At 41.2% G+C, this 121,896-nt stretch overlaps 3 protein-coding genes across 4 annotated transcripts; all 3 read right to left on the bottom strand.

Moving 5' to 3' along the window:
* Positions 1-35,944: 35,944 nt before the first annotated feature.
* On the bottom strand, positions 35,945-48,223 carry LOC143325365 (kinesin-like protein KIF23). Its single transcript, XM_076738368.1, has 23 exons — positions 48,134-48,223; positions 47,153-47,219; positions 45,710-45,838; positions 45,487-45,592; positions 44,963-45,099; positions 44,748-44,860; positions 43,881-44,051; positions 42,948-43,060; positions 42,707-42,828; positions 42,376-42,478; positions 42,170-42,249; positions 41,950-42,069; positions 41,515-41,674; positions 41,233-41,397; positions 40,672-40,838; positions 40,362-40,535; positions 39,827-40,045; positions 39,275-39,589; positions 37,804-38,037; positions 37,541-37,629; positions 36,897-36,957; positions 36,702-36,742; positions 35,945-36,558 (listed from the first exon to the last, which is right to left on the bottom strand). Exons 1-23 carry the CDS (start codon positions 48,145-48,147, stop codon positions 36,543-36,545), a joined length of 2,916 nt encoding a protein of 971 aa, XP_076594483.1. The 5' UTR covers positions 48,148-48,223; the 3' UTR covers positions 35,945-36,542.
* A 769-nt stretch (positions 48,224-48,992) lies between these two features.
* On the bottom strand, positions 48,993-58,165 carry paqr5b (progestin and adipoQ receptor family member Vb). Its single transcript, XM_076738380.1, has 8 exons — positions 58,037-58,165; positions 57,617-57,744; positions 54,095-54,300; positions 53,309-53,435; positions 52,588-52,632; positions 51,636-51,732; positions 50,632-50,776; positions 48,993-50,040 (listed from the first exon to the last, which is right to left on the bottom strand). Exons 1-8 carry the CDS (start codon positions 58,088-58,090, stop codon positions 49,751-49,753), a joined length of 1,092 nt encoding a protein of 363 aa, XP_076594495.1. The 5' UTR covers positions 58,091-58,165; the 3' UTR covers positions 48,993-49,750.
* Positions 58,166-66,323: 8,158 nt separating this feature from the next.
* On the bottom strand, positions 66,324-120,167 carry glceb (glucuronic acid epimerase b). Of its 2 annotated transcripts, XR_013077243.1 has the most exons (7): positions 119,981-120,167; positions 95,678-95,794; positions 84,441-84,970; positions 78,532-78,777; positions 71,711-72,003; positions 67,661-71,059; positions 66,324-67,621 (listed from the first exon to the last, which is right to left on the bottom strand). XR_013077243.1 is itself a non-coding variant. In XM_076732369.1 (6 exons), the coding sequence occupies exons 3-6, from the start codon at positions 84,955-84,957 to the stop codon at positions 70,328-70,330; spliced, it is 1,788 nt and encodes a 595-aa protein (XP_076588484.1). In that variant the 5' UTR covers positions 84,958-84,970; positions 95,678-95,794; positions 119,981-120,167; the 3' UTR covers positions 66,324-70,327. The 2 variants fall into 2 exon arrangements, 1 of the variants encoding a protein (XP_076588484.1); XM_076732369.1 differs by having other exon boundaries at positions 66,324-71,059.
* Between the last annotated feature and the right edge of the window lie 1,729 nt (positions 120,168-121,896).

The following is a 121,896-nucleotide window of genomic DNA, read 5'->3' on the forward strand; positions in this document are numbered from 1 at the left end:
AATTGTCCCAAAAAAACAAAAGGATAAGAGCGGAATCCCAGGAAGAGTAAGATCATGAATGCAGAACACCATTCCAGGAAAGAATAAGTTCACTGACAGACAGAACAAGGGAACAGTGAAAACATATGGGGGAAAGTATACAGGCACACTTAATCACCCTCTTCCTGTTCAAACCACTAATAACATCTAAGATACTCACCCAGCATGAAACCTACCCAACTCTCCACAAAGAAGGAAGCACAACACCCAAAGTGTGATTGCTTTGTGTATGTAGCATAAGTAGCAATGCATTTTCCATTAGCACACTTAAATTCTCACGAGAATATGAATTTCTTATGGACGTCAAGTGGGACAGGAACCATTATCATGAAGTCCCTGAAGAAGCATCACAGTCTTATCGTACCAAGCACCATTTTAAGTATATGTACTTAACTTTTTTTAATAAGGACTACTGGGACCATTTTCTCAGAACAAAACATAGTAATTCTAGTGACAACTGTCTACATAGCATCTGCGGATTACCCAAACTAAACACGACACTGTTTCTGGAAGGACACCTTTTCTGCTGATTTCAACAAATGTAATTTTTCAATACTCTGTGCACCACAAATAAAATTCCATAAACTCTGTATAACTTTTACATACAGTTTGAAAAGAGGATACTGGGCAACAATAAGGAATAATTAATCTGTAATGGAGTCAAGAGGTTTCAACTGTGACTAAATTTGTGAATGATTTACAAGCTGTTTTGAACTAACTTGTTCTGAGGTCTTCTAAAAGACTCTGATATGTTACATCTGTGCACCACGTCTTTTTGGTACTAATTAGGTAAGTGAAGATCTTGTGTCACCGGCTTCATTTATGCATGAGATTAACAATTCCCTAAATTACAGTCATTTTACAAGTGGTTATGCTCTGATTCACTGTACTCGATGGTTAGTGACACAACAACCTTAATAAATGGTCTGGATTTCAGCCAGGCATGCCACATAAAATACAATCTTTAGTCACTCTCCGGATGTTGCTGTTTAACACATGACTTTAGAGCATGGTCCTTATTGTTGAGGAGTAGAAGCTAGCTGACACAGGACAATAACAGCTGCCAAGTCAAAATGCAGCCCAACAGTAAAGTACCAAAATGAACCATGACTTGTAAAATGCATCATTTGAGCTCACTCCCTGTGAAACCATCCCCTCACACACAATCATGTTGGGAGGGTCCCAATCCCCCATGTGATAGAATCTCCCTGAAGAGTCTTGATATTTATATCCGTTGTCAGTGCAGAGCTGGAGAGCCTTGCTGGCTCATAAATCTGGCCATGCTTAGCAAGCACAAATTTCCCCCTCATTAGCGCTCCACACCCTGTGGAGGGGCCTGAAATACACACCAGTGTCAAACTAATGCCAATCAACCAGGAGTAAGAGGACTCTGCTGAAGGCTTTGACACCTTACACATGTCTGCTCTGAGTTGAATATGTCATTTGCATACTTAACTATTTTACTGAACATTCGGTGATCTCAGGATAACATGAGAATAGAAGTAACTAACTCTGAGTATGATTACAAATTAGAAGGATATTCTAGGGCAGCAACAACACATTGATTAAATTGATCAAAGCAAGCACTCTGGCCATATCTCCTAATGTAAGAACAGTGAGTAAGCCATTGTCACACCTTGCTTAGTTCATGTGATAACTTAAAGGAAAGGACACTGTCTCTTTTGTCTCTGAAGTAAGCAAAAAATGGCAGAGACAGTGGTGGAAAGCAGAGGCAGCAGCTAACGTTGTAACAGCAGAGGAGGCCGAGGCGAATGTTGGAGTGGAGAAAAGGGTACAACCGAATTGTGAAAAGTATGGGAGCATTTTACATTAAAGCCTACAAAGAAGAGTGTTAGCTGCAAAATGTGCTGATCTGAAATGGCACAGCAGCACAACATCACTGCATGAGCACCTGAAGAGGAAGCACATTGGAACCACAGGTGAAGGGGTTTCAGGATAAGCTAGCAGTAAATTAACTTAATGAAATCCTTAGCCCGGCAAAATTGATCCTGTGTCTGTCCATTTACATCTGATTGTCATTATTTTAAATTATTTTAAAGTATCTTCATGAGGGGAATTAGCTTTAACAGGGGTGAGTTTTGAAATCGTTTTATCAGGGGTCCAGCTACAATGACCTATCACACAAAGGAGAGGAAACAGATGGAAGCTAACACTAATTAGTTGGAGAGACAATGGAGTATAATGTAGAACTATGGAGTTTTTGGATTATTTCATGTCATTAGTCTAAGACAGTCTAAAGTTAATCCTTTATTTCTTTACAAGAGAAACTTGAGCAATACTTGATCAAATATTTATTAGTAACGTGTCCATTTTTTGCAGTGCATGCATGGTCCCCAAAGTCCACTTATTTAATTTTTTTTAATTGTAGTTGCCTTGTCTGTGCTTGCCTTTTACATTTTGCAATTATTAACTAAAAAAAACAAGGCATATATTGATCTGTATGTAATTTGGGTGACAAAGAGAAACATATTCAGAACGTATCCAGAATATACTGGTAACCAACATAAGGCCACTATCAATGGTGGACGATGAAGGATTCAGAAAAATGATTCACATCCTCAACCCCTGTCACAATCTTCCATTGAGGACCCATTTCACCAAACTGATGGAGAGGAAGAACAAGGAGACAATTCAGGGAGTGAAGAGTGCCATAAAAGCCACCAACAGTAAAATTGTTCTCCCCACTGATGTATGGACAAGTGTAGCCATTGAGGCCTACCTTGGTATTACATGCCATTACATTGGAGCCAACTGGAAGATGTGGTAAATCCGCCTTTCCACCATGTCACTTAAAGACAGACATACAGTAACCAACATTACAGAGTGCTTGAATGAGGTAGCAGTCATTGTGCATTGCACAATAGTGCTAATACTGTGGCTGTGCCAAAAAAAAAAACTGAAGCAGAAGCATGGGTGGTTCTCTGTCCACTGCACTGGCCACACCTTGCAACGGGTAATCAATTCTGCATTGAAGCACTCAAGCATTGAAAAAGCTATTAGCACATTGGTGCAGATGTCTTGTGGAACATTTTTAAAAAGCTAGCGTGCAACAAGCTGAGACAAAACAGTAACACATGAGCTGGAACAGCACATACTATATGATTAGCTGACAGGTTGAGCAAAAGTGGCCAGCAACCACAATGCTGTCAGACTCAACTGTCACAGGAGGGGCAAATGGTACCTTGACTTAAAAGCCAACCCTTGAAGACCTTCCACAGCCCTTAAACCCCTTGAAGGCGGCCCTGTGTTTCTGAGTGGGCAATAGGGACGTCAGCTAAGGTAATTTTGCTTTCAATAGTTGGACAGCCATTAACCAGTAACTAAACAGTTGATTTTGCACTGAGAAGTGTGCTGGACTGTATCTTCCAGACAGTCATGTCTTGGAGGATTTCAGTGTCCTGGAAAATCACTGAAATTCCAGTCAAATTTAATCAGTGTTTAGGGACTCATATTTTCCCATGTTTTTGAGTCTAAGTGTCTAAGTCAGTGTATGTCCACTAAAATATACTTAATTCAATTTTGACAGAAACAAAACAAAACTCACCAAAACTATCTACCCAATTATTTTCCCTAGACATCATGACCAGAGAGATTTAAATATGAAAAAATGGTAAGTACAAGATTATGGAAACCCTGCTTCTGGAACAATCAAGTGACAGACAGCTGTGATGTAGATTTGTTTTGTGAGAGCTGTCCAACAGTTGGTGGTCAGAGCTAGCCTGTCTGCCATTGCTAGCTTGACTTTTAGCTCATCTCGCTTCACCTCAAAGTGTTTTCAGTGCATTTAGTCACAGTAGCTGTAAATGGTATACTCATTCATGGTTAGCCATTGATATGCATAGTGTGGAGAAATATACCACAATCTCTGCAGTACCTCCACTAGTGAATGGCACTACAGAAGTCCACCCAGAGAGCAGCCTTTGAGTCAGTGGCAGTGCAGCTATCCAAGTCCCTACTATGGAGCAACTTCAACAGTGGTGGAAGTTTCTGACATCTGAGCAAGTCTTAAATGTGCAAGCCAAAGTGCCAACACCTGCACTCGAGTGACAAGGGAAGTGGATCAGCAGCAGAATGACAGTGTCCATGACCAAACCAGTGCCACCTCCACCATTACTAAAGCTGCTCCTGGATCGAAAATACTTGATTCACTACTCAATCCTAAAACCAGCAGTGAAGAGGAGCATCGAGAGGGTGAAATTGAGGATCTCAATAGCCAAGTGAGGAACAAAGTAATCACATACTTTGGAGAGAAGCCCTTTGCCAAGAAAGAAAATCCATTACATTGGTGAAAGGCTAACAAGAATAGATATCCCACCTTGGCTAGGATAGTGAAGTCCTACTTATGCATCCCTTGCACCTCAACACCATCTGAACGCCTCTTCTCTGCAGCAGGCAACATAGCTTCCAAGAGGGGGGTCTGCCTTGGCCCAAAGCAAGTGGACATTGTAACTGAGTGTGTTCCTGCACAGACATTTCCTTCATAGTCCAGTTATACCTACATAGGCTGTTGTTAAAGAGTCATTTGATGTATAGCAAAGCCTGTCAAACACTTGGTTTGTGTTTTCTGTTCTTCTTTAGAATCGAAAGAGTTGTTCAGCTCCTTTCAAACTGAAGACTTCAACATGTTTTTGTTTAGAGAACAAATGCAAAGACCTGCATTGTGCACTTTACAAAAAACAACTGATGTGTTCCTTTTTAATTACCTGTTAAACTCCTTTAAACTGAACGTTTAAACAGGTTTTTGTCTGAGAAAAAAACTTTAAACGATCTGCTTTGTGCATTTTATAAAATCAGATTTTTTGCACTTTTGATGTATTAATGGGTTTTTCTTTGCAATTTGTTTGAAATACCACTGCACAAAAAGACATTTTGTTTCTTGAACAAAATACTGGAAATAATAAAATTTAGCTTTTTGCTTTTTAATGATGTAAATAATTGATTAATTTACATATTGATGGACAGATTCATTTATTATCAACATAGTTGCTGGTTGCAGACCTAGAATATTCTGATATATATTCCAATCAACAATGAACATCCAATTACATTTTAATGACTTTCTTCTGGTGTTTGTCTACATAAATTTAAACACATTTAAGGACTGTGAAAAATTCACAGCTCTGTGATGTCCACTTTGATTACCACAGCCCCTTTTGGCTTTATCCTGTGCTAATGTTGCCCTGTGGGTGGATACACCTCATCTTTGAAGCCCAAACTAGAGCCACAGGGAGGTCTGGTATAAAATAGGCTCAATCTGTCTCCCCCTCTCCACCTCCCACACCAAGCCTTAGCCCTTCACTCAAGCTTCACTCTCTTCTCTCAGGGGAAACATGTATGTCAGAGACAGCAGGTGTGAAGTGAGATTAGAAAGCACAGGAAGAGGAGGAGGGGAGGGAGGATGATAATGGGAAGGGAAGTGAAGAAAAACACAAGGATAGTGTTGATGGTGTATTTGCCGGTGTCTCACTTTGTATGCAAGCAAGTTATGTTTAAGTTAATTCTGTATGCTTGTGCGGCAGCTGTGCACATATACTGCTAATAGCCTTTGTTTCTCCTCAGAGAATGTCAGTCATCAGGCCCATATGATGGACAGCTTGGTGGCTGGCACCAGTAGATGAAGAAAGCTCCAAGGCCATCCACTCCTCAGAGAAGCAATTATCTCCTAGCCTCAGCCCCACACCATGGGCCTGCATGAGAATGAGCCCAAGGCCATGCCTCAATGTCTGGCATTCTCTCTTCGAAGATGCAGACCACATACACATACAACACAGATAGTGACGGATGCACACCCCAGCTCACACATACAAAAAGGAGGGAGGCAGTCAGACTATAAGACACTGGTACTCTCCTCTAATGTTATAGTTTCTTGAAACTGATCTGCTAAATGTATGAGAAATACAGTGTGTCAGCACAGGTTTAGTGCAGGAGGCCTGAGGCTAGAACTGAAGCTACAGAAATTGATGGGTGAAGCCCTATGGCCAAGAGCAAGACCAGGTAGGCATTTCTGCAAAAGCCTGAGGCTAAAATAAATGCAAAACACATATGTCAGGGAAGTTTTGATATTGAAACTTGGAGTGGCCTAATAAGTATTGTCTGTTTGTTAAACTCCTCAGGCTGTAGCAGCTCAAGAAGAATCTCTGATGCCTGTATATGAATACAAAAAGCAGCATTAACTCCCACTTAGTAATGCTCAGTAATACGTTAAATAACCATTTTGTTGAGAACATTTTCATTATATTAATCAACAGTAACATCGGCACAATTCAGGCTATGGCGATAAAATCTAAAACTTTTGATTGAAAAAAAATTCTAAACACAAAATCTGAGATAAATCTTGTTTGACTTGTTTGGCATGAACAGCAGGCACATATGGCACATACCAACAAACATAAAACTATAGTCAATATTAGCCTGTTTGTTTATTTGCTTGCCTAGGCCATCACTTACATTGGTGTTTTGTGCCTGTGCCCAGAACAAACAGTATTTCAATGGAATGCTTCTCAACCAGCTGAAGACGCTTGTACTTCCCATCCATTTCTCTTGAGATAGAACTGCAAACATTTTCACAGCTGCTCTCTCTATCTCTTCCAACTGAGAGTGAACAGCAAAGTTCTCCAGAGCTGTGATTCTTCTATAATATGAGTGAAAGCAGCTGTATACAAGGTATTGGGTATCATGGCAAAGTAACCAATCAACAAAACATTGACAGGTGTCCATTTGACTCATATCTATTCATGAAACCTATGCATTCTAGTTTTGTTTGTCTCACCACTGAGCACACAGACAAAAACTAAACTAAAACTGTTTTGCCGTTTGTACAAGGGTTGGGCGTTATCTTTTTCCAACCAGCTGCCTTCAGCCACATAACTTGTGTCTGCCGATATATTTACACAAGTGTGTGTACAGTGTGGCACTTAGCTTTTTCAGTCTAATACATAAACAAAACAAACTCAAACCCAAGTGTCTCTCTATCACCAAACAAACGTTAATATCTTAATTGCCAAGTTAACTCGTCATAAAACACAATTCATTCTAACTCAACAGAAACAAAATAGAACCATTTAGCTTTGTTTTTCCGCTGTTCTAGCAATCAACTCTGGTTTGGCCATCGCTGGTCTCTTTGTGCTACTGGGTTAGCTCGCTGAACGACATTTTGTTGCGAAGCAGCAGCTCTCACTAATACAGGGAAGATATTAAAATAGGAAAATAACAAGACAAACAATTGTCCAAAAAAAAAAATCCACGAGTGATGGACTCAGCCAATCACCAACAGCCAATATATTAGTCCAATCGCCCAACCCTTGTTTGCACAATTACCATTAGTCGTTTGGCAGACGCTTTTATCCAAAGCGACATACATATGAATTCGCACAGCAATGGCACAGCATCGGGAACAGTTATTTATTTATGTATTTTGGTGTGGGGGGTTCAGTATCTTGCCCAAGGATACTTTGGCATGTGGACTGCGAAGGCCAGGGATCGAACAACCAACCTCCTGATTGGCGGACAACTGCTTTACCTCCTGAGCTACAGCTACAGCCCTCCTTTCATACAAGCTTGTTTCTAAAAAAAAGTTGGAACGCTGTCTAAAATGTGAGTAACAGAAACAGAATGCAATTATAATTATTATTATTATTATGCCTATTTCATACCCAATCATGATACTATCACCTGTTACCAATGAACCTGTTTACCTGTGGAATGTTCCAAGCAGGTGTTGCTGCATCAAGTTCAGAATAAGCAAATATTTACAAAAACCACTGAAGTTGATGAGGTCAAACATGGAATATGTTGTCTTTGTACTGTGTTCGACTGAACTTGACTATATGTCAACAAAGATTAGCAAATTATCACATTTTGTTTTTTTTACATTTTATAGTGTCTAACAATTCCATCACAATTATGTAATAACAAGTCTCTAATATACTGTATAAATGAGCTCTATCACCAAATTTGCATTCACTGATTTCAAAAGCGACTTTTTATGAACAGGTAATGACATGGGATACTGACAGTCATGATTCAAGGTAGGCCATTTCCTTTTGCACCTGATGTTTGACTTTCCACTAAACAAACATCTCCTCAGGGGTGAGTAAACAAAGCCATTTCTACGTTTGTCATTGCAAATTACCAGAGAACATACAGTACAGTATGCAGAATCGGTTATCAAAGAGTCCTTGACTTTGCTGATGAACTGATGGTCAGTGAACTTGTTGCCCAAAATCTTCAACAGTTGTGCAGGAGCTGCAAAGAGAGCTTTTGTCTACAGAGCAGTAGCCCTGGTCTTGTTTATGTAGGCTACCATGTGACTTCTAGGAACAGACTGTTGGCAGAATAAATTGACTTTTCTCAACAAAGCAAAGACGTTAGCGTTGTTGTTGTGTAAAGCCTGTTAGCATAGGGTTGCACAGGGAAGATAAAATGTTCAACAGCTGCGTTGATTTGTCACAATAAGTGTAAGGTAAAATAGACATAGCACAGATAATGGCAAGAATATATGACTAACACTGATTGCACCAGAAAAAAACAGCTAATAATAGAGAAATGGTATGTCTTTCTTTGTCAAACAAGGAACTGCATCAGGCCAAAATGAGCCAAATTCCTTTCTCTTTGTTTTTTTCTTCCCCTTTCTTTGTCACCACCAACTTTATTGTTGCTGCTGTGTGCTGTGTAGACATAGCTGACAGAGAGACGACACTTAGCACACAGATACACACATAGCAACTCCTGCTTCTCTGTGTGCTCTGCTAATATTTACACTGCCAGGCTGAACACTGCCACTATTGAGTTTGGCCATTCAAAATAATGTTTGACTAGTATTAGAACAACAGTGAGGGAACAGTGTCTGGGCAATAAGGCCAGTACCCCTCAGGTTGCGGCCCAGATAGAAAGGGGAAGACTGAGGGTGTGGATTGATGTCATCTTTTCACACTAGTTAAACATTTAGTGAGTCAGTGTTTTCTGTGTTGTTGGTTTTTCTTTGTTCCGGCCTTTTGTGTGTGTGGAGGTGTGAGGATTGACTAATGTTATGCGTCGATATAGTATCTGACATTTGCTTTGTTTCTTGTTCGTCATGAGCAATAGAGTGGTGAAAGCTAAAAAACAAAGTCAGAAGAATTAGTAACTATCAGATTTACATATTTCTGGTGTTATTCACAGAGACAGTTTACAAATGCAACGACTATTGCAAATCCTACTGTTTGTGAAGAAAACATATCATCAGCTTAAAGAAAACCAGTGACAGAGTTGAGCACTCCTGATTGGAAAAGTGAGATTTTGTAGAACAACACGATCTAAGAGGAATTCCTCTGACTTTGTGAAACATTAGCTTGAATTTGTTCAGTCATTGATAGGCAGCAGGTGGAGTTCACTGTCCATAGGTCTGTCATCATCATCACTAGAGCAGGTCGTAAAAGCTTATAAACAGGTTAATCAGTGTCTAGTGCTTAAATGTAACGCCAACACAGTGTGTCACTGCAACATCCGTGTGCTGAAACAAAGAAACCTGCTCATTTTTCAATATCCTGCACACACTGTATAATGTGTAAGCTGGGATGGATAAAGAAGGACTGAAAATGCAGCTGATATACAGACAGATCAAAGGAATATGGCACTGTGTGTTTTTAATATAGATGTGAGAGGAACAGTGGTGGGGGTGGGGCAGGGCAGGTACACAACATCAGCTACCAAAGTGAGCATCTTTCATGGTTAGTACTGCCATCTCCTGGTGATTGATATTTAGCATTCATAGCAGTTTAGCACTGTATGTCAGGTACAAGTAACCAGGACATTGCTTATTTCACCCACTTTTGTGAATCATGAATTTTTTGTTAAAAAAAAAAAAAAAAAATACTAGTTCTAAGATTTGACAATACAGACTGAACTAGAAAAGGCTACATTTTCTATAGAAAAAAAGTGTGGGACCTACTACAGAAAATACTGTAAACAAACTGTCTAATGGATTTGAAGAGCTGAAAGCCATTGAAATTGGTTGAAATGTAATAGCTGAAAGTATTTTCAATTTCATTTTCAATTTTGGGCCCTGTAGGTAGTTGAATTCTCACTGCATGTATGTACTGAAAGCAGCTGAACAGTTGAAAAGTAAGAGGTGAAAACAGCAGAAAGGTAGGTGAACAGTTGATGTCTACGCAATGACAGCAATTATGACGTCAGCTGACGGGTCAGTTTTTCCACACTACATGCGTTCCCCTCACAGGTTTTTGATGGAATTTAGCTTTGGACAACCAATGCAATGTTTTAAAGAAATGTTGCTTTTAAAGGAGTGGTCAGGGTCACCTGAACCTTAGATTCCAGTTTACTGACCTTAAGGGATTTTGGCTTGTTCAGGTCTGCTCTTGCAAAGTTCAGACTCACTTTCCTCTGACTCTTCCTGCACCTTTTATCACTCATCTCTCTTTCATCAAGTTGGCCACAGATGGTCTGGGTTAAACAGATTTACGTATCTTACCTGAAGGTCAGCTTGAATCTGCTTGGCACGTGACTAAGGTGCTCTCTCTGGTATCTGAGCAACATTTGATCCCTGACCAATTTTTTTTCTTGCTGCCACATTCTGAGACCTAAGCTGCAAAGCCATGGGCCATAAACATCACAGTAACATTTGGTTTTGTGGAAACATGAAGGTCTCTGAGTGGAGGCGAAGCCTTGATAACTGGTTGTAATATTATATCATACGTTCTCCTCCTGCTTTTCCAGGTTCACATGTACACCTACAAGGTGCTAATGATATTGATGATACAGTCATTTTCTAATTGAAGTAGGGCATAATTAAAAAGGTGCATGTGCATATATTTATCAGGGATGTGCAAGAGGTCTGATAAACAGGAGGACTATTTGGGGAACTGTTATCAAATATGTACTTGCTCGCACAATTAAGAGTCTGTGCATTAACTTAAAGGTGTTTTTGAAGACCTCTGCCAAATACAACCTGGTCAGTAACAACAATGTCACTGTTCAATATCACTTCCTCATATTAACTGAGGCAATTATCCCTCTTTGGCACACAGCATGGCAGTTAACATTTTATTGTTGGCAGAGTCCTTTTTTTTTTCTCTCTCTCTCTAAAGACAATACCACCACACCACCTTACTGTTTTCAACCTGCTACTGCCAATAAAATGGTACACAAATATTAGCTTTGGCAGGACATGACAGCCTATCAGAACAGTGAAAGTCATTGGCCATATTAAATGGTTTATAGATTCAACAACTGACAAGAAAAAAACAGACAAAGGCCACAGAAGAGAAGGGGAGGTCCCAAGGAGGGTGGAGTACACTGTTCACTGTTACAATGTGTTCAGCAAATAAAGGTAATTCAGGACAAACATGGATACTGAGGAAGTCACGCTGGCAAATCCTGAAACTGTAAAACAACCTGGATAGAAGGATTCTTTCAAAAAACATATTACCCAAAGTTCACAGTACATTTTACAGACCAACATCCTGTGGGAACTTTCACTTTCTGCACTTTCCGTAGTTAGGATGACACTTTTTAGCTGCATTCATTTTATAGGAAATGTCTGTGTGCACTCACTGTTTGCAATGGGGGAGTATCACCTGCGTTACAGGTGTGCTCACTTTCATTTTTACCAACAAAGTTGTAGCCACTCTGGCAAAACTATTGGCTTGTTTACCACTCGTCTGATCTTCTGACCACTCATGTCTCTTGTCCCCTGCTGAAACTCTATTTAATTGATGTTGCTGCATTTCAAGTTTTCAATAATTACTTTGCTAAATGACACAATTGTCTACCAGAAATTAAAAATTAAGTTGTTACGTGACTATATATTTCCTAAAAGGAGGCATTAATGAAAGACCCACAATTCCAAGTGGAGTTGCATACCTCTTTTCCATCCCCATCTGAAAAAATGACTGCAGTGGATATGAACTACTACGAGCAAGAAAATACATACACATGTAAGCATTCACACAAAGCCTGTGATGTCTGACTAATGCGGTTGCCAGCCTAATGTAGAAAAGGTGAAAATGGCTCCTTTCATTTCACAACCAACAGATGCATGATAGGAGCTTTGAAACAAAGCACCTTACATGAGTCAGTGCTAAAGGACCAAAAAGGTTCCTCCTCAGAGATCTTACATCTGTCTCGAGAGCTACAGTGTTTGTTCTAAACTTGAAAATACGTTTGTTAGGGTCTTAAGTATCTGAAACACAATGGGATTTATTTCTGTAGCTTTCACTGGACGAGAACTATCATTAACGCTAGAAATATATATTTTTAAATTCAATTGTAAATGTTGTATCAGAAAAAGTAGCATCTGACATGAAAGCCATGTCATTGTCAGTAGCTAATAATAGGGGTTATTGTGTGATCTCTACTAATGACGTTTAATGTGACAATGTCGGATTTGTTAAAAAGAGCTTCTCTAAAACACACACACACACAAAAAAGACTCAGTATGCTATTTTCTTGTAACCAGTGTGAGCTCAGTTGAAAAGGAAAGCAATTATGTCTCTTTTGAAAAGCCACTTGGACAGCTCTTGTGGCAGCCTGTGAGTAGCCCCACTCATACATGACTCATTTCTACTCATTTTCATCCAGTGACTGAAAATGCACCACACTCCACTGCTTCTGCCAGCTTTTGGTGCAATTATGCTCGGGCTCCTCCGCACACTTATCTTCTCCATCTGAGGTCAGCTCAAGCCCTAATAACCACATGTTTTAGAATCCAGCGTCTTGAAATAGTCTAGTGCTTTTCAATAGAAAAAAAATAACTGCTCTTATTGGGGATGTAAATTTCAGCATGTAAAAAAACAAGATCCTTGCCTGGTCAAAGGAAATCTCAACCTCATAGATGTATGCCATGCCTGTCCCTGTGCACCATGCACAACTAGAAACATGCAAAAATGGCTAAATATGCACTGAAATTAATTAGAACGTAACATAAGCTACATTTCAATGCTTTATTTCTTTCTTAAGTGCATCCACATAAGTAGAAAAATACCTTTTTATCAGGATTGAATGTACTTGCTCCTGAACACCAATTTTAGATCCCGATGGAGAGCAACACATCTAACAAAATGATGTACCATATCAGATTATATAGATTTGTCATTATTAGCATTTGTACAGCTGTCGTTAGGTTGGGTGATCAAACAATGCAACAAATGCACTGTGCACATACAAACACCTACTGCGTCGCCTCATCCTACAGTAAATGACACCAGCAGTTAATAAGAACAAAGGTGCCGAGTGCCTTCATTCGCAGCTGTTTCCAAGAGGTGAGTTAAACATTAATATCAGCTATGGCAGTGTTATCTTGGCCAAATGACTTATGATCCGGCCCCACGCTGTAAGATAGGCCAGTCTCAAAGACGGATAAAGGGGTTATTAAGAACATGAAGGTATTTAATAGGGATGTTAAACAATACACTGGAGAGGAAAGCAAACAGTGATACATGAAATACCAAAGAACAGGAGTCTTCTGTCTACCCCAACAGGTGTAGTCAGCCATGAAAAGAGGTTTCTTGAAAAAAGGGAAATTACAAAGTAAACAAATAACATAGTTGTCAAAAACTATTGGGGAACAAGCCCTGAGCTGGCCATGTTTTCTGTACTAGCACAAAACTTATCTGGTCAGTATGAGTGAGAAAAGGCAAGGCAATAGCACAGAGGCAAAGCAAACAAACGTTTATGACACACCAACTTCACTAACGTCTTCTGACTGTTAGATAGTCAAAGCCTTCCCGGTATTCTGACCTTGTACATATCTTAGTTTTTATTAGCTAACCAACAACGGGGAAATGATAAATAAGTGACTTATTCTGTAATTACACAGATGTTGGCACATTTTATTAGCCTTTCTCACAGATATAAGCCACATCAAACACTATGAAATGCAAACAGAGTATATTAGCTTGAGCCGTTTTAGTAACCAACAGCTGCTTAGTGAGCATCAGACAATGGTTGACACGTCTGCTTAATTCAGTGTGTTGCAGTGCCGTCTAAATTAATCACTGCAGCAAAAGCAAAGGTCATCTCACAGTGTGCCTTGTATTTTTATCATGTCATTCAACTTCTAGCAAGACCTAACCTGCTTAAATTCTACTTTTGGCAACACTAGCTATCACAGATAAAATGATAAACAACTCTTGATGACTAAGATCATGTCAATAATAAGCCATTTTACCTTGACAATGAAAACGCCCCTCTCACTTTTATCTAGAAAACTGAGCTTCTTATCATCGCTCTCCTGAGAGGTCGAAAATAAGGGTCATGAAAGACAGGGAGAACAAAGCCTTTCTAAAGTCATTACTCATCGTACTTCCGTAGCATGCATGAGTCATCATAGGCATGTGTAGCAGTTGAGCATGTTTAGAGGACAACTTTAGGTCCCTTAAAACTCTTCAATGTTCATCTCTCTCACAATATGGGCGATACAGACAGTACAAGCATAACATTGTTATTTGATTGATAGTCACAATGCAGCAGCACTCAATGTAAGCTTCACCAACTTCTTGTTGATATAATGTAGAATGTAATCACCACAGGGAGGTGTCAAGATAATTCTGCCGAACTGGGACAGCTGAGACACGCACGCACGCACACACGCGCAAACACACACAAAGTCAAAACTAGGACATTAACAGTGTTTACTATACCATAATCTCAAAAAAATGCACCTCAAAATCAATACCACCTCCCACATGACATGATGGACAAACAACAGGCTTCTTTTCTAAAATGGACCCTTTCAATATGTTTTGTTGCAAATATACATTCCAAATTTTGTCTGTTTATGTGTTTTATTTTTCTGTATTAGTGAAGCTGAGACACTGCTGCCCTTACAGTTGCTATCGTGCATGTGTGTTCGCATGTGTCTCTTAATTTATCATTTAATCAAATATGTGGTGTAATTTCACAGCATCATTATCACTGCAATCAAAATGATTAAAACACAACAACCATTCTGTCATCTTTGCAACCAAAACTGGTGGGTGGCTGCCAGTCTGGCATCAATTTCTGAAAGCTACTTTTGGGCCCTGGACCATTTAGCACTAAGCCTTTTGCCATTTTCTCAATATCAGGAAAAAAACTGGAGCATGTCAATGTATTGCTTCTTTCCACAGACCACCTTTTCATAAATGTGTCTCTCATTGCTGTTGTAAAATAACAGAAGTGGTAACACTTTCCTTAACTCTGTGTCCTAAGTAGAGTCATGGTTACCAGTGCTGAGTGACATTAAAGTAGAAATGGTAGTGCTGTGTGCAGTGATGCAGATGGCTAAACTGCATTAATATAATGTCAGTAGATGTAAAAATCGGGGCATGACTTCTAAATCACTTTGTCATGGTGTATGTACTCCACAACAGCATAGTTAAAAAACCTCACAACCTAAAAGTAAAAAGAGGCTGGGAGCTTAAAACAAGAATGATAAAGAGAGTGAGAGAGCGATAGAAAACCATGCATACGAGACCTTAATGAGTGTGGGTGGATGGAGATCAGTCTCAACATTGTCATCACAAAGACAACCACAGCCAGTAAAAAGTCAGCCTGGGATTCACAGCGCCTTAGCAAAACCACACCACTGACAGCTGCAGAAACTGAGGGCTGTGCCAGGAACACAAGGAAAACATCCAACCCACTTTGGCTGAGAGTGTTTATCCCTCAACAATGCCTTCCAATATTTTTTGTGGATGCAAAAACCCAGAGCTTTCATTGTTCTTGGCAGGGACCTTCATGTCCTGGTTGGTGTTGACGAGGAACCAGCTTAACGGTAATCACTTGCAAATGTATTTATCTTTTATAGTTCATGATTGCAACTGTTTTCCGCCAAGGCTGAAGCCAGGGAGTGTGAGTTAGGGCCTTTATTTGGGATTCCTACAGGACAATTAATTTTACTTCCATCTTATCTGTTTATGTTTTAACATGGTTGGAAACGCGAAACAACCCAGGTGACCCAGTGCATTACAATGAGCTATTTTAGCAGTTGGTGTGCTGTTAAGCCAGGGAGTCATTACCCTAAGACAGAGCAATGGGATGACAAATGAGGCCTCTAAGTGAAACAAAGCCAGATTAGCACATTTCTCTCCTCTGAATAAATACAGAGAGCATCTTTTTGTGTGGATAAAGGGTAAGGCCTCCTGTAATCTATTTATAGCATTTGCTTGTATTATGTTTTGGCTATGTGCTGCAGATGGTGTAGCCCTGCTCAGCAGCAGCACTCTTGAATGGGATTTTGTACAGTCAAATTCAAAGTTATGGATATGGTATTATGACTGTGCCACAAGCGGATGTATTTTAGAGCAGCTTGTATTTCATAATGTTACCAATATGGTAGTGTATAAACCACAGCACCTTCAGTAATGTTGGGGATTATGGCTACAGCAAGGTTATGCATAAATCCAAGAATGGAAAATATTGTCTCGGTTTACCTTCCCTGTGTTTTGCTCTTAGCCTCAGCTGCTGGCCTCACTAACATTTTGACATGATTGTGGAGCCAAATGAAAAGTCAGGGGATCACCTATTATTGCAATTCATCCTGAGGGAGGCCTGAATGTCTGTAAGCAATTCCATGTCCTCGTCCGTCTAACAGCTGCTGAGACATTTCACTCAAAACAAAAATGTCAACCTCGTGGTGGTGAAAAAGGGAAAGTCAGGGGATCATCATCATCATCAGGATTCACCTTCTGGCCACCAAGGATATCTGTGCCAAATTTCATGACACTGTATTTGTTGACGTATATGAGTCGGGAACACAGCAGTGGACGGACTGAAAGACCGACCGACTGACAAACCAACCAACCAACCAACCAACCAGCTGACTGACAGACAGACCGACTGACCGACAGTCATCCTGAGAGGCACATGGCTAAGTTCAAATTGAAAGGACACATCATGCACCATGATTATCTAGATAAACCACTTGACAACCACATTTCTCCCTTGGCTGTAATGTGTCCTTTTTCAGATTAATATGAGACTTGTAGCAGGTGAAATCAGGAATCAAGCCCACTAACAGACAGCAAAATATCTGGGTCAAGAAGAACCTTCTCCTAAGCCTGTTTGATAATGGCAAAAATAATCCTAATCATTGGTCATAACTGACACCATGATTATTTAACAATATTACTCACTGATTTTGTGAACATTATGCATATATCTAACTTTTTTCTTTAAATTGTCTTCTTAAACAAACAACTTTACATATAATTCAACAAATAAAAACTTAATGTAGTCTGTATTGTAGCACCATGGGTTTCACCGTGCCTTTTTATTTGGTCCTATCTGTGGGATACACCTGAGTTTTCACTGAATTCATCAATTCATTCAGTATTGCAGGACAGAGCGTGTCACTGGTTCATACACATCGTCAGCTCTGGGTATGTTGTGCACACACAGTCATCACCATAGAGAGCTGGTAACTGTCACATGCATAGGTTCTCTTCTAACTCACTTGAACGAGGTTTTGGGACTGCCACAGTGCATAGCGACCGCCCCTGGCTGCTGTCCCACGATAAGTTCACAGTGCATGAGTGTCTGTGTATGTGTGCACCTGTATGCCATGTGATATCTTCCTCTCTATCAGATGAATTGGTTTTACCTTGCTTGTTGACCAAAGACTCTCTTTCCGTCATCTTGACTCAAGCTGAACTAAGCATGCCACAGCCTGGCTGAGAGTGAGTTTGGGCTTTTAGGGAGGGGCGGAAGTACACCACTGTAAAGGCAAGCAAAACGAGAGCATCATTGCGAAACACCATGTGGCACAATAATCGTTTTATCTCGATTATCTTGTTTTCATAATCATTGGAAGTCAAAATCGTAACTGAAAATAAAATTTGATTAATCGCCCAGCCCTACTTCCTCCTCTGTGTTAAATGACAATGCTCTAATTGCTGGAGCTTATCTGCATCCTAATGCCCCCCATTCCAACACATTAGCTCCCAGACAGCTGTAGTCCTGACATATTGAGATGTAGTGCAAGAACTGTGCTCTGGGCACCAGACGATGTGCAGCTAATGCACTTTGCTAATGTATTATTTAGAAAGTGGCTCTGCTAATTGAGTTTTAATGTCAGTGGCCGCTCTCCCACATGTGTTTGACCAAGCACAGGGGAAAGTTTAGATGTTGATAAATTACAGCTGGCCACTGGTGGCAGCTCCAAAGGTCATGGGCAATGCTGGGGCAACCACTGTGACCTCAGCTGTTTTTAAAGGAAACCTTCCTGCTTTATTCATACCTATGCCAATTCACTTGTGTATTAATGTGCGTTAATTATTCAACAAGCTCTCCACTTGATAAAACAAAGTGTGTTATATGAAAAACACACCTTTAACTGTGCCTGTTTATAGCTATGTTTAACTCAGCAAAGACTGGGATGCTTCAGAGATAATTCAGGCATCAAGTAGATGTGAAGGCTTCAAATAAGATAATCTACATACACACAAACCACGCAAAAATATGCGAGTGCAAATGCAATCACTGAAGGCACATATGCGGAAAATGTGACAAGCTCATTCAGAACAGAAACAAATAAAAATGGCAAAAACACCTCTGCAGGGCTAGAGGAGACTGGTCAATGTTTGCGAGTTAAACTGAATGTACGTTGAGAAATAGCATAAGGTTTGCAAGTTGGAATTTGAATATGCTCCCTGAATAAACAAGGGGAAATTTGCATTTTAAACACCAACACATTATGCGCTGCAGCTTTGTGGAAATCATTAGTTACACACTTCCTTGCAATTATTTTGCAAGTTCACCCCACACGTTGCCTATGATAGGAAGGCACAGAGAAAAGCTCTAGTCTTTATGAGAATCACTCACCCACAGCACAAGATAAAGCAGAGCAATAACTTATTTCAAAAAATCCCAACTGGCTAATTAACATTGTGAATTCAACCAGAAAGTCAGTATTCCTCTGACGAGTTTAATTGCATTGATGTGTGAGCCACAATTTAACGGCTCAAATAGAGAGCTGCTTTGGCTTCCATAAATGACGGTATTTCCTCACCGCAAAGACTGTAACAGGATTTTTTTTTTTTTTTTTTGTAGCATAATCAAGTTTAGCTTTACCTGAGCTCATTTGATGATTTAATAGACTTAAATGAGTTTTCCTCCCAAGGTTAATTATGAAGCACTGAATTAAATTTCCCACTGTGCGATTGCTTATTTATAAAAATGTCTTCAGTTCTGCTCGGCAGTAATGTGATTATTGGATTGGACTGAATACCTGCCAAATCGTGTTGTGTGCTTAAGCTTGCTGATGAGTTTGAAGGGTCACTGAAAATAACAGCCTTGTAGGCGGTAACAAACAATGCACATAGATCAGATAAAACTTTTGGTCTTACATTCTAAACTTTTGAAGTTAGTCTTAACACAAGAAAAAGGTTTCATGGAAATACATGAATCAAAATTCTATTCAGTATACAAAAGGTTCAGTCGCTGTTTAAATTGCGTATAGTTTGCGACTGGAATTGACCATTCAACGTGTGCATCAGTTGCTACGCTACGATTAGCTTAACTTGGCACAGCAGGCCTGTCAAACTTTGGATTTCTTCGTACATCAAAGTGGTGTGCATGGGGATCTAGTGAGAGCAATACTTTGCATTTAAAGAGTTTGAAGAGTGGTGTCTTTTCTTTAGGCTGTCCAAAACTGGAAAAAAAAAAAGAGGAGAAAAAGTATAAGAAGCCGACTTAACAGAGCATTTATCCACTTTAAAATAAGTTTCAAATGTTAACATGCCTGGCTAATAGCTTACTACCTACAATTGTAACCAAGCGTTACTTCCAAGGGCCAAGGCGCACATCATAACTAATTAGGTTACATTGGTTTGTTACGTTGAAAAAGCCCCATTCAACACTGGCACATCCGCTGTGTTACATTTTCCCACTGCAGGGAAGCTGATCCTGGATGCGATCAAAGCCTAGGGAAAAGTTAGCAGCTCTGCTCGGCTCCCTACTGGATTTAAAGAAGTTCACACTCGAGCAATCCCAGCCACGTTGCCAAACTCATCTATTACTCCTCACCAAAACTGCTGCTGGAAATGCAGCTTCAGCCCCAGTCATTTAGTAGAATATCATGTATCAAGTGTCAACAAGTGTGCATGTAAGACTCTCTTACATGGTTCTTGTTGAAATGAGCTGGAAACTGTGTTTTCAACCAATTTATGGAGCTAATGTTAGCTTAATAAAATCTGACAACTGTTCACATTTCAGCCAGAAGAAATGAGATGCCTGCTTTTGTCTACCTCTGTCTAAAATCAGGGACTCACTCTTTCAAAAATGAGTAGAATTTGGGGTGGTTTTGCCACTGTTATGTTAACAGCCTATGTGCCGTGCAGGAATGTGAAGCTTGGCACAGCAACAGCAACTAAGGGGATGGGGTTTATTGAATTGTCAATTAGATGGATTAAAAGAATAAACTAAAATAATAACCACATAAGCCAAATTAGCTAACTATGTACAAGCAAGACCTACAGCTGATGCTCCAATGCTTTCACTCTTTTCCATGACAGCTTGTCTAAAATTAGATTTCAATCTCCCCACTCATCCTCTCCATCCCTTTTATCAACATCTTCTCTTTCAGCCAAACAGTGCTTTATCTATCTCTCAGTGACAGGCTTTTTTAAATCTTAGAGTTTCATAACACCTCTAACATTGTGAAGCACTGCTCACAAAGGCTGCCGTGGTACAGAGAACAAGTGATTATATTATGGTGCAGCTCATCAAACACTACATGGTCAAAAAGCAGAGCACTTGATATCTCAGACAAGTGAGTTTAATGGCTGCCAATGCTTGACCTTCTCCACAGGGCCTCCATGTTAGTCACTCTCCAGCAATTCCAAATTAAAACAGAACTATCGCAGCTACTGAATATGTGCAGAGAAGGGAGAAATAGAAAGCACATATGAGAGAGAGGAAACACTTTGACAATATACTTCATCCACTCCCTTAGAGTCTCTCTCTTCAGTCAATCCCTGATATAGTTGACTGACTTAGGACTGGGTGTCCCAACACGGTGTGACAGTCTCTCTCTGAGTATTTCACACAGCAGTGTTTGTGGGTACAAGGAAGGACTGCAGACCACCCCAATCAGGGTTTGTCTGAAGGCTCCCTCAACCGTGGCCAGCCTCAGTGCTGAGGCTTTTCGCTATCAGGGGCACGGGTGTTGCTGGAGATTGGGCTTTGATGTTCACACTGACAGCGCATCAGAGCAGAGCAGCAGGTGAAAATAATCTATCTTCCACTCTGTGATTTATGGATGTAATTCCTCTGGTTTGACACCAGTTGCATTATCATCCTTGGAGTAATCTGTGAGGGATAATACACTTTGGAGGAGGACCAGACAAATGAAAATGTTGAAGTGTCTACCTCATGGGTTTTTGACAGTTTAGCATGAGCCATTAGAACTACATTGCAAACAAAATAATGCATAATGTTTTAGGCCTAATGAGATTAAGAAAATCTAAACAGAACGCTATTTAACCTTACAGAATATCAAACATGTCATCTCATTATATGCTTAAAACCATTCAAATTGAACCTCCATCCACTTCTCATCATCACAGTAACCCCCTCACCCTGAACGACCTGCGATTACCCTCATTCTCCTCATGGCCGCCCTGATGTTCATAAACGAATCTATTGATGATTACAATTATGGAGAGTGACTGAGCTCATCCCTCAAGTTCCAGCGCCCACTCCTGAAACATGCAGCAGGTTCTCTAAATGGAACAATTAAGATAATTGACTGTACAGGCCCCATTAACAAAGCCTGCTTTCAGCTCGGAGCTGCAATTAGATTAATTCTCATAATGGAGAAGCCCTTGTTCCTCGATTGTTCTCCATTTGCCCTCTTCAGTCCAGGTGCCAGTCATATCCTGTGAGTAGAGTTTCATGTTAGACTGGGATCATGATGTTTCATTGGACATCAAGAGTGAAGGACAGTAGAATCTATGTAAAGGTGACAGGGGGAGACACAGAAGTGGTCTCAGGCCTTGTTCAGACTGCTACCCCAAATCTGTTTTTTGGCATATCCTGATTGTATCCAGATTGATTTTAGACAGTCTTGACAGCGAAAAACCACATCAAATGCCATTGTTGAAAATCAGATCAAAGCCACATTTGGACGTGACATGAAATGCGATTCCAATCGGATTTCTACAGATGTGTCTCTGTCCGGACACTCTGGCTGCATCGCTCACAATGCGACACCCATCAATGTCAAATCCAGAGTGATGGAAGCACATCGGAGCGGCTGAGCAGAATCCATGCTGCTACCAGAAGAGAATATGGTGAAACAGGAAAGTTCTCTACCACAACTTGACAACAAGATTGTCTGGAGATGATGGATCTCCATTCCTCATGCTTCCGTGTTGGAGCTGCATCACCAGCATGCATAGATACTGGCCCCTACGTCACTACCACAGCAACCCTTGCAGCTAAGTCGGTGATGTCCGGACACACAAATACGATGTGATCACATGCAAATAAGAGCGCAGACAGTCTGTCTTAAAGATCTGATTTGAGAAACAAAGCCTCAGCAAAGCCTCACTGTCAAATCTGATATGTATCTTGACTAAACAAATTATTTTGCATGACTCTGGGTTGGATTTTTTTCCACAATTCAATTGTGTAATAACAACAATTTCAAGGTGAGTAGCCACCCAAAATAGTCATGATTAGACTTAATCACCTGCTTTGTTTACGTCTCATTTTGAGAAGGTGGAAAAGCTCTATAACTAAGGTGAAAAAGGCATGGAGGTGGCTGGAGTGCAAGGTCCTGTTTGGCAAGGCCAAAAAAACTCTTAAAAAAGGTTTCTCCTCTGCTGCAACATTGAGCCTTGACATTTTGGCTTGTTTTGGGCGCAAGGCTCATTTACCTAAAGTTCTATTTGGTTTAAAGGTATCGTGCCAAAAAAATAAAAATAAAATGCATAAAACTGATGCTGCACTTCTGACATGTATGATCAATAGTGACTTAACGGCAGCTCTGGCTCAGTGACTCAATTTCATAAAAGCCCAATATAATAATGATAATAGTGCTGTCAGATTGTGTAAAGTTAATTAAGTATCTATGTGGTTGATTCACCAGCTATGACAAAACCTAGATTTCCTATGCAACACTTAAATATTTGCTCCATTTCTACTGACTGCAACACTAACTTTCTACGCCAGGTAATATCTATAGACTGCTTATTAAACTGAACACTTTATCTTACATTTTGTTATAACAGGGTGCAACACATTTACAGTACAGCACTGCCCTGCACAAGCACAAGTAACGAATTCAAGGATGAAACCATGTCTTATGTCTGAATCTTGTGTTTCTAGTGATGCACTTATGTTACAAAGACTGAGTCATGGCCTGAGTGAGTGGGGGGTCATTATCTTAGTAATATGAACTCTGTGTGTGTTTGTGTGTAATTCACTGGGAGGGGAGCTAATTCTGTCATGCTAGTTCCTATACCTTTCTTTTCATTTGGCGTGAGACTGAAAGTTTTAAGTTACAAGCACTATACAGACGCACACCCTCTATGGGTCCCTGTGTGTTAGGCCACCCAGAATATCTGCATGGTTGTCCTACACCTTTGAATACCACCTCCTCTCAAGGCCTGGCACACATCTCTCTTATGTGGATGGAGGATGGAGGTTAGGACTGAAGCTTGTGCTATTAAATTTTCCTTTTCTTCAGATGTTATTCTTCAGAACACCAGGCTCTCGTTTCTGCGGTCATTGCCTGTCCAGTTCATTCAAGAATGATATGCATTCTTCAGCCTCTTACAACCAGCCGCACTTCAACAGCTCAGGGCCAGGCAGGACAGGTTGCACTGCCAAAAGCAAGATGGCTAGTAAAACAGTTATTGGACTCTGGTTTAGTGAAAATAAAGATAAAAAAGCCATATAAAACACAATACCACAGTAGCAAATTATAAAGCATATTACTTGGCAGACAGACAACTGTATTTTTTTCTTTCTGAGGAAACAAGAGTACACAGCTGCTTCAGGTTTGTCCTATTTCTGACCATCTGCAGTAAGAACCCCTTCATAATGTCTGTAACAGAAGACAAACCAAATACCTTCTGAGTCAACACAACCCTGATCCCTCCTGCAGTTGGAAAACAAATAAACACGGGCTCACGCTAGGCAGCCCTGGCGAATCCACTCAGGAATTTCAAATACTCTTGAATTTATTTTCCATGAGGTCTTTGGAGCAATCTTTGCAATCAAAGAGGTCAATTTTGCTTGGAAAGAGAAAAATATTAGGTAAATATTTTCAGGGAAACCGGTCATATTTGAAACGGAATGGCTTCCCTCACCCCCTGCCCCTCGTTTTCCAAACACATAAAGTGTACAAACGCAAACACACACCTTCATTCTGAAAAACACTCAAAGTTATGCTAGAGACACAGATGCACACACAAATGGCTTTTCTTCAGACGCAGTCCAGTTTTTTTGGACTGATCAGTGCTGCTCCCCTGCCGCCAGACCGACTGACACGCTTGTTTATTTTTCCCATGCCCACTTTAAATTCCGACATTTCCCCCCATCTGAAAAGGCCTGTGTGTGCCTGGCCAGGAGCACAAAAAAGGTAGGAAAATATCAACAAGTCGTCATTTACATCAGAACAAAAACAAACAAACCTAGGAGAAAGGAGCTGCTAAGGAGGTCCAAGGCTTTTTTGCACCAGAAATCCTTCTCATGTGGCTTCAGGCAGCCTGCCAGCCAAATCTAATATGGATTTATATACAAAGAAAGTGCTTAGTTTAACATAATGAATATTTAATCATGCATGGACCCTGTAAAGCAATTTTGCAGAAATAATTGAAAGCAGACTTTGTCTCGGGGCTTGGAAAAAAAAGCAACAGCTAAACTGTTGACCCAAAGGAGCACAAAAATCTCACGCTGGATTAAATGTTTACACTGCTGGCATACACTCTGATAAATGAGGTTAGGAATCTGGGGTGGAATCAGCGGGTGTTAAATCTGCTGATTCTGTCAGGGCGAGAGAACACACAGATGCCTGGTTTTGCACATAGCACATGCACTTGTTGGGCAGCTCCATCTCACATCCCCCAGCTGTCTTTCTAACACTTTTGCACTGTAACTGTTCAATACTGCTTCATTCAGTGAGCCACGATTTGAGACTGGGAATGCAAAGCCACCGGGGTGAAATTCAAATCAGCTGTGGGGATGTACTGTGACAGAAGAGCTTCAGATTCTTTGTTTTTCAACACCATCTATACAGGCTTTTTCTAATAAAGCACAGAATGAATAAAGCTCCACCAAACAAGAGAAATGAACAATTTTCATCAGAAGAGCAAAGCCAAAGTACAGACTGGATGAAAAACAAGTCTATCATATGAGCAATATTACATCATATGAAACACTGTCCACAAGCATGACTTGTGCCATTCATTTGTAAATTATTAGCTCTCATAATAGTATTAACAAAGAGACTGTGACAACAAGGCTGCACGGCCTCAGGTCACAGGAAAATACAAGAAATAGCTAAATGTATAAAAAAAGTGGTGGGGGGGGGACATAAGCGGATTTGAGGGAAAGTGTTCACTTATGCAAAATAAAACAGGTTATCAGGTCTATTTGGTGATTCTCTGGCACCCTTAATAAATCAGCTTAGGGTGCAGCCTAACAGCTTCATTCGCCCCACAAATCTCTGCACTGCAATAACATGCGCCAGCGAGCACAGATTAATTTAATAACTCTTTAATATTCTCCATGAAAAAGAACAGGAGACCAGCGAGTCCGGAGCATATGGGGTTGGTGGTGAGGGGGGCTATCTGTGGAATAGGATATTGCTGCAGCAACAGATTGAATATTACATAATGATGTCATTTATATTCCATTCAAAGTGCTAGCTTCCCAGACTGGGGACTCAAACAGAGCTGGGGATTTGTCTGTGACGGAGAGCAATAGGGAGAGAAAAAGTTTGTGGGTATAGACGGCATGAGTGAGGACAACGGTGAGCAGAAAGTGTTACAGTGCAAACAGTCTGTCTCACTCTGAGTTGAAAGATGAGCCGGACTAAAAATGTCTGAAGTATACGGTTCATTGTACGACCGGCAGTCTGTTTCCAGTTTGCAATCTCTACTTCTTCTATACGGTTTATTACAGCCATGCATAACGTAGCCTATACCGCCAACTAGAGATGAAACTACGCTACTGGAACACGGCTAATGGATCTCAAAATTTTTCACCTTTCATAAAGAATTAGCAGTGGTATGAAATCTTGTTGGGTTTGACCAATAGGAAGCAGTGTCTCCCCTTGTTTCATGTTTATGTGAGCGGTCCAATCAAGGAAAGATTTCCCCTGTCAGACTGTTTAATTTGAATAGTTTTTATGGTCCAAAAGGTTAAGACAACAGTATTTCATGAGAAAGAAAATACATTTGTGAAGCAGAATTAGGCTTTTCTTCCTGCCTACCTGGGAAATCATTTTACAAACCCCTACATTCATGTCACGACACCATGTGAAGACCATCCAGTTGGGAACCACAGCCTAAGCAAAACAGACCAGTTAATAACACAATGGATTATCTCAGAACTGCACTGTCATGAAGCTGAAAACAGGGTTGTTTTCTTGGCTCACAAAAAGCTGGTTGTTTTGAAGCTGCATGGTTTTCACAGGACAGCTGTACAGGTCACTGAAAGCAGGCCTACAGAAAAATGATGTCTGATGTCTGTTTCTCATTTCGTACTAAAGATGATAAATATCCTGTAATCAGCAAAACAAGACATATCAAACTGACACGTCTGCATCGGAAACAAGTGTTGAACACATCAGATGGCAAAATGGTGGGAGGGGTGGAGGTGAAGCTTGGAGAGAATAAACAGAGCTTGCAGACGTTGTAATGAGAATTTGCTCCATTTGGCAGTAGCCCGCAGCAAAGGTCTCCCATCTGTTTCTTATTGGAAAGGGAGTCAACAGTTTGGAGGGGGAAGGATGAAAAGGGAAATGCAAGAATGAACGGACCACAGTGACATCTTACGGCAGCAGCTGATAATACAGGGGAGGGTGTGGATGGATGTGTGCATGTACAGACTTCAGTTCAAGTTAAAAATAATCAGTTGATTAAGCAGTTCCTTTAACAAATTAATCAACTAATTTGCATTCTGTTTCAGCTTTGCTTGTGTTCATTCAAAAGGGTAATGAAAGGGCATCTAAGTAGAATGTGCACTCTATGTAAGACCCTGTGATCCCAACACTTATTTTTAACAGGAACTGACAGACAGATATATAGATAGAAAGATATCTAGATATCTAGACGTAAATATTCCTCCTTTCTCTGCAAACACACTGCAAGGAGATTAAAAGGTGCAACGGCATATTCAAACAAACAGGGCAACTTTACTTTTCTCAGCCTCACAACCTCTCCTTTGTGTCTCTTCTTGGCTCATATCTCTCATTTACAGCTTTCCAACAGCAAAGCTTCTAACACCACCTTCAGGCTGACCTCAACCTCAAAAATAATTCAAAATGAAAAAGGAAAAGCAGAAGACAAAAAAAATCTGTTTGATGAGGAACATGTAAATTATTTTAATATAAACCTGACTCTTTCTCTGCCCCTGCTCTGTTTTTAGTTGACATATGATGCCATCAGAGAAGCAGACAATAACTTCGCTTAGCTTTTCGATTCTAATATTTTAATTATCTCAGGGCACAGAATAGCTTTGTCCTTGTGTTCGCCTTCTCTAAAGAACATGGGAGTTGGCTGACAGTGACAAAAGATTTGTTTGCATATCAAGTGACGGTCGTTTGTGCAGGAAGATTAAACACTAAGGTCAATGTTGAACCTGTAAAAGCACTTGACAAAGAATGGCATTACAGTTGTTATTAATGTGTGTGTTTAAACTGGGTACACACACTCATGTTTAGTGTGCGTGTGAGAGACTGTGTGTGTATTAAGCGGGTGTGAGAGGCTTTTAGCAAGATCAACAGGCAAGGCAGGTAAACAGGTTTAACAGTGGCTATCACCTGTGGAGGATGTTATAGCTTTACCTAGCACACAAGCCCTGCCTTTAATTTTCAAACTATGAAAGCAAAGCATTCAGGGATTTTCACAGGCCATATAAGCCTTATCTTGGCTGCTGTTACAACAACACACACATTCAGACGGGTGGCAAATTAAAGGAAAAACATGAATAAATGAGATAATGAAAACAGACGCTCGTGGTCACCTTTATCCTATGATGAAACATTTCTATCCTGGTGGGAGTGGTCTCTTTCAGGATGACAATACCCCCATCCATAGGCCACCACAGGTCACTGAATGGTTTGATGAGTATGACAATGACATGAATCGTGCTATAGCCAGATCTCAACCCAAATGAATACCTATGGGAGATGTTGGGCCGAGATGCTAGACAGTAACCTGATGTGCCAGATGGTTTGTTATACAGAACCATCTGGGAAGCCGTCCTTTGAAACTATTTAGAAACTTTCAAAAAATACTTGGCAGGTGACTGGACGAACCATCCACTACGTCTATCATAGGCTAACTTCAACCAATCAGATCAATGAACCATATGACGTAAATCAAACTCTTGCCAAAGTCAGCTGGGATTAGAACAAAAACATCTTTTCCACCGAGAAAAGCCTTCAGTACCGTTCTCTGCTACTCTTTCAATGAAGAAATAATCTCCAGTTCTGATGTAAGCGATGCTTTAGCAGCATCTAGTCTAACCTCTTTAGGTTAGTTGTGACACAAGCAGTCGCTTCTCTCGCTATCATCACACCTAAACGCTGCACATAGCTGTCAGAAGTTCCTCATAGATTGCTGACTGGTTCGAACCACTGTGGTCTGTCCTCAAGCACATGAAGGCAGGCAAGTCTTGTCAATCTGCAACCACGTGTCCCTCAAATTACATTTGTACTCTAATCATTTTCAACAGCAAAACTGCTCGCAAATGATGTATTTCATTTGTTTCACTTACAGTTATGCTGATAGCAACTGAAGTATAATTAACAATTTATGGGATATTTATTTATTAATATCTTGAGGTTAAACTTGGAAGAAGATCATCACCTTAGTTAAATATTGAAAAAGTCAAAGGTAACACGTGAGGAGGAAGGAAGAGAAGAAACTCCATTCTATGGTGTCAAAGTTACATGCATTGTAAACCGACCATCCCCTTTACTACATCCCAACTACTGTGCGATACAAGAATGTAGTACTACTTGCCAAAATGTAAGAGGCAAGACCATTTAGTAGTCTATAAACATAATTTTTAGGAGATGGTTGTATTTTGAGGTCATTTCTCAAAACGCCTACCTTCCTTCGTCAATGAATGCTTCCCATTTTATAAACCCCGCCTTTCCTAAGTGCTACATTATTTACTGCCCCCACATATTTGTTTTACTATCACAAGTGTGATAAACTGTGTTGACATTCACTGAACAAGGTAGGGTCTAAGGCAATAGGTATAGACAACTGAGGTGGGACCTGAAAATTAAATGGGAAACAAGAAAATTCAGCGCAGCTTCAAACCACCATTGTTTACTCTGAACACACACACACACACACACACACACACAAACCGAGTTGTGCTTCCATCACTTCAGAGGACGTTACATTGATTTACATTCATTTCCTGGAGACTAACCCTAATCATAACCTTAACCACTACTAGCCTAACCCTAACCCTTACCCTAATCTTCACCATAAAATTTAATGATTTATGTTATGGGGACTTGTGTTTTGACCCCAGGAGGAAGGCGAGTCACCACAATGTGACTGCGTAAACAGATTTATGTCCCCACAACATGAGTAATACACACACAGTGTGTATCATACACTCTCACACATTCTCTATCTCTCTCTCTCTCTCTCTCTCTCTCACACACACACACACACACACACACACACACACACACACACACAGATAAACGGCTGTACAAACACTGTTTGTTGACTCGGGAGGGGACACAGCAGGTAGGTGGAAAGGAGGAAGGGTGAAGTAGAAGAAGGCTGTCATTTTCTAAGACAATGGTGGCAAAGTGTGTAATTTAGAGAGACTAGAAGGTTCAATTTATATATTTAGTCTTGACACCAATTTTTTTATTATAGTGCAAAAAACAGCCTTTGATATATACATATGCAATGGGAACTGATATCTAACACACTCGCCACATCTACAGATGGTTATATCTACACAGACCACTGTATAAAGCCAGAGATAAAAGAAAAATGTCTCTGTTTAATGTCCCTTATCAGTACAAAACAAAAGAATACTTATCAGCCAGAGCTACCTAATTTACCCTTGCCATTATGTTCACGAGACAAAGACAAAGCACAATATAAGAAGGATTGACAAGCCACGATTCAAAGGAAAATCTTTCACTCCTTCAGTGAGCATTCAGATCAGATCAAAAGTAGCCCTGCATTAAACAACACAGGGGGCTGCACTGGTGTGGGCATGTTGCTGCAGGTACCAGTGGGAAGATGAAACATGATCAGGAAATCTAATACGATGCAGGAAGGATTTTACAAAAGGAAAGTTATCACAGAAACAATCATTTTATCCTGTGTTGCTATGCTTGCAAAGTAAACAGCAGAACTATGCCGTACACATTACAACGTAATCTCCCCGGAATGTGCTCTTGTTCATACTTGATTGATCATAACTGTCAGATATCACCGCATTATGTTACGACAAAAGTTGAGCCAGGTTCAACTCTCTTTGCTGGAGCCCTCTGTGTGGGCACCACCATTGTTCCAAAGCAGCGTTCTCATTGAAATGAATGAAGTGCTTTTACTGGTCTAAGTAGAGCCATACAGTACACCAAGCACACCAAGCATAACCAACAACTAAACAAATCTGAACATGACACTTGGCTCCATCAGGAAACCAGGGATATTTGTGTTCCTTGTCTAAAAGCCTCCTGGGTGTTTGACACCCCATGTGTAAATGGCTCAAGGAAAACACACACACAAAAAAAAGTCAGATATGAGAGGAAAAGGTTTCATTTTGAATAAATCTGTTGTTTTTCTGCATTCTGGCCCACGGGTTGGTTGAACACGAGTTTTTTTGGCCAAAAGACACTGGCCTCAAAGTCATTGGTAGAATTTACATGCACACTTTCTGGTTCAAGGACAATCCCTAAAAATGTGGTAAAATATGCCAAACAGTGCCTATGTCATCAAGGCTGCGGGAAGTTTCATTCATCTTCAAACCTTATACTTTGGTCAGTTTGCTTAGTGATTTCATGTGAATCAAACTGGTAAGTTAGCTAATTCTGATACCACACATTTAAATCATTACATCCTGAACTGCAAGTGATAGTAGTAAAAACCCAGTTTTGTTACAAAGGGCCCAGTTTTCCAGAGCATACTGCATCTGTTCTGCACCTACCTTGTCTGCTGTCTTCAGTAAACATCATTAGTTGGTGGGAGGGGGCAGGTGCTTCAGTCTGTAGTAGTTTCTGATGGCCATCTGCTTCTAAACATTGTTTACTTGACCTGAAAGTCACAGATAATTCATATGAACTCACGACATGTTGTATTTGTCCTGCTTTAACCACATTTGTCAAGTCAGCGCTTCGTACTCCTGAGGTCTCAAACCCTCCACCGCTATACAAACAGCTAATTAGACTGCTAATTTGCATTTTATTATATGAATGTGCACTAAATTTCCTCAAGTCAACGTACGCGAACTCCAAGAAACGTAGCTAGCTAGTTTAGGCGATAACCGCTAACGCTAACCGTCCAACTTCACCACAACAAATCAGCGAAGTTAGCTAACGTTACCTTGAAGCAGTCATTTTCTGTCAGAAATGCGTCACTTGTTGCTCTTCTGTAACGTTACGTTTTCCTTTCTCTGGTCCTAACGTATTTTCTCTTTTTAAACAACCTGACGGGACTTCGTTCTCTGGGAAATGTTGAAGAAATTCATCGCGTTAGCCGTGATCTTGACCGCAGCCAAACTAGCGCAGGCGTGGACTGAACCATTTTCGACGTAATGAGGGGGGGGTTAGAAGGTGGCCCTGGGTTGCTTCACCATGGTAAACGTAGTCATGGAACCACCATGTTTGGGTCCCCAGTAACTGCTGGAGTTGCTGTTGAGGGGAAACTCTTGCCAAATTGATTCAAAGCTGGTGAGTGGACCCTGAATTTGAGATTGTCTTTTTAAATACAAGTTAAAATAAATAAACTAATGGCCTGAACCAGTGGTAGAATGTAATATGCTAAATAACTAAATCAAGCACCACTTAAGTGCAAATTCGACGTACTTATTGTGTATTCCCATTCTATTGCGTATATCCTATTCCTACTTCTACTCCACTACATCTCTAAGGCAAATGTTATACTTTTTACTCCACTACATTTGTCTAACAGCTATAGTTACTAGTTACTTTACAGATTACTATTTTTCATACTCCTCTACTGAAAACTATGTAGGTCCAAATTTGGTGTTTTAGATTCTTTTTGATAAAATGAAAATGTAAGTGTTCCTTTACAGGTTGAGAAAATTCTCCTACCTCTTAAGATTCATAAACTGTTTACTTTAAGGATTGAAAATACAGCATCACTAAGCTGAAAACAACTTTTGATCCTTTGGGAAAATCTTGCGGATACTTTTGCTGAAGTAAGGTTTTGAATGCAGGACTTCCAACTGGGTGTTTTTACAGTATTTTTTAATACTTTTACTTAAGTTAAGAATCTGAATACTTCATCCACCACTGGTCATGAAATAACAGTATATACTTATTCAAAAGCTTTCAGTGTTTCCAGTCACACCATCAGCCCTAACATCAATATTGTATCAGTGCTACAGCCAAATCTTGCAATATTTACACAACCAGATAATTCACATTATTATCAGCGTGGTTGTTGTAATTTCCACTGGTGTGACAGAAAGTCTACAGGTACAAAAAAGGCAAACCAGGTGCCACTCATATAAGCCAAGTTTGATTCATTTTTTTATGTTGCATATTGAGCCTCTCCCGCTACCACCTCTACTGAACAGCATGCTTGTTTTTCCACCTTTTTGTTGACTTGTGCATCAACACGTCTTTGTGTGTGTACACAGGCCAACAAAACCCCCCCAGCACTGTGTATCCACAACCTATCTGTTTCACACCGGAAAGAAAATTACCCTGAAAGTAAAAGGTTCAAACATCAAACACAGTGTTTTGTAATCTCTCACTTTCACACTCGGCAGTACACAAAAAGGTGACCGGTCTAATACAATGTACCAAAGCAAACACAAAGTCCACAGCAGATAAAAGGAGCCATGTTTAAGCAGCCATTAGCAAGTGTTTGAGTTAAAGAAGCCATTTAGTAAAGCAGTGCTGTCATGTGGTATTTGCTCCGACACTGCTTAAAGGCTGGCTAGTTAAACAGGCAAGGAAGGAAGGGTCAATATTTTCATAGGCAAGCCTGGAGACACAAGGGTTGAGATTGGCTGACAGCCGTTTCCCACCACATCCAACCAGTGCTCAAACTGGTTGAACCTCAAGACAGGACGGACATCCTGTGGACAACAGAAATCACCACAGGATGAAATAACCATTATCCTTGTCACCAGTCTTTAATTGCTGCCTTTATCGTGGTGTGTCAAAAGCCCTGTTCACATACTGTGAGCCAAGGATTAATGAGTCTATTTATGAAGCACTTGTCTATAGCTTTATCACTCTAAATGTGCAGTGTTGTCAGCTGGAGATAGACGATATGTGAATATAGAATTTCATTTTTAGGTATTTGTTGGTTTTATTTTCCATGTTTCTTCAAAAACTGGGCTAACAATGAATTATATCATGGCGTATAATAAAACACAATGCCATTGCAAAGGCAGTTTGGCTGAGATATGATACAATCCATTCAATATTTATTATAGACATTGTACATATATATATATATTTTTTTTTTTCCATTTTTTTGTATATGTCCAGGGTTATTTTTATACATATTCATATATGCATCTATTTTTTCCACCCACTAGAAACAAATCATCTGGGTAAACATACTGTACTTGACCAGTAAAGATGATTCTGATTCTGAACATATTTGTCTACTAAAATACAACACGCTCACCAATAATGCAACCAAACGGAAAATCCCAGCATCGCTCTAACACCTTGTAAAACCTCCCATATAAAAAGTGGCAGTTTTAATATCTGAAGGCCCATAAAAGTCTAACGACAGGTGACAGGTAACGACAACACCTGTGGGAACAACTCAGCATTTGCTATTTAAAATTCTGCTATTTTAGTCCACCATGAAATTGTCCTGGTGCTTAAGAGAGCAGGCAGCGTGATTGACTTCATGTTCAGTGGAAAGGAAAAAAAGGGAAAAAAACAGCCCGATCAACCAGTTCTGGAAGCCTAATTTCCTTCTATAGTCAATTAGCCAAGTGCACATTGCCCATTACCACACGTACTTTCCAGCTTCATTTGCTGTGAAGTGAAAATGTGGCAATTTCAATCTAAGGGGGACATTAATGACAGTTCATCATCCAGGCAGAAAGCGGTTCAGGAAATCAGTGACCTGATCATCCTGGTTGTCCACGCAGTAACTGTGAAATGATACCAATGAGGAAGCAGTGCATCCTGGGTAAAACAAACTGTTTAGAGTCCGTGGCAGTGACTGAGTCACTTCCATGAATGGATTACTGTCAAACTCATTGGATTCTGAGGTCATTCCAGGTCTGGAAAGTAACTTATATAGAGAAAAGTGGATTATAAAGCCAGATTTGATAAATATCACATCAGATTTAGCCTCAAGAAGATGCAACCCAAATATTTTTGAAGCAGACATAAGGCACATACTCCTCAATGATCTGTTTAGAAATGTGTGCTTAGCAAGGGTATTTACTTCCACCTGCTGTTCACATTGTAAACTACAAGTTCTCTGTTCCCTATGCTGTATGTGTGCACAGCAACCATTTAAGCCTGACCAGACAGCGGATTTCACAGATAGCATAAATGTAAAACTCACTGCATACATACTACACATCTCCATTCAGCACAATATCATCAATAAAATGTGCAAACTTGTTTCCGCTTACAGATCCATTAGTACTAAGGCATATTTAAATGACATTACTTTTAACTCGAAGATTGCAGAACAACATTTTACTGTCATGAGTGTTCATTCAGAATTAATGCTTTGTACTGGATGAAGGATGACAGAGTGCTCACAGAAGCTGATGCCACAACAATCTGTCCCTAACACCTACATCCTCAAAGCGTTTTAAACACGTTGGTGGAATTTCACACGAGCAGAATGCAGAGATCCAGTCCACGGGATTTTAGCAATGGTGAGAAAAAAAATATAGACTTGCTAGTGTATGCGTCTCCCCGTTTGTGTAGTTTGGTTTGACATTTCTCACCTGTTGACAGGCCAAAAAATGTTGCACAAACAGGGATAAAGTGTCCACTTGTCAGCAAGGCAAACTGAGCGCTTCGCCTTCAAGTGAGCCTTTGACTTCAGGCTGAGTGGGTCATTGTGACAAAATGTTGCAGGAAATGTGTGTTTGACCTCTAGCGTGTGGAGTTCAGCCTCTCACCATGCAGCTTATTGAGAGGAAGCCCCATTGCCAGTAAGATGAATGTAAAAAGGTAAAATTTCCAGCGTAATGTGTACAATTCATTTCTTCATGCTATCAAATATCATCAGAATTATTTCATAATTACTTCCAAAATTATGTTTCTTTTTGGTTTAGCCAATGTAAAACACATCCTCAACAAAGGGAAACGACTAAGTACAGAGCAATTATTGTTTTTCCTCTATTCTGATCAGACACTGAGAACCTTCCAAAGCTTGGTAATTTGTTCAAGTCCTGAGAGATGGTGACTTAAAACCCTTCTGTCCTCATGGATTAAGAAATCATTACGAAAAGACTTTGTGTTGGAATAAATTTAATGCCACCAAAAAAGTGTGCGCTACATCTTAGGAGTTGCTTCAATAAACAGGCGTCATTACACGTATTTACAGCGAGAGATTGATTTAAGCAAAACCTACTTTCTGGCTCAATATTTACAGCAAAATTTCTACACATTTCCAACAACAGTGTTCTGTTTTTTATCATCAGCAATATGCATCCAACACATGAATAACCCCTGGAGAAAAAAGCAAGCAATGACACTTCACAGTAAAACAAAGCAAAAAAAATGGTAAGAAATGGTATTGTTCTAAAGCTCACATATTCTAATCTTTGGATAGAGGTAACAGGCAGTAAAAAAAGCATCAAATGTATCAGGGATTATTCATATTGGGCTACTTAATATGCAAATATGTTTAAGAAGTAATTATTCCAGCATTCAAAAAGGCAAAAAAAAAGCACACTAATCCAGCATTTTACAAGTGACATATTCTAAATTGTTAACGTCATTTTGGCTATGATTAAATTATATTTGCACCCTAATAATTTGTAATAAGATCAGATATAATAGAAAAATGCTCTGACTGCCAGATAGATGCATAGTTTAACATGGCGGTCCCTTCACTGTCCCGAGAGTCAGGCAAAGTCTTCACGTGTACGCCAACTTAAGGCTTTCTGCGTCTGCATGACAGAAAAGAGAAAAGCACAAACTTCCATCACTCAAATTTTAAATCCAAGGCAAAAAGCCGGAAAGCTGTCATCTATGTAACATGGTAAACCGTTCATACGCACAAACGTGCACACACATGCTTTTATTTGCTTACTTATGATACACATTGCTTGTACTTGTGCCTGCCACTGGAGCCTAACAGAAGGAAAAGGTGAAAATGGGTCAAGACATAGTGTAAATTAGGGCAACTGCATGAATTAAATATTAACTGTACACCAAAATGACCAGAAAGAATAAAAACAGTAATTTTATATTTTTCTGTTGCATCTTAGTTTAATTTTAATCTTACCCGGTTTTCTATGTCTTCCACTGGAGCTAGTCCTTCTCCAGACCCTGATCGCCTCTTGCGACTGAAACAAAAAGGCTTTTTGTCAGACAAAACATGAAATAGGATTCCCCCCAACTTAAACTTCATTTTACAAATGTGGCTCATAATAAGCATAAATAAAATTTGTTGACATTTATCATATAAGAGCTAAAAGCTAGCCTAATTAGTGACTAAAATCTCTGTAGATGTTAACATGAACTTGGTGACATTTTACCTGTTCATCATCAGAAACCTTAAATTTCCATTTGTTACCGCGGCTGATCTGATTAACAAAACATACCTACATTTATATTTCTGTTTTTCAGCCTTCACTTTGCTGTTTGAATGTGTAAACTGTGAAAGTTCATGCTGCAGAGGCTAAAAGTATGCGGCACCTAAACACATCTTATAGTCGTTCATTCACAAATACAAGTTGCTTTTAACTTCAAGTTTAGGACATGGTTGGACTTCTAATCATGACATGATGCTGTCAAATATGTGAAAACTACAGGAATCACTGAGTGACAGAATGAAAAACTGTGCCTGTAATTTATAGATAATTTCATATTGCTCTGTGCACACACTTAGAAATATCCCATCCTGTAGTACCAGCACTAATACTTCACCTTGGTGCAGTTGGGCACTCTTGCTTTAGTGTCTCAATGTCTATAAACTGCACAGCTTGTCCTCCGCCTCTCGTTTTAAAAACATTGCCCTGAAGGAAAATACAGAAAGACACACATACTCTCAAACCACATGGTAACTCTGTCCAAGTAATATCTAAAACAGGACCCCAGCATGAAATAAAAAAAAAAAGTGATTAAGAATCAAATTCATGCAACATTTTAAATAATCAGAAGTCTCAAATTAAGCAATTACGTAACGTTACCTTGATCAATTTGGTCTCGATCTCCCCGTCGGAGGCAAGCTCTTGATGTCTAAGCACATATTTGTGGCATTTAGACAGAGCTTTCTCGTTGGGGGTCGACACCTTGATTGCATTGGGTATGATTGGCTGCATGACAGTGTCTAGGTCCAAATTAGAGGGTGGTTTGTGGTCTACCCACTTCTCCCCACCCGCAGAGTGTGAGCGCCTGTGCATTGGATGGACTGGAGGAGCCATCTGGTGATCCCAGTGTGAGAAAGACAAAGTTATTCACATGTGACACCAGCAGGGATCATTCAAAGATTGCCGGGTTAGTAGGTCGATCATTACAGGGTGTTAGCTTGTATTGAAAATAAATGTATGACTGGGAGTCCAAGAGGGACACTGGGCGTGTTCCACTGGATTTTTACATTTCTGGTAAATAGGTTTTTCAAAGGTATTGCTGTCCTCAAATCACATCCAGTATTCTGTCCTTCCAGTTATACAAATTTTCATGAAGTGACTGAAGCACTGCAGTGAGAGCAGCACAGAAGAGTGAGTGAGAATTAACATGCAAAGCAGAAATAGTGTTGAAATAGGTCGAGCAATCAAGGCAACATGCAAACAGAATACAGATGTGGTTTGTAGATCAGGTTTAAGAGGTGGTCTGAAGCACATGTGACTGATAAAGGTTTTAAACATCTTTTCGTTTTAAAATGCCAACTGATGGAATCAAGTCTAAGGCATTAAAACTATTATAAGATTATTCTGTTTGGTCCCAACACACTGACTTCGGGTGAATGAAGAAGTCCACTATCACATGGTGCTCCCAATTTCAACTTTTGTATGGTCCACCGTGGATTGAAGATTTCACTTCTGCTTGGCAGCGATTAAAGCCTGATAATCAGACTGAGCTACTGTTTCGTTTCACTTCATTAATCATTCATTATTTGAATCGCTGAGGATAAAAATAAAATAAATAAATGTTGGCCCCTATTCAAAGATCTGGAAACAGGCTAGGTGAAAGTATAATTTTACAAATTTTGCAAATCACAGGCCTGATTCAGACTAAAAGACCAAACAGTTGCACATGTGCACATATTGTAAGCCAAGTAGCTCCGTATGGAACGGCAGGTTTGAGGTGGGTCATGGTCCGTTTTTGTCATTGTAAGTGGTGCACCTGAAATGTGTGATGATAAGGAAAAAAAACAAGTCTCGAGAGCACTTGGCAACAAGCAGAAAGAACGCATGAACATGATAGAACTACTCATAAGGCTTAAGATGCAAGTCGAGAGGATCTACGAGCATGACAGAGCAGCCTGCCCTACAGTCTGGATGACTAGCCTTCACTGATGTTGCACTTCTACTCGATGCATTTCTAAACAAGCAGACATCTACCGTTAACATTCAGAGTGAAGTTTTACACCAAGGCAAGGCTTAGACTACAAGCTTGCAGAAAATAATCTTAACGGTCTAGGTTCTCACACACACTGACCCTTGTGCACTCTAGGTCTAGCCCATAGACAAGAGTCGGAGCAGGGGCCTCAGTCTCTGGGGCCCAGCGCTGGCCTCTCCTGCGACCCACACTGCTGGTGCTGTGGCATGCGGTGGGAGTCCGGCTCCTGTACTGGGGAGTCCCAGGGTGCTTAGCCTGGCTGCTTGAGCCAACAGGGAGCCTCTGCTCCCACTCAGAGATGCAGGAGGCTACTGAGCGATAGGCTGAGGAGGTGGAGGTGGTGGAGGTGGGGTAAGGGTCCTGAACTGCCCTAACACTGGGTTGACTTTGGTGGGAGGGAGTTTGGCTGAAGTCCTGAAAAGTGATGTGGGAATGGGGCCAAGCATTGTGGGTGTTAGGGTCTCCAGATGAACACAAATGCACAGCAGGGTAATAAAGTAAAGAAGCTGCTGTGAACAGTGAGCACAGAAATCTGAGAGTTCATGTTTCAAATCATCACAGTCATAATTAGTACCATGCAAATTTCCATGTTAAGGTTTGATGAGAGAGTGCACACTGATGGAACAGGCAGTTACAGAGTAAATAACTCACAGGAAGTGGTGACGGTGACGCAGACCTCTTCTGGGCGATGTTGCGATCTCTCTCCCGTGAGGGTCTCTCAGGCTTCTCTGGACGCTCAGTGGGACGGCTGCCACCGCCGCCGCCACCACTGCTGCTCTCTGTCACAATGGCCTTGAGCTGCTTCAGCTTTTCATCCTTCACCCACAGCTTGTTCTGCATCTCCAGCTGCTTGGCGTTCACTCGCCTCTCCTAATTAGAAAACACCAGCAGGAAACAATTGAAAGAACAGTCTCATTGTTTAATCATACCTGACAAAATGATCTGAGGTATCGTGGCTCACATTTCTCATTTCTCAATGAAAGGCATATAGGCGATATATGAATTTCACCTGATGAAGGTTTGAGGAGCAAAACACAGTAAATACATCATGTTCAGAATCAGTGAATGTGCAAGGACAAACCTACATATACAGCTCCACTGATGTAAATTATTGACATGTGCAAGCCTTCAATAGACAAACCAAACGTTACCATATAGCAGGGCTGCGGTCAGTAATTCCACTTACACACTCCTTCTCCCACTTGTTTTTTGTGTCCGTCACCATGCCCTGCATGCGCTGCTCCATGCGCCTCCTCTCTGACAGCTCTCTCTGCAGCCTTTGCTCTCGAGTCTCCAGCTCCTGCTCGAGTGAGCGTTTGTCCTGCTCGTACATGTCAGTCGTCTTCTGCAAGATATCGACCTGAGGAGGACGACCAGTAGTGTGAGGAAAAAAAAAAGGGAATTCTCAGGGCCTTATTTTTGTAAGCATGTTTAAAAAGTTGCAAATCGTTTGTAGAAAAGATTAGGACAAGTTTGTGAAGTGAAGAATGCAGCACCTTGTATTCCAGTGTTTTGGATTTCTTCTCTAACCGCTCTATCTCCATCTTCTGGTTAATGAGGACTTTTTCTTTCTCGCTCAGTTTGCTTCGTTGATCGTGGAAGAAGGCCTCCTTTGCAATGAGCTGGCTTTCACACTGCTGAAGCATGGACATCAGCGCACTGGCTGAATGAGGACAAGCACATCAATGTAAGCTGTTAATCATTCGGCATGAAATGTTGCTTCTCCCTCGAGACAAAAAAAATAGAATCAGTGAGACACACACACACACACACACACACACACACACACACACACACACACACACACACACACACACACACACACAAATCACAATTTGCCGACTAACCTAGAATAGGGGTCAGCTGCTGTTCTGACTAACTGAAAGGCTCACCAGCAGATGATGAGCTCACTTGAATAAATATTCCCTTTCAAAAATGAATGATGCCTCATTGCTGTACTGAATAAATTGAATAATTCACTGATACCTAGACTCAGAGATGAAGTAGGCTCTCTATACACCAGAGAATTATTTGTGGTGTAGGAGATGGGCCTTTACCAGTTTTGTTGAAGTTGTCTGTCATCATCTGACGGATACGGTGCCTCCTTTCCAGCACCTCAATCAGGCGGGGCAACGTCTGATCATCAGCTGGGTCCACCAGCTCACAGGGAGGCAGGGCTGGAAGGCTTTCTATGAGCTGATTCAGAAGATCTGGGTCTTCCACTGAGTGAATAAGAAGAAGTCATGGGAAAGTTAGTGTGGAACTAGTTCACACAGAAAATAAGACAGCTACATTTCTTCACAGTGTGCTAGTAGTAGTACAGACTTGAGGTGATTTACCAGCATTGCTGGGACCTCCTCGCTCTTCCAGGCGACGTGACAGCTCATCTCTGAAGACCTGGTTTCTGTGTCTGCGTCCTGCAGCAAAGCCACAGATTGGCCGGTCAACCGGCCGTGCCACCTCCACCTCCTGGGTCATCTCTGCAAAGCGCATCACCAGCTGCAGCACATAGAGTGAAATACTATTAGAAAAACCCTCCTCAGTTTCCTCAAAGCACACAGCAACACCAAATCAGATGTGGATGTTTGGAAACTCACACTGTTGGGTTTCAAAGAGTCACCAGTTATCTTAGAAGTATTTGTATTTCTTTGTATTTGGTGGATTTGACATCAAACCAGCCAGTCGTTGTAATGACAGTTCAGACTTCACACAAAGGAAAGCCACTGAGATTAAAGAAACAACACTTTACGATCAAGCCAAATACAATGTCTTACCATAGTTTCATCATAATCATCAGCCTTTGGGTTGACACACACAATCATCCTGACTTTTCCTTCTCCATCAAAGTAGTTTTTAAACAGATGTGTAACTTTAGAGTCCCTGTATGGCACCATCTGGAAGAAAAAAGGCTCTGTGAAACTGCACCGACTGGAAAATTGAGAATACTCTGCACAGAAAAAAATGAAGCAACAGTCAAATACATAAATTATCAACCTTATTAGTTCCACACATCTGGTTTTCACGCAGGACTTCCATACACGTGCGCAGTGTCATCAAGGACTGGTTAATATTTCCTGTAAATGAGACAATGCTTGAGACGTTTGGTGTCTAAACAAACATTATTTATAGACACACTAAAAACCAGTCAACAGAAACGCCTGTGGCTTTAGACACGGACCCACGGTAAAAAATGAACTGACCTGCTTCACGGAGACGGTTTCCCTCTGCTCTGGTTCTGCTGGTACGCTCACTGCCTGCCAGATCCACCAGACACAGCTGGCTCACATTCACCTGGCTTTTGTCCTGCAATTTATTAACACACTGTTAGTATCAGCAAACATCGGCTTCTTCTTGGCACATGATGTGTACCTGCTTTCTGTCAAAGCCTGATAAGCTTAAATTGAAAAACAGAGTGGATCCACGGGCTTTCTTTGAATAAATATTTATCATAAAAATCAGAGATTACACATTTTTACATAAAACAAAATGGAAAAACATCTCTCAGTACATTACTATGGGGCTGCATGTCACCTGTAGAATGTGGTCCCCGTCAGCATCAAGTGGAGCCTGGGCCAACTTCACTGTGAACACACTGTGGGAGCGACTGGATTCACGGTTGAGTTGAGTATTGGCTATCCTCCTTTTCTTTTGTCCTGGACACAGATACAAATGTTAGGAATAAAAACACAGCTTAAACGTGTTTAAAAACTTACAGTGCCAAACTCTATGATTCAAATTGGGCTGTGTATTCAGGAAAGTTATGACCACTCACCCTTCCAAAACACTTCAAAAGCCTCCTCTGTAGATTTTACCTCCACCTCTGTGCATCCAGCGACATACATATTATGGTTTTGATCCTCACGGAGAATCTTGGATTGAGGTGGTCTGAAACAAGTTGATGAAAACAATCGATATACACCAACAACATAACACGACGTGTCGCTTTAGTAAGACGAGCAGCAAAAGCTAAAATGACAAATAACTGATGTTAGCATCAAAGTTCAAATAAAATATAATCTAGGGAGACACACAAACACATTCAGGGGTACAGACACATGCACACTGCGTTTGCACACAAGGTTGAGCCATTCAGGGACATTAGTGTCTCCACACTAACAGCAGGAAGCCAATCCTTGAAGATGACAGCCACAAAAATGACACAAAGCTAATAAGTTACACCGATGCTATTTACAGGGCTTTGGATTAATGGGATGGAAAAGCACTGATGACCTACGCAACATATCAGCTACAGCCAAGTTATGACTACGAATAAACAGAGGACTGTTAACTGTACTTCTACTGGACACCCTTACATGAACTCATTGTTCCGTACAGGCGTGCCTCCACCAAGCCACCTGACAAAAACAGATTTTTAAAAAGTGCATCTTGTCAACACAGAAACAACTGCAGAGTAAAAAAATTCTATGTCTAAATGAACTTATTCAGAACATACACAGAACACAGTCAAAGTGGTTGTCATTTAGTCAGGTGTGGTGGCTCAACTACTAAAAAAACTTTGGTGGTGCATATTAGTTGGGTGTAGCTGTGTTGGGATGCTGCGCAACTCAATTTGTGGACAGAGTCATTCATCACACATTAATAGCACCACAAATAATCTGGATTCAAATAAGATTTGTACAGACGAGCCTTCAACACAACGCTGTGTTTCAAAAAGCACAGACTGATTTGGAATCCAGTCTCTTACTTTGGTCTGATTGGATCAAACGGAGCATCTTCCAGGAGATCATAGATATAGTTGTTGTAGACCTCGATGTAGGACACAAAGATGCTGTAACAACAGTCTTCATCCACGTTGTCAGATTTAGATGCCTCCTCTGAGCTGATCATGTCTGCAAACTCTGGGTCAGCCTTCAGCCTTTAAAAAATATATATAATCCACAATTTGTCTGTTTCTCTTAAATTTCTGCAGGATAGAGTATAAGTCTAATAACAGTTTAATAAATGTGCATCGTATGAAGAAGAGCAATTTAGTGGCACTGAACTTTGGGACATAAATAAACAATACACTTCTGCTTGCCTTTGTATCTATTGCAACATTTCTAACACTTGGCAGGTTTCTGTCCACATGCAGCACTAAGTTTAACCAAATTTCCAGAACATCAGCAATGAAAATGCAAAGTACTCTGCGGTACCATCCACCACCATTATGCAAGGATTAGATGTTAAGCACCTCCAGATAAACAGCTGGTGGTGCTAATTCTCCACTCAGATATTTAAGCCATAGCTAAAGGAAGGGGTGCAACAAGAAAATACTGCAGCAGTTAAACTTTAAATAGTAGAAAATGACATGGAAACAGTTATATGTAATATGACATTTCAGTTAATTTTATCCAGCTGTAATGAAACAGGTGAATGGAAATGATTGGATTATGCAAAATAAGTGGGGTCAGCCCAAACAATCGTGACCAGGCTGTTAGGTAATAATTGTGACAGACCTAATGAATAATGGTCTAAATGTGGTTTAAATTCAGTTCCCTCCAATTCTATCAGTATTTCTGAACACCACAAACAATAGAGAAAGTAAAAGTGAAATAAAATGACTCATAGGTACCTGGAGGAGGGCGTTTTAGGCACCGACTGCTGACTGTCTCGCTTCTGTCTCTCCAGGAGAGCATCAACTTGACTCTGGATCTCCATCCCATTTTTGTCATCTGGTTTAAACACCTGATAAAGATTTGAAACGCTTCAAGTAAATGTCCCACCGTTCCCCAAAAATGTAATCCTCTTTCAGAGTCCAATGAGACAAAACATTAATGAAAATCTTACAAATCTTTTGGCCTGAAAGGGGCCGATGCTGTTGAAGAGCATATCTAGACAACGGGGGAGGAGTCCACCTTCCCCAGGTGAGCCAGTCATGGTGAAGGTCTTACCACTTCCAGTAACACCGTATGTAAACAGCAGACCTGTGAACAAGGAACATCATAAGTACATAGCCTCTTTTCACACAGATTAGTGCTGATGTCAGTGATAAACACTATTTATCCGACTATTGTGTTGGTCAGATAAAATTTGTGACTGACAGTAACAAATCCCAAGGTTTTAAATGTTAAACTACATAAAAGCTGAGGAAAACAGTCAATCTTTACACCTGAGACTATGGAATTTGGAAAATGCTTAACATTTTTTCTTGATAAACTTCAATGATTAACCAATTATCAAAATTGTTTTGAACCAAATTTTGTGTTGAGTAACTAATCCTTTCAGCACTATAGACAATAAATGGTCCATTTAGAATTCTGCATCGTGCCCATCATATACTTCATGGCTCAAAAACCCTTTAACTCACTTACCGTTCTTAGAGTGAATGAGGTCCTCGACCAGTGGCTTGGCAACATCTTCAAACAGCTCCATTTGAGTGGTATTAATACCAAACACTTTTTTAAAGGTGTACTGTGTCTAAAGGAACAATAATGAGAAAAGAAATACATGTGATGGCATTCAATAGAAAATAGACAATAAGAACTATTGTTATTATCACAATGTAAACCTGTTATATAACAGAAACATACTCACCTCTTTGTATTCCCCATTGCGGTTGGCTTTAAGGCCATCAGGAGCATGTAGCTGAATAGTGGAACTGCTGATCATCTCAATACAACATTCCTCATCTTCTGCTCCGAGTGGACGTATACGGCAGTATACCTGCACAGAGAAAATCCAATACATTTTCAATCAGTTTGAGGCCACATATCTGGATTTGAAGTCTGTCCATAAGACATCACAGCTGGAGGAACTACATTCAAATAAACTTCATTTGAGCGCAACATCACAAAGACTATAAGTCCACTAATTACCAATCAGCAGTGGCATGCAAACATTTTATTTTTATCTTTTATAGTTTCAAAATAACGAAAATGGAAAAAGGCCAGAAGCAAATGATTGGGCTGCATGGTCAGCACTTAGTAACATTCCATTTGCCAACTATCACAGCTTGTTAACTTTAGCTTTTGTTGCCAAGTAGGAGTCTTTCAGTTCTTGTTTGGGTGAATCTTCCTTGCAAAAGGCTTCTAGCTCTGGGAGATTTGTGGGCCGTCTAGCTTGTGCTGCTCTCCTGAGGTATACCCACAGATTCCCGATGATGTTTAGCTCTGAGGACCATGACAGCCATGGTAAAACCTTCAGCCTGTGCCTCTTCGCGTAGTCCATTGTGGACTTTGGTGTGTGTTTGGTGTCATTATCTTGTTGTAGAAGTCATAATTTTCTGCCAGAATTTGATGGTATTTAACTGACTCCATTCTTCCCTTTTCCAGTGAAATGTCCCCCCATGCTACTGGCTGCAACGTAACCCCTGTACTTTACAGGTGGAGAGGGAGAGGTGTTCTTTTCATGATATTCTGCACTCATTTTTCTCCAAACGTACATTTGCTCATTGCCGCCAAAAAGTTCTACTTTAACTTAATCTGCTTAGAGGAGCAGCTGCTGATTGTTGGGGCAAGATTTAAGGAGTCAGAGTATTTCTAAAGCTCTAAAGTCTGCATCACCTGCCCTCTCCGAATGTTGACTGTGAACAAGCCATAGCCCTAACAAGCTAACCAAGGACCTTGGTCAAAGTTATGAGAGCTCCAATGTCTCAATCTTTTGTGTGGTGCTCCTTTCTGTTTTTCCGTCTAAAATCTTGCTTACAAAGTTCAAGAAGATTGTTCATGTTTAACTTACTCATTTACTCGTTTTCATGTCACTGTACATACATATAGATGTATACACCCAGACTAACAGTTTCTGCAGTGCATTTTTTGAATTTGCATCTGGGTGAATGTAAACAGCAGCGACAAGAGAGCGTTGCTAATACGGTCATTTTAGCATTAAAAAGGTGACATCTGGGAAAGATTGTCCACTAGCTCTGACTGCATTTGAGCACCAAGCATCTTTGATGTAAAGACACTCAGTCCTTTGACTGCAGCTGTGGTGTCATATTGTTTCAGTCTGAGGACTAACAAAGTAAAAGTATTAACTTACTCCAACGGGATCTTTCTCTATGTTTGATGCCTTTTTAGGGCCAGGTCTCCGAGGAGTCTTCCCTTTGCTGAGCGATAAAACAACAGGAAATCAAGGTCAAACACACACAAAAAAGTACATTTTCTAAGTTAATAATCCAGATAATTCACACTACACCTGAACATCACCTGGCTCACACTCTGAGGTCAAATTCAACATCAAGGTGTTGGGTGGTGTTGAGGTCAGGACTGTGTGCAAGCCAGTCAAGCTCATCAACACCAAACTCAGAAAGATATTTCTTTATGTCAATTGTCAAGTAGAGACAGTAAAGACCTTTTCAAAAAAAAATTGGAAACAGACATCTTGCCTTAAATAGCTTTTAACATTAAGAACTGGAGCCGAGGCTCCAAGGCCAGACCGTGGAAGACACCAAATCAGACCAAGAGTCATTGCGTGTATACACAAGTATATGGCAAAAGTGCCTCCATAACTTTGGTAATATAGTGTAATATTCTGTGATACAGTATGTGCCTTATCCCCACCGCCTCTTAACCTCAGGTACGCGAACTAACGTTAGCTAAATTAGCTCAGGTACCACTTGCTAACGTCCATTCATAGGTGATTGACAAAAATATGAATTTAACATTACACTTGCTAGCTGACGTTAAGCTAACCAGATGTATTACGTACTGCCGTTTTCACAGAGATGTGAGGTTAAAACCAATCTGTGATTCCCTTGGTTGAAGAATTAACAATGACCTTAAACACCAGTGCTGACCAGGTGCCAGTCAAGCAGCGTTAGCTGGCGGCTAACGTTAGCCAAACTAACGTCACGCTAACATGAAGAAACAAGCCCTGCTCTTTATCTTGACTCGTCTTTTTCTAAAGAACAATCAGCGTTAATTCAATGGATAATCTCCTTAACTTTTAACACACTGCGCTGTTGTAGACTGTAAACGATACTAAGATAAGATACTCGATGTAATAGTCGGCAATACTCACCCAGGTCTCTGCATTGTTGGTGTTGTTAAACTCCTCTCCACCGCAAACCAGAGCGCCTTCTCGATTTGAAAAATTCCCTCTTGTGAAACTTTTTCCGAGTGTCTGATATTTCAACCAATCACAGTGCAGAAACGGCGTCCAAACGCGGAAGTCCCGCCCCCAGCACGTCAGCCTGTGTTTTATACGGTCAACGGCGAAAAGGGATCAGCCCCCTGATCGACGATGACCCAAGAACTTGATTTTACTTTGGATTTATCCTGTACGGAATATTCTGGAAATAGTAACCGTTTCTGTGATTCACAGGCTGCGTAGTACTCCTCATGTTGTGGTCTAAACAAAGAAACAATACTTCATTTAAACGCTAATTCCTGACCTAAATGGAATGGAATGAATGAATGGAAAGCAATATCATTAGTTCAGCAAATTCTAGATAAAAATGGTCAGAAACAAATCTTAAGTCTGTCTAAATGATATTCTTAATGTAGCTAAATTGCCTAATCAAATGGCAGCAAAGGCATAAAATTTGAGAAAGTGAGATGAGATTATTGATTTGATACCATTTTTTTCTCGTCTCATACATCAATCTATAAACAGTGCCTTGTATTGTCCTGTATCAGTGTAAATTATAATAGATATTTATGGCAATATGCTCCTCTTGTTCTTATACATGTGTATGTTACATTGTGTGTTCATGATTGTTTTGATTGAATTAAAAAATGAATTGATACTGTGCCTTACAAGACAAAACCTAAATTAATTTGCGTGATTGTTTTAAGAAAAAGGACGTACTTGATCATTTATGCCGTGGCTCCCGTTTAGAATTAGAATGACATGCAGGCAGGTTTGGCTAATAGTTTATTTGAAAAACCATAATAAATAACATGGTACATAAATACTCTTGGATTTGCATCAACGGACATGTGACATGTCACACAGGTCAACTGGAACAGAAAGAGCGATCATTTGAGGGAAATAAATTACTGTGAAAATGTTTGGTATGTATTGAATAACTTACATTAACAGTAACTGAACTTGCTACTTTGCAGGCAGCTCAAACTCACGAGCAAAACATTTTTCTTCCCTTGTCATCTCTTTTGTCTTGACATGTTTCATATGAGTGATGTACAGTCACACTGAACATGAACAATCCAATGGGCTGTGTGCAAGCACTCACACAAGAAATATAAAATAGTACAGTCTGTAAATGCAGTACTATAATTTCAAATTGAATATGAAATTATCATTTTGAATTGTACAGTTTTTGCTCTCTGCAGCTCTTCATACCCCACATGTGTGGAAATCAGAGAACTGTGCAAAAGATAGTTATAAATATATAAAGCACTGGCCCATAATGTAGCTAACCTGCTACATTAGTAGCTTTTTGCAGGAACAAGTTTCCTTAGAAACATTTAGATTCATTACATATTATGGTAACAAACATTGTTTAATTTCCACTGTTTGTTAGTGCAACCTATGCCCTTATTTTCAGTTTACCCACAGATCTAACAGCAGTCATCACGGTGATGCCCGAAGGCCAAAAACCACCATGAGTTTAGTGCAGACTGCAAGTTATGATTCACTATGTCCTGTGACCAGCTGAGATCCCACAGATGTGACTTATGAAGATTTAGCAGCAGGGCAGACTTTATTTGAGGTTTTCTTTGGGCCTTTACCATGTTTCTTCTCTGGGCAGACTGGGGCAGAGAGGAGAGGCAGGCTGAAGAGCATGATGACAGTGAAATTCACCACCACACAAAACATCGCTGCACCCACTGAGTTGGCAAAGGTGATGGGTATGGAGTGTTCAAGGAGCCAGGGGCGCCGCGTCATCATGTCCTGTTCAATGGCCTTCATCTGGAAGTGGGTGCCGAGGATGCCGCACACATGGAACAGTTGATGGCTGTGACCTGCAGAGGGAGCAGTCGAGTTGTGTTTGAGCTCAGGCAGCAGTCACATGTCACAGTGGAAAGAGAGGCAGTAAATTCAAGCCCTCATAACTGAGCAAATGAGTCACATTGCCAAGTGAATTAAACAGGATTGGAAAACTCTGGAGGTGGTTACGCATTAGCTTTATTTCACAATGTTTAACAAATGAGAATACATCTACCGTGTTAATGTGAATCCAGTGTTTATTTGTCATGGGCTAAGATCAGAAAAATGACGTCTGACGCTGAGCTGTAAAAAACACTGCACTCACAAGCTACCTTATTGATCTGGAGACTAACTCTTCCAATACTGTAGGTGCACATGAATGCTGCAAGTTTAAATCACACCTTTTGTTTGTAAGCATATTGATATTATCATCATCTCAGTGTTTCTCCCAGTTTTTCCCCAAATGATGAAGGAGAACTTTTCATTGCATGCAGTGAGGGTGTAAGGTTGGTGCTGAGCTGAACTGCTGAACTGAGGGAAGCAGCAAACTGGCTGGCACACTGAACAATCAAACCAATGCTTAACATGGTAATGAAAGCAGCAGCTACTCCTCCGGTCAGTCTTACCTATGTAGTCGAAGCTGCCAGGTGCCAGGCGCTCAGGTAAATGTGTGGCAAACAGAAAGCCTGTGAGGAAAGCCAAGGCGATGTGGTTGTAGTGGAGGATGTTGGTATCATTGTCTGTACAGCCTTCCCCTTCACAAAGAAACACCTGTGAATGCAACACACAGAGCAATTTTAACAGATTATACTGCTTTCACTGTTATTCACAAAGCTGCTTTTATGACCTTCACATTTCTTAATGAGGCATGAAATTCTTAACTAACGGTCTGTTAGTGGAGCCGCTGGGTGACTCCAGCATCAGACTGTGGTTCTAGTCTCAAGAGTGAATGCGGAAACTTTTTTGATGCGAGATTTTTACGAGACACAGTTATTGTTTTGTAGACCTTCTCAAAAGCCTTTCATGCATCCTGCTGTCCACCCAACCTTGCATCATAATCAGTTCCTCACCTTCAATAAAACGACTCATTCCTTTTATGATATAATAAAATGTTTTGTAACTCTGCAACTCTCAGTCTTAAAGCACTGGTGATTTGATCCTGTGTAATGTTTGATATACTTCATTTCCAATACAAGAAGAGAACTGACCTCTTATCAATGAACTGCAAAAGGTTCTTATTATGAACCATGCATGTTCAGAAATGAACGTATATCATGTAGGTGCCATTTTAAAAAACTATTCAGGTGAAAAGTTCTTTGACAAAAACTGTTTTGTGAAGTAAACATCATATATGATATCATAACTTGTGCAACATTTACAATGTACATTAACACAAAGTAATGTTTCTGAGAGTGTTTCAAACATTGTTACAAACATTTAACGTGACACTATTTTTACTTCTAAGGCCATTTATCCCACATACTGGACTTTATGCTCCAAACTCAGACCTCTGTACAACTGCTGTTACACAGACAGACAGACAGACAGACAGAGACACACACACACACACACACACACACACACACACACACACACACACACACACACACACACACAGATGGAGCCCTACCCTGTAGAACAGAGGAATGTTGTCAAACAGGTAGGGGTAGGCAAAGGCAACGACACGCAGATATTTGCTGTACTTTGGACTTTGGCATTCAGGGAATCTGAAATAAAAGAAGCACGATGTCACTGTTAATAATACCAAACATTACTTCTAGTATATTAACTGAATATACTTGTGAGTATATTCACTTAATATTCTTACACTGTAACACAGCTGTGGATGAAACGTATCACCACAGGTAATGCCAGGATTATGTGATGTAATTAATATGTGATTCATTTAATACCATAATATTAAAATATTAAAGCAATTAAAATTGAATTTCAAGCCATGAGTGTATAGTAATCCATGTGTCATGTCATCATTCATCAGCACAGAGGATTGAGTGTGCTGTTTAAAAGCAGCAAATTTCCAGATAAGCAAAGAAATCCATCAAAAACATTGAAATTTAAATCATTAAAAGCAATTGGGACAGACTGCACATAAATAATGTGCCTCACAGAACTTCCATATACACACGTTGAAGAAAAAAAAAAAAGTTTATTATCCATACATTGCACAATGCCAGAGCACATCAATCATCTTTGTTTTCCTTTTCTGAGTTTAAGTCAGAGACTCTGTTGATACACATCATGTTCTGCCACCTTTTTGTCAGCTCCTCTAACCTGCTCAGCTGAAACTACAGCCAGAGTAAGTTGTTGTTTTGGGTTGGTCCCTGTAGTCACAGTTAAGGTAACACCCATTGTATTAAACAGCCAGTTGCTCAATTTGCTTTTTAAAATCACAGCGTGTAGATGAAGTCTGTCTGAAGGCTTTCAAAGGAAAATCACACATTTTCAAAGGATTCAGTTGCATTCATCTATTGCTGCCATCAAACGAGGCACAATAAACACAATTTTAGATGGAATAATGAAGTGATTGAGAAGCAGATTTTTAGCAAACACACAGTCTTTACCTCTTCATGATGTCATTATTATATTGCTGAAATGGTAAGCCAAGCCTTAGCAGTGGGGAGAGATGAGTGAAAGAACAATAATTAGCTATACCAAGGCAACATTAACGCAGTACATGAGGACATAACAGTGCTAAAAATATGACAATTGTTGTAAATGTGAGAGGTAGAACAGTGCTGTTTTAATTCAGAATGAGTCCTGAAGGTGTTTCTCCATAAGGACAAAGGTCATACACACTTTTGAAATGTCTCTTTTCACTGGTCATTGGATTCACAGGATTTATTATACAAGTTGACTCAAACCTTACAAATCTAATGGATCAGGACTAGAGTTTTTATGTATGAGATTGTCTGTAATTTCCAAATTAAACTGTGATCTGAATGACATTGAAAACTGAGACAAGCTGGGAATAAATCAGCACAGAATAAGGCAGTTAGCTAGTTAGCAAGAACTTGAGAGATATTTGTTCTAAAAATGATTTATACTGTACAGGAGAAGCTACAGTATCAAGTTAAATGATTATTTATCAGTACATTTAAATAACAATGCTAACTTTGGAAGTAAAACAGCTTTCTGGGTGAGATTAGCTTCACTCTGTGATTTGAAAGTGGGGCAAGCTGTTAGCATGTTGACATGATATGCATGCTAACAGATCAACATACGTAACATGCTACTCTTTTTTTTTAAAAGAGAACATGAAGATTTGGTATTATCTCAGCGTACCTGGAGTAGCAGGCGACGGCGGTGCAGATGACAGTGTTGAGCACTGCGATGGGGACGTAGCACTCGTGGAAGAAGCTGTTCGCCCACTTGTCCGGGAAAACATACGCTGAATAGCTGATCGCTGACCCTGCAGCAGGACACCCACAATGTAAAACTGTGAACTTTTAACACTGTATTACTATATAATGCCAATATAATGCCATCCAATACCACTATACAACAGAGAGTCAATCATTGCCTAAAGGAGACATTAAAGCTTCACAAAAACAGAATTTACTACAGGGCTGTCTTATTTGAAAGAGTCAGATTGTGAACATTTTTTCCCCAATCGATAAATCGTTTCAGCCATTCTTCGATCAAAAATGTCAAACATTAAATGTAAGGATTTGCTGTTTTTCTTTGTCATTTATGAAAGCAATTGAAGAGTCTTTGGGTTTTGGACTGTTGGTTGAACAAGAGAAGCGATTTGAAGACGTCACTTTAGGCTCTGGGAAGTTGTGATGACTAATGAAACCGAACGATTAATAGATTTATTATGAAAATAATCAGCAGATTAATCAATAATGAAATTAACCGTTACTTCCAGTCCTGTATAATTCATTTTTAAAGACTTCTGTCTTTTTTTCATGAGTGCACCATGCACTTCTTTTACAGACCATATCTGGTTGAGATACCATGTTATTAAGTTACTAACACAAGGTCAGCAACAACATTGCGCATGTGGATGTAAAAGAACCATTCAATACTATTATACACTCTGGGTGACAGTGGACCACAAACACTCACCCAGGCTGTAGAAGCTAAGGGCACCGTAGTCAAAGAAGAAGCAGATGTGGCGTGCCCGTGCTGACATGCTGCTGAAGGTGTGAGCACAGCTCGATGCCAGCGGATAAATGCAGCAGGAGAGCAGGAAGATCACCAGAGGCCAGGTGAAGGAGTCCTGCCATGCTGTCTGAATCAGCACCACCGTCACCAGTTTCCATAAGAAGTACCTGCCAGGACAAACGGTTTACGCTGAGTTGATTCAGCTGGAGTGGATGCCGCAGTACATTTGATATTTCCAGCTGAATAACGAGAGCAGAATTAAGTCAAGTCATCAAATAAAAAAAGGGTAATACAACTGGATTTAATTACTCTAATTAGGAGTGTCTTCAGTCACACTTCTTAATCTTAATCACTTAGTCTTGGAGCCTGATCACTATATCTACAGTCAAGTAAATGACACCAGACATAGTACAAAAAGGAGCAGCAAATGAGTGTGTAAACATACAGAGGACATGTCCAAAGTGTCTAAACGTGCAGATACTTCCACACAGGACATGAACGTATATATGATGACTGAGTACCTTTGAGATCTGTACGGTGCTTTTTCTTTTTAAATTTACGCTTCTGACCTATGGACAGAGCCATGATAGCTGTTTCCACCTGCTTCTAGTCTTTATGCTAAGCTAAGCTAACTCCTGCCTTCCAGCTACAGCTCCGTATTTCAAGCAGACACAGACACGAGAGGAGCGTCCATCTTTCCATCGAGCTCAGTAACAAAGCAAATAAGCATATTTCCCAAAATGTCAATCATTTATTTATTTAGCAAATCAAAACTGCCTGGAACATGTCAACAGCTCCTTGCTGTGAAGTGACAGTAAATACTGCAAAATTAACTCACTAAGTAAGAGACTTATTAATGAGAAAAACTTCAGTGTAGCAGAAATGAATAAAACATCCTGTGAAATGTCCAGTTACATATTATTATTACCACAACAATTATTATTTTCAGGTGATTTTACACTAGTGAAAACATGAATTATTTGCGGGCTGGGGAGGTCATTATTGTACTTCCATTACCTGTCAGTGCAAGCAAACTCAAGACGTTCACGGTTAAGTGTCACATTCATCTTCACTCAATTAAATCATGCATTTATCACCAACTGTCAGTTGCATAACAGCTAACAGTTGTACACAAAAAGCTTAATCTATCAGGAGGTGATAGTTTGCCGTCGGTATCTGTGACTTGTGGCCATTGTTTCCACGTCTCAGTGCACCTCATTAACTAATAAACATTATTTGTGCTTTTCCCCGTCACTGAGCAGTTAACTAATTGTGGCAACTCCTACAGTGTAGACGCTTAAGCACAGATCTGCTCATTAGCGGCTGGCCTGCAGATCTGTGCCAAGCCCCATGACACAAGCACCCATGTGTCCTTAGCATATCTTTAACACACACACACACACACACACACACACACACACACACACACACACACACACACACACACTCACTCTCCCTGGACTATGCAGTCAAAGCAACTGGTATCAGCAGGGAGGAAGTGCAGTGTGGCCAGTGGGAGCAGTAACCTCTGTAGAAACTTCAAATCATGACAGACTCACATCAACACAACACGATAATTGCAGCAGTTACAGAGCCTCCACCAGTCATGGACAGATTTAACCTCCATGCTTCCCCTCTGTCTTAAATCCCTCAATACACTGCAAAAAACATGTAAAGATGAGAAAACTCAACGAAACAATGCAACAAGCTGCAAAGTCTCCTGAAGTTTAATCAACGTTATAGCCAACAAGTTGTGTCAACTCAGTTTAAGAAGTCAGGCTGTTTGTTTAATCAAACAAGTTGGTAGTTACATCACTTCCTCACATCAACAAGAACTTCTTTGTTTAGATGACTTGAAAGTTTCAAAGTACACAAACTTAAGACTTTATCCAACAAGTGTTTAGTTATACTGTCTATAGTTGTTAGACTGGATTTCCAGCTTGTTTGTAAAGCTGTGTCAGGTTTGATTCCCCCACACACAACACAACACATATGAGGCTGAAATCTGTTACATGACTTTCCTCAAATTAGCAAAAACAAAGCTTTCCGGAGAATTTTAAAGCAAGTATAACACATGTTTGGCGGTGTGCTAACAAGCTAAAAATGCACCTAACCAATCAGCTGCATTGTATACCAAACAATGTCAGTTTGCACAGCGCATGGGACAAAGCTGTGTAAACGTATGAACTGACTAATGGATAAACGAGAGGAGAGCACTCAGTAGATTGCAGATCTCCAACAGGTGTGTCTGGGAGCATGTGGGTGGGGAAAAGGGCGTGCAGGGTAGGCTGTGTGTCCAGTGTGTTTGCATGACAGTTGTGGAATGAAGGGGAGACAATATGTATGTTACAAAACACCAGCAATGCAAAATGTGAGTTTCAACATGAGTGGGGGGGGGGGGGGGGGGGGGGGCAGCAGTTAATGATGGGATAAAACAGAGCAGTCAATAAAATAGGTTTTTCAAAAACAGTGAATTGAAACTGAAAAAACAGTCAGAAATGTGCACAGAAAATATTAGGCTGGTGGGTCCAGACATGACCAAATGAATGATCTCCTCCGGGCTGAACAGCCATGGGGTTAGGGACCGTACTGTACAACTGTGCTGAGAGTCCTGTTGGACTCGTGGCTTGTTGCACATGAAATGCCGTTGACAGGGAGACACTGTGAGACCACAGGAGGTCTGTGAGACCCACATGGTTGCTGGGATGTATGATTTCAAAACAAACCTGTGTGCATGTACAATCCCTCTCACATTACGTCCATCAGTCCAGACTGATGGCTGCAAGTGAGTGATTTGGCCCGTACGTATCCTGTGCCAACTCCACAACAACTTTATTACAATATAAAGTCCACTGCTCTCCTGGCTTCTATTTAACTCCTTGAGGAGTGCATCTAAGCTCATAAATATACACTGGGATGTAGCCACTGACTTACATTATGAATACTAAGGAGACAGACCTTGTAAATGTTGATATAAGCAGTAAAAGTTAATGGAAGTCTTCAGTCCTTCGTGTGCCAGAACTGATATAAATCCTCTACCTTTGTGTCACGATAGATATCGAGCTACAACTTCAGAAATGTCAGCCTGTAAAACTACACAATGAAAATCTGGATTACTCTCTGACCTAAAGCATTTTTTTAACATCCTGCTGGCTTGTTCAGGCTCTACTTTGCTTCTGTGAGAAGTTGGTTGTGTTTGGTGTGAATAAATCCAAAATCACAGAGGATGTATGATTGGACGAAGGTACTCCCTTTGCTTCTTCAGTCGTGCATGAAGTGCTTTTCCTTCAACTGACTGTACTCGGTTGCTCTGCTGTGACCTCTTGCACATATCATACCACTCGCCTCCGAAAGCATGCTGAACGTAAATTCCTTCAGGTGTGTCACATGTTGGAAGTCTATCAAACACATGACAGGTAACACAGGTCTACAGTTCCTAAAAATGTGATTCACCACAGCAAAAAAAAAAAAGCAAAAACGTACCAGGTGGGCAGAAAGTGTGTCCAGATGTTGAGCGTCTCATTGGTCAGCTGGAAGAGGCTCAGGATGCAGTCAGTGGCCGAGCTGTAGGGGTGTCGGTAGCCGGAGATGATGCTGTCCTCATGGAAAACCTCGAGAGAGAAAAAGCTCTTGTTTAATCCTCAGTCAGTTTTACAAGTTTTTGAAACCTGTTTTTCTCCTTCTGAACAAAGTGTGATAAAACACAGCGTTTAATGTAAAAACCTGTCGGCTTGTGGCTCTGTGAGCAAATGAACACACCTTTTCATACATCCGACTTCTTTAAAATAACCAGGCGTGTTTTTAAAAAGTTACTGGCCAAGACCCCCCCCCCCCCCAAAGTCCAGCTCAGTCTGACTGTGTGGAAGCTGAAATGCCCAGAAAACAGAGTGAAGATGAACTTACTTTGGGCACTTGATTGATGGTGAAGACTCGAGGAAGTCTGATGAGGCTGAGCATGATTTCTGCAAGCTGCTGCTGCTGCTGCTGCTGCTGCTTTCTGGGAGGAGAGCTCAACTGAGGCCGCCGGCAGGTTGTGCCTCTGTCTTTATAAGGCTTGTGTTGCCATGCTGTCCTCAAGGTTTCACCCCTTCACCTCCTCCCTCTTCAAACCCATCGAGAATATCCAGTGTACCTGTGCCACTCCTCCTCCTGTCTCTCTGGAAGCGTATGTGCACACAGGTGTTTTCTCACACACACACACAAAGGCATGTACAGTCACACAGAGAAGCTGCTCGGCCACAGCGAGATTTGTCTGTTAAGGAAGACTAGTTTTTCAAGATTAGACCAGAATTAGGCCACTCCTCACGAATTCAGCCTCAATCACGACATCTTAACATTCACATAAAAAGACAGTTGTTTCCAAAACAAAGCTCTTATTTCTGTAATTGCATAATCGTCTCAAAAAGGAATGACAGTCAAGCCAATAAGGCAGGTTTTGAGAAAATAAAATATCCCTTCAGTAACGTATAACAGCTGTGATTGTCAGTAATGATCTGCAACGGAGACCATCTTAGTCATTTTCCTGCCCGAAACTCAGCTCAGAGCTGAACTTAACCAGTGCCGCCTGACTTTCAGCAGGTCCAGATAAGGCTAACATCATGAATGAAGGGTGTGAATCGGTCTGGTTGAAAAGTCAACTGAGTTGGTCTCCCGGTTGAACCGACTTGTACCCATGTGCCCTCGGAACGACGGCAGCCGTCACACCTTGCAGAGACGGCCGAGCCCGTCGATCGGATCAGGGCTCGTTATCTTGTTTAAACTCTGAGGAAATGAAAGCAAACACAGCTCACTGCTCACCGCACAATTAGGACGTGGAAGTGTGAGATGTTATTTGTGGTTTGTTTGATAGTTTGCTCCTGTCACAAATAAAAAGTCAATCACATTTTGCGGGCATGAAGTATTTTTTTGTTTTGAGCTCAGTAGCCTGTAGCAAAATGTCATGCTTGCTTGAGTTTAAACAGAAAAGTTAATGCTTCATCTCAAAGGCTTGATGGAAAACTCAAACTATTCTGGCTTTAAATGCCTAATCCTCAGTGCCAAGCTTCTGTTTACCAGTCTATTCAAATTAGACCAAGTATCATTAAAGCATGCATCATCATGACCACAGAAGTCAGCTCTAGATTCAAGTGCAATCTCCAAACCATCAGCCTTCGCTTTCATTACACCCACTTTCAGCAGTCCACCATGTTGTATTATAAGCTGCAGTCACAACAGCGATGATGAACTACAGCAGAGCACCTTGGGATCTCATTCCGCTTTCTCTCAGAGGAGCAGCGCTGCAGCCAGAGTCAGAGCAACACCACACACCACGTCAAAAAGGAATAAACCAACAGGAGATGTGTGTCTGACTGGAAGTCAGTGTGGTTTGGCATAGAGTCAGTTAGCACAGTTAACATGTGAGTGAATATGGAAGTACTTTAGTGGCAAGAGCATAAACAAAGCCAAAAGCTGAGGGTTATGGCCCAAGAGAGCCGCAGGATAGAAAACAAGGTCAAGAGACAACAGCAAAGTTATTTGAATATGATGAAAAAGAAAAGAAAAACGCTGAGCGGGAAGTGGCAGCAGTCTCTGCTGAGCAGTTTTATAGTTAAAGTTTAACTTGGCTTGTTTGCTTTAATATTTTGGTGCTACCTTTTATACGCTGCACGCTTCTTTTAACGATTAACTTGATACCAGGCTGAAAAGCAGTGTTTTAATCCTCTCCCTGGTTCAAAGTTTGAACCTATTTGTGACAAAGCAGGTGAGAGCACACCATTTGTCCCTATTTTCACCATCACTGCCATACCTCTACTAATCTAACCATGCTTGTTAAATGTGTCAACCATAGTTCCATCACTGATCTGTAATTTGCAGACACATATTATCCCAGGTTTGTTTGTGTTTTCCATGACGTTTCATTCTGGTTCAAGTAAAACAAAGACAAATACAGTTAAGGTAAGTTATGGTTTATTGGTTCAGTCCTGCTTTCCTGTTAAGTTAATTATTTTCTGTCTTTGCTACTCACCATCCCCACTGTGCACTCCAGAGATCAGAGGAGGAGGTGCCACTTCCTGTATTTATACACCAGGTGACATCACCAGTGATGTCACCAGGTTAGACCAAGTATTGGGTAGGAGGGGTCATTTAGGTTAAGAAGTTATTTCTGTTGATTGTGATGTGTTTATGAGGGAGTGTTGGAGTTTAGTGAGCAGCTGTCATTCAGCTGTTTTCAGGAGAGGTTTTGGATTCACCTGCTACAGCATCGCCTGAATGTTGAACAGAAGAAGAACTAGAGTCGCACAGAGAGAATGACAATATCAGAGGTTGGAAGATACCAAGTACATTTACTGCTGCAACATCAAGCTATCTTGTGGTTTGACCTGCAGGTGATGATAATGTTTTGTTGCTCTTATTTCCCTGCACTTTTGTGAGACAACTGTATGGAATAATGCACCGTGTTATATGTTTGCATTGAGGGGAGGTTGCTATTTGTATGTAAAATCATAATATATAAAGTGATGAGTAACTTAAGATGTGTAGTAAGTGTAGCTGAGTGTGACTGATTTAATTGTTTCAGGGTTTTCACCTGATCAAATCCACCACACATAATCAACAGTAACAAGTAATCTATATGTATATTAAAAAAGATCATTTAAAATGACGTAAAAATAAATGAGTTCTGGTGTTTTAAAGTAAAATAACTGTACGAGCTCAATTAGATCTTGATTGACCAGTTTAATGTCCACATGAGACATGAAGATGCAGAGGACCGACCTGTTTGGACAGTCACAATGAATGCAGATGCTTCCACACAGGACACGGCGCTGTTTTATGGAAATGATGATGTGTATGAGAGTTATTTTTTCCTTTAATTTGTCACCAATATGTATATTTCTGAGCTTTATGGCAACACTTGTACCATCCCATCTCACCACCAGGTGTCAGTGCTTTCAAACAGAAGCTGCACAGGTTTGGGCGTGAACAGGTACCACAGCGGATAATGAAGACATATGAGCGGCCAAACCACTAAAAGGTTTTTGTTCATGCTGTTCATTTTTAGCCTGAATTGAAGGTTTTTGTTCTCAGCGACCTCAAACTTTGTCCTTACCTTTTATGTTCTGCCTTTGTTGTTTTGATTAATTCATTTATCACACGGTGACCTCAGACTACAAGGCTGCATCTTTTGTAGAGATCACAGGAATGAAAGTGCATCGCTACAGGGACAGAGGGGTTTGAGTGCTTCTTTTATTGAGTTTTAATGAGAAAAACTAACACGTTTGCTTCAGGCCAAAGCCCTCCTCCTCTCTCAGTGCAAGCCAAACGGAGCCTCCTGTGGCAAGCCCTGAATGTTTGTGTAACATCAGCACAACTTCTCACATTAAGCATTCATTGAGTCATTGTTGTGTATGCTTTAACACTGAGAGACCTTTGTTTTGTTCATTCAGATGATCCAAAGGCTTACAGCACATTTGACTGAGAAACACAACAAAGACATAGCTTTCATTTACATATATGCACAGGTGGGTTTACTTTACAGTGCGCTACACTTACTTTGTACTTCTTACTGTACAACGTTTATTTGACAGCCATTACTTTCAAAATTCAGATTTTACAGATAAAATAACATAAGGTGAGTTTCCAAAATCTGATGCACTTATAGATTAAACTAACAAGCTAGTTAAATATGCTCCACCTTGACCACCCACAACATTAAATGCTTCTTGCACATTACTATGTTAATATTAATAATCCAGTAATGATGGGTGAAAGTATTCAGATCCTTTACTTAAGTTAAAGTGGCAATACTGCAGTATAAATATACTCCAGCAGTCCTGGACTGAAAATGGCAGATAATGCAGGAGAAGTATCTATAATTCAGAAAGTTTGGGCACCCCTGGTCAAAATTTATGTCACAGTGAATAATTGAGCGAGTGAAAGGTGACCCGATTTCTAAATGGCATAAAGTTAAAGATGACACGTTTCTTTTAATATTTTAAGTGAGATGACTTTTTTATTTCCGTCATCCACAGTTTTAAAATAACAATAAAGGAAAAGGGCTGGAAGCCAAAGTTTGGGCACCCTGCATCGTCAGTACTCAGTAACACCGCCTTTGGCAACTATCACAGCTTGTGAAGGGTTTTTGTAGACAGCTAAGAGTCTTCGGGGGTCTGATTCTTGGGCCGTCTTGATCTGTTGAGGTCAATCCACAGATTTTTGATGATGCTTAGTTCGGGGGGCTGTGAAGGCCACTGAAAAACCTTCAGCCTGATCCTCTTGAGGCAGTCCTTTGTGGGTTTTGAGGTGTGTTCAGGATCATTAGAAGCCATTGTCTTTTCATCTTCAGCTCTTTGACAGACAGTGCGATGCTTGATTGCAGAATCTGCTGGTATTTAATTGAGTCCATTCTGCCCTCCACCACTGAAATGCTCCCCACGCCACTGGCTGCAACACAAGCCCAAAGTATTATCGATCCGCCCCCATGATTAACATTTGGAGACGTGTTCTTTCCATGAAATTGCTGCACAGTACAACAGCGTCAAAAGTGCAGTCGAACAGGGGCTTTGATTTACCTTTCCAATATGAAACAGGTCTCTCAGAAAGTTATCTGTTGCAGACCTGAACTTGACCTCAACTGTTCCTGCCAACTGCAATTTCTACGTCACATTAGAAACGGAGGAAACAGCGACCTGAAAATGCTTTGCTAGTCTTCTCATAGCCTTGTGCTCTGTGAGCATCAATTCCTTTAATTTTGTAATTCTCAGAGTGCTAGACAGCAAGGTCTGAGGAGTGTTTATAAAGCTTTAAAATGGTATGACTTGGCCTTTCCTAATGACGACTGTGAACAAACCTTTCCATATCTATCTATCATCTGTCTGTCTGTCTGTCTGTCTGCAGTAATAATGATGTGCTGACTTGGTGTTGTGGTTTCTGGTGGCTGTGTGTGGTTACACAGGGACAGATGGGTGGTAGACTTCACTGAACCAGGCTGCTGTGCTGCAGCTGCTGGTGCCTCCCTGGTGTTTTGGTTGATGAGGTGTAGTTTGTGTCTCCAAATGAGGAGTGTGTGTGGCAGACGCCCCTCTGATACATTATTAATAGTTGTTGGACTCCAGGCGCTGTTTTTTTCTTCTTTTCTCTCTGTTGAATTTCAGACTCACAGTTTTTCTCTTTTCGCTCAATCTGGAAATCCCTCCGTTACAGACTTGCCTTCTCTCCTGCAGTTCTCTATATCATTTTTCCATTTGCTCGACGTCCTACGGCTGCTGCTGTCTCCTCATTGTTCTTTTCCAGCGCCATCGTCATCTCTGGCTTGGCTGGTGATTGCACCATTGACGACTTTCATCCTCTGTACCACGAAAAACCAAAGAGTGGCAGCTGCTCGTGAATGAGCAAAATGCAGTAATTACCTGGTTTGGAAACTGAGACCGGAGATTTATTTTATTTTAGTATAATAGCTCTTTCTCTGTCTGTGGTGTTCATTTAGAAGAGGGAATGGGACTGAGCTGAATTTGATAACACTGTTTTCTCAGTCGCTAGCACAAATGAAACAAGATAAGAAGTGAAGTTTGAAAGTGATTTGGCAGAGAACGGGGAGAAATGGATTCTCTGATGATTTAGTAAAGCTTTACAGCAGACTGCTGAGGTTAGCTGCAGAAAGAGGACAGAGGAGTTGGATGAGAAGATCGATATCACTCACATATCTGTCTGCTAAATGTGAAGTTATAGCCAGCAGCTAATTAGCTTAGCTTAGCATAGAAACTGTAAGCGGGGTAAACAGAAAGCCAGACTTTATCCAAACATGACAAAATTCACCTCTCAGCACCTCTGAAGCTCAGTAATTAACCTGACAATTCGGCTTGAAGGCTTTTTGTTGGCAGCTCAGAGTCTTTAATTCTCATTTGAGGGATTTTTGCTTATTCTTACCTGCAAAAGGCTTCTAGTTCTGATGACACATGATGAAGCTCCAGACAGTAGTGCATATATATTGATATCAGATAAATACCTGATATCAGACAGAACTGTCGACTCATTACACTCCGTTTCCATCTCATTGTTATCATATAAAAGATATTAAAGAGCCACCAGCGTGCAAGCTGCCCTCTATGGTCATCTGTTTTCCAGCATCTCTGTGATATCGAACATCAGTAAAAAAAAAAAAAAAAAAAAAGCAACGATACAAACTTGTCTGCATGTTTGTGCTAATTTTGGTGTAAAAGTGACATTTTTATTGCTAATCAGAGTCAGGGAAGCTCTGTCCCCTGCTTCTGGTTTTTGTGCTACGCTAAGTAGCTGCTGTAGCGTTAAAGCACCACTGTGTAGAATTTAGTGGCATCTAGTGGTGAAGTTGCAGACTGCAACCCTCTGAACACTCCTCCCCTCACCCCTCCCTCGTTCTTTAAAGGTGCTCTTTAAAGTGCTTGGTTTGTCCGTTCTGGGCTACTGTAGAAACATGGCGGTCTCCATGGAAGAGGACCTGCTCCCTCTGTAGATATAAAGAGCTCATTCTAAGGTAACAAATCACAAAAATTCTTACTTTAAAGTGATTTTATACTAATGAAATCATACGTATGAATATTATATTTCATTTCCGCCAGTAGATGCCCAAAAATCCTTTACACTGGTCCTTTAACTGTACATTTCCAGACAGATATGAGAGTGGTATTGATTTTCTCATCTTTAACTTACTGCCAGAAAGCAATAAAAGTGCATCTCCCCAAATATCACGCTGTTGCTTTTACAATTCCAACTTTGGAAGAAAGTCACTGATCAAGGTGAGAAGACTTCCCACCTCAAAAACCTTCTGGGATGTAAATTGTCAAATTGGACTCATAAAAAGTGTAGTCTGTGTATTGTTTTCTTTTCACTGGATGCTTCCACATCCAATTTCTCTTTTCCCACCTCCTCTGAGACCCCCACACAACACACAAACAAATCCAATAAAGCAGGGTTCAGCGGAGTGTTAATTTCATCAAGTGGGTAAATTTATGGACACCATAAAGCCCGTGGCCCCCGGACGCCGCAGTCCCAAGGATTCACTGTAATGTTATCACTGCCATCTCAAAGGCATCTGAATGGCAGCAGAGGAGGCAGGAGAGGCCGGCACAGAGGCCATGAAGAGACTGGGCTTATCGGGTTTACGAAGGGCTAATTACAGGGCTGGGAGACAGACGCACTGTCAGGAGGGACGGTGATATCATTAATGTCGAGAAGAGGGGAGGAATGAGCTGCGTGGGGTGAAGTGTGTGGCTGTGAGGGAGAAATTATGGCTGGGTTGTATAAATGCCAGAAGGTAATGAAAAATGCAAGCGGGTGGCAGGAGATACAGTCCTTCTCAGGTGTCTGCGCTTCTCACTGGATCAGAATAGCCTAATTAGGATAAATTATTAATCAGGATTGTTTTTCTGCTCAGCAGTTTCACAGAGATGACGTTCAGTATGAAGAAAGTGTTTCTCCACTGCAGAGTCAAGGAGCTGCTTGTCAATGGACGCGAGCAGCTGAAGCAAAATCAATTATTTTACATACAACACCACCAGAACTAACTTCACAAATGCTCAATGATATACACATAGTATCTGGGTAGGATCATCAACATTGAATGACGTTCTGGAGACAGAGACGATGGACAGACGGTTCGATCATGGCTCTGTCTGCAGCCTCGGGTGGAGAGACATGACGGGACGGAGCCTCGGGAATAACAGACGATGGCAATGAAATGATAAACACGGATGATAAAAATCAATACATTTGTCATTCAGTTTTTTTTGTATGTTTCTTGTTTTGTTATTTACTTTAAATATCTTTAAAAACCCGCACACACACACACACACACACACACACACACACACACACACACACACACACACACAGTAAAATAAGGCTACAAGTAATGAATATTTTCAGTATTGATTCATCTCATGATTAGTTCCTCATTAATCAATTAACTGTTTCGTGTGTAGGGGTGCTGCTGTCATGTAACTCATTCTGTGAGACTAAAGATAATAAAGATATTCAGTTTTTGATCAAAAGACAAAGAAAAGCTGGAAACCAGGAAACAATAATGGATTCTCAAAATGGCTGCAGATCAATCTTCTGTCAATCAACTAATTGATTACTTGTATCAGCTCTAAAATGGGCACGAAGGATGATAAGCCAGTCACACATCTGCATGGAGACCATCATGAAATGGAAAAACGAGAACGAGATTGGACCAGACCTTTAACAAAAATGCTTTTATTTTTTTTTTTACACCTTTAAAAAGCAAATTTTTAAAGCACAAAGATTTACTCTGTATATAAACAACTCTCTTCCTTGGACTAAAAAATGGTAGCATTTGCACATTGTGCTTTGATTGCAAAGTCTGTACAACCGCTCTGGGTCTCCTGTGGTGTCACAACCCCAGTAAACATTTTATTGCATAAATCACATTTGACCTCAGCGGTCATATGCTGAAGTCTTTTAATGGATAGTGGGAAAATAGAAAAAAAAAAAAAACACCACTGAGATGAGGGAAAAGAAGTTCTCATACCTGTAACACAGTGAACAATAATAGCAGCTTCATTAAATGAAGGCGTTGCACATTGTCCTGAAATGAAAATACAACCAAAGTGACAACAAACGGCAGTTGTGCTTTTGTCTACCTAGCAAAACATCTTACTCTGCAAATTATTCCAACAAATGATGAATGGTACGAGCGCACCCCCCAAAACAAACAACAAAAACAAAGGAAAAAACAGGAGAATTTGCAGCTATTGGCCCATTTGCCTTTAAAACAGTAGCTGGCTAAATGCTAATCTCGAGTTGCACACATCCCCTTTACGATAAGCAAGTTTTACACGTCTTACTTTCTATCATCTATTCACTCTACATTTGAAAAACTAGCATTTCTCAGAAGGCAGTGTCTCTCTGTGACGTCTCTGCGGAGACTTGACGTCATTAAATGCTGAATGAGATCGGTTTGCACAAAAATATACAAATTCAAATATACTTGACTCAATGACTTTGGTATAAACAAAATGGACACAGTTATTTACTCACACATAAAACTTCCATTCCTGAATGTTCCCTTTAAACTACATATTTCCACTCGTCCTGTCAACATGGCAAAGTATGACTTATGCACGTATTCATGGGAAGAAAATGGCAGCAGGAAAACGATCAGCAGGCATCCAAAAAAATGAGATTATCAAAAGGAAAAAAAGTGCACTCACACCTTTTTTTATCCAAAATCCACAGGATAAACCTCTAAGACGGAGGATTGGGGCCACTGCGGAGAGAAAGTCCTAATATTTCAAGAGTGGAGTCATAATATATTTTAAAAAGGTCAAATTCTGAGAAAAAAAGTTGCAATGTTACAAGAAAAAAGCCATTATTAGAATAAAGTCGTGGTATTAGATGGAAACGTTTCTATGGGGACAAAAAGCTGTGTGTGGACTGGATCACAGGTGCATCCTCCATCTTTTCCTCCAACAGTACAATACAGTATTTAAACACAACATATACTGTATTGTACTTCCTTTCCTTACTTCTTTTTCCTCTTAATATTCTGACATTACTCTTGAAATATTCCACCTTTTTCCTCCAAATCTCAGATTAGTGTTTTCTTTCAGCTGCTCCAGTACTCTGCAGGAAATTCTCATTTAGTTTCTGAATGCAAGAAGTCGACTTACAGACTTTTTTAGTCTCACAAGGTCGCGGTTTTGAAAGCAGACCGTCTGGGAAAAGGTCTTCACCTCAAAGTTTTATGAAAATGACCCAAGAAAATTGACCACCAACACCTTCAGAAGAACAAAGCAGGCCCATTCTCCTGCATCCCATTAATAATCTTTAAAGTAGATCGATGAAAGCCTCATTAATGCTGAGGGCTCCACTTTGTTTTCTTTGTGAGTGCGATGCCAGCGAGTGCTGACTCATCCCCGACTAGCGACTGTACTGTGTGCAGGCTCTCCAGCCTATTAGCCGGGTGAATTGTGAGTGTCTTGGCAAGCCGGTTTCTGCTCGTACAGCGGTCAACAGGGCAGCGCTGAGATTAAAAACGCTGAGTTCATGCACCCACAACAGCTGAGAGGAGCAATGAGAGCCTGCTGGGACTGACAGCCTCTTTATGTTTGTCAAGAATTTACCTCGACCTTCAGCACTCCTGGCATTGTCTATTTAAATGTTAGAAATTGACAGTGAAGAATCTGCTGCCCACACATCTATCTACCCGAACACACACCACATACGTCTGCACCACCCACACTTGTATGGTGCAATTATCATCTGGAAGTATAAGTTATAGAAGAAGAGCTTTTCAGACGAGTTTCCAAGTAAATGACAATCTAAAAAAGGTCAACAGGGGCATTGAAGTGGAGCTAAAACTAATGGTGCCGGTGTTCAAACCACATAAAGGCATATAAAGATGTTAATGTTGAACAAGTTCAGGGACTCGTCTGAGTATTGGTTTAAAATCACTGGCTGAGAGGAGCTTAAAATGGCACTGCAGGGACCGTTTAGACTGATCTGAGTGAAGCTTTTGTGTCTTATTTATTGGGGATGTGCGCATTAATCAACATTAATCAAAATTGTAATACGTCAGAGATAGCAAGACGGAAATGATTGATTATCAGAGACAAGATGTGCAGTAAAGTCTGCACTCTGGGAATCACTCGTGTCCACTTTGAGACAACAGGAAGAAGTTGAAAATGTCAGTCTAAATCTCCACCGTGTTCAGGCTTGAACCAAACTGTGCAAATGAGAAGAACAGAGCGGCGCCGACTCGTGATCAGTGAACCCAGCGGCTCATTTCTCAGCCGCAGGATCACAATCCAGGATCTCTGATACGGGAAATTTATGCTTTACCAACGGAGCTGAACTCGAAATGATGCAGAACTATTTGTAGCTGCGCTCTGCGATGGCGCATGAATTATTAAGTTTTTCTGTGACCGGCCGACAGACTTCAGTGGGTTTTGGTTACAGCTAAGGATGCTAGCACACACTTAGTCGTCCTAAAACATCACGGAAAGGTACTAGCATTACACAAGCTCCAGCACGGACGGCTAATTAGGATCAATTATTAATCTGGATGTTTTCAAAGATTGTTGCAGGCCTGATGGGTTTATCTCAGGGAATGTGGCTGCGTGCTACCTGCAGTCTCACACTGAAGCACTGGTGTAAGTCAGGCAACCCCGACCACGTGTGTGTACACAAGAGCTAAACACAGTGGAATTGTGGGTAGGAAGCACGGAGAGCGTCTGGTAGTGGAGCCGGCTTAACCGTGTGACATCAAATATAATGGTTTGAGGTGTTTATTCCTCAGAGCAGCCTGACAGACAACTAATCCATGACTTAATATTTATTAAAAGAAAAAAATATTTAAAGGAGTTAAGCCCACTAAAGACAGAACAATATAATCCCCCCCAAAATAATTTGTGTCTATTTTACTGTGTTTTAGGGCTTCAGAAAAGAAGTGGAAGCTGCCGGTTTGGAAGCATTAAGTATTTGACTCTTCAGCAGCCAAATTAATTCAGCTCATTTAACAGGTTGAAGACGGCACACGTTAAAAAAATACCACTTGATTTAAAACTCAAAGGTTTTGAGGATTATGGGGGAGAAAAAGTTGCAGCAGAGAAATAAAATCCAGAATGTTTATATTGTACTTTATATTGATAAAAGTATATTTTTGCAGCATTCTTCTCAAAATAATTTATAATATATTCAGTTTTTTTACAGTTTATTTGTGTCAATAAACTTTGCAAATCTGAAAAAAATGGAAAAAGAAAATCCAAGCGGAGAGGAGACTTGTGGTGGATGCATCGACGAATGGAGGAAATGTGATTCAGCTGAACGATTCAACTCTCTAATGTCATATATTGTTACTTTAAACACACGCGCACACACGTACCCACACACACACGCACACACACGCTCTGAAACTAGGTCTGTGAATAATTACAAACACTAGCTCAAGGAGAAACCAGGAGAGGAGAGCTACAGTCAGCGCTGCAGAAAATATAAAACCTGCAACAGAGCACACGAGAAACGTTTAGTGTGGAGAGCTGCAGCTCAACGAACTCACTCTTCAGATAATCAACCTCAACCAAAACTGGGACGCGCACGGACACACACACACAATGTGAGCATCCGCCTCACATTCAGTCATCAAGGTCTCACACATGAAGCATATTCAACCTGTCAGTCGTCGTCTCAGCTGCATGCCGTACGTGGGTTACTGCTCGTTTAGTTGTGCTTGGCACGAATCCCTTTTAAGTAGTTTTTCCAGCGCTTGACCACATCCTTGAAGATGGGAGAGCTGTCTATGGATGCCACCAGCTGCAGCTGGTTAATGTGCGTGGTGTGATAGTCCCAGCGGGCCAGGTTGGGCGCGGTGCCCAGCATGAAGTGGCGCAGGTCATAGATGCTCCCCGACCCTGTGTCAAAGAGCGGCAGCATGGCCTTCAGCGACTCCATGCCGCGGCTGAACAGCTGCCCAGCCTCCCTGCCAAGCTTCTCTCCGGCTGTCTCAGTCAAGTCAAAGAGTCCCAGCAGGGAGTAGATGAAACCGTTGAGGACAAAGGAGCTGGGTGTGGTGGGGTATTCTTCATACCAGTCGTATTTGTTCATGAACACAGCTTTGACCCCGTGCTGCGCTGAAGGCACCTTGTAGGGTCCGACTGCCTTGAGGGCAGCGTTGAGGTAAGCCTGGTCCTTGGTGAGGAGGTAGGCTCTCACCAGGGTGGACATGGCCTGGCCCTGAGCCATGGCCGAGTACCAGCCGGGCTCCAGGGGCCGGAAGCCTTCGCCCAGTTTACGGGTGACCATGATGGGCCAGCCGCCTCGCTCGTCCTGGTTGCGAAGCAGCCAGTCGCTGGCGGCAAAGAAGGCGGCCATGTGGGCAGTGGTGGAGATGGTAACGTTGTCAACAAAGCCACGCCCACGTAGGACTAGTCGCACCACCCGCCGGGGCATGATCTGAGGAGGACATGGAAGTATTTAGTGTATTCTCATCATGAGATAATCTGCTCACCTGCTTGATTAAGCACTACTTTTTTTTTTGTCTATAAAATGTAAATTCCAATTTCTTAAAGGCCAAAGGCGACGTCTTCAAATCACTTTTGTCTGAAACACAAAAAGTTTACCATAAGATAAAGACATGCAGCAAAGTCTCATAGTTGAGAAGCTGAAAGGAAAGGAAATGTTCCACGTTTCAACATGAAAAATAACTCATCATGACTCAACTATCATCATAGCTGAAGATTCATTTTCTATTGATCCATTAATTAGCTCTTTGTTTCAGCTCTAATCCAGTTACAACCCAGATTCTGAAGGAGTTGGGACGCCGTCAAAACATAAATAAAACAGAATTTGATAACTTTTTTTGACATATTTTTGTAAATATCTGCTTATTCTGAATTTGGTGGAGCAACACTTTTCCAACAAGTTTGGACAGGAGCAACTAAAGACTGGGAGAGATGTGGAAAGCTCCAAAAACACCTGTTTTACATGGCGTCCCAGCTATGGTGGAATCAGGGCTGCACTTTAGAACACAGGTGAACACAGTCATTAGAACACAGGTGTTTCATCAAAGTTAGTTTCAGCACCAAATGCTGGCCATAAACCAACCTTCGTGGCCTTCACAGCCTTGGTGTTGGACAGACCGACGCCCTTCCTGAGGTCGGTGAGCAGGTCTCGGGTCAGAGTGCTCCAGGCGGTTCGTGAACCGATACCATAGGTGATTTCCCGGTCTTTGAAGGCGATGAGCTGCGTGCTGGTCACGTAGTGGATCGTGAAGGGCGGGCCCTTCTCTGTGGTTTCCAGGACTACGGACACGCTGCCGTTGGAGGCGAACTTGACGTCCAGGCTGAGGATGAAGTCTTTGGAGTTACCCAGCTGCAGGGACACGCCTTCTGAGGACTCTGTGGTGGCGGGGTGAGGAGGGTGGGAGCGGCAGATACGTGGGGGCGGTGTTAACAATGTGGATAATGAATGGAAAATGCAGGAGAAAAGAAGTTTTACTGCTTCTCTTGCGAGCATTTGGTCAGAAATAAACGACTAACCTCGTTTGACTGTTTTTTCTGAACTTCTGACGACTCCCAGATCGTGCTATTTTTAGCAGACTGACTGGAAGCCTTTCCAGTGCGTCTGCCTCCTTTAATACACTCTCCTTTGATGGCGTGTTTCTATGATAGCTTGTCTTTTTTCTCTTGTTCCGAAGATGCACTCGGTACTCGCCTTTTCAAATGATCAATAACAGTCTGATACCTTTAGAAAAATTCTGCCATTAAAACAGTTCTCTTTATTACCGCGGATCCTTGTATTGTTGTTATCTGTGTGGGGAGACTGCGTTTGTGTGTGTGTGCGTATGTAGGCGAGAGCCTCAAACACACACACGGGGACAAGCTTCTCATGGGATGTACAGTACAGATGTGTCAATGCACACTGAGCTTAATTAGGAAGAGCACAGACGGGAGGAGAGGAACACAGTCGCAGGGAGATGGAAGAGGAGAGTGAAAGAAGTTGTTGATGCACTGCAGTTAACTTTTCTATTTGCATCTCCACATCTCGTCCCTACAAAAGCTACCAAAGATACGATATTCAGTTTCCATAGTGCCACCGCTCCTCTTACTTTATATCAACTCTGTGCCAGGCACTTCAGCTGCTGTGCTGAATTCATTTCAAACCCCTAAAGCACTAACAGCCTCCAGAACGATCTCTCCTTTGGCCTTGTTACTTGGTCTGCACAGCAAAACAAACAAACAAACAAACAAAAAAATCCTTTTCTCATCAAGGCTCCCCAAAGCATAAAGAGAGGAAAAGAGTGTAGGAGTCAGGAAAAAGGAGGGTAATGGAATGATGGGCCCTTAAAGCCAGCCTGGGACTGAAGAGAGTGAAAATGAGCCAATAGTGAGAAGACAATTGAGAATCAGAGACAGAGAGATCTCACGTGACACGAGCAGAGAAAGCAGAGGCAGACGAGGCCGTCTGAGACACAAAGGCAGTCGATCAGGAGGAGAATGAAGGCGAGAGCCAGTCTGGCAGGGGCCTCTGGATGACTACGGCTCTTTAATGCACTCATAAATCCATTACTTAAGGCAATGCAGAGAGTAAGTGGATTTGTACTCTGGCCCCGTGATTACTCTGGCATCAATAAAGGATGGGCAGGGAATATAGACGAGATTCCACCTCCTCTGCTCTGCTGTGCTCTCTGGCTGTTTAGCAATAAGGCGGGAGGCCGAGACGACATGCAGCATGAAATATGTGAGCACCAAACCCTGCCTGTATACATGAGTGGGCATGGTAAACGAACACTGCGAAACACATGTACGGCATGTGCTGTGCACACGGGGATACAAAAGATCCAACTGACAAGACGACAGACGGTGCACGTGGGATTATTCATCCACATCCTACATCAGAGTGGCGACGCACGACACACGCTGCATAGAAAAAGTTCTGCAAGGGCTGCAAGAAACAATTATTTTCATTATCGATTAAACACATTAAACAGTTGTTTTCTTGATTAATCTATTCCCTCGTCCATGAAATGATGGAAAATAGTGGACCGTGCACGTTCTAATTTCCCAGAGCTCAAGGTGACTAATTAAAATGATTTTATATGGTCAGCAGTCCAAAACGTAATCAATTTACGTTAGGAAACTCGACGAATCCCAACATCTGACAAGCTGAAACCATCGAATCATTGGCAGGTTTGCTTAAAAAATGACTGAAAAGATGAAATGATTATGAAATTAGATGCTGGTAAATTTTCTCTTTCATTCAGATTCAGATTCCCTGCTTACCACGTCACGCCACGTCATACCACGACACCACGTCACGACGGTTATCGACGACGGCGATATTTACCAAAAATGTGGTGACAAAACAAGGGGACGGTACTTTCGCCATTTTGGTTTTGATGAGAGAGGTAACAGAGGCTGTTGTGGTTAAAGTAAAGGATCTCTGTTGAGATCATTTCCATAATGTCATCATACGTTTACAATAACAATCAGGGCCTGTCAGTGGCAGAAAAGCTCTTTTACTGGACGTGTACTGATGGTGTGCAATTGCCCGGAAGCATTAGACTGTAACCTGTTTCTTGGCTTGCTGGCTGCAGCGCTTTCACTCAATACTGGACCAGTTAAAGAAATTGTCCCCATTAGTCACCGACACAACTTTTAAACCAAAATTAGTGGGCATATGCAGGTTTTTAAATGAGGGCAAACCTGCTAAAAATAGGTGATTGACTACTTTCCGATCACCAAGAGACAAGTTTGCCTTTCTGTTTTTTTTTCTGGTCTGCCAGGACGTTCAATGTCGCAAACGTGCTGGAAAACAGGGAACAACGGAAAGCAGGTCGTACTCATCACTGGTTTTATCTTTAGCAGGATATTGAGATGGAAACAGAGTGGACAGAGATGACAATCCTGTCTGATATCAGGCAATATTTACGCACCGATGTCCAGAACTTGCATCATTGCGCTGGGAATGGGGTAAAAATCTGAGAATCATGTTTCCATCACTGCCAGTTGGAGCTGGAGCTTATAAATATTCATGACTACTGCAGAGTCATTTGACCTGCGAATGAATGCCGGTTGCACCCTTTCCTATTGGACACAAAAGCCAGATATGAGTGACTGTTAGTGAGCTTTTTGTCCGGTGGGAGAGAGGCTGCAGACAGAAAAACATGACCAGGTTCAGGTTGAAAAATAATCAAGCTTCTCGTTAAGAGTTTCTGTTCATCAGTGTCAAAAAAGCCACTTTAAAGGTTTAATGTTAAATGTTTTTCGAAGTCTTCTTAAAGGCACTGTAGCTGTCGCCATCTCAGCACACGGATCACCATGCTAATTCTGGCAGGGTTTGGTTTGTGCAAACTGCATTTCGGAACTATCAAGCGACCGCCAGGGGATGTAGAACACAGAGGTGCTCAGGGGCGGACAGTGTTCGCGCAGCAATGTGCAGATGGTGGATGGTAGATGGTAGGTTATTATCAGGGGAAAGACGATTGATCCACTTGTCAGAGCATTTGAGAGGCTGTTCAACACCGGTGCCCTAGATACAGTAAGGAGGAAGAAAGACCCAAACAGAAAGAAGGGAGTAGGAGGAGGAAGTGGAGGGAGGCAGAGACAGAAAGAGAAAGTGACAGCAGAGGAGGAAAACAAGAAAAGTTTGGATGAGAGAGCAGAATGAGGTGTTAAAATGGAAGGAGGTAATATGAGTGCAATGTTTGGGAAGCACAAGAGGGCTGACGGGTGATAAATGGGTGGAAGTGAGTAAATAGAGGCCGAAGACTGACTGAAATCTGGGGATAGACGAGGAAGATTAATGGAAAATGAAGAGTGCCGAAGGAGGGCTGAGGAGTGATGATGAAAACATGATGATGTCAGTGAAAGAGAGAGCTATGATGGCGAGCTGAAGCCGTGAGGCAAGGTGAGCGAGGAGCAGAGAGAGAGAGAGGGAAAGTGTAGTGCGGCGAAATGAAAAGAAAGTGTTGATGATGAGAGGCTGAAACGGAGGAATTAGGAGCAGGTGAAAATTACAGTAGAGGAGGCAGCTCGACAGAGGACAGAGGGAGAGTGTCCTGGAAATCTCAGCAGGAGATCAAAGGAGAATAAAAGACAGCTCACTCTCAGCACTGGGTAAAAGATTTTGACTTCCACTTCCAAAAATAACTGCCGACTATCTCATGGCCTTGGTCATTTTACAGCTGTAAATCTAGGCCAACATTCCTAATCTCTATTATAACAAATAGTCTGATTGTATTTAGAGCTTCGATATTTAGACCATTCAGAGATGTGCACATAAAATACTGCTGCTGCTTGTTGTTCAGGTCCTCCTGGGTATGTAACCTTGCGTACTTCGTTGTGACAGGGTTTAGATATTTAAGATAGGGCTGAAAAGCAGTCAACGCCATGGCTGAACATTTCCACCTTGAAATGCAGCGGACAAATGTGAGTCCAACAAACAGTCAGAGTTACGAACCAGGCGCGTCAACCTGCAGGGTGGGGCTACTATGAAACGAAGGGTTTTTGCAAGCTAGGTTTCACTATTTCCAAACGATGGCAGAGGGCAGAAATGATGAGGCTTCATGTATTAGCAAAGGATCTGAAAACTGTAGCCTGCAGGATCCTTTTTCCAGAGCTTTGTTCTGCCATAAAACTAATAATGAAGCCCGACGCTGTTCCATCCATTTATCCTGGGGACACAGCGACTACGAGCCAACATGTCGGTCAACCAGTAAGTTTATTTGATTTGCGTTTTATCCGTCGACTGCGTCCAAACAAACCTGCAGCGTGCTGGATAATGTTAGCCGACGTTAGCCTGCCAAGTTACAAGATGATTCATGTCAGGACATTTTATATGGCTTGGGGGTGTTGATGAAGAAAGTTATGGCAAACGTTAGTCAAAAGCTGCTGATGAGGTTTGTGTGTTTGATGAGTCGATGCTGCGGCTGAGCGGCGGAGGTAGAGGCGGGAAGTGGAGAGGAACTTGAACTGGGAGATTTCAACACTTCTCATTTAACCACGGCTGAGCTACATGCTAATGAGCGTGGAACTGCCATGAGGCAATCACCCAGATCATGACTGTGGGGGAAAAGGTTGCTCTGTTGGTCTTCTATGAACAGCAGAAACACAAAGCACACCACCTTGATTTTTCTTCAAATACCAAAAATGACACAGAGTGCTGTTTCTTCTTCCACAAACCAACTCTGGCCAAGCGTAAATCTATAGACACCGGCTTGCACACAGCGAGCAGATCACCCAGGCGGCAGCCAAGATTTCTTCTTTGCTCTTTCACCAACTCCACAGAAACTTCAGCCGGCTCCTGTGATTTGAAAATTGCAGTCTTTCAAGTCGCATCTGATCAGACTGCATCATTCCCACCGCATACTGCAGCCCTGAATACGATTCTGTTTGTGGCATAATGAAAAGGACGATCGGAGTGAAGGGGGAGACGCTTTATTTTTTCATATCTTCACTCCATAGATCAATTTTTAGATGCATACGGGAGCAGGCTGCACACAATAAACAACTATACTGTACAGAGTGAGGGAGGCAGTTTCCTCAGCGTTATATGAACCTCATACAGAGCGAGTGAGGAGAATTAAAGTTGAAACAGAGCAAAATGTCTCCAAGGACAGCGACACCCTTCAGTCAGGTTTATTACAAGCTGCAAGAATCCCTGTTTTCTGGAGGCCTCTTAACGGAGCACAATTAACAGTCAATAAGGGGACAATTCAATTCAGTTTGTAAGCATTTTACTGCAATATTCAAATCGGTTCAAATCCCTGTACAACAACAAAATAAGTGACATTTTGTGATGTTCATTCAATGCTTGACTCATCAGAGGTTGATTAAAATAAGGATGTGGTTTGTTTAATATCACACTTCTGGTAATACTGATAAAACGAAAGATAAATCACTTCTGATAATGTGAAAGGAAATGACATCTGACCGATGACCATTAAATGAGACCGTCGAGTTCTTTCCATCGCAGCACAATGAGCTAACGTTAGTGTCACAAACAGTCCTGACACGCTTAAAAATATGTTTTTTTTGTCAAAGAAATACCATGAAAAGACCAAATCTGACAATTAATTTACCCTGTGTGTCCAAAACCTGATACATGTTACTTGTCTGGCCCAAACGACTGTATATAAAGATGGAGAATGTGATAGCTCCTTAAAAAAGAAGTCAAAACAGCTGGATCGCCACCTGGTGGCTGGCTGCAGTATAGGTCATAAATCTAGCCCGCTCCATGCCAGTGAATTTGTTTGGCTGCCCTAAACATGTTTATTTAAAGTCACTGTCTTGCCCATAGACCTCCACTGTAGCCCACAAACGATTAAAAAACACATCAGCTAGATTGTTTCACTGAAGAGACTCACACTTCTGTTGGTAGCCATCTTTTTTTTAAGCTCATATGAAGCACGTAGAATGGCTTGCAAAGAAAAATCTAGCCAGACAACAGCCTCGAGCTTCGTTCAGTCCTGTGACCGACAAACAAACCTGAGGTTAATTGGCTCCAGCTGATAACATTTGATCACAGTTATCATTTCAACCACTGACATTTTCGCTCTGATAAAAAGCAAACTTCAGTGAAAAGGACGTCGACTAGCGTTATTTCTGTCTCCAGCCACTTTCACGATGCATTTAGACTGCAGAAATGTGACAATGTCTGACTAAGCGAACAAAGCAGGATGAAATGTGCGACGCTGTGTCTGCTGGTTCTTAAATCATCATAATTTTTAGGAATCTGTCATCGTGTGGTGGGTCCACTGTCAACCAACACAGTCTGCCAGTATTCCTGTACTGTGGCTGTGACTCACTGCAGACTATCCTCCTGTCCTGAGGGTGCAGTTGCATATTGAGCCTCCTACAGCCACAGTTAACAGGAGATAAGCTCCTTGCCCCGAGGCCATCTGGGCTCATGGAAGGCTTACGTACCTGGAGCGCTGAACTGACGCACGGAGGTAGCTCGGGACTTGTCATGCACACGGCTGAGGCTGCAACCTTTCGGCACACTCCAGGGCGCTGAGCTGGCCCGGCTGTCTCTCTCCTCGGCCGTGTCGTAGACCTCTACGTGGGGAGGGCGCTCGGTCAGGTTTTTGCTGTAATGGCTCAGGCCATACTGAGCAATCTGGATGGCGTAGAAGTAGCCCTGAGGGCCCCACTGGGTGGATAGAGGCACGCCTGGGTGGAAGAGAGGAGGGAGAGAAGGATGATAAGGACAGCCATGTGGAAAAAATAGAGAAAATGACCTCACACATTGCTTGCTTATGCTTCTGTAGTTGGTTGCCTTTTCCTGTGAGTTCCTTATATGGAAAAACGCTTTAAATCTTCTGCCGTCTATTTCAAGCAAACGTCCCCTTTCAGATGTCAGTTGTCATAACAGGTTTTTTTTTTTTTTTTTTGGCTTGAGGAAAGACTGAATCTGTTACGTGCAGTGTCACACAGACTACGTTTACATGCACACTAATGTTTCACTATCACTCCGAATATGACAATATTTTGAACGTGATATGTGTTATGTAAACAGCACATCATGTTTGGATGTCCTGAATTAGACTTTAGAATTAGACTTTATTCTGAATGGAGCTTTTGTCTGATGAAGATGTGGGATATGTTGGTAATATTTGGGTTTTAGGAGCCTTCTTTGGACATGTGTACAGCACATTCAGAATATGTGTCTTAAACGGGTTTTTTATGGGTCAGCTTTGTGCCTTGCCAGCAGCTTGCAAGGTTGGGGTAGACATGCATGACACAAAAGAGAAGCCTACATTTATGCTCAGAAGGAGAAAAACACCCACTTTTCAACATTATGAAAGACTGGATTTCAACAGGTTTTCGCACATGCACAAATATCAGAAGGTGGCTGAAGGAATGAAAGTGGGAGGCTGTGTTTTCACCAACCATGTTGAGAGCTGAGTCGGAATACTGCCCTTTTTGGAGTAAACCAGAATATTTTGTGCATGTTAATGAGTTTATAATTATGCTCGTATGTATCAATAAAAGTGGTCCAAAAATTAATCTGTGATAGCACCAACAACATTCACATTTTAAAACTTTCTAGTAACTGGATGAGACAGACTACGGCAAGAACAAAGCTTCAAATCTGGGCCTACTTTGTAAACACAGACAACAACAGGACCCAAAACAAGCTGGAAAAAGTTAGAAAAAACACCCCCAGCCATGGTAAATGATTGGACCGTGTGGTGAAATTAAAGCTAAGCTACTGCATTTCACTGCAGGCAAGCATCCCTGTTCACGCAGCCAGAAATAGCTCCGGCAGAAGAATCACTCTGATTAACAGATAGTTCACTTAAAGACCTCGTGACAGAGAGAACACATGTGCAACCCAAACCCCGCCCTTCTGAGAACAACATGATATTCTCAGATTAGCTGGGTGATAATGTGCCCCTCCTTTCAAACTGATCATTCCCTGAATACACAGCTGATCACCTCTGTCTTACTGCCGTTTGTGCTGTTTTCCCCAACAGGAGGTAATCTCGTAAAAAAGATTCTTTTTATTTTGTGCTGTTCTGTTTATTTTCCTTCCATGTACGGGTCCACTTGTCCGATGCCAACTCAGACAGCTCCAGTGTGTGCTCAAATAAATGACTGGTTATTACAGGATTCTGTTTGTCTGTGTCATGGAAAATGAATCTAAATAATTTTCCATGACACTGGTGTGCAATATGCATGACTGAAATCCTTTTAATGACGAGCAGCAATCACTGTGCAGCCTGCCTCATGGCAACAATCCCCCAGTAACCTCTGAAATGCGCATTTTCTTCAGCTTTATCAAAACTACTCAGGGGGGATGAATTTATCTTGTATGTTTATTTTTAAGCTTTTTAAGGTTTGAAAATGCCACATACCACATTTAAGTAGTAAAGTCACAAACGACTCATGACTGAGGACTGCTACATTTGATTAATGTGTTCATAAAAGAGCATGAAAAAGCAATACACACACACACTCACGCATCTCCACACAAACACACTTTCCAATCCCTTGCCAGACTTTTCTTCATGCCTGTCTTGTTACTGGCATCTCCCTTGACAACTTAAGTCAAATGACTGTCAAAATCCTAACACTGTAACACTGTGCTACTCACTGAGTAACACTAAGTAATCCATGTGGAATTGACTGCTAAGCCTCCACATACTTTCAAGACTCCAGAGAGTGGACTCTCAAGAAATCTGAAAAACTAAGTCTTGTGCCAATTACAGTAGGCTCTAAGCCTACTGAAGTTAATATAGCAGCAAAAGTGCTGCACCATCTTATCATTAGGCGATGTTTTTTCTCCTTTGTCTCCTTTTATTATCACTAGCTTCATTTTTGACCTCTAGCACATCAGCAAAATGAGACGTCTGGATGAATGTGAGCAGACTTTAAAGCCCCATTAAGCAGTGTGTTTAATGGTAACATCAAACCAAATGACTGCAATGTGTCGCCTGAAGAGGGCGATTGTTGTGCTGAACCCACTGAGACCTAAGACCCAAAATCTCACTGTGCAGAACCAAAGCAAACTTTTGGAGAAAGTAGTTCTCTCTCTTTGTAGAAGCCATTCGGGACAAGAGCGAAAACGTCTTTTCGGTGGAGGAAAGCCCTCAGCGCCGCTCTCTGCTCTTTCAATGAAGAAATACTATCGAGGTCTAATATAACTAATGACACAGCAGCATCTATGCCAACCTCTTCAGGAGCCCTCCCAGGCTGTCACTCGTTACTCACAGGACCACACCACTGCGGTTTGACCACAAACTCATAATTTGAAGCAAGGCAAGATGGATTCTGGGATTGCTTGATCTCGTGATTTGTATCCAGCTGCCTTGCAAGGTGAGTATGCCAGTTGGGTGCAACATGAAATACTATAACTGTTTAGCTGGATACACCACTTACTGTTACCAAATGTTTTACAGAACACAATTGGCAAACAGCTGTTAGAGCAGCATAATTATATGCAAATCTCATGTTGTTGGTGAAAGGCTACTAGAAAACAGCACAGATGAAAAGAGCCTGCCTGCACACTGACTCTGAAACCACTCATTTTATTTAATTTTTGGCATGAAACAGTTTGGAGTCATCGTAACCTGGCTGCAACCACGACTGGTTGCAGCAGTGTCCTGGATTCGTCCGAGTCCACCTCTGTCTTCACTGGAAAGCACAAGCAGCAGGTTGAGTGTGAACAGGTGTTAGGCTAAGAGGTATCACCTATGTGTCTGCACAGACAGTATAAGTGAGAGTATGTGTGTTGTATCAAGCACTTAAGAGGTCATAGGACGCGTTTTACGTGTGTGTGTTTGTGCAAATGTTGAAGTGATCGTGGTCTACAATAGACCAGGGAGCAAAGATAAAGATGGTTCAAGAAAAAGCCAGAGACACAAAAACCGAGGCAGGTCGTGATGTAAGAGGGTGTTGTTAGGGAGGATTAACTACTTCCACTAATGACAGTGGCCTGGCTGCTGGAGCTCATTATTCTCAACTTTTGTTCTTTGTCTCATGGAGGCTCTGGTGCAAAAAGGAAAAGCAACACCTCAATTTCTAACCCTCGACTGTAAAACCGCAAACTCTACAGGAAATGTAACGGCACATAAAAGTACTGCGTTTGTATGACTGTCGACTAATAAAAACATTGAGAGCAAATATTAGCATTCAAAGACTAATTGATCTGAAATGCTCTCAATCTAAAGATCTTCTCATCCCCAGTGGTATCACAGTTTAGAGAAGCAAGTGTCTGCTTGAGCTTGAGCCATCAGTACAAATGCTAGACTTTGACTCCTGACACACATTACATCCCCACAGAACATGCCAGAAGCCAGAGCGATGTAAAAGGACCATCACAACATTCGCTGAATATTGCTGAGGGTCCTGTTAAATAACTTTTCCATGGGTAGCAGAGTGCGCTGGGAGAGAAATGCTCCCATGACCTTGTTTAAGCCCTGCAGTGCCTCGGACTGCGACAGGCTAATTAATGAACTGCTATTTTCACCTATAAAAATATGCTAAGCTGAAGAGAGGTGTGTTTGCTTGTGCATGTGGAGTGTTAAATAGCGAGGAGCCTTTGGCTTAATTAATGGACCTTGGTAAATTGCGTGTGTGTGAGCAAGTGTGTGGGCATGGGAGTGTAGATGTGCTTCCTCTGTTCTGTACTAAACGACACGGTCTGCAGGAAATGGGAGAGTGAGAATAACTTGGCTCCCTGCTGCTCAGCCCAGAGGTACGAACAGATTTGGCTCGATTCCTGTCTGACCCATTTTCCAATATATATGTTCCCTCCCATAATACATGTGTTGTACTGGGGCATAATTATGGTAAGGGCAGCATAATTTGTCAGCCAAAAAGGTCTTTAGACAGAGCTGCAGTTGAGACAAAAAATAATGAGAAGTACAAAAAGAAAACAATTCAGTCCACTGAAAATCAACCAAATGTGCTATCAGGCTCTCCGACCTTCCTCATAATTCAGAATTCTCTGCACCCGTGAAGTACTGCAGCCTCCGAACGACTGTATGACACAGTGATAACAATGCTCCTTGGACATTTTTCTATAAAGAAAACTACTGTGTGATGAGCAGAAAAGCAGATTTGTGTCACCGCGTCAAAGAAGAAATGCCAACGTGGGATACTGCAACTGACACTCTATTGGTGAATATATCATCTCCTCACCTTAACAACAGCTCGCTTTGAGAGTGGAAAAGGACTCAGGACTGTGGACAAATAATAATGAGTCACATCCTTTGTACCTTTATCATCATCACTGATAACAATGATATGTTTGAATTGATGAGGAACATTTAAAGACTTGAAACAGCTGCTATCTTCAGAGTTCCTGCTGTGATGACACCTTTCTTTTTTTTTTAGTGGTGGTTTGAGGGATTTGACAATAAAAGAAGAATAATGAATATCTACTTTGTGATTTCAGGCCAACTTTAGTGACGACAATGTGGCCAATAGCTTTTACAATAAGCTACTGATAATTCCTGGTGATTATTTTAAACCTTTGAAGGAAAACAACTTTGGAGACGGACTCAAAGTGTGAAGGAACAGTGAGGGATACACTCATTTAACAATCATCCAGCAGGATATCTATACAAAGAAATGCTGACAGACCACGTCTCAGCGAAGAAAGCATCATTTTTTAATTGGCCCGACACAAATCACATTTGGCGGCGTCCGTGTTCAAGAGAGGCTAATAACGTCTGGGAATGGGTGGCAGAGATTGAGTATGTGCTTTTGAAATTTGATCTATCTTGTTAATCAAGTCTCGATTCACTTCCTCACAGATCAAACAGAGACTTGACGACGCATCGCTCTGATGAAACAGGCCTCATTAAGTCAATCATATATTTCTCAGTGACGTGGGGTTTTTAAACACCTAAATACGACATCAAAGTTCATCATCATCGTAGTAAATCCAAACGGAATGAGAAATGTACGTTTAAAGCGTACGTGCATTTTGCACTGCACATTGATTGTGTGTATTTTATGCTCCGTGAGCTGTAGACTCTTGAGATGCATAAAGAATCAATTTATTACTTGTGCAAAAGGTAACGTGATGTGAAAGACTTGACGTTCCATGTTTCTGTCACATTTTTCCACATTGTGTCACCTTTTGAATGTGTAACACATCGATTCTTTTTCCATCCAAAGAGTTTCTCGTTTTTTGGTCTTTTTATTTTTTTTTTCCAGTGAGATGAGACTGTTGACCTTTGCTACACACAGCTACTACTTCTCAAAGGGCCTGGATTCAAACGCCTTTCACATTTGTTTTTCTAGTACCCAAGCAGACTATTCCTGATGTTCAGATGCACAGTGACTTGATTTTGTGTACCTCAAACTGTAAACGACCTTACCTTCCACTCCGCTTATACACTTGACACGATCACGGACTTCCACGTTGTATCCCTCAAACGACATGAAGACTCCGTCGGGGTGGTAGGGCTCACGCTGCGTGTAAACCTTTGAGTAGCTGTGCTGGAACTCAAACCGGTCGTAGCCGTCGTACTGCACCACTTTGCCATACACCTCAAAGTATTTTTCCATCCAGCTGAAGGGCAGGTAGATCTCTCCGCCCTCTCGCCGGCCTTTGATAGTAGACTCATCGTTGATCAGGCAGTCGATTTCTTCATACTTGATCCCGCCGGAGACCCCAACAACAGGCGGGGGCTCTGGAGGCTGTGGGGGGTGTTGCTGGCTGCTGATGCTAGCATCCCCCACCTTGGGACTCGGAGCCACCAAGGCAGCACGGGGCAGGAAGCGCAGGGAGGTGTCACTGGAGCAGCGGTTCCATAGCAACACAGTGATGAGCGTGAAGAGGGCGCAGATGACGATGAGGGTCTTGTAGTTCACCCGAGCAGCCAGGCAGCGCATGGTCACAACTTGCCTACATGACACCAACACAAGGGACACATTAGAAACACGTATGATTGATAATTTGTTGACAAACAGTCAGGCTAATAACAAATCATTCTGCTATCGGCATGTGAAGAAATTTACACCCGACAAATCTGCACTGAGGACTGACAGCCTGCTGTGAAACACGACTGGATCAATATTATTAGAGCGCAAAGGATGATGTGAAAAACATGCAAATCTGCATACAGTCAGTGAATGACATCCGATTTACAAGAGACCAAGTGAGAGAAATCAGGTTACAACACTTTCACATGAACTGCATTAACCTGGTTACTATAAAATCTGCCTTTATGCAGCAGGTCAGTAATAAGATTTCTCCTCTACCCCTGATTTACAGCCACGGCTTTACAAGATTTTTTTCTCTGAGCGTTTGGACAGTGCCGTGAGGACAGTCTGTGAGTGCGCGGTGCTCAGTAAAGTCAAATGTTTAGCAGTGGAAACGGACTAATCTGGAGACTACTTAGCATCAGTTGCAGTTTTGGTCATTCTTTCAAATTACTTTGAAAACAATACATTTCTGTGTGTAAAGATCTTTCATTTAAAGCGGCAGCAATTCTGTTGACAGCAGTCCCTGTCTGACGTCTTTGTCTCTCACATGTTTACATTGAAAAAGCTGATTAGAAACTTGTTCATGACTACACATAACCAAGACATCAGCTTCCTCCAGGAGAAGTCTGGATGGGGAAAGCGCTAATCCAAATAGTGCCTGAAAGCAGGTTTCTGGTCTGTAAATGCACTGAGAAACATAAGCGTGCTGCTCTTTCACAATAAGTTTGATTTTCCACATCTATGAAATGTCAGTTGATTTACAGTATACCACCAATGATTATACCAAATAGATCAATTAAATGAGGTCAGTATTGTTCAAAGATCATTTCAATACAACCAAAAGGAACAGGAAGACATCTAATGCAAATTAGCCGCATGCTAACACTGTTACCCAAGAGAACGCCGCTTGGAACAACTTTCCCTAAATAGATGACAAGTTGTAATTTGTGTCAACACACATTTTTGATCACTTTTGTCTGTTGAGGAGCTGCAGATGAGTCAGAAGCACAGACACAGGACAGAGATGGTAATCAAGACTGTAGACTCCAAACAAAACCAAACTGGTGTGGTCACACATGCAAGAGCGGAGCTTTGTGGCCACCAAGAATCTCTGGATCGTGCTTTGATTGTCAGTGTGTGCATGTGTGACACATTCACAACCCACAGAAATCGTCTGCAGTTGCTTCCATTTCTTGCAGTCATGCAAATCTTTCAGCCAGCTTGTCAATTTTGTTTGCTTCTTGTTTTACGTGGCGTTCAAGTGACTTCTGTTCCTCATACCAACAGACAAACTCTTCTATCTATCTCTTACTGAGTCAGATGAGAACACTGATACCACTGTCACGTCTGCATAGCAAGTATGTAGCTGGAGCCGGCAGCCTCCTTTATGCTAAGCTACGCTAAAAGGCTCTAGCTACAAACTCACTGTACTGAGACAACAGAATCATCGTTCCTCTCACGTTACATTCAGCAGGACAAACCATATCTCCTCAACGCTGGCCTCCCATCAGTTTAATTTTAGAGATTTGCCTGGAATGGCAGCTGTTTCTATCTCCGACCAGCTCAGCCCATATTCTTTATGTCCCTTGAATCCCCCGAGTTACCAGTTTGAAAGATTCACACTATTACTCACAATTAAGTTGTACATTGACATTTGCTGTCTTACGAAAATGTTTTTTCTTCAGTCCACACAAAGGTTACTGTCACCACACATTTATATTCAGTCGAGATCAGATTATGTGTTATGCGCCTTTCCAATTTATACTTTTATCTGTTTTCATTGTAATTACACTCTGTACACCACTTTGGGTCAAGATTTGTTATCAGAGAGACTTGAGTTGCTCACAGCAATGTTTTCAGCAGCAGTTCAACAACATTTGAGACTGCACAATAAGAATGGAGACCTCAAACAATGTGCAGAGCAAATCAGGCATATTCACGAAGCCAATGAGAAATCAATACACATACCCAGGTCTCCTCCTCCACACTAATTACAGCTTACTGCTCATAGAATTTACCATTACAGTGACAGCAGAGTTAGGTCGTCTAATGACAGAGGAAGGAGAGGAGGAAAATCATTACTCCCCAAGTTCCTTTCAATTTTTCAGCTTAAACTAGACACACTACTAAAGGTCAGCACAATTAATGCCCAGTAATTGGACAATAGTAATGTGCTACATTGCAGTCAAATTATAGCACTATCGCTTCTTCAACAAAGTTTATGCCTTAGATGAGTCTTAAAACACAGGAAAGTGGACTGCCAGAGTGCTTAATCAAGCAAATGTTGAGGGAGGGAAAGTTACAGAAGATGAAGAATAGCTTCCCAATAAAAGACTTAGGAGCAAAGCTTTAATAGCCAGAGAGTGGATTTAGGCTCTGCCTGTGCAATAAAGGGGTTGAGAAATGTCCACTAAAATAGGCACAGAACATTTTTTCCTCCAATACGCAACTTCTCATTTTTGATCCATAAGAAAGGTTCTGGTGTAAAACTTTCTGCTGTTGTCTTCCAGTCAGCGGTGGAAAGAAAGCTGCACCTGATAAAGTACTGCCACACGTAAAAACTATCATTGATATTTAGAGAAATGTCAGCCTGGTGCAGCGATGAAAGATTGGGCTGATGGGAGCTCTGACAATGCTGAATACTGCGATGCAGAAGGCCAGGGGACCGCGCCCTGAAAGATAAGTAGGACCGGGGAACCCACTATAAATAATTGGCTCTTTTTATAGTGACTCGTCGCTAGTGTTGAGCTCAAGCTCAAGGTGGATAGACATGGGCTTAAGAACTGTAGTATGGAGAGCATCCTAATGCCTCACACTGACGATCCGTGTAAAGCCATATCCAATTTCTTGAAGGCAATTTAAAGCCTGATGCAGCATCAGTAAGAAGTCTGGAAGAAGAGTTAAAGTCACAGGGAAGCAAGTTACAAGATGCAGTTTGTGTGTGGTTCAGAAATGTTCTGATTGAGGTAATATCACTCTGTCTCAATCACATCTGACAGACAAATATGGGTTTTCTATGTGGCTCAAACTACTGTAGCTCTAGAGGCTGAAACCAACCAGAAACCAGATGTAGAGAGATGGAAATCAAGAGAAAGAGACCAAGACAGACAAAGCTGAGAGAAAAAAGTCAGAAAAGCTAAACAAACCTGACACCAAAACTTTATTCATTCTATATTTCATCGCATTAAATTAAAAATATCAGCAGCATGAAAAAAGAATGATGACATGACACACTTTTGAAATTCCACTTGAGCGGTATACTTGACGAGGCTTCTTGCAAATATCAAGCGCGTTTCATTGTGACAGAGCTCATTCAAGACACAGTTAAAGGAACCTGGAAAACAGGAGGCCTTCAGGGGACAGCAGGTGAACCCACCTCAGACCTGACCTGAACCAGCCCTGTCTGTGAAAGGGTGCCGACGTTTCATCAGTGAGGTAAGTGCAGCCGAAGCCTGGATCAAGACTTCTTTTATGTTGTTACTTATCAATATTACTTCAAGTCCTATAGAACATATAATACTGTTTATGGTGTAAAAGGTGTAATACAGATCCAAACACACTTCTTCATGTTTCTAAACACATATAAACTGTCTTCACATCCCCACACAGAGCGAGTGTAACAATGCTGTCAATGTCCTCCTCACTGTGTCTCCACAAATGAAGATGTTTGTTAAATCACATCTGCTGCTTTGCATGAGTTAATTACAAGGCAAACAAACGACGTCCAGCTAGTTGCTCAAATAATAGCTGCACTGTCTGTGTATTTTAACTCACATTCACTTACATGTATTTGGACTATGTGCACACCAGTAAAACAGCAGCATTGGTTGTTTATTCTATGACTTGTGGGTTTTCCTTCATCAGTTGTTTGTCAGGGCTGACCATCCACTTTATTTATTTCTTCACCATAAAGCCAATCTTTCCTCAACCTCAACCACAATCTTTTGCTAACCTTTAACCAAGTACTTTTATTCAATATTCATTCTTTTTTGATGTCACTGTTGGATCTTTTTAGCTTAATCGTTTAGGTATGAGGACTTGTTTATGAGATGTGGATAGACCTTTGAGTAATCCACTGGTTATCAGATCAACTCAGGAAGGACTGCACAGAGATAATCCCTCTGGTAACACCGTTTTGATCTGCAAGGAAAACTACACTGACGAAAAATATATGAAAAAAAGACAGATGCAACAGGACAGGAGGTGGAAGACAATCCTGTTGGAGGATAAAAGTCTCCCATGCTTGACAGATTAAGGAAAACGACACTAGAAAACAAAAGCAGATTTTCAGTGTACATGCTCAGGAAACTGAAAAGTGCCTGAAATAACAGGCAGAGACTTGCTGAGGCTACATTTTTATTTTATGGCATCATTCTTTATGAATACCTCAATGATCAAACTTGGCACTTGCAAGGCTTTTTTGTTTGTTTGCTTGTTTATTTTTTTTAAGTCGAATCCAGCTCCCCTTGTGCACCCAAACACCCGTATTCCACTTCCTGTTTCACAAACCACAAGGGCTGTAATTTTTGTAAGGAGATGCACTACAGCCAACAAGAAAAAAATCCAAACACTGTAATCATTATACAGTACAGCAGCTCTGGGGTCAACGCTGCCAAGAATGTTCTTGAATGAGATTGATGACTGCATTTTGTGAGGTTTTGTAATCATATAACAGCCCCAATGTCAAGGTCTCTGTGTCACTGTTGGTAAAACGTGGAGACGTGTGACTGTAAGTGTGTCTTAAAGTCATTTTCTGCTCACTCAAGATAAGCAGGAAGAACGAGTAGGAAGTTGGGGCCACTTAATTATTTAATCCCTATATAAACATTTCCATTTCCATTCCATTTACAAGTAGCAGAAAATTAACAGCTCTTTACATATTTACAGGCTCGGCACACTTTCTGTAGGGTGCTATGTTTGTCTTAACACACTGACAGAAGGCTAAGGGACAAAGCAGAAGTAATTTACTTCCTTATCCTTAATGGATCAGTAGAAATTGCCCCAATTTAGCAATATACTGAAGCTGAAGCTACAGAAGTGGTATAAAGGGCTGAAAGAATGAATGAATTCATTCATAGATTGGTTGACCAACAGATCTATAATTTATTTTGATAATTGATAATTTGAGTTTTTGCCAAAAGTGGCAAACATTCGATGACAGCTTCCACGGTAATGAATATTGCTGAGTTTTGGGCTGCTGGTTGGATAAAACGAGGCATGTGGAGACGTCACCCGTGGCTCTGAAATACTGGGATTGACATTTTCTCACAGTTTTCTGATGTTTTATATTTCAAATGATCAATTCAGGAAATAATAATCATCAGGGCATCATAAATAGGCATTATATTTACGAGTAACCAATCACAAAATGGTCCACTTACAGTATGCAAACAACAAAGCCCTGATAATCCACATCTGACTTTGTAAAAGCCTCTTGATCTCTGACTAAGTCCTTCATGATATGTGCTGACCGCTGTTAACTGTAAATGCAAATATTGGCTCCACAGACTGACAGGACGAGCAGCCTCAGTCTTTAATTGCTGAGGTCCCAGGGAGCTCCCATGTCCGATAACACGCAGCTTTTCTGCTGCTTCTGCGGATCATCAAAGGCTGATTGTGATGGACTATAACATATGAGGTATCTCTAGTTGCTTCATCATGTGAAACAAGTGATTCCCTCGCTTGAAACTATGCGTATTAATTCTGCCTGACTTATCTTGACATATGCAAGTATTTGGATGTCTTATTGCCCAAATCCCCACTAACAAGGCTGGGAAAATTCTAACAAACGACTAACACTATAATTGTTTGTTAACCACGAGAAAGGATGAGTTGTCTTTAAACAATCTTGTGAAATCAAAAGAGCAAAAAACCACTGTGACCTTGCTAAATGTACTTCAAGTCAAACTAGCTGCTAATCTCTGTCCTGGTCCCCAGTGCCGAAAGTACAACATTTACAGCATGTCAAAGCCGCTGCAGCACTGAGCATAGGGATGGCAAAATGGAGTTGTTTTTCTGCTCCTGCTGTCCTCCGGTGCAAGAATCACAAGCAGTCATCACAGCAATAAAAGCTGAGCAATCGTGAGCCACCCTTGGGGAGCGATTGGAGCTGAAGCCCGGTGTATGTGTGAGATGCAGGTGTTGTAGCCCTAACTAAACTCTGACATTTTCACTGCTCTCCTCCATGGGTGAAGTAAGGTAGAGGTTTGAGACGGCCTGTAAATTATCAGCTTATGTTGAAGCTGGGAGGCATGTTAGTTCCTGTGGAGCGGGGACTGTGTGTGTGTGTGTGTGTGTGTGTGTGTGTGTGTGTGTGTGTTGTGGTTCTGAGCCTTATTATGACACTATAGGCATCAGGATGAATTCAAGGCAACAACTGACAGGAAAAAAATGGCTTACTTCTTTACTCCAAAACCATTTAGTATGCGAGTAGAGTGACTACAAATGTCTTATTTGACCTGTTGCACCGCTCACATTCTGAGCAACAGCAAAATATGTTAACACTCCCCTCCAGGCATGATTTACTAAATTTCTACAACAGTCGGACGACAGAAAAATCATTAGCGCTTGTTTCATAAAGGGTTGTAATCTTTGTGGCAGAGCCACAAATCTCAAAGTCAACACTGATCTGAGGTCCGCTATCGAGTTGTTAACAAGAGGCAGCTGAACCTTTAAAGGAGTGAACTGTAAGTCACTTGAGATTGTGTGATATGGCAGACATGACAATGGTTGTAAAAAGATGGCAAGGTTAACTGGACCTTCCACTTCTATGTAATCAGAACAATTATCTATTTCAATTTTACTAAGGAGCAGGATCTGCAGCTACCTGGTGTCTGGGTGGCCACCTCTCTCCCACTGACTGCAGATGAAACCACAGAGCTGCAGCCACAGCGAGCAGAGACAGACTGTCTGCATATTCATGAGGCAGCGCTGAGGACTCACTTCAAGGAAAACTGCCGGTCGTTCTGTCGCTGCCACTAGATTTGTTATTGGGTTCTTTTAAAATAAGGTAGCTAAAGGGGTCTTGAAAGTCACCAAATCTAGCAACGCCAAGGCTGCAACTCAACTTTTCCATAATAAATTTCACTCTTCTTGATTAGGCCATTAATCATTTGGTCTATAAAAGGCTGTAAAATAAAGAAAAATCACCGTTTCCTAAAGCCCAATGTGACATCTACACGTTTTGCTGCTCAACAGCCCCAAATGCAAAAATATGCAGTTTACTATCGAATAAGAAAAAGAAAACCAGCAAATCCTCACAATTGAAACTGGAACCAGAGCACGTGTGCTTGACAAACATCAGAAAATTATCAACCAATAATGGAAATGCATTCCAATTCATCTCCTGTCAGTCGAATTATTGACGATTTGTTGCAGCTCTGAGTGACACAGTTACAGACTTGGCAACACAGCGTTGGTTTCGAGCGCGATCCATCTGGTCACCATTTAACTGTAAAAGCACTTGAGACCAAAACCTTGGTGTTACTCCAGGCCTGCAAATAAAGTACGGCCACCGGACAGACAAGCCTACACCAACACAACAGATCAACCAGTAAACTTGCATCACTGCTCAATAATAAGGCTTTGTTTCGAGGCACCCGAGAAGTGAGCTTTGAAGTTAATGCGCCTGTGTGTTTTATCTCCAGTAGGAGGATTAAGCAAGTCATTACCAAAAAGCTTATAACTGAGCCCTACTAAGGGATTAAACAAACTCCTAATCAAATGGAGGGGAGACAAGAGAAAAATATATAAGCAAGTCCTTTGTGCATCATTTTAGAGGCAGGTCAGGCCAGCTGCTTGTCCTACAACGTCATAGAAACAAATGTGGATCTCAGAAACAGGGAGTGGCAAAGGAAAGGACTTTAAAGCTAAGAGACACATCGTGCGATGGTCGGATTGAGTGCGCACGGTCTACAAGAGCCTGAACCATGTAAACTCTATCAGTCAGGGGGAAAATGGCACCGTACATCAGCTGTGATATGGGGCTTAATAGTCCATGCATGCTAACTGTTTTGGCTCAGATACATATATATATAAAATAATACACACAGTTAATTTGTATAATAATTTGAGTGTTGAAGCTTATGACATGATCGTGCTGTCAGATTTTACTGGTTTCTCGGTCCTAATGACGCTGCCTCTCGTGTTTTTGTCAGTTAATGAATTAGACAGGAAGCCTGCAGCCTAATCACTGTGAGTACTATAGGCTCTGTGCACAAGCCTCGTGACGTACTTCCGATTCCGCCTGAAGTCGGCAAACCAGTTTCCGGTTTACTTCCCTCTCCAGTCAAAACAGCGCTAAAATAAATACAAGGAATGAAAAATGAATCAACATCCACGAAAGAAGACGAAGTATAATGTGAGAGGGACTTTTAAGTTCCAGAAGACGGTGAATGGCTCTAATGAGCACTGTTGTGTGCCACTTTGTGCCAGCTCAAGTCGCTAACAGCGAGCTTAGCTTCCACTGCTTCCCGAAGGACACCGAACTTCGTGCACAGTGGCTGCAGAAAATATGCAGAACGGGATTTTCGGTAACTCAGCATACGAAGGTATGCAGCCGACATTTCGAAAATGCCCAAATTCGAAATACCCCTAAAGGTAGACGGGTTTTAGCAGCAAACGCAGTGCCAACACTGTTTGAATGGAACAGTTACACAGCAACCAAGACAAGAGCCGGTGTTTGGGATCGCCGCCCTCGACTGACATCAAGCCGAGAAACATCACCTGTGCCCTGATCTTTGTCTGACACTGAAATGGACATAAAGTCAACACAGGTAGCACAACAAGTAACAGTAAAGAACATACGTTGCTAACGTCAGCTAGTCATCACAATGAACTTTACAAGATGCCTGCAAAATCTGTCAAAGATATCTATCAACGATGTTCATCGTATCGTGGATGCCCACTCTCCTGCTCCGAAGAGCAAACGGGAAAAAGGGTTTCGTCTCTACATCTCTAGTTACGTTCACCAGTACGAGGATAAGTGATTTATTGGTGACGTTAGCTGACTAGCTGACGTTAGCAACGTGCTAATTTTTTAGTTTTGTGTTTGCTTCGTATGTTCTTTACTGTTGCTAACTGTGTTGACTTTATGTCCATTTCAGTGTCAGACAAAGATCAGGGCACAGGTGATGTTTCTCGGCTTGATGTCAGTCGAGGGCGGCGATCCCAAACACCGGCTCTTGTCTTGGTTGCTGTGTAACTGTTCCATTCAAACAGTGTTGGCACTGCGTTTGCTGCTAAAACCCGTCTACCTTTGGGGTTATTTCGAATTTGGGCATTTTCGAAATGTCGGCTGCATACCTTCGTATGCTGAGTTACCGAAAATCCCGTTCTGCATATTTTCTGCAGCCACTGTGCACGAAGTTCGGTGTCCTTCGGGAAGCAGTGGAAGCTAAGCTCGCTGTTATAGCGACTTGAGCTGGCACAAAGTGGCACACAACAGTGCTCATTAGAGCCATTCACCGTCCTCTGGAACTTAAAAGTCCCTCTCACATTATACTTCGTCTTCTTTCGTGGATGTTGATTCATTTTTCATTCCTTGTATTTATTTTAGCGCTGTTTTGACTGGAGAGGGAAGTAAACCGGAAACTGGTTTGCCGACTTCAGGCGGAATCGGAAGTACGTCACGAGGCTTGTGCACAGAGCCTATTGAACAAACTGTGGAGCCAAAACAAAAACACCACAAAATGATTCAAGTATCTAGCAGTTAGAAGAAATTTGCACAATCATATTTTGTCCTCATTTTCTTTTCCTTTTCACAGTGAGAGTAAGAGCAAGGAAGCCTGAAACATGTTGGGAGTCCTTCCAGGTCTACTTTGTGATCTTTGTGCCTGTAATTTACTGCTTTTTTGCAAATATTGAGTCGAATCTTTTTTTTTTTTTGGTTCCCTGCATTTAACATCTCCCTGATTTCTTCTTTGTGAGCTTAATATTTACCAGACAACTAACAAGTTGTGCAACTAGCCAAAAAGCATCATTAGCATCATTAGCATTGCATAGAATTATCTTCTATAGCACAATTATGAAGTGTCTGACAAACACTGCTGTACAGCCAATGACCAGATAATGTTTCAAAATACACAAATGATTATATCACTTTGCCCATGTGACATAACTGTCTCCAATATTAGCTTCGGTATGAAGTGGTGTGCCATTATCCAGAGATTATAACACCGCAGTATGGAGGTGTGCGTCAGTGTCTCAAGTCCAGCAGATTCTCTTCATGCAGACACACAATTACCCATGTTATACAAGCTAATGAACCCACAGCTAGTTCAAAGGGCTCCAACTTTCCTCATGCTATCAAAGATGACTCAGTGATGAAGAGCAGGGATGCAGAGCTTAGCGGGACTTGTAACTGCTACGCTTCATAATTTCATCATACGAGCAAGACTGGGCCATTTTTCACAGTGGATATAAGAGAAGGCAGAAATTTATCATTTCATTTGTCCAAGTAATGAAGTCGGCACAAACTGGGATGCAGAAGAGGTTGTACTGCACATACGGTGAGTTATTTCTTTTAAAAATACCCAGTGTCTCAGCTCGGTCCTGATTCTGTTTATGCTAACTGGGACGTGAGGACCTTGTCCATGAGGGTATGTAATGTAATGATATTCATACCGACCTCTAATCCATTCACAAAGAAACGGCCAACTGGCTGGACATCCTGTTGACATTCACCACAGCGTCTTTCCACAGCTGGTTCTTCGGGTCCTTTCTGCTCGCAGTTGCCTCACAGCACCTATACGTGACAGAGGAGAAAGTGGAATTCAATTATTGTGCTCATCGTTATCTTTAATAGGTACAGTGAAATAACATGCATACAAATCCGTAACTTTGCATGCTATGAACATACACAGACATGCACACATGCATAGATGTCGTCGTTTCCTGGTTTTGCTCGTGCTGTTTGAGCGTGCATCTGTAATCATGTATGTACTATTCTTTTAACTGTAACTCACATTGATGAGACAGTGACAGGTTTAGCTCATATTAGCGACCCTTTCTGATTGGTTGATAATCACGCAGAAGAATGAATTCCTCCTGCATCTTGGTCAAAACCTTCTCACATGAAATCCTTTTAAAAGGCTAAATGTTTCCGGAGGTAAATTATGATTGATCGCTGCGGCTCACTAAGCAGGCTTTTCAATACAAACCATTCTGAGGGAAACAAAATTATTAACCGTTGTAATTCTTTTTCACTGTGGCTAATTATAACCTTAAATCAATGCCCCATAGACTTTGACACTGATACTCTATAAATTAAGATAAGGAAACAAACACATATTTGTAATTGCAGCCATGATGAATTTATAGGCTTTCCGACAGCAGGGTCATTAATGTAAAGCCAATCTATCAGTGCAAATATGCAGAGAGTGACATGGATACTTTACTCCGCAATTAATCTCACCAATGTATTCCTAGCCCCTGTTGAAACAGGCCATTAAACTAAAGAAGGTGCCGACTTGCCATATCAAAGAGAGCATATTGATTTTTTTTATGAAATGTGCTTATTGACAAAGCACTTAAATTAGATATTGTAGAAATAAAACCAGCTCGGCTCCTTCTGTCATTGCAGGGCCCGCTGAAGTTTTACAATGCATGAATGGAAAAAGAGACAGAGGGAAGAAGACCACGAATAAGAGAACGTCAAATGGACAAAACAACTGGAAAACATTACAATATAATGCAATCCAATCTGGAATAAATTAAATGAGTGAAAAGCACCATTTGTCTGCACTTTAATTAATCCTAAATCAATATCTAAACCTAATGTTCCTCTTCAGTCTTCTCTCTCTCAAGTACAGGTTGGAGACGGATCTAAAATAGTGAAAGACTACAGAGAGCCGACACCCAGCTGAACCCAAACTGTCTATCCATCGTTAACAGACCACAGCTTGTCTGCTATAAACACGTATCAAGTATCAGAAGAGGCAGACAGAGCAGCTTTCCAGCCCTCTTCTGTTGGCAGATTTACCGAACTCCAACGCTGGCTAAAGAAGCAAAATTCCTAAAAGGTCATTTATCTTAAAAATGTGTAGCTACAACCAGCATGTACCATCTACGCTGTATAAGGCCTGAGAAACAAATCAAATGACTGATTTGTTAAATATTTCTGACATAATTCCGCTCTGATGAGAAAAAGGGAGGTTTTTGAGTGAGTGTGTGACCTGCCCTGATCTGAAAGGTGGCACATGTTGTACCCAGACACAGTGAAAAGGAAGCAGAAATGTCAGTAGTCTTAATCAATATTCCCTGGCTACTGCATGGCTGTACTGATGCTCTCTGAAGCAGGTGTGCTGCAGGCAGATGGTGAGAATTAGAAAATGAGAGTAAACGACACCCTGGAGCAGCTCATTCTTCCTGGAGCTCATCCTGCACCACTCGTGCCATCCAGGCACTTTCCAGACAACACTTCGGTCTCAGTATCTCCTGTCTGAACAGCTGGATGGAGCGTCGTCTTGGTTAAAGCAGCATCTCGGCTAAGACACTGCACAGGTATCAACTTATACAGACGCCAAAGTCAGATGGTCAAAAACAGTTGAATGGACAACAGTCTGAACAGAAACTGAACATTATAACCTTCATGAATGTTGGATTAATTGCACAACTGTTGTATTAGACTGCATTAGTGTTTAGCAAAGTGTACCTAATAAACAGGCAACTGAGTGTAATATTAAACTTATCACGCTTCAGGAAAAACAAACCGCAAACGGCATGTATTTAATTAATGAGGTGACTGTTCAGACCATCATCTGGTAACTACACTGACAATGACACAGTGCATCAGGACCTGTCTGATTTAGCTCAGCAGGTGATTGATTAGCAGCTCTGCTAATCAATGCCCCGGAGAAAATCCTGCATATTGACAGGACAAAGTTCAAAGGACTGTGATTATTTTTGTCAGCTTACTGTATTTTTATTTGATTAAGACAATGTAAAAGACATTTCAGACTCGTCTTGTTTTATTCAAATCAGTCCTTATCTTCAGAAAGTGTTTATCCAAACACAGGTGTTGCTAAAAATGGACTGTGAAGGAGGTGTTCTGATATTACATTCGCAATAAGTACCTCCTGTGGCATGGTATAAACTATAGTTAACACAAAACAACTTATTTGCTAAAATACAGTAATGAAAAATAAAAGAAACTGCAATTACATCAGACTGGATGATGAAGAGCTTCTTTTTCAAGAGACTTTTGAAGAATGTTTGAAGAAGTTTCATTTCTAAAGTTGAACCAGCACAAAGTATGAGTTATGAGTATAATCTCTTAAGGATGTGTAATCAAGGGCAATGAAAGCCAAGGAGAACTCCAGCTCCTCTTCAAGGTGGCTTAGCATGAGCTCTCAAAGCTTAGCACTGCACTGACACCATTTTCATAGCCTTTACATATTGTCCCATTTAATCGACCTTTCTTAAGCAAGAGGTTGACACCTCGCCTATGAATCACGAACATCAACTTTATGGCTCTCTCCTGTGAATACATTTTGAACATTAGGCTGAGGATATTTCTTTTACGGCGGCTTGACTGAGAATTATATTAGGTCATTAAATATTTTAGTCGCTCCTCATTTGCTGCCATCCCGACACAAGCAGCCATCTATCAGGACTTGTAGCCGGGGTAAAAAGAGAGATGGTTACCCATCTGCTGGGCATTCATAATACATCCATTTTCTCTGGGGAGTCAATGGCTGGCCAAACATTGAATGATCACACCACTGATGCCACCATGATGCCAGCCATCATTGACCATCTGATGCCCACAGCAATATCCAAGAATTCCGCAAAGTGAAGAGCTTGTTTAATTGAGATTTCTTCTTGCAGAGATGGAGCTAACTGATTAAATGTGGTCACTTCTTATTAAACATTACATCAACTCCGCCTCTGCTTGTTCACACTCACACATAAACCATACGCAGTGTGGTGCACACATTTTCAGATTCAACACAACAAGCCATTTTAAGGTTAATTTAAGTTAGAGTTTAGGGCTGCAATCTGCTGATGTTTCTCAATTAATCGATTGTCCGGTCTATAGTGTTAAAATTTATGGGGAAAAAATTGTCCAACCAACACTCTAAAATCAATCAATCGACTAATTGCTGCAGTTTTTGTACAGTTTAGTACAGTTTGCTGTGTTTGGAAGACACATATCTGTATGCAAACTCTAAACCACTAAATTAACTGCGTGGTTCATTGTGTTACATGTGAGTAAAAAGAGACATAGAAACAAAATGCCTAATTTAGACGATTCAATCGGTCATTGGATGGGACACAGAAGAGCAAGTGTCTCTTTTCAGGCCAATTTACATTATGCATGTTTTATATCAAAAGGTTAAATAAAACATGCACTCCTGAAAAGGAAATTGAAACTCTTGCTCATTACCTATTAATGACCTGTCAAAAGCGATAAAAATGAGGTGATCTGGGGTACATTTAATGGACTGCAATGAAAGAATACAATGCTCCTACATTAATAATGGTCTAATTAAATAAAGAAAAATTGCCACCAAAAATCAAGACATGGCCAAAAATAAGATCTTAACTCCATTCTCCCAAAAAAAGCCAGGCGCCAATCTTTGCTTTATGAACCTCTTATCACAGCCAATGTGATTCTTTTACCAGTTCAATCAATGAGCTCACTTAAAAAGCCACAAACCTCGGGGCCCGAGCTAGTCACCAATGCTAAGCATACTCTCCTAAAGCATGGGCCCCATGCCAACCTCTTCCAACTCTCAAAACATTAGGGTAATTTTCACACTGGATTTAGCCAACAAAGAGGGTTTCAGCTGGCCTGCGTCACATGCTGAGAGATGCGTTGTGGCTGTCACAAGTGTTCAGGAATATAGACAGTAAATTCTGATGTTATTTAGTGGTGCTTTGCATAAATTTAGGGGCTGTGTCGCTCCCTTTTTGTGTCTGTGAAAAAACGCCGGATTGTTGCGGTGAGTTACACCCAGACTGGGTGCAGCTGTTCACCCACTGATGCTCTCTTTTTTTTCCCATGCACAAACGATTTTCCATTTGTGAATTCCCCAAAAAACAGACACTTCAACACTTCACCTGTAGCCTTATTAGACAGTTACCCCTTGAGTAAAAATACACTCTAAGATTCCTTCTGCATTCAGTCATTAGATCACGGTAATATCAGTGTTAGAGTGACACCGCTGAAAGCTGAGGCAACAAGCACCAACAGGCTCTGGGGAGGCAGGTGGAGTCAGAGCGCAAAGACGGTTCACAACAGAGAAACCCAAAAAATAAGCGTCTCGGAGAGCCACTCCTGCTTTGCACTCCAACTCTAAACGGAAGAAACAGGATGAGAGGATAAGACTTGGAGTGGGAGGCAGCAAAGGCAAGCTTGCGAGAGGAAGCCAAGATGAAAGTAAATAAGAGTTTGGAAGTTTTTGGAAGCTGAGTAAATACCCTTGGTGCCTGTCAAGACTCTGTGGTGCTCTCTGCAGTGAACTCTGCTTTTATGCTTGTAGGCAAAAGCTGGTGATGGAAAGACTATACCATCATATTCCAGCAATGAGTCACAGAAGCAGCAAAGAAATATAAACACACAACAACCTTCAGCAAGAGCAATAAACCAGTTAAGGCACAGGAATTATTCATGGGCTCATTAAGTATGCAAAAGATGAAATCGTAAACTTAGAAACACCAAAGTAGTCCTCATGTGAGGACAGACGTGTTATTCTGCTGCCAACCTTGAGCTGAAGCTCATCATGCTGTGTTTGGTAAATAAACTGAGTAGGGCTGCAACTAACCATTATTTTCATTACTGATTAAACCGCAGATTTTCTTGTGTAATAGATAATTTCATCTACAGAATGTCAAAAATGTCAGTTTTGCTTGAAAAATTACTGAAATTATTAATCAAATTAATCCACTTAGCTGCCAATTACTTTTCTCTTAATCATCTAATCGACTCATCAGCTAAATGTTTTGCCTATAAAACAGAACGGATCTCTTTAAACTGGGTGTTCCTGACTAATTTCTCTGAACTTAAAACTGAAGTATAAATTTAGACCAGTCGAAAAGTAAGAAAACACACAAAAATGAGCACAATTTAATCTATTTGGCTAAACATTATGCAAAAAAATACTGCATATATTACAAGAGTCATTTGAAACCTATTCAAATACGATTTGGTGATTCTTTTACTTAATACAGCCAGAAACCACCAAACACCAGAGCTGCTGTGTAAGTGGACACTAAGCGAAATGCTCCTTATCATGCTCCGGAGCTAGCATTGTTAAAGCTAATGTTGTTACCTGCTACGCCAGCGTCTGAAAAGCTAAATTAAACATTGCGTGTTTCATTTACAGCAATTTCTGCCTTGATGACTTTCGCTTTCCCATCACAATTTCTATGTGTGCATGCAGTGCCAGTAGCAGACGTGTTACTGTGAAGCAGAGTACAGCATCATGGGAGTAAAGTAAAAAAAAAATATACATAAATATTTTTTCCATATGTTGCCACGCCCATATATAACCATGATGACTGTAAGTGGTTTCCTCTGTAATGACTTTAACCTACTAGTAAATCTGGTGCACACTAGCAAAGTTAGCAATGTTTAACTGACTAGTCGACTAATTGTGCACATCTTTTATCAAACCAGTCTGATTTTGTACCAAATAAAAACAAACTATTGTTTTATGACTCTCCCCACCAGAAATAAAAATATAAAGAGCCATACCTTGAGTGCAGGAGCACATATTTTGTCTCTGAAAGGACAGGAGGAGGGAAGTCTTGCAGACAAAGTACAGAAAGACAGCTGACACAAGAACATGTCCTACCGGCCTCGGTGTATCTGACGAACAGCTTTGAACTTGTTAGTGGCACAGGCACCTCAGTGTGAGCTCTGAAAAAGCAGAGGGCTGTGCCCCAGCTGCCTTTCACATGAAGACAAGACTTGCATCTTCAGAACCTTGTTAGTTCTCTGAAAAGGCCACAGACTAGTTTGGAATATTAAGCAGCTCATGCTGTCGGAAATCAAAAGGATTTTGGAAGAGAGTGGGAAGCTTCAAAAAGGCTTTGATGGTATATATCGCTCAATCTCCAGCAGATATGACGGAATGAAGAAATAAAGACATGGGAACAAAGGGCTTCTGAGAGGAGTGTGGCAGAGGTTATTCTTCTCCTCTCTGAATTCTGCATATATCATTATTCCTCAATCAGAGAGACTTGCTCTTAAAATGTCAAGACTTCTGACTGAAAAGAAAGATAGCACGAGAGGGACAGAAATAGAAAACAAGAGGAAAGTGGGACACCAAAATGTTTCAGGTCATTTATCACAACAGGCACACTCAAGGAAGGCAAACTCGGTTGTCTCGCTTCCAGTAATGTCCAAATGCAGACTACATTTACTGCATTAATAAGTTAGTTCCATGTTGGCACTGCTTCTTCACTCTGTGTGGAAAAGGAAGCAACTGTGGACAGGCTAACCCAAATGAATACTGAAATTTAGGATGATTCAAGATTAAGGTTGCAATGTGTGTTTTTTTTTTAAATTCACAGAAATTTCATGAGAGGTTAAGTTCAATTAAGCACAATTCGATGCAACAATCATGTCTTTTAACAGTGAATTTGGGTTAAAAGTACGCCCATTTAATGGAATTGTGGCCACGCACTGCATTCATCAGCACACTCTCACTCGTGTGCAGATAATTTTTCAGCTCCCATTAAACAGGGATTCAGTAAAATTACAACCCTCTGCATGCACAGTGCATTCTCCCATCACATGTGCAGCACATACTACCTCAAACACTACCGCACTGTCTGACTACACGACTCGAGTGACTAGATTTGGTATTTTTTATGATATTTCAGTTTATCAGCTGATCATAGCCTAAAGCAAAGCATGCACTTTATAAAGCCTGTAGCCGGACTGAGCATGCTAAACGAGGAGTTTTGATTTATCTATTTTCATTTATTATTCATTGTTAAACATTTCTTTTTGAAATTTGTTGCTGACTTTAAACCTTTAAGACTTTAAAAGTTTGCAGGTAGTGGACAATGTCTGCTCAAATTTTGAAGGTACCTTTCCTATGAAGGCCTGAGAGGAAAATTATTTTTTTGGGAAGAAGTCATTCTTAGCTGGCCTGAGCAAATAACTCATATATTTCCATTTATTCCCGTTACTTCCTGTTAATTCCCATAGAAAATTTCCACCTTGAATATTTCTGGACTTTTGCAAACCCACTAAAGATTCACTTTGTGTTTCCGGTCTGTCCTCTGTTGGGAGGGGAAGAGCAATGAGGATGTGGGAATGGAAAGATCTGGTTTCCTTACGAGGAAGGCGAGGGGACGGATGCAGGACGCAGAGTAGAAATCCTTGCTTTGATTCTGTGTGGGTGAGGACGCGTTTCATTCAGTTCTCTCTAGAGGAATCTGAGGTCAGGTTCTAAATGAAATGATTAGATCACCAGCGGTCTTTGCTGGAATAATTACAGAAACAGCAAGTTCCCAGTGAAAGGCGCAACGGCACGCTGTGTTTTTCTTGCTGGGACTCTTAGACAAACATGTTGATTTAATTACAGCACTACTGTTGCACTTTGAAAATTACCCATCACTTCGCAAAGAAATTAGATTTAGCCTGATAACATATCTCTTGCGAGACAGCCTTTCTTCAGTCAGGAAGAAATAGGTGGTTGACCTTGAGGGAGGCTTTAATCCCGTCTTTGGTTAAAACATCTCAGACTTCCATCTTCAACTTGAGATATACATGCCCTTAACAGTCCCTGTCGAGATAATCAACAGTCTGTTGTGAAATTTAATATGTGGCTCACCAAGCTTACGAATTTCCCAGAAATGTCAAGAGTCTGTCGATGATCCAGCAACATTATTGAATATGTCTGGCGATGGGAAAGGTAAAAGCCTTGAGGTGAAGTAAAGAATGGCTCTTTCAAGCAGACCTTGTCTTTGCTATATTCTGCAGGGTTACCCATAAGTGGCCTTTCCAAGCAAATTATTACTCCAGTCAGGGCTGCAGTGTCCTGTCAATCTTGTTTTCTCTCTTCCCTGTAATTGCTCTGGGATAAATCCCTTCAACCTCTCTCTGCAGCTCTAAGGCCATTTCCTTGCCTCTCAGTCTGTCCTTACATCATATGTGTTTACATGGCCACACAGGAATATGCTGAGAGAATTAAGGCCATTATGCTACTGTTTGCTTGTAATTTCAGTGATTTAGGAATGTAATCTTCCAGTTTTACAGACTGTACAACAAGGCCGTACCAGTTCTTTGACATTGCTCACAAGTCTATAAGCTTGTACCTCAGTTTGTAACCCAGATCGTCCATGTGGATTGGCTGCAACACTTCTGCCAAATGTCTACTGGAAGCATTTCAGAAGTCTAAGTTTCTTTCTCTCTGTGTGAATGTTAACATCATCACTACATACCTACAATCAATGAACCTATCAGCTATCATCTGACAAAGATTTAGCCTCTGGGTACAACAGCGAAGGTTTCAAGACTCCCGGTGTGGTCAGAAAACCGGAAACAGCTGTCCAGGCCACAGCATCCTCTTCAGTGTGCCAGTCATTGCTTACAATGACTTGTGACGCAAGAATGGATTTGAAAGACGGTTAATCTCTATAAACAGATATTTGTATATGAATGCATATTTTCAAAAAAGCTAATAAAAAGCTATACAATTGTCAAACGATAGCCGATGGGTTCTGCCTCTTTTGTTGTCCAAGCTGACTGTTTACCTGTTTGCAACCAAAGCATGCTGTAACATGATTGGTCAATACTGCTTGGACTGCAAACAGGAACCAGACCTAAAATCGTGTCCCTTGCCAATGAATTCTACATTCATAAGCAGATATCTGTTCATAGAAATGACCTATAATGTAATCAGAAACATGAACTGAATGACGTGATTTTTATTTTGTGTTGATCGTGATGGAGATGTGAGTCAAACTGGTAAAAATAGATGAACAGACAGATGCCTGAAACTCTGTGGGGGTTCATGACTAAAACTGTGCACAAAGGACAGGAATAAACATACGATTTCCTGTTTGTCACATTTATAAAGCTTCGCGTACGCATGATTGTGTTCTATCAATATCAGTCATTGTGGAGCTGGTCCCATGTGTGGGAGCCAGATTTCCCCTCCCACGATGCAACCACGACCTCTATTACATGTTTGCACATCCGTACATCTGCCTGCTCCACCAATCAAGAACAGCAAAACAAGCAGTGCCATTTCACGAAGTATGTCATATTGGTGAGGTTCTCTAATAATACCAGAGCAGCTGCCATTACCCATGAATATGGCCATTTGTACCATTAAGCACAGTGAACTCTCAGTCAAACATGAAAAGGTAATCAATGATGTAGCTTACAAAGTGCTTCATTGTTAAGGTAAAATTATTCCCACTTCATCATTTCACCTCTCGATAAACGTGTGAACACAATGTCTGAAGTATGTGTGAGATACAATCATTCCCACATGCTGTTTTTATGAACACTAGTTCATATGGGAGATGCATATTTTTTGGGCATATTCCCTGAGTGTGCTTTCATCGAGGCTCAGATGTTGCTCTTTTCTCTGGTCTCGTGCCTGGTAGACACACTGGATAGGACTGTTTACAACTCAATTTGTTGGTTTGACCGTTCAACCTTTTAACTCAACACTCCTCATGTACAATCTAATGCAATGCAGTACTGCCATTAAGTTTACTTTGATGGCGGCTATAATGTTCAGTTTTTGTTAACATTATCATAGAGGTATTAATTCAGTTACAAGCTTCAGCACTGAGGTCATTTTTAGTCAACAGGGAGGACTAAGATTGGAAACACCTCTCAGTAAAATCCAAGACAACCCCACCCTTAAAGTATGACCTCAGTATTTAACATGTGACTAAAACTTTCCAACAAGGTCAAAAGAAAAAACAAAACAAAACAAAACAAAACTGAACATTGTTAATTTCCTAAAGGTAGAATTTACTGCAGAGCTGCTGTACTGAATTGCAAAAGACTGTACATGTGTAATGAAGTGGCCAATGGGTGTGTAGTACATTACATTAACCCTCCGCCATATTGACTGGCCAAATGTGAGTGTGATGTTTATGCTTATTAAACTCCTACAATAGAACAAAAAAAATGTGTGTCCATGGCATCTACTAACAATCCCACAATGCAATACATTGTAATTTATTAATGCAACTCTACACCTTATATACCGAGAAGCTAGAGGTCCACAGAGCTGGGCTGTATGCGTCTTTCCTGCAGGTGGAAATGCTAATGACCTCATTCACCATCTGAAGAGTCCAAAGGTCCATTAAGCTAAACCCTAAACAACAAACAACAAAGCACAGCTTGAAATTTCCTCATTACTGTGCTTGATTACTTTTTCCTCATTTATAGACGGCTATATCTATGACAACCAATCTTTACATATATAGTATCATTTCATGGGTTGTACAATCACAGAGCCTCTTTTACAGTGGACGGATAAAGCCGGTTGGAGATATGACATTGAGATTGCCATGGTCCATCAAATTCGTCATTGCTAACAGGGCTGTCAGAGCTGAGCTGAATAGCAAATGTACTACTCAGGCATGGGTGAGGGTATACAGTAGAGGGTGGAGAAGCAGAGGAGAGGAGACATGTCTGTACTCTGATAGTACAGCAAAGCCTATTTATTCAGCTGCACTTCTTCATATGTGAAGCTCCACAGAGACAGCTAATTCACTCGCTTTTCTCCAGTAAGCATTCCCAAGGCCTGTAGACTTCAGCGGCATTCATAATGAGAAGGCACACGTTAAAGAATGTAAAAGGAAAGACAGGAATCATTAAGCTCTCACGCAAAAAAAAGGACGAAAAGCTGATTTAGTCTCCTGGCTCAACACTCAAATTAACACAAGATCAGTAGTATAGGTGGGCAAATAGAGGGGTACATGTTATATCTCACAGATATTGCACGTACATCTACTTGTAGATTAGACAATACATGTGACTTAATGTGAATTTTGAGTTAATTATTTTTAACAATCACTAAAATGAAGGAGTGTGGCTTTAAAATTTGAGCATTGCATACTTTTGACCAATCAGAGGAGGAATTATACAACCAGTCTCAGCCATCCAAATTCTGATGTAGGAGAAATTTAAAGCCTTTGTTCGTCTCTTTTGAAGCCAATCTCTTTGTGTTTGCCTGATCAACTGAAGCCTGCTCAAAACTTTGACAACAAAGGCACTTTTACATTTCAACTCTCAGCCAGAGCTGATCTCCTCTACCACGCACTAGCCAGCCCTGATTTGCAGCATTCATGTGGGACTGTGCTGAGACTTGCAAGATGAATATCACTTTAATATCTCACTGAATGTCTGATTCTTGTGAGGGGCATCGACGGGCAATCTTAGGCCCTGTGAGTTTTTCTCAAATCCCATGTTTTCTGTTGAAATCTTTCTAAATTCTGTGCTTTATTTCAGTGTCTAAGCATGTGGTGCATGAGTAACATCTCAACAATTCAATAAAACAATATTCATCTTCTGCAGGACAGCCTCCATGTGCAGCTCGAACTCACCAGTTAAGTGGGTCTCTCATGTTCGGTCAACGTTTCTCCTCATTTACAATGCTTGACCAGAAACGGATGAAGCTTTTTGATTTTTTTCCAACAGAATATCTGACTATGTGCATACAGCCACAAAGTCATCAACAAACTCGCATCTTTCATCTGCAGATGTGGTTGCGCTTCTTAAGACTTTGTTGAAGTGAGGAAGTGTTGTTAGCACACTGCCTTTTCTCAGAGGACCACTTTGACATGACTGCTTGCTAATTTTGTTGAACTGCATCCACATTTTGGCAGTGTTCTGTGTGTTACAGTTGATTCAAGGTCTCAGATTCTGTCTGTGTTTTCTGCATTGCAGAAATCAAAGGGCCCTGCAAGAGTTTCCAGTTCACCTAACCTGTATGTCTACGGACTGTGGGAGATCCACTCACGGGGAGAGCAAGCAAACGGCACAAAGAAAGGCCAGCAGATTTTAGCCTTCTTGCTGTGAGGAAACAGTGCTACACACTGAGCAATTGTGCTGCCTTGCTTTGTTGTCAATGACATTCTAATTTTGTGGAAATATTTGTACAAAGTTGCCTCAATTTGAACCAGTTAGCTCAAGCTTAAATCCTCTTTGACCTGCCAGTTTGAGCAGAAGCTCATTAACAGAGAGGCTGCTGAAATCACAAATAAAATGTCCTGCTCATTTGTGGGTGGGAAAGGAGCGATGGAAAGTAAATTAGTAAGTGTACAGCTAATGCACACATGGCAGAAAGATAAATAAATGAAGTCCAGATATTTTACAGAGACCAGATATTTAGACAAAATACCTAATTAACGGAGAAATGTTCTTTTTATTACATGTAGTTTATGCCAAGTACTGGATGTTACCAAGTGCCCAGGCATGAGCCTACGAAAGACCCATGACACTAAAACACTGCTGGGACATCCTCCTAGTTTAATATGTCCAGCAAGTCCAATAAAGACTTAACAGGTCCCTGGGGCCAAGGTCGCACCTCCTACCTGAAAAGAAGGAAAACTTCATTTGCAAGCCTAATCAAGTGTGAATGTCACAGAGGCACAGCAAAGAAGGGTCGTGGAGGGCTAATTTTGCTCAGGGAAGATGAGAGCGCTTCAGAGTCTCCCAGTTTTGCAATATTGATGGTGTTGAGTTGTAAAGATGGCTATTAGAACAATTAACTAAGACATTCTTTATCCACATTGGGTTGTAAGAGTGGATGGCTGTTATGAGACCGGTGTAAAATGGCAGCCCGGAGACATTTCACAACACTAAGTTTCAGGCACAGAGCCCTTCAAACTGGATGGAAAAGAACTAAATACAGTATCATTTGAAGGCTTGAATTATTCTTCTTGCCAGCTACTTTTGTGCTTTGACAAAGAATTAAAAAACAATAAATCAGTACATGTGCGGCACACATTGTTCCTGCTTGGAATCACGGCCAAAGCATGAGTGTGACCGCCCTCAACTGGCACCACGGTCGAATGCTCAAACGTGCAGGTGTTCAGTAATTTTGTAGCTCCTACATAATGCAGGAGTCACTATCTTTGTTGTTTGTCGTCCCTTTTTTTTTAAATGTCCTATTCTGACCGAAACAGTGATGCGGCAGTCGGCAGTCTGTCTGAATGGGTCAACTCAAGTCACCTGGCGGGCACCACAGAGTACTTTGCAGAAAAATTCCAGTGTTTTTAAACCTGGGTTCTGCTAATGCTAGTATGGGTCATGCTAAGTTTGCACAACTGCCACAACAAACTGGCAAATTGCCCCTGAAATAGATTCCTATGCTTTTACTTAAATTAGCTAATCCATGGGGCTACTTTCTGTCTTTACTTTCAGGCCAAGAGATGAGTGTTTGAAGCAATACATCTGAGACTGAAGCAGCCTGCCCAGATAGATTCTGTTGTTTTGCTGTGCTCCATGTTCAAAACTCTTCCCAGCAGTGGTGGAGAATGCACAAGCAGCATGACCCACAATAAGACCTAGGTAGGAACATATGCAAATTTTACTTTAAATGCAAAATGAACACAAAGAAGCAGAAAAAAAACAATGAAAAGTCAACATCCACACAGTCCATTGGCACAAACGCCAACAACCAAGGACAGGGTGGACAAACATGCTGCCTGTGGAGCCAGTGCCAAGTTTTTTTAACCTCAATTCCTCTAGAGATTACGACTGTTTGAACAAGCGAATGACACAGGAAGTCTGTCATGAGCAAAAAAAAGAAATAAAGGGAGAAGCATTCAGCCTGTCAGTATAACACAAGGGGCGTTATTAACTTTGGTGGCACAGAACAGACGCTGAGAGACAACACAGCAGCATCTCTATTCACCGCCACTGAACAGACACTTGCACACCAGACTGCCGCAAAAGTTAATTGTGATCCAGAAGAACGGCACTGCATCACTGGCTTGTGTGTAGTTAATTCACGTGTATGAAAGGGCAGGGCAGCAGGGTTATTGGGTTTGGGTACTGATGCTCTGACAGATAGGACAGACGGCAAAGGCACAAGTTCTCCACACATGATCTGGAGCCAGCCAACCAGAGCATCTCGCTCCCCGTAGAGTGTTACAATTCCTTGGAAAGCCTGTTTGGACCTACCAGCTCTTAATCCTGGCTACATGTAGAACACAAGATCAGCTTTAAACGCATTTTTCTGAAGGACGTGTTCACTGAAAGCCAAAAAGTATGGTGAATAATGAGACAGGAGCGTAGGCCTGTATCTGCTGTGTGCGTGCCTGAGGGCAACTGGGGCTACTTTCTTTTGTTGTACGGGTCGGTTGGTATTTCGCACGGAGGGGGGGGTGCCTGGGGTAGGGTTATGGCTCCAAAGTATGCAGACATAAGCTGTCTGCGTGTTGCCTTTGAAGCAGGCTATGGTTGGCTGTACTGTGCGGGTCACAGGGCAAGGGTTTACAACAGCAGTGTCCCACAGAGAGCACGGACTCATCAAACCCCCCTCAGCCCACTGGCAAATATTAACAAAGAACAGAGAAAAGAAAGAAACATGTCGACTAAATGTTCACAAAACCAGCCATGTTGGTTTGTCTTCACAAATTTACAGCAGCACCAGGTTTTAAAAAATGAAGGTCTACTGAATGCCAAGCAGTTGTTTACTTTGAAAATTCCAATAGCGTCATAATTTCTCTCAAAAACACAAGAGGGCAGGCCTAAATTTAGCACATTCGTTAAGTCGATGTGCCAAATGCAATTTTTGCAATGGCATAGCAACTGTATCCTAAAAATAAGGATACGCTGTGAGAGGCTGACAATGTCCGTCAAAACATCATCAAGTAGTTACTTGCTAGAGGGAACAAAAAAGAATATGTATATACTCAAAGTCCATAACACACACATACTGGGCTGACGACTCTATCATGGACACCTGCAATCCTAACCAGACTGCACAGTATCAGCCGGATAATCACCTGATCTGACAGATGTGTGGAGCCTGGAACAAAAATGAGCTTTGCATTACTCATTTTCTTACATCTAGTGTGCCCTACTTTAGGGTCCTACGATTTCCACGATGCAATAAAAACTGAATCAACTGACAAACAGAATATTGTGGAAGCTGCCAAAATGTGGATGCAATTCATAAAAATCCGGACTTTCCCTCCATTACAAGAGTTTTTCATAGCGCCTATGGCAAATGAACAGAAAGAAGGCTATCCTGCTACACACACATACACACACACACACACACACACACACACACAGTCATGTCGAAGAGGGAGAGAGGAAAGAAAAACACAAAATTTGGGAAGAAACAAAATGGATGTCATAGGACTCTACATAGTAGAAGACAAGAGAAGCAGCATCTGGATGCGTCACGACATCCTGACAAACTAACATTTCACCTGGTTTGACTAATTCTACAACATGTTTCATGACGTTTACCCAAATGAACACAGAGTGCCAAGCAGCTTCCATGCACAAGTGTAGATATGGCAAAGCAAAAAAGGAGGCCACGATTGGTTGGGGTCCATCATGCCGTCTGCCATGTCTCTCGGCCAAGTCACGGCAACAATTTATGACTCTGTGATCGCCTAATCTGACGCGGTGATCATCTCCAAAGGCGAGAGTATGGTGTAGTCTGATCCTGGCATAACACAATCAAAACATCACCTGACAAACACCTCCTTTGTTTATAATGTTGGATTCTTTTGCAATCAACCATGAACTTCATAGATAAATCCTCCACCTGCCTGCTCATTAATACCACCAGAGAGACTGGAACAGTTAAAGTGAGCCGTGGGTCCTGTGCTTCACGAGTTTAGGCTTCAGGAAGTGTTGTGCATGCAGCCAAAACAGAGCAGACCTTTGTCCATTTGCCTATTATTAAGCACAGGGACAAACTGGCTTTTGGCTGCAATACTGACAAAAATCTCAGCATGAGCGAGCTCAAGCAGCTACAGCAGTGAGGCAGACACAAAGTGACTACTGGCATCCTGCAGGAGAGACATTAATGACATTTAAGCAAGCTGAAGGAAGATGGTGTAACAGCTTGAGGTCCACAATAGCTTTAAACTATTCTTTGAAATAGGTGCCATTCTGACGGAAAACAACAAATACAGCATTCTTGTCTCTTCTCGCCTTTGTGCTCTCGACCTCAATACATTAATAATTTGCTCTGTGGGATGTGTAAGGCTCAGTGTGGTGAATTATATTCAGAATAGCTCTTTATGTTCAAAGGAACTGTTGTCAAGAGAAAGGGGATGTGGACACCCAGCAGGTCCGAGTTGGGAGTGGTGTAGAGAGAAAACATCAGGCACTCTTTATTATACAGTGAGGATAACACAGTACAATCTAAATTTATTTTCACAAACATCTGAGCTCTAGATATGTAACTAGCCTGTTTTACCAATGTCTAACATCCACTCAGGAGGCTATTCAAGTTATCATGGCAACAAAGGGCCTCAAAGGACCAAGCAAGAAACATTTATTTAAGATTTTCTGGTCAACAAGAAAAGAAGCATCAGCAGCAGAACTGCCTTCTGCCAGCTTAGTCTTATTTTGGGTACATGTGATTTATACCACAATAGTAATATACTGCATATCAAGATGCTACTGCATAGTCTCTCAGACTCAGAAACTCAATTGCGAGAACAATAAAAACAGGTGGGAATGTCTGTTTTAGGTAATTCTATGAAAGACATACCTGACAGATCACGGTACTTCATCACACTGATGGAAAGAACCCCTACACCCAATACTGCAATAAAGCACTGCTGCTCACCGATTTGGAAAATTGCCCTTAATGGCCTAAAAAGATATTAAAAAGTATGACTAGTTTTGTAGAAAGGTAATATTAAAATCTGCACTGGAGGAAAAAACTCCATTGTCTCACGGCATTTAACATTTCAGCAAACCCCAGTAAACCCCAGCACGTTATTACAAAAATGGAACGAAAGAGGCGAAGTGAGTTTTGGTTAAGATTATTTAGTCTGTATGGGGCAGCATAATAAGAACACACATCTGTGCACCGAGAGGGGCTACTGTTTTCCAACTGCCGACTTAAAACTGGATGCTGAGGACTCCAGAGAACAATAAAAAAAAGGAAGGATAATTCAAGATATTTAAATATCTTCTGCTAATAATTAGTCAGCATTATCTCTTTTTGGGCTGCTGGTAGAAAACAGATGGGAAAGCCCTGAGAGTGTGAGAAAAGACTCAGCCTCACGCAGACCTTTCCTTTAAAGCTTAATTAAGATGATAAATACACTCCAAAAAGAGGCCTTGTAAACATCGATGAAAATAAGTGTTACATTTGCTTTCTATTTTCAGATGAGGAAAAAAAATGTTCCGGCACCCAAAATTCATCATTAGACGATAATAGTAGATGGAAATGTACGCTTTTTTTTTTAAGGCCTGTAGCAGAATTTGAGAAAATCCCATAATAAGGAAGAAGACAGTACATATATCAGCTGGCATCTTATCACAGCCAATAAGCCAAGCACAGAATATAAGTATTACTACATTGGTAGCATCAGCTGAATGAAGCTCATACAGAGGCTGGACCAAAACCCTGAAATCAATTGTTGCTCAGAAGACAAATCCAAGTGCCACAGTGACAACTCCTTCAGAAATCTGAGCTAAAGGCAGACGACTGTCATGCACACGCTAACACACTTAATCAGACCTGGACTTCTGCTGCTGCTGCCGTCAAGAACAGACACGTTTAGACTCGGCAAAAACCTCAGGCAGTGTAATAATGGGGTGATATTCTTTTATGGGCAACTGCATAATTCAGAGACCCGATGGATCAAAGACAACCAGCAGTAGTCTCGGGTTTAAGGCTAGTAATTACCACAGTGTACACAGCAAAGGACTGGACATGCTACAAGTCGCATATCTGGTTTCTACTTGTCTCCCACTCTGCAGCACAAGTGCCGTAGAAAAGGGATGAAAATGAGAAGTTTGACAGCTTTATGCCATGCGCTCCTCGGCGTTCTAAAAAGGCCACGCATTTGAAGAAAGGAAGAGAAACTTGAGACACAAGGACACCGTTTCATGCAGTGGTGAAATGTGCTGATGAAGGGCACTCATCAGAGAAGAGACTGAAATGGCTTTGGAAGGACATACATCAACAATAAATCAAAGAACGGAGACATAAAGCTGCTCTCTGCCAAATTCAGCAGATATCATTAGATAGGGCCCTATGATTAATATTTACTGGATATGACAAACTGAAATGTGCAATATGGGTTTAACAGCTACAACTGTGACATGCTAAAAGGCACAGAGCCACGAGGATTTGTTAATAAGTTGATTCTGCCATTGAAACGCAGCATGCTCAGAGATCAGAGCTGCATCTATAAGGCCATGTGACATGAGTGCATGCATAACTTACAGCACGTTTGTGAGAGAAAGTCCACATAAAAGGTGTTATGCAGTGTCGAAGCCTAAGTGTCAGAGGTACATTCACTAACTCTGTTTGTCAGAGACTCTGTGAGACTCAATTGAAGTAGTGCGTGTCTTTATCCACAAACATAAAAATGTATCAAGACAGGCAGTGAAATCATAATTTAATAAGGTATATGGACCAGAGCTGTGGTGTGGAAAGAGGATGAAAACATCATTTTGCTGCTTGGCGTTTTCTGCTGGAGGAGGAACTTTTGAAAAGGTACACTTTGCACCACAGCAGGAAATGGCCATAATACATCTTAGAGAAGCTGCTGATCAATGCCGGTGACTAAGGGATTACTAGGCCAGGTGCTGGGATTTATGGATTTCAAGGGTATTTGTTTGGGTCTAAATTGTTTTCATTCAGAATCTCCTCTCTTTCAAATAAAGCATTATGAAGTATTATCTATTCCACAGTGGTCACCAATACAGCATTGTACAGAGTGATATGCTGTGTTCTGTCTTCGCTCGGCATTTCTATCAACGCTGTGTTCTGATTAGCTGACTGCCTAATTAGCACGCTGCCAACTTCTCCCAGTGTCACTGCAATCTGCCACCACTCAAAAATAGTTCAAATACACACTCCATGGAGGACAGTTTTGTGTGCAAGTCTTTGTTAGCACACTTCTGCACATCCTCACTGGCTCTGAAAGCATAAATGAAACATAAACCAAAAACAGACATCCTTTTCTTACCTCTATTAATTAGTTTTAAGCAGTTTTAGTCAGTAAGTCGTTTAAGTCAGTAATTCTGCAAAATCAGGCTTCAAAGGTGCAAAGAAACAAGCGATAAATTGTTTACGCTAAACAAAACTGACCCCTTTTCTTATTAGATGTCCCTCATAACATTAATACAGCCATGATGTCAAGTTATTTACTGTGACAAACAACTGTGACAGTACAAATAAATCAAAAAGCCTCGGAAAATTAGCCACAGTGATGTAAAACAGGCAGGTAAAAAAGGCATCATATGACCACACACATGCTGAAATGTCACATAAACTGCATCTTTATCATATATATCAACATGAAAATATGCAGCATACATGAGCAAGTGTTTCATTTAGGAATATTTGCAGTGTGTGTGTGTACAGGTGTGCATTTTATATGTGTAACTCCGGGTATGAAGATTAAACCAGGATGAAGATGGTGTGTGTGTGTGTGTGCGTGCGTGTGTGTGTGTAGGAGACAATGAGAGCGTGCAAGAGACGAACTGATCAATAGGGATGTCCCGACACCAGTATCAGGTCCAATACTGTGTGCATGTACTTGTACTCATAAAACTACTGATACTGGGGCATCTGATACCACTTTGAGGTGTTAACTTCTTGTCAGTTGAGCAGGTAGACGGAGGACGATCAATGTCAGCAGTCTGGTGATATCTGAGGGGAAGTGATGATAAAAAAAGTAGAGCAGTCTGCAAACTTTGCTCTGCTAAACTGACATGAGGAGGGGTGAAAAGTAGCTCCTTTAACAATTTGATAAAACACCTCAAGAGCCAACACGACGCAGTTCAAGGAGTTTGCTAATGCTAGCAGCTGGAAACAGCAACAATCATTGCTGTTAGAAAGTGAGAGAAAATGTCCAGAGATAACCCACAAGCAGGAAAAATAACACGAGCTCTTACCCAGTAGATTGCTTGTGATTACCCACAGTTTCAGTTAAAGATAATACGGGATTTTGTTGTCTTCTCAGTGCAGTGAAGCCGAGGCATGAGATTCCCAGCTGTCACTACATCACAGAAACAGTATAACCGCACAGGTCCTCATCGAGCAGATGCGGCTCTGGGATTATTTATTTGGGTACAAATATGAGCTCCCTGCCAATTTCACCACTCACTGGTAGATACTTCTGGAAAAGACTCTATCTGTTCTGGCACCGTTTGAGGAGTTAACCTGAGATGTAAAATCCTGTGATGGTTTGGCATCGGATGTGATTCCTGCTTCAGAGACTCGGGGAACCTCAGCTGCAGCCGTCACGAGACGCTTCACTGACATGGACAAACCTACTGTACTGCAACGTAACTGTACGCAATCAGAGGTAAAGCATGTGTGTGTGTGCTAAGCGTGTTGGAACTGTAATGGTATTGTAAAGTATTTGGTATTGGCAAGTACCCAAATGTAAGTACTGTAAGTAAAAAGTGGTATCTGTGCATCTCTACGTAAAAAAATTTATGCAAAAGCACTCATTATGACATTCACACTGTTTCATGTAAAATCTGAATAAAATAATAAATCTCAAAAGAATCTGCTCATTTATATTGTTTACGTGATTCACAGTGACTTGAATTGACTTGATCATTGTGTTTATATCTTGATGGATGTGTGGCAGCTAGCAGAGAACATACTAATAGCAGCACAAAATATGAAGAGCAATATTAAATCTAAACACGGTACACGAAAATCCATTTTCTAGTCATACCATGAAAACTACCGCTCTTCACTTGCATCTCTAAAATGTCAGTGTCTTCCTCCTTACTTTCCACTAGGGGAAAAACTGCTTTGCATCCGCTTCACTCCACTGCCTTTCTGGTTCATGTGTAAATTCAGAGCACCAAATGAGACCAGACAGCACCCGACAGCAAGTTTTAGAAATGGTAGCCAGGCTGCCTGCCAGGGATCAATGTTGGTTGCCAAAGTTGACAGAATGGCTGCCATAATGTCATAGATTACAACTGCAGCAATAATGGTTCTGGATAATTACACCGCGTACTTCAGTTTAACTTTTAACTAAAGCTTACGAAAACTTACTTGCATGGTCGTCCAAGGTCAGGAATAAACTTTTGCACTCAAATGACACTTAAAGGGTACATTTCCTCCTGCATTATTGAAGTTTTGATGTGAAGGTGAGCTGCACAAAGAAAGACTAAACAGCTTTTTTTCTTCTCTTTCCAAATTTAGCAAATGCTTTTGAGAGGTTTTGCAAAGATCGTCCAACTTGCCCTGTTCAATGATTGAAGGGGTGCCAACCAACACCAATTTTAAGGCGATTTTAACTAACTTACTATCAGAACTAAGAGGTTCTAAAAATAATCTCTAGAATCTGCGCCCTATTATGCATTTTGAGATGTTTCTGCTGGAACAGCATGTCCGCCCACTGAGCCCAGTTACTCAGCTCGAGTGACGAGTCTATGGAAAATCCTTAATTACAAACCAGTATGTTATCTCGTTTTCCATGGATCTGACACCTCACCTAAACTTTGTTCTGTGCTCCAAAGAGTAGCTAACATTACAGATATGATTTGGCTCATGATATTAAAGATAATACTGTTAAACAGAACATGATGCTGTGATATTGTCACACAACCCCCCCCCCCCACCCCATCCTACTCCCACACCTACTTTGAGATTCACTATATCTGACAGATTAAATCAGTGTTCACAACAGCAGTTTGATTTGTCTGGGTATAAATCCACTCCCACACTGAGAGATTTAAAAGGTTTTTAACACACAAAAAGTGGTTGTCAACAGCATCAACGAGACCAAACAAAATGCTCGATGTGGTTGAAATTTGTCAGCTGTTAGTCTTGACCCCTGCCAGACGTTTATATGCTAAAATAAACTCAATGACTAAGCAAAAATCCAGGTGGGTTTAATGGCTTACACTGATTATCAGTGCATCACAGCTCAGATGTGCAATCAGACTGTGGCATATACATTTATATACATGACAACCTCCATAGAGCATTCCTGTAACCCAGTTGATTAGAATGAAATTATGATTGTGCCTGCAGAGGAGGCAAATGTATAAGGGGAAGGTAGGCACGTGACTAGTGAAATGGAATTTAAGAAGCATGTTTCAACTGGCTCTTGAGCCAAATGTGAAGCATTTAAGGTTTGGTAGTCAGCCGCTGTAATAAAAAATACTTTCTCTAGCCTGTGGTGTAGTTTGACATATGAGATCCAAATCATAGCCGTTTGCAGAAAGACCCCGTGTATAACATTCATCACTGCAATCTGAAACTGGCCCTCACTAAATCAGCCATAAAAGTGAAGCTGTTCGCTCACTCCTTTCATTCAAGTGGCTATTTGTCTGAGGTTATATGCTGTGTTGAGGACACACAATGAGCCACAGACACTCTCAAAAACTGCCTCTAGTGAGGAATTCACGGATTCAGAGATCATACACTTAGCAGAGTGCAGACGAGCTCAGACAGCGGGAAAAATGGAAATCATGTCACACAATTGTCCTCTCATATTGTCTCCCCCACCTTTAAGCCTTTCTGGAGGAACACTGGAGCACCTTCAGCAACTGAATGACACAACCGGGGTGCACCATCGAACGCTGGTCTTTAGTACGTTAAACACCTCTTCCATAGCTGGACACCGACATGGCAAAACCTCCAATTCAATTCACTGTTTCTGCTCCTTTTACAACTATTTTCATTTCCAATTTCTGCTTTCGTACATCTCTTTTTTCCATTTTCAATTGATAATATGTACTATGGCACCTGTCTACAGTTCATTCATTGCTTATCATGCTGAACTTTGTAATCAATACGACAAACTTTAATTAATACATAACCCTTTCATTTGCACCTCCCTTTACTTAAAACTAAATGTCAGTATCATGAAAAGAGTCTAATACCGACTACAGCAGACCCTCAACAAGGCACACTGCTGAGCTATTTCATTACCAAAACATAAAAGGGATAAGACTGAAAAGGACTGCTATGGACAGACAGTTCAAGGACACTACTGACCACGACAACAGTAAAGCTGGTGTCATTAAGTCTCTGACCGCCGTCTTCCCAGACGCACAATCACACAAAAGTGATATTTCACCATCAGTCTGCAGCAACAGGACAGCTGCAGGAATATGAGCGCGGGTAGGTGGAAATAAAAATCTCTGAGGATGAACCAGTTACTGCACATTCGACAGAGACGTTCAACACCGAGGAGTGCCAGAGCCAGTGAAAAGTAGCTGGTTTGCAGGTGAAAACGCATCTTCACTGGGAACCAACAGCAAAACTGGTGTTCAACACCAAACATGACTGGACGTTAGCTAACCGGTGGCACAAGTTAAGTTTGTCAGTTTCTGGTCCATTCACAAAAAAGCCTGCCGTCGTGGCTTCCTCACGTAACCACCCGATCCAAACCTCTCCAAAAGGACAGTAATGTAAAACGCTGATATTTTTGTGATGAGCTGGCAGGCGACCTAGCCGGCTAGCTAGTGAGCCAGCCAAGAGCTACTTTATACTAAGCAGATGTATCGTTAGCATACAAGCTAACAGGGGTATGCATTCCAGAGAGAGTCAACAGTGAGCTTTGAAGTTCCTACATTCCCCTCATGGTTCAATTAACACAAGCCGATAAGCTGAAGGTTGTATTAAAGAATTAGCGGTCAAGTGTTTCACGAAGATACGACGTGACAGGAAAGGAAACGGAGACTGGTGGGATTTAAATGTTGCTTTGCTGATGTGAAACTGAACTGAGAAAATATCAGCTAGCACTGCATATGAGTGTCTGGACAGAGGGAGTCAACAAGACGGAACGTTAGCAGCCTTACCTGAAGGATTAAAGGTGTCGTGCAGAGCCGGAGTTTGTTCGGGGACACCGGCGGGAGTTGTTTTCGCTTGGTCGTTTAGTTTAAAAGAGTCCTGTTTTACCTCAGGCTGTGTAACGGTTCAACCTACGAGAGTGGCTGACTATGCTGCTTCCCAGCCACAACAGCAACTGAATACACTTTTGGATCTGCTTCTCACTGGGAAGGATCTTCAGTATCGCGAGATTGGACGAGAGCTGGGAGATATCTACGAGCCAATCAAATCAGGCGGCTGGTGCCAAGCGTTTGTTTTGTCAGTGGTTTGTGGGGAAAAGCTGAGCAGAGCGTCTGTGATTTTTAAAAATAATATGGAACAGGATGAAGTTACATGAAACGTTTTATAAGTGTGTGGGATCATGTTAATAAAGTGAAAATAAAAGTAAGACATGATTGTGTCTAAACTATCAATTTACATAATTTTACCTAATTTTGCAAAGTTTTCATCTTAAAAACAAAACAACTTTCAAAGAAATGTAAAATGCAGTAATAAAATCATATAATCGTGGACAGGATTGCAATATTTAGGCATTGTAAGAGTGTTGAGCATCAGGTTCTGCTGTAAATTGTTCCATTAAAATGGTGATAGCAGACTTTCCAGTCTCATTGTAAACGGTTGGAACCCGTATCTGAAGATGCAGGCGAAGTCTGCAGATTATGTTTGATAAATTCCATATCTAAAGATGATAAACGATAATATGATATTACATGAGAATTAAAATGTATTTTCACATACTTAAAATCAAAAGCACACTTAGAAATTCTCTTTTGTTTAAATGAAATAATCTGGCAGATACAAAAATAAAAATGAGTATGAAATAAGTTGTATAGACTGGACTATATGATTGTATGAACAGACTGTAAGAGCAAAAAGACTTAAAATAGCCTCTGCTGGCACATGGACATCAAAACAATCCTGTTCTCTAAATGAGTCATTCACTTCCTCACTGGACTTTGACAGGCTCCACATATCTTGGGTGGCATTGTGGTATTATTTCATGTGTTGCTGTACATCTCACCTTGTTTCTGTCCCTGTAATGCATTATTCATTTTGCTCAGGCCTTGCTCATTGTAGCTCTGCATTTGAAAAGACTCACCGTCAGGCTTTATTCCACTGTGCCAGTAAGTGTCTGTCTTTGGTGATAAACTAAGGTTGTCCATAACACCACGCTACATAATTGTAAATCCCGCAATGGGAAGAGATACCTGTGCCAGAAATAGGTTAAGATCCTCACAAAAACAATTGTGTCAAGTTGCAGCATAGCATCTTTTTAAGCTTTTTCCTTTCCAAAACTACTCGATCGATCCTGGCTGCCGACATTCTTCCCTATGTCTGATTTTGATCCCTGTCTTGCGATGCATTTCACAACAGTCCCTCTGCTCATCCCTTTAATTTATCATCCTTCATCTGATGATGAGTTTCTGTGTGCAGTTTCCATGTCGCCTGCATGTTTGTGTGGGCTTCCTCACAGTGTTTTGTTTTCTCCTTCCACATACTGTATGCTTATGCTTGCTCGTCTTTGTTTAGCTTTGCTGTTCTTGCTTTAGCTGTGTGTCTATGTATCTTCCTGTACATTTGTTCTTGGCTCTGAGTAATGGAAACTGGAGTCAAACACACAGTACTTGGCCAATACGGCTTATTCTGGACATAATTCATCCTTGGTTACGATTTTAAACGTGGAATCAGCCCTGTGACCAGCCACGAATGTCCTCTTCTTTCTATTCAATGCATCCCACTTCTCCCTGCAACCATGAAAAAGAATACAAGAAATAAATGCACTTGTCCCACGTTATTGTAAATGATCAAGGCAGAGTGCACTGCGGTATTTTTGACAGGAATGAGGAAAGTCTGTTGAAATGCTGAAATGTGTTACATAAAGTGC

The sequence above is a fragment of the Chaetodon auriga genome, chromosome 1 (genome assembly GCF_051107435.1).
Source record: "Chaetodon auriga isolate fChaAug3 chromosome 1, fChaAug3.hap1, whole genome shotgun sequence".
NCBI lineage: Eukaryota > Metazoa > Chordata > Actinopteri > Chaetodontiformes > Chaetodontidae > Chaetodon > Chaetodon auriga.

Coding starts and splice junctions, on each gene's coding strand:
- LOC143325365 (XM_076738368.1), bottom strand. Junction 42,829..42,947: donor TTTTGAAGTGTTTTGGAAGG/GTGAGTGGTCAT, acceptor ATCTGTGTCCAG/GACAAAAGAAAAGGAGGATA. Junction 40,046..40,361: donor ACAAGTGGGAGAAGGAGTGT/GTAAGTGGAATT, acceptor TTTTCTAATTAG/GAGAGGCGAGTGAACGCCAA.
- paqr5b (XM_076738380.1), bottom strand. CDS start 58,090: ATGCTCAGCCTCATCAGACTTCCTCGAGTCTTCACCATCAATCAAGTG. Junction 54,301..57,616: donor ACACACTTTCTGCCCACCTG/GTACGTTTTTGC, acceptor TTGTCCTGGCAG/GTACTTCTTATGGAAACTGG. Junction 53,436..54,094: donor CCTTAGCTTCTACAGCCTGG/GTGAGTGTTTGT, acceptor GTCCTGCTGCAG/GGTCAGCGATCAGCTATTCA.
- glceb (XM_076732369.1), bottom strand. CDS start 84,957: ATGCGCTGCCTGGCTGCTCGGGTGAACTACAAGACCCTCATCGTCATC. Junction 78,778..84,440: donor GTGTATAAGCGGAGTGGAAG/GTAAGGTCGTTT, acceptor TCTTCCACCCAG/GCGTGCCTCTATCCACCCAG. Junction 71,060..71,710: donor AGGCTGTGAAGGCCACGAAG/GTTGGTTTATGG, acceptor TGTCCTCCTCAG/ATCATGCCCCGGCGGGTGGT.